General features: G+C 40.6%; 1 long non-coding RNA gene, 1 other non-coding gene and 1 pseudogene across 2 annotated transcripts; 2 read left to right on the top strand and 1 right to left on the bottom strand.

Annotated features, from left to right (window-relative positions):
- The first annotated feature begins 6,431 nt into the window (after nt 1-6,431).
- Nucleotides 6,432-98,876, top strand: LOC136389210 (uncharacterized). Its single transcript, XR_010748283.1, has 5 exons — nt 6,432-7,467; nt 36,687-36,814; nt 38,148-38,238; nt 38,359-39,469; nt 98,753-98,876. It is a non-coding gene; the product is annotated as an uncharacterized lncRNA (long non-coding RNA).
- On the bottom strand, nt 12,044-12,169 carry LOC136389954 (U6atac minor spliceosomal RNA). The gene has a single exon (XR_010748495.1). It is a non-coding gene; the product is annotated as a U6atac minor spliceosomal RNA (small nuclear RNA).
- On the top strand, nt 40,162-41,908 carry LOC136389209 (frizzled-5-like; annotated as a pseudogene).
- Nucleotides 98,877-120,192: the final 21,316 nt, after the last annotated feature.

The following is a 120,192-nucleotide window of genomic DNA, read 5'->3' on the forward strand; positions in this document are numbered from 1 at the left end:
AGGTGGGAATTTAAAAGATCGGGGAGATCACTCTGTGAAGTATATGATTGTCTAACCACTGTGTGTACACCTGAACTAACACAAAATAATATTGAATGCAAACTGTAATTGAAAATAAAATTGGCCCTGGCCGGTTGGCTCAGCAGTAGAGCGTCGGCCTGGCGTGCAGGAGTCCCGGGTTCGAATCCCAGCCAGGGCACACAGGAGAGGTGCCCATCTGCTTCTCCACCCCTCCCCCTCTCCTTCCTCTCTGTCTCTTCCTGTCCCTCAGCCGAGGCTCCATTGGAGCAAAGATGGCCCGGGCGCTGGGGATGGCTCTGTGGCCTCTGCCTCAGATGCTAGAATGGCTCTGGTTGCAACAGAGCAATGCCCCAGAGGAGCGGAGCATCGCTCCCTGGTGGGCATGCCGGGTGGATCCCAGTTGGGCGCATGCGGAAGTCTGTCTGACTGCCTCCCTCTTTCCAGCTTCGGACAAATTAAAAAATAATAATAATAAATAAATAAATAAAATAAAATTAAATAAAATAAAATTAAAAAAAATTTTCTGGTAGATGAACTAGGATGCTGGTCAGAGTGGAGTGAGCCATGTGGAAGATCATGGAAGACCCTTTAGCGTTTTTAGATGGAAACTTTACCAGTGAGACTTCAGCTCTGAACTCTGGGCAGAGAACAGCACAGGCAGAGGCTACGACAGGATCCCAGGGAGTCACCATCCACAAGGCCCCATAGCTGCTCCTGCACAGGTGTTATTCCTGCTGCACTGAAATCTCCCAGAGGTCCAAAGAGTTGTGTTTTCACTTTGTATCTCTTCAAATTCCCTGTTAATAATAAGGATCCCTGAATCTTCTTCTGCGGCTTCAAGTTGGGGAGGAAAGAGGCTGAGGCAACATTTTTAAGTCTATGCAGGATGGCTTCCTTGCCCAGAATGACCTAATGCCTGGTCGTTATTTCCACAGCGTTAGATTTTCCTGCTGCCAATTCCAATATGTCTCAAAATTCTAAGTCCCTTTCATTAAACTTTTCCTTGTTTATAGGCAGGGATATTTTTCCCTCTGTGTTCCTGCCTATGGCAAGATTTTAAACATCACCAAGGCAGAAATGTCCACCGCTCAAAGGGAGCAGAAAAAGAGAGGAGAGTGGGAGCATGATTAGTTCACAGAAGTTTCCCCTCTTAGCTGGTAGGGTGTCTGTGGTTCTGATTACAATCATTTTGGCTGGATCTATTAGCTTTTATTTAATCAAAACAACTTACTCTTGTTCTTTAATTTTTCCTGCTCCCAAAGGCATGGCCTTGGTGGGGAGACGGTTTGGCAGCTGGGAGAAGTCTAGGAGCAGGAGGAAGTGGAGACTCCGGACTTGAACTGAAGGTTAATAAACACCTGAAAGTGAAGCGGTTGCTGCTCTTTTACAGATGCTGCAGAACCCCCTCAGATTATAGCACCCAAGGAGTAGGGCACCACTGACTTCTATTTTATTTCAGAATATAAAAATGAACATAAGCTGAGAAGTAAGCCTGGGTGCTTTAGATTCTATTACTGCCTCACCATGAGCCACCGCCTCTTCAGGGCACCCCAGGGCGCTTCCATTCAGAAGCACCTGTAGAGAGGTTGCTGGTTTGAAACCCCGGGCTTGCCCGATCAAGACGCATACAAGAACCAACTACTACAAGCTGATGCTTCCCACTTCTCCCCCTCTTTCTCTCTCTCCCATTCTTTCTCTATCTAAAAATCAATAAATAAAATCTAAAGAAGAAGCAGCACATATAGAGTAGAGAGACATTTAGAAACTACAAGAAGAGGTCCCAAGGGTTAAGGTTTAGGGTATAGAGAACAGCAATTCAGGGAACTAACTCTGCCATCAGCTACTTCCCATCCTTTCTAGTCTTCTCTCTCACTATCCAGCTTCTCAGTTCCCCAGACAGTTTTTCCAGCTGGGCTCCAGGAGCATACCTGACCTAGAATGCTCTTCCTTCATTGCTCAGGGGTCAGATGCTTCCTTGCCAGGCGTGGAGCTGCAGGATAAAGAGGGTGCACATGCTGAGTGAGGCCGCTGGGCCAGAGCCAGACCCCACTCTCTGCGGGTAGTTGTGGACTTGGGTGAGTTACTTAGTCCAACTTCCTCTAGTATAAAATGGAGTCCATATGACTTTTGTGGGAGGAATCTTGTGAGGACTAAATTAGAGCGTATGTGTTTAGCTAATGTTAGCACATACTAGGTGTCCAATAAATATTTGAGTGAGGCCCTGGCCGGTTGGCTCAGTGGTAGAGTGTCGGCCTGGCGTGTGGGAGTCCCGGGTTCGATTCCCGGCCAGGGAACACAGGAGAAGCAACCATCTGCTTCTCCATCCCTCCCCCTCTCCTTCCTCTCTGTCTCTCTCTTTCTCTCCTGCAGTTGAGGCTCCATTGCAGCAAAGTTGGCCCGGGTGCTGAGGATGGCTTTGTGGCCTCTGCCTCAGGCGCTAGAATGGCTCTGGAAGCAACAGAGTGATGCCTCAGATGGGCAGAGCATTGCCCCCTGGTGGGCATGCTGGGTGGATCCTGGTTGGGCGCATGCGGGCGTCTGTCTGACTGCCTCCCCGTTTCCAGCTTCAGGAAAATGCAAAAAAGAAAAAAAAATATTTGAGTGAATAAAAGTAGAGAATGATCCAGGAGTGTCAGAAAAGTTTCTGAGGTCATGAGCTCCATGAATTTAGGGACCCTGCCTATCTTGTTTACTTGTCACAGTGCCTGGCACTCAATCAATGCTTGCCCAGAGAGTTATTCCATATAGAAGTTTGGAGGGCAAACTGAAGAGTCTGGGGATTACTTTGCCCTGTACTCAGCTAACATCTATTAAGTGCCAACTATGTTCCAGGTACTATAACAGTCTCTGAGGGATGAAGAAGCAAGCCCTGCCTTCCCGAGGGCTACAGAAAAGCCAACTTCTAGGGTTGAGTTGGTAGGAGGGTTGGATGAGCTGGAGAAGAACAAGCGAGGGAGGCTGCCTGGGGGAGTGTCAGGCAGGGCGGTGAGTGTGGCCAGAGCCACGGGTTTGAGAGACAAGCCAGGAAATAATTCTCAGCAGGTAGGAGGACAAGGACGATCTCAGGATAAATTCGGATTTTTTATAGTCATAATTTCTATCCATGTGTTTGGCCACTAAAGAGTGGAAACTTCTTAGCCACGGTGGTGACAGGATGCAGGGTCTAGGGGAGGGCATTTCCTCTCATTCCAAAAGGGCAGCAGGTTTCCTATTCAGAGACACCCCAGAGATGGGACCCCAGAATTCCAGAGTTTGTCTGACCCCTGAAGAGCAGGGGTTTCCCTAATGCCCTTGAGAGGAGACAACACCTTTAACCATCTCCAACCCCTACCAGCCCCTCACCCTTAACTGGAAACTCTGTTCTGCCCACCACAGGGGAGCCTGGGGCTCATCTGGTCTCCAGACTTAGAGAACCATTTCCCAGTGCAATACCAAACGCCACAGCCTGAGACCCAAGGCCTGGAGAACTTCTGAAAGAGATAGGAACTGGACCTGAGCAGAGCAGCTTAACTCAGTATTAAACAACACCTTTCAGGATACCAACCCAGGGAGTTTCACTTTGTGTCTCCTTAATATCCAGTTAACCGTCCCCTCTTTATTCCATATCATTTCTCTCTCTCCTTCTTTCTCTCTCATTGGTGGGCGATTTTTATCCACTCATTTAATAATTCTCCACTGAAAGCAAACGTGCTGGAGATACAAAAGAAAACAGACAGAGTTCCAGCTCTTCAGCTTGGACACAGTTATTAAAAGTTATATGTCACCATAGCCTTTGATTCATCAATTCAACTCCTCAGAATTCATTCTAAATATATACTCCCACAGGTGCCAAGACTTGAATGTAGAAGGACGATCCCTGACCTACTTTAAATAACAATTCAAAATTAAGAAAAATACAAATACCCACGATAGGAAGCTGATAAAGTAGATTATAATAAATTTAAAAAGTAAATATTATAAGTGTACAGAAAATGGTCAATCTTCTTGAGAAAATAGAGAAAGATCTCCAAGAAAGATTATGCAGTGGAAAAAAAGCATGCATATTATATTACGTTTGTTTCTTAAAATGCATGTAATTATATGCATACAAAGACTATGAAGCTTCTTCAGATAAGCTGTTGAAGATGGTAGCCACTAGCCATGTGTGCTACTGAATACTTGAAATATGGCTAGTTCTAATCAAGATGTACTATAAGTACAAAATTCACAACAAATTTTAAAGACTTAGCACAAAAACAAAAAAGTAAAATGTTTTCATAATTATTTATTTTGATTATAAGTTGAAATAATATTTTGGATCTATTGGGCTAAATAAAATGTACTATTAAATTTGATTTCTCTTTTTCTAAAAATTTTTTAATATGGCTATAAGAAAATATAAATTTATATAAGTGGTTCACATTATATTTATATTAGATAGCAAGTACTGTCCAGAACAGGAACCAGCCCAAATGGGCTAAAACCTGTTTTTGTAAATAAAGTATGGTTGGATCACAGCCATACTATTTGTTTAGTTATTGTGTATGGTAATTTCACTGTTACAGGTACAAAGTTTAGTAGCTGTGACAGATAAACCACATGGCTGCAAATCCAAAAATATTTACTCTCCTGACCTTGACAAAAAAGGAACCTCAGTGTGGCCCCAATTTCGATTGTATAGAAACAACAATCTACAAAAATAATCTTTAGAGGTTGAGATGAAGGCAGATATTTTTGACTTTTTTTTTTGAGGGTGGTAAGAATGTATTACTTTTGCCAGCAAAGAAGAAAAACAATGAAAAGAACTTATAAACCTGCCTTTAAGCATTGCACATTCTGGTAGGAAGTCGAACTAGTAAATAATTAAAGGGTCAAGAAAAAGCACAAGGTCATTGTTAGATATTTGGAAATGTCAGTTAGACAATGATAATAATAGCCAGTAATTCCTGAAGGCACAGCAGGTGTTGGCCCCCAAGGCAAAGCCGTGCTTCCTACACCATATTCCCTTTTCCGTAGTGTCCTCCTGTCACCGGGGAGGAGCTCCCACAATCTACTGCAATTTTTAATGGGTTTAAAATAACCTGCATGTTATTATTTTAGTAAGCCCCCCCCTTTTTTTGTATTTTTCTGAAGTTGGAAACGGGGAGGCAGTCAACCAGGGGGCGATGATCTGCCCATCTGGGGCATTGCTCTGTTGCAACCAGAGCCATTCTAGCGCCTGAGGCAGAGGCCAAAGAGCCATCCCCAGTGCCAGGGCAAACCCTGCTCCAATGGAGCCTTGGCTGCAGGAGGGGAAGAGAGAGACAGAGAGAAAGGAGTTGAGGAGGGGTGGAGAAGCAGATGGGTGTTTCTCCTGTGTACCCTAGCCAGAAATCGAATCTGGGACCTGCACGCCAGGCCCATGCTCTACCACTGAGCCAACTGGCCAGGGCCAGTAAGCCCCCTTTTTAAAAATGAAACCATCCATTGAAGTTCTATCAATACTAGAGAAATAACTTTTAAGAACCACTTTTATCCTCTAGCCTTTGCTTTCAGGAAGTGGATTTATGTTCATGACTTCTCTGTGGGCACAACAGCAGGCTGGGCGCACCACAATGTGATGGAAGCATGTTGACACCAGTTTTCAGTCGATAACAATCTGTGGACAAACAGCCAGAGACACAACTGAACGAAGTTGTCATTTTGGCCTCCATGTCCTTGCACAAGCAGCAATATTATACACTTGTAAAACTCAAGATAATAAAACCCAAGATAATCATCACTTGTGTGGACAATGTCAAAGTTGTGTCCAGGCAAGACTGACTGAAGAATAAAGCTTTAATATCTGTCTCTCTTCTTCCAGTTTTCCAGCCACCGACCTAGCTTGGGCCTCTCGCCCTCATTCCTGGACTCCTGCTGAAGTCTCCAGGAGTCTCCTAACCTCAGACCTCCTCTGCTACTAACCACCTAGCATAGGGTGGCCAGATACACTTCCCAAATCATTGTTTTGTGCATGTTGCCCCTGGTCAAATACGGAAACAAAATTCCAGCTCCTTATCTTGGTGCCCTAGGCCCTCCTCAGTGTTGCTCCAGCCTACCGTTCTGCTCTTGTTACTGAGTGTTTTGTAAGCTCACCTCTCTGTCTCCAGGCAAAGTGGTCCTCTTTGCCTGTAAGTCACCTTGCTCATTTTAAATGCAGTCTCTGCTAAGAGAGTCCCTGCCTGGCTCCCACAATCCTTTTGTTCTATCTATCTATTTATTTATTTATTTATTATTACTTTTTCATCAAGAAAAAATGGGACAGGGAAGACTCTTCAAATGATGATGGCAATATCTGAGTGCCCCATAGCCCCAGCTTGCTTTATTATATAGCCCTATGCAAACCAAGGAAGTCCTTGATACAAAGTAACACATCCAAGGCTAAAACAGAAACTTTCCCAAGGCATAAACAGGATGCACTAGTGAAATCTACCAACCTCTGAAAACAATCAAGGAGTCAGTGGAAGGGCATGTAAATTGCTTCCAGCAAGTCAAGGAAGCAAGTGAAGTGGGTGTCAATACTCAGCCTCACAGCCAATATGGAGGTGGAGGGGGCAGAACTCAGCGCTTTGCCTAGCCTCAAATCTACAATGGCTTTCTGCCATTTATGGTTCACAACAACACCCCGTGTACCCCCCCCCCCCCAGCGGGGCTGAATGCTTGCAGAGGGCGGGGAGACTGGAGGCGGCAGGGGGCGGCTGTAACACCCAGGACACAGCTATGGAGGCCAGGGCGGTTGGAGCAAGCTAGCCTGGGCCATCCTGCGATTGTGGGAACCACTGCAGCCCCTGCGAAGGTCTGGGCTCGCACACAGTCTTGCCTGTGGCATAGGGCCCGTCCTTGACAGGGCAGAGGCCTGAGCAACAGCAGAGGGGGTCCCTGTGGGCACGTGTGATCCCGCCAGCAAGGGTAGAAGTCACAGCGGCCACTGCGGAGATCCGGGCCAGTGCCCAAACCTGTCTGTGGCGTGGGCATGCCCTCAGTGGCAGCGGAAGCCAGGAGACCTTGGGGGTGATCTGAGTGAGCGAGTGTGGGTCTGGCCGTGGAGGTGGGAGCCGTGGTCGCTGCTAAGCCTTGTCTGAGCTGGTGCACCAACCCCCAGCGACGCGGACCCGTCCATGGCAGCAGTGGAGGTTGAAGCAGCCCCAGAAGCAGTCTGAGCAGCCCCCCCCCCCCCCCCCCCCCCCCCGCAGAGGCGGAAGCCCTTGCATAGGCTGTGGAGGCCCAAGCCCATGCGTAAACTTGCCCAGGGCACAGACCAGCCCTCAGTGGCAGCCAAGGCTGGGCCGGTCTTGGAAGCGGTCCAAGCGGGCACGCGAGTGTGCGCAGCCCTCCTGGGGCAGCGGTGGCCGCGGTGGCCGGAGAGGTGGGCTGGCACCAGCAGCACCTGAGCCCAAACACCCCGGACAGCAACAGCAGCGGCGGCCCAGTGGACAGACCACAGAACGGGTGAGTACACCCTACTGCAGGGGTCCCCAAACTTTTTACACAGGGGGCCAGTTCACTGTCCCTCAGACCGTTGGAGGGCCGGACTATAAAAAAAACTATGGGGCCCCGGCGGCTGCGGGGCGACGCGCAGGCCGGACCCACTGAAGCGGCGGCGCAGGGAGCGGGGCTGCGGGGGTCTCGGCGGCGGCGAGAGGGCGGCAGCAGCGCGCGGCCCCCCTAACCTCCAGCCGCGGGAGCGCACCACCCGCTGGGCCGGCCCGCAGCGATGGCCGGCGCAGAGGAGGCTGGTGGAGGCGGTCCGGCGACGGGGCCCGGCGGCGGCGGTGGCGGCGGCGGTGGGCGAGGCTGCGGGGCCGGGGCGGCCGCGGGGCCGGCGGCGGCGGCGGCGGCGGTGGGCGAGGCTGCGGGGCCGGGGCGGCCGCGGGGCCGGCGGCGGTGGCGGCGGCGGTGGCGGTGGGCGAGGCTGCGGGGCCGGGGCTGCCGGACGAAGCGGGCCTGGCCGGCGCCCGGCAGCTGCAGGAGGCGGCCGGCGACCCCGACGCCCCGCCCAAGAAGCGGCGGCGGCGGCCGGCAGCGGGAAGCTGGAGGAGCGGCTCTACGCGGTGCTGTGCTGCACCGTCTGCCTGGACCTGCCCAAGGCCTCCGTGTACCAGGTAGGGACGCCGGACCGACCCCAACCCGGCCCGGCCGGCGCCCCGGGCACCACGTCTCCTCCGAAGCCAGGCCCGAGCCCCGGGATCCGGGACCCAGCGGCCGGGACTCCGGCGTCTCTTTGGAAGCTCCTCATTTTTCTCTTCTCGGGACTTTGTTTCCTCCTTCGAACCCCCTTCTTTCTTGTTCCGATTCCCCGTATTTCCCGATCCAAATCTGTCTCCCCTCTAGATGTTTCTTCTCTTTGCAGCTGCCCCCACACACTCCGCAGCCCCCTGGCAAGCTGACCCCCGATAAAGCTGGTGACAGGTGCCCCCCGCCCCTCACTTCAGAGCTCGCTGCCCGCATTTCTCAGCTCTCCTGTTCACTCCGGAGCTCCTCTGTTCTTTTACCGGCCACCTCTCCCCCCCAAAACCTGTCTCCTCGGGCTCCTCCTGCACCCCTACCTCCTCCCAAGTGGAAAAATTCTCTTGGCCCCCTTTTTTTCTGGAAGAACTCTGAGGAGAGAGGGGGTCGCCTCTCCTCTTCCCTCTCCCATTTCCTTCCCCCTCATCCCTGGTCTGGATGAAACACCTGCATCCAGCCCCACAGTCTGGGTCCCTTCTCCAGGCGGACCCTGTGCCTTAAAAAATAAACAAACAAACAAACAAAAGAACTATGAACAAATTCCTATGCACACTGCACATATTTTAAAGTAAAAAAACAAAACGGGAACAAATACAATATTTAAAATAAAGAACAAGTAAATTTAAATCAACAAACTGACCAATGTTTCAATGGGAACTATGCTCCTCTCACTGACCACCAATGAAAGAGGTGCCCTTCCAGAAGTGCGGCGGGGGCCGGATAAATGGCCTCAGGGGGCCGCATTTGGCCCGCGGGCTGTAGTTTGGGGACCCCTGCCCTACTTGAGTGCTCATGCCGTCCATTATGCTCTAGGAGTACCTATCTTCTTTCAGTTTCTCAAAATTTTCACCCTTCCTTCCACATCAGGAAATCTTTCTCTCTCCCCCAAGAAACAGTAAGCTCCATGAGGGTAAGGACGTCTGTTTCTCTTTCACCCTATATACAGAAGTGCCCAGTGCAGTGTCATTTTGTACTTATAAAATATTGCTAGACTTCGGGTTGGCTCAGTGGTAGTGTCAGCAGGTGTGTGGATGTCCCAGGTCCAATTCTCAGAGCACACAAGAGAAGCGACCATCTGCTTCTCCACTCACTCCTCTGTCTTTTCTTTCTTTCTCTGTATTTTTTTTTTGTGGTTCCACATAATTTTTTTATTATTGTTCTAGTTCTATGAAATACACCATTAGTATTATAATAGAAACTGCATTGATTCTACAGATTGCTTTGGGTAGTATAGACATTATTATAAGAATGTTAATTTGTTCTATTATTGGTACAGTATACGCTTCCATTTATTTATATCTTCAATTTCTTCAGTGTTGTATAATTTTTCAACTACAGGTCTTTTGCATCCTTGGTTAAATTTTTTTTATTAATTTTAATGGGGTGACATTGATAAATCATGGTACATATGTTCAGAGAAAACAGCTCTAGGTTATTTTGCCCTTTGTTTATGCTGCATTCCCATCACCTAAAGTCCAATTGTCTTTCGTCACCTTCTAACTGGTTTTCTTTATGCCCCTCTCCTCCCCCGTCCCCCTCCCTCTCCTCACCCCCATAGTTTTTTTCTGATTTACTTATTTCGATCAGTATAATGTTATCAAGGTTCATCCATGTTGTTGTAAATGATCTGATGTCATCATTTCTATGGCTGAGTAGTATTCCATAGTATATATGTAGCAAAGCTTTTTAATCCACTCATCCTCTGAAGGACACTTGGGCTGTTTCCGGTTTTTCGCTATTGTGAACAATGCTGCTATAAACATGGGGGTGCATTTCTTCTTTTCAAACAGTGTTATGGTGTTCTTGGGGTATATTCCTAACACTGGTATAGCTGGATCAAAAGGCAGTTCGATTTTTAATTTTTTGAGAAACCTCCATACTGTTTTCCACAGTGACTGTGCCAGTCTGCATTGCCACCAGCAGTGCAGGAGGGTTCCCTTTTCTCCACATTCTGGCCAGCACTTATTCTGTATTGTTTTGTTGATGAGCGCCATTCTGACTGGTGTGAGGTGATATCTCATTGTGGTTTTAATTTGCAACATCTCTAATGATTAGTGATGTTGAGCATTTTTCCATATGCCTATTGGCCATCTGTATGTCCTCTTTGGAGAAGTGTTTATTCATTTTTTTGCCCATTTTTGGATTGGATTGTTTGTCTTCCTGGTATTAAGTTTTACAAGTTCTTTATAAATTTTGGTTATTAACCCCTTATCAGATGCATTGTCAAATATATTCTCCCATTGTGTAGTCTGTCTTTTTATTCTGTTCTTATTGTCTTTAGCTGTGCAGAAGCTTTTTAGTTTGATATAGTCCCATTTGTTTATCTTATCTTTTATTTCACTTACCTGTGGAGACAATTCGGCAAATATATTGCTGCGAGAAATGTCAGAGAGCTTACTGCCTATGTTTTCTTCTAAGATGCTTCTGGTTTCACGGCTTACATTTAAGTCTTTTATCCATTTTGAGTTGATTTTTCTGAATGGTGCAATTTGGTGGTCTAGTGTCATTTTTTTGCAGGTAGCTGTCCAATTTTCCCAACACCATTTGTTGAAGAGCCTGTCTTTACTCCAATGTATGCTCTTACCTCCTTTGTCAACTATCAGTTTTCCATAAAGGTGTGCGTTTATTTCTGGGTTCTCAGTTCTGTTCCATTGATCTATATGCCTGTTCTTATGCCAGTACCAGGCTGTTTTGAGTACAATGGCCGTATAGTATAACTTGATATCCGAAAGTGTGATACCTCCCACTTTATTCTTCCTTTTCAGGCTTGCTGAGGCTATTCGTGTTGTCTTTTGGTTCCATATAAATTTTTGGAATATGTGTTCTATATCTTTGAAGTAAGTCATTGGTATTTTAATCGGTATTGCATTGAATTTATAAATTGCTTTGGGTAATATAGACATTTTACTGATGTTTATTCTTCCTAACTATGAGCACGGTATATGCTTCCACTTGTTTGTATCTTCCCTGATTTCTTTTTATCAATGTTTTATAATTTTCTGAGTACAAATCTTTAATCTCCCTGGTTACATTTATTCCTAGGTACTTTATTTTTTTGGTTGCATTGGTAAAGGGGATTGATTCCTTAATTTCTCTTTCTGACAGTTTATTGTTAGTGTATAAAAATGCCTCTGATTTCTGAGTATTAATTTTATATCCTGCCACCTTGCTGAATTCATTTATCAGGTCTAGTAGTTTTTTGACTGTGACTTTAGGGTTTTCTATATACAATATCATATCATCTGCAAATAATGATAGTTTTACTTCTTTTTGAATTTGGATGCCTTTCATTTTTTTTTCTTGTCTAATTGCTGTGGCTAGGACTTCCAGAACTATGTTGAATAAGAGTGGTGAAAGGGGGCACCCCTGCCTTGTTTCTGATTTTTTTTTAATAAAAAATTTTTATTTTAATGGGGTGACATCAATAAATCAGGGTACATATATTCAAAGAAAACATGTCCAGGTTATCATGTCATTCAATTCTGTTGCATACGCATCACCCAAAGTCAGATTGTCCTCCGTCACCTTCTATCTAGTTTCCTTTGTGCCCCTCCCCCACCCCTTCCCCTTTCTCTCCTTCCCTCCCCCCGCCCCCCGTAACCACCACACTCTTGTCCATGTCTCTTAGTCTCCTTTTTATGTCCCACCAATGTATGGAACCCTGCAGTTCTTATTTTTTTCTGATTTACTTAACTCTGTATAATGTTATCTAGATCCCACCATTTTGTTGTAAGTGATCCGATGTCATCATTTCTTATGGCTGAATAGTATAGCATGGTGTATATGTGCCACATCTTCTTAAAAACAGTGGTTAGATGCCACGAAGTAGGTGGCAATGCCTTAACCATATGCGTGTTGTTAGGCCCGAGAGCCTCTTCCATCCTTGTCAAGGGGAGTGCTAACCTTCTCTCCTTTCATACAACACTTGTTCCTGATCTTAAGGGGACTGATTTTAATTTTTGCCCATTGAGTATGATGTTGGCTGTGGGTTTGTCATAGATGGCCTTTATCATGTTAACGTATGTTTTCTGTATTCCCACTTTGCTGAGTGTTTTGATCATGAATGGGTGCTGACTTTGATCAAATGCTTTTTCTGCATCTATTGAAATTATCATGTGGTTTTTCTCCTTCTTTTTGTTTATGTGATGAATCACATTGATTGATTTGCGAATATTGTACCAGCCTTGCCTCCCAAGAATAAATCCCACTTGATCCTGGTGTATGATTTTTTTCATATATTGCTGGATCCGGTTTGCTAATATTTTGTTGAGGATTTTAGCATCTACATTCATCAGGGATATTGGCCTATAATTTTCTTTCTTTGTGTTGTCTTTGCCTGGTTTTGGAATCAGAATTATGCTCGCCTCGTAAAAGGAGCTTGGAAGTCTTCCTTCCTGTTGAAATTTTTGAAATGGCTTGAGAAGGATAGGAGTTAGTTCTTCTTTGAATATTTGGTAGAATTCACTTGTGAAGCCATCTGGCCAGGACTTTTCTTTTTTGGGAGCTTTTTGATAACTGTTTCAATCTCATTTGTTGTAATTGGTCTGTTTAGGTTTTCTGATTCTTCCAGATTGATTTTTGAAAGATTATATGTTTCAAGGAATTTGTCCATTTCATCTAGGTTGTGTAGTTTTTTGGCATACAGTTCTTCATAGTATTTTCTTACAATATTTTGTATTTCTGTTGTGTCAGTTGTTATTTCTCCACTCTCGTTTCTAATTTTATTTATTTGAGTCCTCTCTCTTTTTTTCTTGGTGAGTCTGGTTAAAGGTTCATCGATCTTGTTTACCTTTTCAAAGTACCAGCTCCTGGTTTCATTGATCCTCTGTATTGTTTCTTTAGCCTCTATGTCATTTATTTCTGCTCTGATCTTTATTATTTCCTTCCTTCTACTAGCTCTGGGCTTTACTTGCTGTTCTTTTTCTAGTTCTTTTAGATGTAGGGTCAAAGTATTTATTTGAGCTTTTCTAGCTTCTTGAGGTATGTCTGTAATGCTATGAACTTCCCTCTCAAGACTCCTTTTGCTGTGTCCCATAAATTTTGAGTTGATGTATGCTCATTATCACTCATTTCTAGGAATTTTTTAATTTCTTCTTTGATCTCATTGTTTACCCATTCGTTATTTAATAACGTGCTATTTAGTTTCCAAGTGTTTGAGTATTTTTCAGTTTTTCTGTTGTGGTTGATTTCTATTTATGCCTTTGTGAACAGAGAAAGTGCTCGATATGATTCCAGTCTTCTTAAATTTGTTGAGACCACTTTTGTGCCCTAACATGTGGTCTATTCTAGAGAATGTACCATGAGCACTTGAAAAGAATGTATATTCTGCTGCTTTAGGGTGAAAGGTTGTGAAGATATCTATTAAATTGAGTTGATCTAGTATGTCCTTTAAGTCTGCTGTTTCTTTGTTAATTTTCTTTCTTGAGGATCTGTCTAGTGATGTTAGTGGGGTATTGAAATCCCCTACTATTATAGTATTGCTGTTGATCTTGCCCTTTAAATCCATCAAAGTCTGCTTTATATATTTAGGTGCTCTTATGTTAGGTGCATAGATATTTATAACAGTTATATCTTGCTGTTGGATTGCTCCCTTTATCATTATGTAGTGACCTTCTTTATCTCTTACTATAGTCTTTGTTTTTTTTTTCATTTTTTTTTTTTTTTTCATTTTTCTGATGCTGGAAACAGGGAGAGACAGTCAGACAGACTCCCGCATGCGCCCAACCAGGATCCACCCGGCACGCCCACCATGGGGCGACGCTCTGCCCACCAGGGGGCGATGCTCTGCCCATCCTGGGCGTCGCCATATTGCGACCAGAGCCACTCTAGCGCCTGAGGCAGAGGCCACAGAGCCATCCCCAGCGCCCAGGCCATCTTTGCTCCAATGGAGCCTTGGCTGCTGGAGGGGAAAAGAGAGATAGAGAGGAAAGCGCGGCGGAGGGGTGGAGAAGCAAATGGGCGCTTCTCCTATGTGCCCTGGCCGGGAATCGAACCCGGGTTGTCTTTGTTTTAAAGTACATTTTGTCTGATATAACTATTGCTACCCCAGCTTTTTTTTTTTCATTTCCATTTGTGTGAAATATATTCTTTCATCATTTATCTTCAGTCTATGTGCATCTTTATTTTTAAGGTATGTCCCTTGTAGACAGCATATATATGGGTCCTGTTTTGTTTTTGTTTTGTTTTTTTGTATTTTTCTGAAGATGGAAACAGGGAGGCAGTCAGACAGACTCCCGCATGCGCCCGACCGGGATCAACCCAGCACGCCCACCAGGGGGTGATGCTCTGCACATCCAGGGCGTCGCTCTGTCATGACCAGAGCCACTCTAGCACCTGGGGCAGAGGCCAAGGAGCCATCCCCAGCACTGGGGCCATCTTTTGCTCCAGTGGAGCCTTGGCTGCGGGAGGGGAAGAGAGAGACAGAGAGGAAGGAGAGGGGCAGGGGTGGAGAAGCAGATGGGCGATTCTCCTGTGTGCCCTGGCCAGTAATCGAACCTGGGACTTCCGCTCGCCAGGCTGACGCTCTACCATTGAGCCAACTGGCCAGGGCCAGGGTCCTGTTTTTTTACCCACACAGCTACCCTATGTCTTTTGATCGGATCATTTAATTCACTTACATTTAAGGTTATTACTGATATGTGATTTTTTATTACCATTTTATTCTTTAAAATTGTATTTCTCTTTTGCTATATTCTTTTTTTTCCCTTTGATCTGTTTAAAACAGACCCCTTAGCATTTCTTGCAGCCTTGGTTTGGTTGTAGTGAATTCCTTGAGTTTTTTTTTTTTTGGTCTGGAAAGCTTTTGAATTCTCCTTCAATTTTAAATGATAGCCTTGCTGGATAAAGTAGTCTTGGTTGTAGGCTCTCGTTCTGCATTACTTTGAATATTTTTTGCCATTCCCTTCTGGCCTCAAGTGTTTCTGTTGAGAAGTCAGAAGTCATCCTTATGGGGGCTCCTTTTGTAGGTGATAGTCTTTTTTTCTCTAGCAGCTTTTAATATTTTCTCTTTATCACTTAGCTTTGGTAATGTTTTTATTATTATTTTTTTTGCATTTTTCTGAAGCTGGAAACGGGGAGGCAGTCAGACAGACTCCCGCATGTGCCCGACCGGGATCCACTGGCATGCCCAACAGGGGGCGATGCTCTGCCCCTCTGGGGCATCACTCTGTTGCATCCAGAGCCATTCTAGCGCCTGAGGCAGAGGCCACAGAGCCATCCTCAGCACCCGGGTCATCTTTGCTCCAATGGAGCCTCGGCTGCAGGAGGGGTTAGAGAGAGAGAGAGAGAGGAAGGAGAGGGGGAGGGATGGAAAAGCAGATGGGCACCTCTCCTGTGTGCGCTGGCCGGGAATTGAACCTGGGACTCCTACATGCCAGGCCGACGCTCTACCACTGAGCCAACCAGCCAGAGCCTAGCTTTGGTATTTTAATTATGGTGTGTCTTGGTGTTGATTTCTTTGGGTTTCTCTTTAATGGAGTTCTCTGTGCTTCCTGAACATGTAAGATGTTTTTCTGCCTTAATTGAGGGAAGTTTTCAGCTATGATATGCTTGAACAAAGTCTCTATTCCTTGTTCTTTCTCTTCTTCTTCAGGAACCCTTATGATGTGGATTTTATTTCTCTTCATGTTGTCACAGAACTCTCTTAGAGTTTCCTCAGACTTTTTGAGTCTTTCTTTTTCTCCCCCCCCCTTTTTTTTAATAATTTTATTTTTAATGGAGCAGCATCAATAAATCAGGATACATATATTCAAAGATAACAACTCCAGGTTATCTTGTCGTTCACTTATGTTGCATACCCATCACCCAAAGTCAGATTGTCCTCTGTCACCTTCTATCCAGTTTTCTTTGTGCCCCTCCCCCTCCCCGTTTTCCTCTCCCTCTCCCCCCTCCCCCTGTAACCACCACACTCTTATCAATGTCTCTTAGTTTCACTTTTAAGTCCCACCTACATATGGAATAATGCAGTTCCTGTTTTTTGGTTTTTTTTGATTTACTTATTTCACTTTGTGTAATGTTATCAAGATCCCATCATTTTGCTGTAAATGATCCGATGTCATCATTTCTTATGGCTGAGTAGTATTCCATAGTGTATATGTGCCACATCTTCTTTATCCAGTCATCTATTGACGGGCTTTTTGGTTGTTTCCATGTCCTGGCCACTGTGAACAATGCTGCAATGAATATGGTGCTGCATGTGTCTTTACGTATCAATGTTTCTGAGTTTTGGGGGTATATACCCAGTAGAGGGATTGCTGGGTCATAAGGCAATTCTATTTTCAGTTTTTTGAGGAACCACCATACTTCCATAATGGTTGTACTACTTTACATTCCCACCAACAGTGTATGAGGGTTCCTTTGTCTCCACAGCCTCGCCAACATTTGTTATTACCTGTCTTAATAATAGCTAATCTAACAGGTGTGAGGTGGTATCTCATTGCAGTTTTGATTTGCATTTCTCTAATAACTAATGAAAATGAGCATCTTTTCATATATCTGTTGGCCATTTGTATTTCTTCCTGGGAGAAGTGTCTGTTCATGTCCTCTTCCCATTTTTTTTATTGGATTGTTTGTTTGTTTGTTGTTGTGTTTTATGAGTTCTTTGTATATTTTGGATATTAGGCCCTTATCTGAGCTGTTGTTTGAAAATATCATTTCCCATTTAGTTGGCTGTCTGTTTATTTTGTTGTCAGTTTCTCTTGCTGAGCAAAAACTTCTTAGTCTGATGTAGTCCCATTCATTAATTTTTGCCTTCACTTCTCTTGCCATTGGAGTCAAATTCATAAAATGCTCTTTAAAACCCAGGTCCATGAGTTGAGTACCTATGTCTTCTTCTATGCACTTAATTGTATCAGGTCATATGTTTAGATCTTTGATCCATTTTGAGTTAATTTTAGTACAGGGGGAGAGACTGTAGTCCAGTTTCATTCTTTTGCATGTGGCTTTCCAGTTTTCCCAGCACCATTTATTGAAGAGGCTTTCTTTTCTCCATTGTGTGTTGTTGGCCCCTTTATCAAAAATTATTTGACTATATATATGTGGTTTTATTTCTGGACTTTCTATTCTGTTCCATTGGTCTGAGTGTCTATTTTTCTGCCAATACCATGCTGTTTTGATTGTCGTGGCCCTATAATATAGTTTGAAGTCAGGTATTGTAATGCCCCGAGCTTCATTCTTTTTCTTTAGGATTGCTTTGGCTATTCGGGGTTTTTTATAGTTCCATATAAATCTGATGATTTGTTGCTCCATTTCTTTAAAAAATGTCATTGGAATTTTGATGGGAATTGCATTAAATTTGTATATTGCTTTGGGTAATATGGCCATCTTGATTATATTTATTCTTCCTAACCAAGAACAAGGTATATTCTTCCATCTCATTATATCTTTTTCGATTTCCCTTAACAATGGTTCATAGTTTTCATTATATAAGTCCTTTACATTCTTTGTTATGTTTATTCCTAAGTATTTTATTTTTTTTGTTGCAATTGTGAAGGGGATTGTTCTTTTGAGTTCGTTCTCAAATGTTTCATTGTTGGCATATAGAAATGCTATTGACTTCTGTATGTTAATTTTGTATCCTGCGACCTTACTGTATTGGCTTATTGTTTCTAGTAGTCTTTTTGTGGAGTCTTTGGGGTTTTTGATGTATAGGATCATATCATCTGCAAAAAGTGATACCTTTACTTCTTCTTTTCCGATATGGATGCCTTTTATTTCTTTGTCTTGTCTGATTGCTCTGGCTAGAACCTCTAGTACCACATTAAATAAGAGTAGAGAGAGTGGACAACCCTGTCTTGTTCCTGATTTAAGGGGGAAAGCTTTCAGTTTAGTGCCATTTAATATGATGTTAGCTGATGGTTTATCATATATGGCCTTTATCATGTTGAGATATTTTCCTTCTATACCCAATTTGTTGAGTCTTAAATATAAAATTGTGTTGTATTTTATTGAAAGCCTTTTCTGCATCTATTGATAAGATCATGTGGTTTTTGTTCTTTGTTTTGTTGATATGGTGTATTATGTTAACCGTCGTTTTACATATGTTGAACCATCCTTGAGATTCTGGGATGAATCCCACTTGATCATGATGTATTATCTTTTTAATATGTTGTTGTATTCGATTTGCTAGTATTTTGTTTAGTATTTTAGCATCTGTATTCATTAGAGATATTGGTCTGTAGTTTTCTTTCTTTGTGCAGTCCTTGCCTGGTTTTGGTATGAGGGTTATGTTGGCCTCATAAAAGGTGTTTGGAAGTATTGCTTCTTCTTCAATTTTTTGGAAGACTTTCAGTAGAATAGGAACCAAGTCGTCTTTGAATGTTTGATAAAATTCACTGGTATAGCCATCAGGGCCTGGACTTTTATTTTTGGGGAGGTTTTTAATGTTTTTTTCTATTTCTTCTCTACTAATAGGCCTGTTTAGGCTTTCTGTTTCTTCTTGACTCAATCTAGGAAGGTTGTATTGTTCTAGGAATTTATGCGTTTCTTCTAGGTTGTTGAATTTAGTGGCATAAAGTTTTTCATAGTATTCTACAATAATTATTTGTATATCTACTGTGTCTGTGGTGATTTCTCCTCTTTCATTTTGGCTTTTGTTTATATGAGTTCTTTCTCTTTTTATCTTGGTAAGTCTTTCCAAGGGTTTGTCAATTTTGTTGATCTTTTCAAAGAACCAGCTCCTTGTTCTATTAATTTTTTCTATAGTTTTTCTGTTCTCTATTTCATTTATTTCTGCTCTGATTTTTATTATCTCCTTTCTTCGGCTGGTTTTGGGTTGTCTTTGTTCTTCTTTTTCTAGTTTTGTAAGGTGTGAAGTTAAGTGGTTCACTTGGGCTCTCTCTTGTTTGTTCATATATGCCTGAAGTGATATGAACTTCCCTCTTATCACTGCTTTTGCTGCATCCCATAGATTCTGATATGTCGTATTGTCATTTTCATTAGTCTGTATATATCTTTTGATCTCTGCACTTATTTCTTCTTTGACCCATTCATTTTTTAAAAGTATGTTGTTTAGTTTCCACATTTTTGTGGAATTTTTTTTCCTCTTTTTTGCAGTTGAATTCCAGTTTCAAGGCTCTATGATCAGAAAATATGCTTGGTACAACTTCGATTTTTCTGAATTTTCTGATGTTGTTTTTGTGGCCCAACATATGGTCAGTTCTTGAGAATGATCCATGTACACTGGAGAAAAATGTATACTCAGTCACTTTGGGATGAAATGTCCTGTAGATGTTTATCATATCCAGGTGCTCTACTGTTTTGTTTAAGGCCACTATATCTTTGTTGATTGTCTGTTTGGATGACCGATCTAGAGCCGTCAGTGGTGTATTGAGGTCTCCAAGTATGATTGTATTTTTGTCAGTTTTTGTTTTAAAGTCAATAAGTAGCTGTCTTATATATTTTGGTGCTCTTTGGTTTGGTGCATATATATTAAGAATTGTTATGTCTTCTTGATTCATTGTCCCCTTAGCCATTATGAAATGGCCATTTTTGTCTCTGAGTACTTTTGCTGTCTTGTAGTCAGCATTATCATATATGAGTATTGCTACGCCTGCTTTTTTTTGGATGTTATTTGCTTGCAGTATTGTTTTCCAGCCTTTCACTTTGAATTTGTTTTTATCCTTGTTACTTAGATGAGTTTCCTGTAGGCAGCATACAGTTGAATTTTCTTTTTTAATCCATTCTGCTACTCTGTGCCTTTTTATTGGTGAGTTTAATCCGTTTACATTTAGTGTAATTATTGACACTTGTGAGTTCCCTATTGCCATTTTATATATTGCTTTCTGTTAGTTTTGTGTCTTATTTGATCCTTCTCTTTCGTTTTTCTATCTTTTGTTTTTATTTGGTTGTATTCCATACATCTTTCCTCTTTTGCTATCTTTTTTATCTCATGTGCTTCTGTGGTGGTTTTTTCAATGGTGGTTACCTTTAAGTAATGAAAAGGCTTCCTACCCTGTTCATTGTAGCGCACTATTTTGTTAGTACTTTTGCACTCCATCGTCCTTTGCTACTGTTAATCTCCATCCTCTCCCCCCCTTTCTTTTTGTTGTTGTCACAGTTTAAATTTGGTTTTATTGTGTTCTTCTTGGAGCTTTTACTTGTGGCTTTTTTTGTTGTTGTTGTTCATTGTATCTGATTGGAGAACCCCCTTTAGTAATTCCTGGAGTGGGGGTTTTTTGATGATAAATTCCCTCATCTTTTCTGTATCTGTGAATGTTTTTATTTCTCCTTCATATTTAAAGGATAGCTTTGATGGTTATAGTATTCGTGGCTGGAAGTTCCTCTCTTTCAGGACTTTAAATATTGGGGTCCACTCTCTTCTAGCTTGTAGAGTTTCTGCTGAGAAATCTGATGATAATCTAATGGGCCTTCCTTTATATGTTGTATTCTTCTTTTCCCTGGCTGCCTTGAGAATTTTTTCTTTGCTGTTGGTTTGTGCCAATTTCATTATGATATGCCTTGGAGTAGGTTTGTTGGGGTTAAGAAAACTCGGAGTTCTGTTTGCTTCTTGAATTTGAGGCTTTAGTTCTTTCCACAGGCTTGGGAAGTTCTCATCTATTATTTGTTTGAGTATGTTCTCCATTCCATTTTCTCTCTCTTCTCCCTCTGATATACCTATTATTCTTATGTTATTCTTTTTGATGGAGTCAGATAATTCTTGTAGGGCTATCTCATTTTTTTAAATTTTTGAGTCTCTTTCTTCTTCTCTCTGTTGTGCCTCTAGTTGCTTGTCCTCTATTTCACTAACCCTTTCTTCTATCTGGCCTGTTCTATTAGCTAAGCTTGTTACCTCGTTTTTCAGCTCGTGAATTGAGTTTTTCATCTCTGTTTGATTTGTTTTTATAGTTTCAATTTCCTTGGAAATATATTCTTTGTGTTTGTCGAGTTGTTTTCTGAGCTCCCTAAATTGCCTTTCTGTGTTTTCTTGTATATCTCAGAGGATTTTTAGGATTTCTATCTTAAATTCTCTGTCATTTAGCTCCAAGGTTTCCAATATATTAAATTTTTCCTCCATAGATTTTTTCCTCATCTAGCTGTGTTACCTCTCTTTCTTTTGTATCCATTATATTCGATTTTCTCTTTCTTAGTGGCATCTGAGGGTGGTTTTGTTGATAGTATTAATGAGATTTAATAAAGAATAAAAAGTTTAAAAAAATTAAAGAGTTGTTTTTTTAAAAAAAATTAATAATGAAAAAAAGAAAAATAAAATAAAAATAAAAAAAAAAAGGAAATTATTTCCCCCCCTCCTTTTTTTTCTCTCCTCTCGTCTCCCCTCTTTCTTGAGAAAATCTTGCGGTGAACTGTGAATTATATTGTACTAAATAGAACAAACAATGCCTGTAATGGAGGGCCTGAATTGGGGAGAAGTAATAAAGGGGCAAAAAAAAAAAAAAAAGCGTATGGACCCACAAAAAGCAAATAAGAAAAAAAATTGGATCAAGAATAAAATGATTTGCTTTTAGGTGTTGGTTGACTAAGAGTTATGATGAGAGGAATAAGAGGGAAACAGGAAAATGGGGGGACAAATTAAAAAATTACTATTTTATTTAGTGGAAAAAGAACTAGATAAAATGGAGAGCCAGGATGGGAGCACTGCTAGTGTGTTAAAAAGGTGAAGTAAAAACACCCCAAAATGCCACAAACATTAGTTTGAGTCCCAGATAAGATATTGTTCGTTATTGCGGTTTGAATGAGAGGAGACGTAAAGGAGAAAGAAAGAAACTAATATAGAGGGAGAAAAGAAAGAGAGAGAGAAAAAAGAGGGAACCACTAAAAGAAGAAAAAATAAAAAAGAGGAGAGAGAGAGAGAGAGTTAAGGGTTTTGGAGTGCAACCCTCATAGAGAGAAAGGAAGAGGAAAGAAAAGATAATGGGAGATGTAACACTTATAGGTAGTGTAGTTCAAGGAGAGGAAAGAGTAAGACCGGCAAAGAGTTAATTGACCAAATTGGAGGAGGAATAAGAAATATCAAGAATGAAGATAAGAGAAACAAACAAACAAATATAATAAAATGGGATAGGCTATAAAGTCTGCGTATTATTCTTGATTTTGAGAGGTTATCTTCTTACTTTTTCTTTTCTCTCCCTCTTCCTGGTCGGTGACTCTGTACCTCGGGTTCTGCCCCTTTGGCATGCTCAGGTAGAGGTTTGCAGTTGATAAGTCTCTATGGCGATGTCGTGTATTGTGCTTCAGTCTCGTTGGTAGTCGAGGCTCATTAGCATTTATAGGCTCCGCCAGTGAGAGAGTCCGTGTTCCTGGAGCCTTTCTCCTAGTCTTTCCTTCCTCAATTAGTAGCCTGATAATCCAGCTATGGGGTTGCTGCTGCCTCTGCCTGGATAGTAAGAGGCTCAAAGAGCTGGCAACTCCCCACTCTATTTCCACTCAGCACAGGGCTCTAGGTAAGGCTCAGTCAGTCAGAGCTGCTAGCATAATCAGGCGGGACTTCCGCCCACTCAAAGACCTCTGGCTCTGCCACTCTGTGGAATAACACGGGCGCGCACTGCCGAGGCACTTGGAGGAATCTCTCGCCCACTATCTGCGCGCGCAGATCAGGATATCAGGCCAGCCGCCTCACCCTCTGAGTGAAACCCCCACCCTCACGGAAAAGTTCTGGTGTTGGAATTGGCTCTCACTCCGTCCCCGTGCGTGGCTTTCCCAGGGCGCTGGGGCGGCCGGAGATTCCGCTTTCGGCCCACACAAAGGCCTCTGACTCTGCCTCTCTGTGGGACAACACGGGCGCCCACTCTCGGGGCTTTGGAAGGAATCTCTCGCCCACTATCTGCGCGCGCCGACCCGGAGATCAGGGGAAATGGCTGCCCCGCTTGTCTTTCTTTGTCGGGGTTTGGCGTGAGTATTAGCTTGTATTGCCCGGGTTGCCACAGGAACAGTTTTTTCTCGGCCTGGATCTCTGTGCCATAGCCTGGTTCGGCCGTTTGTGCTGCGGCCTGGATCTATTCACCCCCTTTTCCCACCTCAGTTTCTATATTCTCAGTTCCCAGTGAAAGCTGCCCTGTTTAGGTTAGCGAGGAAGGCGGAGCATTTCTTACTCCCTATTTCCTTCGGGGTTTGATTATATATTTAGCCAATTTTTCGCTCGACCATACCTTCGGGTGTATTGCGAAACATCTGGAGGCTCCAAGGATAGGTTTTTCTGTTTCTGGTTGAAGATCTTGTTGAGTTTTGGGGGAGATTTATCGGTATCGCTTCCTACCGTGCCATTACTCTGAGTCTTTCTTTTTTCTGCTCTGCTTTCGTGCCTTCATTTATTGTGTCCTCTAACTCACTGATTCGATTCTCAACTTCATCCATCTTGCTTTTAATTTCTTCCATTGTGTTCTTCATTTCTGATATTGTATTTGTCATTTCTGACTGATTCTTTTTTATTATTTCAATGTCCGTTTTTATATCTGCTATCTCTTTATTTAGGTGTTTGTAATGACCATCTATTGTTGTTCTAATATCTTTGAGCATCCTAATAATTGTTATTTTAAACTCTGCATCTGGTAATTTGGCTATATCTGTTTCATTCAGGTTCTTTTCTGGGGATTTCTCTTGACTCATCTGTGTTGCATTTCTCTGCCTTCTCACCTTCTCTGTGTAAAAGAAGGTCTTGGCCACTGGAGTCCACTGGGTTTGGCTTCTGTTCTGTAGGTATGGTCTGTCTGCAGGCCCGCCTCCTCCTCTGCTGTTGCTGCGTAGGGCGTTTGGGTATGGGCGTTGCCGGTGTCTTCCCTCTTGGGCTGTTGCTGAGGTTTCCGCCTTTCCTTCACGGGGTGGCTGTGATCACGTGCTCGGGTGTACAAGCCTTGGTGGCCTTGGCCTTCGCCCCGCCCCCGTGGATGGCGTTATGCTCGGCCCTGAGGTCAGTGGCAGCACCTTTGCTCAGCTGCAGGTCTCCGCCTGTTTCCGGGCTTCCACCTCGCCCTTGCAAGAGGAGCCCGCTCTTGGGAGGGCTGCAAGCCTTGGCTCCACAGGCCAGGCGGGACTGCGTGCCTACATTCAGTAGTGGGACTCCGCCTGTTCTGAGCTTTTGGCTCCACCCCTGCGGGAGGAGCCGGCTCCCAAGTCAGGCCACAAGCCTCGGTTCTGTGTGCGGGGCAAGGCTGTGCTCCTGCATCCTTGCTCAAGGGCTGGTCTCCACCCCTTCCGGGGTTCCCGCCCTTCTCTTGCAGGCTGGATTATGGGCAGCCAGCAGCTGGGTTTTACCACTTTTGTACAACCCCTCCTCCCCAGCCGGGCAAGACAAAGCTCACACCTGGGCCTCAGTGGTGGCCAGCCGGCTTCCGCCCTTGCCGACAGAACCGTGCTTCTGCGTTCTGCCGCCGCCTGCCTTCCGGCGAGCTCTCAGTCGTGTAGGTTGGGGCGCTGCAGCTTAGACCCTAACACACACTACTGTCCTTCTGAAAGGTCCCTCCTTCTAAGCGGCTCTGTTCTGAGTGCCGCGGGAGAGCTTGTTTGACTGGTGTACTGCTTCCCTTTGCTGGTATTGCTGTTTCCAGGTAAAATATTCACTTCAGATTTGGGGAGTGACTCATCCCAGGGTTAGGGTGGCTGTCTCCCAAAATGTCTCTCCCTGTGCCTCCTAGATTACACTCTCTTCCTGCTACTCCAGTCCTCTCCTCTCTTCCCATTCCCCAGAGCCCCTGGTGAGTGGTTGTGAGAGAGGTGTTCTGCGCAGTCTCTTTAAGAAGAATCCTAGGTCTGAGAAATCAGACTCTTTCTCATAAACAGTATCCTGTCTTGTTTCCAGCTAAATACTGTCCATACACCTCTTCTAGGCTCTGGGGCTGCAGGCTGGGGCTTTTTTCCTGGGACTCAGGACCCTCCCCTCTCTGCTAAACTCACTTCCCACCACACGAGTCTCTCCAGGCTGCCGTTCGCTCCGGGGAGCTGGGCTTCCCTCTCCGCGTTTCCGCTTTTCCTACCAGTCTCAGTGTGGCTTCTTCAGTGTTCCTTGGTTGAAGAGTCCTCTTAGTTTAGTCCAAAGTTGGTTTTTCCAGATGATAGTTCTTAAAATTAGTTTGTAATCCACTTTGGTTCTGGGAGGTGGGAGTTGGTACGTCCGCCTACTGCAGCGCCATCTTGTCTTCTCCTTTTGTTCTATTGAAATCCTTTCCTAACTCAAGTGAAATTCTTCTGAAGACTTCTGATCCCCTCAAGCTCAAACTTTTCCCTCATCCCAGCATCAGGTTGATTCCACATTCATTCTCTGATTATGTGATGGTTTTGATTGTCACCTTTATGTTATGTTATCTTGAAAGATTATGTACGATCTCAACCAGACTATATAATTTTATGCATTCTATAAAACATACCTGAGCACCTTCCATATAGTACATGGTCAATAAGCATGGACACAGAGTAAAAGGAAACTCACTACCCCTAGTCTAGTAAGTCATGGTGATCTGTTTCTGGATGCCCAGATACTCCATCTGCCCTTCTTCCATGGGCATTATCATGCCATCTTCATTTACCACGACAGCTTGGAAATGTTCCATGTGAATGCATAAAGAGATACTTCTCCTCCTCCTCCTCTTCCTCTTCTTTTTGCTATCTTTCTTCTTCACAGTTGCATGCTATACCATCCAAAGGAAGGTACCATAATTTATTTACCTGCTCCTTATTGATGGTCATTTAGGTTATTTCCAATATCTTGCCAGGAAAAAAATCCTGCTCTGACTGATCTTGTACATCTATGAATATTTCTGTAGGATAAGTTCCTCATGATAAAATTGTTAGAACAAAAAGTATGTTCATTTATAGTTTTGAAACATTTTCAAATTGTCTTCCTGGAGGAGCTATAACAATTTATACTCTTACCTGTACAGTTTAATAGTCATTATATTTAATGTTTTCAAAGTATTCCATTGAACAGAAGACCCATACTTGATTAAAACATTCTATTATTTTTGTATATTTAAGCTCAGTTCTTATTCAAAAGAGAAACCTACCTCCAATATTCTAGAAACTAAGAACTGGACATTTGACTTACAATCACATAGCTTCTCCACGGAGCACAACAGAAGCTCAAGCACTTAACAATACTTTATGTACAGGAATGTACTTCAAAGAAACAGTGTAAAAATAACATTTTAAAAATAAAATCAAACAGCTAACAAGAAGATACACCATAGTTCAGTAGAAACAACACAGATTTTAGGGACAAAAGTTATTTCTCACCTTTCTCTTATAAGCTGTGTGACTTTGGACAAATGACTTAACCTCCTTGAGCTATAATTTTCCCCTCTGAAGAAGAATCGAGTCCTAAAAGTTTTGACCTGAATGACAATGTATGACAAATCTATTTACCTGAGTTGTAGCCAGCTCAGGAGCCATATCTGAAAGCTTTCATCCCAGTGTCCAGTTAGATCCTGGAATGTACCGTGTAACTACTACATAGTGATTAGATGGACCATATTTTATTCACTTATCCACAAGATAGGTGACTTGTCCAAGGCCAGGTAGTACACAACCAAGAAAATTTAAAGGAAGCTAAGAGAGAGCCAGAAAGGTGCATTGAACTGCCAGCCTGGACTGTTGTATCTGCATCTGACCAAAGACTTACTTCCTGTCTTCAGCTTTGCTTCATTTCAAGTGAAGAGCTGTAGCAAGGTGTCTTCTGTAAGCCATGTTCAAGGTTTCCCTCCTCCCTTATTCATGTATCCCGAACTTTCAGGTCTCTGAAGAAATGAGGCTCTATGTTTGGCCTCCAAGTCTACCTCTCAGCCTTAGATCAAACATATCCTTCAAAATCATCCAATTTCCCACTCCACATATCTGTCCCTTTTATGGGTATCACGTTTTATTTATACCAAAACAAAATGTCCTCTGACTTCTTTCCCACCCTCCCCATTTCTTTCTTAGCTCTCTACCAATGAAGTTCCGACATGCTCTCAAACTGTCATGATTTTGAGTTTGCAAACTAGCTCTGTAATTTTATGGTAAGACCCAGAAATTTTAAATTACCTGCCCAACCTTATAGAGTAATTGGGGGCACAAATAGATTTGAACTCAGGTCTTCAGGTTCCAGGTCCAGAGCTTATTCAACGGCCCATGCCCTTTTTGCTCACTCCCCACAAATTTGACATTTGCGAAGTGCTTTTGTTTCTAGTTGCTCATAGAATCATCACAATTATCTCAGAGGGCATGACCTCATTGCACTTGGTGGGGAGAAAACCACCTCAAAAAGCAGAGGCTTAAAACAACAATCACTTCCTACTGCGGTTTCTGCATCTACATTCATGTGAAGATTGACTAGACAGACGTGCTGCTTGGCAGGGTTTATTGGTGAATCTCTGGGTCAGCTGGATGGTTTTGTTCGAGGCTTGGCTGGACTGGGGCAGCTTCCTTGGGGCAGCTCTGCCCCACATTATCTCTTATTCTCATCCTGGGTCCGTGGGCCAGCCCAGGCATGCTCTTCTCATGGACACTGGGAAGATGCAAGAGAAGAAGTACAGTGATACGAGCATGCTTCCCAGCCTCTGCTTGTATCACATCTGCTAACAACCAAAGCAGACGTCACAGTCAGAATCTGTGGATCATCTCTTGGCAAAAACAACTGCAGCCTGACCAGGTGGTGGCACAGTAGATAAAGCGTTGGACTGGGACGCGGAGGACCCAGGTTTGAAACCCCGGGGTCACCAGTTTGAGAACAGGCTCATCTGGTTTGAGCAAGGCTCACCAGCTTGAGCAAGGGGTCACTCGGTCTTCTGGTACACCCCCACCCCCGTCAAGGCACATACGTATAAGAAAGCCATCAAGGAACAACTAAGGTGCCGCAACGAAGAATTGATGCTTCTCATCTCTCTCCCTTCCTGCCTTTCTGTCTCCATCACTATCTCTCTCTCTCTCTCTCTCTCTCTCTCTCTCACACACACACACACACACACACACAACTGCAGAGTCACGTGGCAGAGGGCAGTAATTCAGAGGGATGAAGACCAGAGGTACTTATGTTAACTACTCAGGGTTCAAATATCAAGCCATCTTTAAATTAAGCTAATTTTGCTTCTCGCCTCCAAGCCCATGCCAGTGTTAAAGCATAGGTACCCAGAGCACATGGTGAAGTGAGACTGGGCACGGAAATGCCTCCACTGCTTGTTAACTTCACACGAGGCTGCACTTTGGCTGCTGCAGCAGAGGAAACAGAACAAGAATGACAAGCAGGCACCGGCTCAAACCTCCCGGCTCTGTAGCCAGCTGCCCCCACCCTAACGACGTCTTAGCTGTGATTTCGTGTTCTAGGGAGAGAAAGTAATTGAGGGTGAAATTTATATTGGGAAAATTGCTCTGAAAAAAAAATTAGAGAGCAACAGACCAAACACTGGCTGGCTCAAAAGGAGTTTCATACCCAAAGACCAGGGAAACTGAACGAAGTAAGGAAAGGGATGTGGGGCCCTGGAGGAGCAGAGAGACCCAGCAATGCAGAGGTGAGGAGAGATCTAAACACAGGGACACGAACAATCCCAGAAACTTCAAAACATCTTAGAGGAGAGAAAGGAAAATCAACAAGTCTTACATTTTCTGAGATTTGTTTTGCTCCCTGCAAGTGCTGAAGAAGTAAGACATACACATGTAACACCAAGTTTTCAGTGGAAACTTCTCTGAGACATTTCTCTCATGCTCTACCCCTTCTGTTGCCAGAACAAATATGCGAGGACGCTGATCATACACAACATGAAATTCAAACAACTGAACAGACTCAGGGAACCCGAGAGAGGATCCGGTCTCCAACTCAGATAACTACGTGACCATCAGTTCTCTACCTGGTTTAGATTAGAAGCATGATGTACCGGAAGAGACTTTTCTAAATACACAAATGACAATATTCACATGTGAATATGCAATGAAGGTTACATTAAGTAATAATAGTAACATCACCGGCCACAAATTTTGTTAAGTTGTATTAACAAAGGCCACAAACATGTGCACCTGAGCTTTAGGGGCATAGGTCAACACTCCATCCTGCCCAGGGAAGACCTTACCCAGCCTTTTCTCCCCCTGGGTTTGGGCTTTCTCTAATTTTCTTCATTCAGCTTGTTAAGACATCCAAAATTTTCTTTCCTGACCTGGCGGGGTAGCTCCACTGGTTATAGCGTCTTTCCCATACACCGATGCTGCTGATTTGATCCCCGGTCAGGGCACAAACAAGAATCTGCCAATAAGTACATAAATCAGTGCACAACAAACTGATGTTTTTGTCTCACCCCCTTCCTCTCTCTCTCAAATCAATAAATAAATTAAAAAAAATTTTTTTTTAAATTTTCTGTTTTTGGCCTGTTTTCTCTTCTATAAAAGAAGGAAGTAAAACTACATGATCATCAAGGTTCCTTCCAGCACACGTAAGAAATTATGTGACTTTTCTCTACTACCTTCCCAGCTCATTCCCCTGAGAAATGAAGGACATCAGTGTGGCATTAATCTTTGCCCAGGTATTTAATAGCAGAACTCAGCTGGGATAGGCATTTAAAATACAAAGCACCATGGAGACACAGCAAGAAGACTCTCTCTGAAAGTTAAACGTTGTCAGGTAAGGTGTGTTCTTGAGCAAGTTACTTCAGTTCTTCATGCCAAGTTTCCTCATCTGTAAAATGGAGCAATAAGAGAACCTGTATTTATTGGGTGTTGTGAGGATTGAAATGAGAGAATGAGTGAAGCATTTGGAAAGGGACTTGGTACATAGAAGGGATCCTGCAAATGTGATTTTGGCAACTCTGAGGCTGGCAGGTTTTCTTTTACTAAGTGATAAATGCTAAGAAAAGTTGTTTGTAAGTGAAAGAACTTGTTTCAAAAATTACAAACCTTTTAAAAATCTTTGTTGACTAGCTAATGTGAAAGTGTAGCTTGAGTTTCTTATTTGGGTTTCTTGTATTGGTTTTCCTGGATCTGGCTTTGGTTTAGTTTTTCATATCTTCAACCACTAAGACAATTGTTGTCAATGGTAGCCACACATTAGAATCATCTGGGGGACTTAAAAATCTCTATGCTTGAACTATCTATCTAAAAGTCTGGATAGTGGGGGGGTGAGGTGGGGAGGAGGAGTGACTAGAAGGTATCTGGAGGCATGCTTCTGGGGTGCCTGTGAGGGTCTGATTCTTGAGCTGGGTGGTGGTATCTTCAGTTTGTAAAAGATCATCGCCATGTATACTTAGAGCATGAGCACATTTCTACGTGCATCATATACTTCAATAAAAAGTTAAAAACAAATCTCTATGCTGAAGTTGCACTGAATACCAATTAAATCAAAATATTTAGGGGTGGAACCTGTCAACATTTTTGAAAAGCTTCTCAGGTGATTTCAATGTGCAGTCAAGGTTGAGAACAGCTGTAGAGGTTCTTTTGGCCACAGTGGGCCAGATCTTGGAATTGGCATTCGTGCCAATCACAGAAAGGCCCTTGGAGTAGCCAGGAGTTGGTGGAATTGACCTAGGATTTTTTTAAGCAGGTCCCAAGTACAAAGGTCATTGGGCAAGATGACGAGGGCAAGAGTTCTGGACCCGCATAGAAATCTGAGACTAGTGTCTGGGGCTCTCTCTCACTTACTGAGAGTGAGAGACTTGGCCGTCATGTAGGTAACCTTCCTCATTTGTTAACTGGTTCCTCCTCACCCCCGTCGGATGGATGTCCCTTCCCATATATCAACAACTCCATAAATGATCTATTAAGATAAGCTGTTGCAAATTCTCAAGAGACCTCCCAACCCCCCAAAATGTATTTTGTCTGTGCCTCTGATTTCCAGCAGAGGCTAAGCAGTATTTTGACATTTTTCACTGCTATTGCTCCTCCCACTCACTCTCTTGCACCCAACAGATAAGGAAAAAACAGGCACTGATTTGAGTTTCTCTTGCAATCAATTATTTTCTCATTAGACATTAATTTGACCAAAGTGCTCGTGGATGGAAAACTGGCCACCACATGTCGGCCCAGTCTTCAGCATCTGGGTGTTCCCTTTGATGGGGATTAATTAAGTCAACCTAGCTTTGCATTCTTTGATAGATGAAAAAAAGAACCATAGCTATTTTTGTTCCTGCCCTCTGCTTACCTCCAGCAAGATTCCAAGAATCCCAAAGTAAAACAAAACAAAGAAAAAAATTTTTTCTTGCCTGGCCTGTGGTGGCACAGTGGATAAAGTTTTGGCCTGGAATGCCAAGGTTGCTGGTTCAAAACCCTGGGCTTCCCTGGTCAAGGCACATAGGCAAGCAAGCAATGAACAACTAGCATGAAGCAACTATGAGTTGTTACTTCCAATTTCATGTTCCTCTTTCTCTCTTGTCTCTGTAAAATCAAAGTATTTTAAAAAAAATTCTTCCTTACATGCTTCCTGAATCTTTATTTTATTTCTACAATTGTACCTGCATTTCCTCTTCTCTTAATCTTTGGGGAAATAAAGAACAATCCTGCCTAACATACCTCCATACAGTTGAACATCATTAATATGTTCTTTCTTTTTTCCTCTTTTGTCCTATATTTCAGCATTTTGAGAATTTTGGATGGTTTCCCTGGACCTTCTTCATTTCCCTATTTTAATTTCTTTATAAATGTGGCTCCTCCAAAATATAGTTATCTTGAGCACTCAGTAAGTCTTATTAGATATTTAACAAATGAACTCAACAGTACTTATTGAGACTTGCTACATAAAAAACTCTGGGCTAGGTAGTAAAAACCACTAGTTTCTGCCCTAAAGGAGCCCCCATCGAGGTAGATTAAAACAATTTTAGTACAAGATGGGCTGTCAGATGTTCTGTGATACAGTTACAAACAACCAGCCATGGCAGTATGAGGTCAAGAAGGTTAATCCTGTAAGTGACAATTAAAAAAGTTTCTTGGTATAAAAGAACTGGGCATATAGTTGAACAAGGTTTTACCCTGGTCAGATAGCTCAATTGGTTGGAGCGTTATCCCAAAGCTCAGAAGTTCCTGATTCAATCCGCAGTCAGGGCACATACAGAAACAGCTTGATGTTCCTGTTTCTCTTTATCTCCCTTCCTCTTTCTTTTCTTTCGTTTTTTTTTTTGTTTTTTTTTGTTTTTTTGTTTTTTTTTTGTATTTTCCTGAAGCTGGAAACGGGGAGAGACAGTGAGACAGACTCCCGCATGCGCCTGACCGGGATCCACCTGGCACACCCACCAGGGGGCGATGCTCTGCCCCTCCAGGGCGTTGCTCTGTTGCAACCAGAGCCACTCCAGCGCCTGGGGCAGAGGCCAAGGAGCCATCCCCAGCGCCCGGGCCATCTTTGCTCCAATGGAGCCTTGGCTGTGGGAGGGGAAGAGAGAGAAAGAGAGGAAGGAGGGAGGGTGGAGAAGCAAATGGGCACCTCTCCTATGTGCCCTGGCCGGGAATTGAACCCGGGTCCCCCGCACGCCAGACTGATGCTCTACCGCTGAGCCAGCCGGCCAGGGCCACCCTTCCTCTTTCTAAAATCAATAAAACAAACAAACAAAAAGAACAAGGGTACCTGACCTGGGAAATTGCCATCTTCTACATGTCCACAAAGAGTTATAACTTGTTTTTCTTTTATTCTTCCTTACAAATGCCATTGACAATTTGAAATTTCTTACATTACAGTCAAAGAACTTTTAAAACATATTTAACTTGACTGTCTTTTGAAAATAAACCAGAGTTGTTTGCCTCTGCTTCTGCATTAGAAAAACTAGAATGGTTGAATAACTTTGTTAGAAAGACTTGAATAGTTTGCTACCTTAGAAAATTCTCTTATTTAATAAATTTTCAAGGATAAAGGAGCAATGATATATCCAAAAACTAAATCTAAATCCTTCCTTCTCACAAAGGTCAAACTGGTGGGTCCATGCTGGCAGATGTGTCCAGGACACAGTCAGCACAGGGCACTGAGACAGAGGCAGGAAGGGTCTGCAGATCTTTGGTACTTATGGTTTGGGTTGGCGCAGAGCTAGCAGTCACTTTCACACGCTAAATGTACCACTCATGACATCTCCCCAGGCTTTTTTCAGGAGTCTAATGATCTCTTCGAGTTTTGTTTCCCAGACATTGAAACATCCTTTTAAACACCACACAAAAAGCACAATGCATGAAAGAAAAACTAGCAAGTTGGACTTCATTAAAATTAAAAATGTCAAAACTGCAATGAGATACCACCTCATACCTGTTAGATTAGCTATTATTAACAAGACAGGTAATAGCAAATGTTGGAGAGGCTGTGGAGAAAAAAGAACCCTCATACACTGTTGGTGGGAATGTAAAGTAGTACAACCATTATGGAAGAAAGTATGGTGGTTCCTCAAAAAACTGAAAATAGAACTACCTTATGATCCAGCAATCCCTCTACTGGGTATATACCCCCAAAACTCAGAAACATTGATACGTAAAGACACATGCAGCCCCATGTTCATTGCAGCATTATTCACAGTGGCCAGGACATGGAAACAACCAAAAAGCCCGTCAATAGATGACTGGATAAAGAAGATGTGGCACATATACACTATGGAATACTACTCAGCCATAAGAAATGATGACATCGGATCATTTACAGCAAAATGATGGGATCTTGATAACATTATACGAAGTGAAATAAGTAAATCGGAAAAAAACAGGAACTGCATTATTCCATACGTAGGTGGGACATAAAAGTGAAACTAAGAGACATTGATAAGAGTGTGGTGGTTACAGGGGGAGGGGGAAAGGGAGAGGGAAAGGGAGAGGGGGAGGGGCACAGAGAAAACTAGATAGAAGGTGACAGAGGACAATCTGACTTTGGGTGATGGGTATGCAACAAATTGAAAGACAAGATAACCTGGACTTGTTATCTTTGAATATATGTATCCTGATTTATTGATGTCACCTCATTAAAAAAATAAAATTAAAAAAAATGTCTGCTCTGGGAAAGACAATGTAAGATAATAAGAACGCCACGGACTTGGAGAAAATATTTGTAAAACACATATCTGATAAAAGATATATGCAAATATACAAAAAACTCTTAAAATTCAGCAATAAAAAATTTCAATTAAAAAGTGGTAAAAGATCTGAATAGACACCTCACCAAAGAAGATATACAAAAGGCAAATAAGTATAAGGAAAGATGCTGTACATCAGATGTCATTAGGGAACTGGAAATTAAAATGATGAGAGACCACTACAGGCCTATAGAATGGCCAAACTCCAAAAGCCTGACAACGCCAAATACTGGCAAGCATGTGGGGCAACAGACACTTTAATTCATTGTTAGTGGGAATGCAAAATAGTACAGCCTCTTTGGAACAGTCTGGCAGTTTCTTACAGAATTTAACGTACTCTTACCATACAATCCAGCAATCACACTTCGTGGTATTTACCCAAAGGAGTGAAAACTTTAGTCAATACAAAAACCTGTACACGGATGTTTATAACAGTTATTAAATTGAGTTTATTGGGATGACACTGGTTAATAAAATTATACAGGCTTCAGGTGCACAATTCTACAACACATCATCTGTACACTGTATTGTGTGTTCACCACCCCAAGTCAGGGTTCTGTTTATAGCAATTTTATTCATAATTGCCAAAACCTGAAAGCAACCAAGGTGTCCTTCAGTATGTGAATAAATAAATAAAATATTTTACATCTAGACAATGGAATATCATTCAAGGTATAAACAAATGAGTTATGAATCTGTGTCATCAGCATCCCAGGCCAACGCTCTATCCACTGTGTCACAGCTTGGTTAGGTGAGGGGTTTTCTTGAGAATACTATTTTATTAATTTCACTGCTGTTATTCTCCTACTTGTAGTCTGCCATTTTCACCTAAGATATTATACCCTCCATGAATTATATGAACCTCAAGGTTTTTTTTTTCTGTGCTGCTTTTTTTAAACTTTGCAAATAAATTCTGTTGAACAGGGCCTTGTCATGCTATTTGTTGCTATTGATAGAGTTTGTCAACCCTGAGCAGTGAGAAGCAATCTGTCCTCCCAATACATGGTAGCCTTTCAATAGTGGTGATTCTGTAATGAGTTTTAAAATGAGAGGCAGATCTCCCACTTGGGTTAGAAAGTGAAAATTCAGCAAGAGAAAATAAGAGGCAGAGCAGAAGAAATGAGTTTGAGTCCTCAAAGTTCTAAGAATCACAGCTGTTGGAGAAGTATTTAGCAGACCAGACAATAAGTGAAGTGAGTCCAGGCTGACAAGACTGCATGCGTCCCTAAGCCCCACATGGCGACTGCTTTTTCCTTCTGCATGGCGAAGAAGGGCTGGAAGACATTTCAGACTGAGATTTGCCTGAATAGTTCCTCCTCCTGCATTACTCACTGAGACAATATTTTTTTTCCTCCCGAAGACACCATGCAGCAGAAGCGGTCACCCCACCCATTTATTCTCATCTCTTGGCGAGAAACTGTCCCAGCACCAATGTTCAGCAATGCCACTGTCAAATTGATAGCAAGACAGAGGGAGCTCTAGGAATGCATCCCCAAACCAAAAGAGCTCAGGGTGCAAGAACTGTCACTTAATAGTTACAGCAGGGATTTATTTTTGGTAATTAAAGCCTAATGTGGATTCTGTTTTTGGAAAAAGATAACATTTGTTTTCTAAAAACTAGAGGATCTTTTTAAAGGGGAGAGTTTTCTCTCCAGCCCCACTCTAGAGGTAAAGGCACTCTTTAAAGCACCAACTATTTCTTCCCAGGAATTCAGGTAGTAGATGTTTTGAAATAACTAGCAAAAACACAGAATTCATTGAATGTTACAGGCAAAAAGTTACCACAGGACTCTCTGGTTGAATCCCCTTATTCTATAATCGAGGAAAATTAAGTCCAGAGAGACTGAGTGTTGTGCCCAAGGGCACACAGCTGGCTCTCACACGATGAGACTTGAATCCACGATTGTCCATGAACTAGTCAGTGTTCTTCCCACTATACTGTATTCTATTGAGCAGATACTCCTCGCCTCTTATAGAATTGAGAGACTCTTTTTTACAAACCTGGAACTAAACTTGTGACTAATTAGGATATTGTGCTCCTTCACCTATAAGTCATCAGCATTGGTCTGGGTTCAGAACCTCGAGGTCACTGGCTTGAGTGTGGGCTCACCAGCTTTAGTGCGGGGTCACTGACTTGAGCCCAAAGGTCACTAGCTTGAAGCCCAAGGTCGCTGGCTTGACCTCGAAGATTGCTGGCTTAAACAAGGGATCACTGGCTTGGCTGGAGACTTCCAGTCAAGGCACATATGAGAAAGCAATCAATAAACAACTAAGGGACTGTAGTGAAAAATTGATACTTCTCATTTCTCTCCCTTCCTGTCTGTCTGTCCCTATCTGTCCATCTCTCTGTCTCTGTCTCTCTCTGTCTCTCTCACAAACAAAACAAAACAAAAACTAAAACCTATATAGATTTACCAGGTGCTAAACATGGTTCTAAGCCCTTTACCGTATCAATTTATTTACCCCTCAGTGCAACTTTATGAGGTAGACAACTATTTGTAACTCCATTTACAGATGAGGAAAGAGGACCCAGAGCTGTTAGGTGACTTGCCTAACTTGGCACAACTGGTTAAGGAAGAGCCAAGGTTTGGACTCATGCTGCATTTAACAGTGTATGACCAACCTCAGATACAGTTCATAAGGTAAGCTGTACTCAAGGATTCAATGCCAGTTGCCAAAGTTTAAAAAGTTAATCTCAGTTATCATTCATTCATCCATTTATTTCATAACTTTTTTGAAGGCATCTAATCAAGACTGTTCCAGTGTCTCAACAGAATAATACATGTATAAATCAACACAAGTCTAGTAAGAATGAAAACACTGTCACTATTCCCCGAAGACAGAATCCAAAACCAATACTTCAAAACTTTTGAAATGTCATGCATTCACTAAATGGGGTAGCCAGTTAGCATCATCATCTGTATTTTCATCAATTAATAAATATACCCTGGATAACAATTTAAATTAAATTTCATGAATTTGGCTTTGTAGAAACATGTCTAGTATAGCAGCAGTGTCTTTAACTCAAAAATTGGTGTTTATTGAATGGATGGATGGAAAACTATTTGAAACAATTAATAAATAGAATGTTTGCCAATGTTTGGTGTTTAGAATGCATCTTAAAAATAATTTAGTGTTTTCTAGTTTGTTGGATAATAAATTATGATTCAGGAGAAAATTTTGATTTCTATCCTTTTCAATGACTAAGTAACTTCAAGCAAGTCATTACAGTGCCAGTTTTATCTGTTGTGAGGATTAAATTAGCTAACACAAACAAATTATTTAACACCGTGCCGAACACCTGTTAAACAATCACCATATTTTAAACTGTCTTTAAATATATGTAAAAAAAGCAAACATTCAAATGATATAAAATGAAATATACAATGAAAAATAAGTCTCTTTTGATGAACTTTTATGCTGTTATTACTAATCAAGCAAAAATAACATTTTGCTATTGATTAAGCAGAGAGAGGTTTACAAACCAGTATGTAACATTGTTTGAGTCAGAACCATGTGAAATAACACACGTATTCTGCATAAATTCCAGCGAGAGTGATTAACATTCTCCAACTTCAAATAATTTTTATTATTAGCCAACACTTGTCCACCCCCAATAATATATGCGTTGCATGAAGGACACAGAATCAGATCGCCCTCCCCTGGCATGTTCACAGTCTGCACATACTTTTCACTGAGGGTTTCCCTTTCTTTTTGACTGTTATTTCATGGCTTTTCAACTCCCACTACTTTCAACCCTGGGAAATTTGCTGACGCAAAGTGCCAAGTATTTCCAAAAAAAACCCAAAAGATAAAGTATGGACACCCGTAGAATTCCAGGGAATAAAAGACTTAATGTACATGTAGACCATATTTATCAGTAGTTTTAATGTTTGTGATGCTATTGATATTTATTCCTTTTAACTCTGAGGCTGAGGTTAATACACATATTCTTCGTTATTTCTCTCTCTACAGCCAGTAGCCACAGCCACCATCACAGCCATGCAGGTTTAGGTTCGAATTTAATTTGGACAGATCACAAAGAAAACAGTGGAGCCCAAAACTGGTGAGCCATTTTCCTTTATTCCTGCTCGCAACCTGTGGGTGAGAAAATACACATTGGGGCGGGGGGGCACTTTCCATTCAGGACTTCCAAGGCCACTGACTTTTTCTGTTTTTTTCCTAGAATCAGAGTCCCTCGCCAGACTTACTCGCCTCTGTTCCCCATCTCCTTCTCCTGCACAAACTGGCTTCTCCTTCAGCATTCTGCCAGTTTGGCTGGCTCCTCTCCGCCATGTGGCCTCTCTACCCTGCTACAACATGAGGCCCTCCTCTCAGCTTAGAAGAATGTGGTCTCGCCTCCCCAAAATGGCCTCCTAGCTCCTCCTTTTAAAACTTTTTGAGGGAGCAAAAGCCCTCCCCCAACACATATTAGCATAACCAAGCCCCTTCCCGGGCATAAAGGCAATTAGCTGTAAACCTGAGAGCAGTGGCCATCTTTAACAGAGTGAGCACAAAATAACTGATCTGCGGGACACTCACAAAGCCTTGTTGGTAAGAGGGAGGGAGAGGGTTCGTCTGCCATTTTTAGCCTCTTAATCTGTACAAAACGGAATTCAGGGGACAAGAATAATAACCGCAGCCTATCTCTCCCCTTGAGTCCAGTCCTGAATCCTTCAATTTCCCTGGCCCTCCAACCTTTTTTCACCTCCTTCCCAGAAGGAAGAGGTGGGGGAGTGGGAAACAATTCAGACCTTCTTTCTAAGCATGTGAATAAATCTCAAGTACGCTAAACACCTCAGTGTTCCAACCTAATTAGAACAGTATAGATAGAGATGTTTTTAGGACATGTAAAACTTGCAGCATAAAAACCTATCTGAGAGCGCCACCGTGTGCCCCAGAGTCAGGGCGCCCAGCAGGCCTTCCACAGACTGTGCCCCCCCCCACCTCCATGGCTGGCAGGTGCAGCTACGCAACCCGCAGTCCCCAGGGGTCCCAGTGTGTTCGCCCTACAGGCGGGTTCAGGACCCCGGAGGAACGCAAGGCCTGCTTCTTCCTTGCCCCGCCCGCATCATGTAGGAGGAGAGAGTGAGTGACCGGTTTGTGGAGATCGCGTTCAGACCGTCTCGCTGAGACTTCGCCTCCACCTGCTGCCATGTGCAGCCTCCTCGGATACCCAGTCTGTCGCCAAATTTTCCAGCTGCCAGCTTTGCTCTGAGTCGCGTTTCTGAGTGGAGTGTCCCAGGGATGGAGAACCCAGGCTAGCTGCAGAATATCTTCTCTCTGGATCCGCGGAGGTGAGAGCCCGCGCCTTCCCTGCTCCCCGTTCCCCCTGGTCCTTCGTACTGTTCTGGAGGGGGCTGATCTGTTTGACCCCGCGGTCCAGCCTGGAGGGCCCAGTGGTAAGGGAGGCAGGGTGAGGTGGGGTGGGGCGGGGTGTCAGCAGTTTGGTTTCAAGAGGTGGAGGGGAGAGAAGAGAATGGAGAGCTTAATCTTGAGGTTTGGAGACCGCTTTCGGGGACTGAGACGTTGACTCCCCTCTAACTGGGAGTAGTTGTAATTTTTCTTCATTTTTTAAAGAATACTTTCCCTAGAATCGGAGCCCTAACTCAGTGTAGTAGTGAACAGAACTGGCTCCCGGGCACGACCCGTTCTACTACTCGTTTCTTGTTTGTCTTGGAGACCATTTGGCGCCTCTCTGCGAGTGGCCCCGGGGCATGATAGACCCCCTTGCCGCCCCCCCTCCCCTACGCTACTGCCCTAACTGCCCCTCCTCAACTCTATCCAGCGAAGCACTAAGGGCGGAGGGAGGCAGCGCCTTCCTGAAACAGGTTGTTTTGGGGCGGATTTTTTGAAGACAAGAAGAGCCAACAGGTTGCTAGGCCTGGTGGTGCACAGAAGTCAGCAGAGAGGGCAGCCCTGGCCCAGGTTTCCCCTGTCTGCCTTGGCCCCGTGCGCGGGCTATGCGAGGCGAGGGGAGGGAGGGGTTATGGCTCAGCCGGACTCTTCTGCATCGCTGCTGCTGCTCCTGGCGCAGCTGGCAGGCCGGGCAGTGGCCGCCTCCAAAGCCCCGGGATGCAAGGAGATCACCGTACCAATGTGCCGGGGCAAAGGCTACAACCTGACGCACATGCCCAACCAGTGAGTTCAACCACAACACGCAGGACGAGGCGGGCCTGGAGTTGCACCAGTTCTGGCCGCTGGTGAAGATCCACTGCTCTCCGGACCTGCTCTTGTTCCTGTGCTCCATGTACACGCCCATCTGCTTACCCGACTATCATAAGCCTCTGCTGCCCTGCCGCTCCGTGCAGGCGCCAAGGCCGGCTGCTCTCCACTTGTGCTGCAGTACAACTTCCCCTGGCCGGAGCTCATGAAATGCAACCGCCTCCCGGTGCTGGGGACGCCGAGGTCCTCTGCATGGATTACAACTGCATCAAGACCACCACAGGGCCCCCTAGACTCTTCCCGGTCGGGCCCACCAGGGGGCACTGTCCTGGGAAGGCGCGGGCGCCCCTGGGGCCCCATAGGTGTGCAAGCGCCGCAAGCCATTGGTGCCCATCCTGAAGTAGCTGCACCCGCTCTACAACAAGGTACAGACGGGCCAGGTACCCAACTGCGCAGTGCCCTGCTACCAGCCCTCCTCCAGCCTGGATGAGCACACGTTCGCCACCTTATGGTCGGCCTGTGGTCAGTGCCATGCTTTATCTCCACCTCCACCACGGTGGCCACCTTCCTGAAAAATATGTGGAACGCTTCCATTACTCTGAGTGCCCATCATCTTCCTGTCAGCTTGCTACTTGTGCGTCTTTGGGCTTCTTGGTAGGTTTGGGTGTGAGCACAACAGCCACATTCACTATGAGAGGAAGGGCCCTGCGCTGCAGACTGTTGTCTTCCTGCTGGTGTACTTCCACCTACTTCGCATAGCCAGTTCCATCTGGTGGGTCATCCTGTTGCTCACCTGGTTCTTTGCAGTTGGCATGAAGTGGGGCAATGAGGCCATCGTGGGCTATACACAGTACTCCCATCTGGGTCATCCTCAGCGTCAAGTGGCACTGAGCTCCATCCCCAGCGTCAAGTGGCACTGAGCTCCATGGATGAGGATCCAGTGGCTGGCATATGCTATGTGGGCAAGCAGAACCTGAACTCACTGCCTGGCTTGATGCTGGGCCCTCTGGTGCTCTACCTGCTCAGGGCACGCTTTTTTGTCCTGGCAGGTTTCATGTTGCTTTTTTCATGTGTAGAGTCATCAAGCAGGGTGCCACCAAGACGGACAAGCTAGAGAAGCTCATGATCCAAATTGGCATCTTTCGTGCTGCTCTACACAGTGCCAGCCAGCATTGTTATGGCCTGCTACCTGAGCAGCACTATTGTGAGAGCTGGGAGGCTGCGCTCACCTGCGTGTGCCCAGGCCAAGACTCCAGCCAGCCGCGCACCAAGCTGGAGTACTGGGAGCTCATGCTCAAGTACTTCATGTGCCTCCTAGTGGGTATCATGTCTGGCATCTGGATTTGGTCAAGCAAGACTGTGGAGTTGTGGCAGCGATTCACCAGCTGCTATTGCTGTCGCTGGCAACAGAGCCACAAGAACGGCGGCACCATGGCCACTTGGGACTATGCCAAGGCAAGCGCAGTGCTCACAGACAGGACTGGACCACGGGGCCACGGCAGCTGCCTGCCACAAGTAGGTGTCCCTGTCGCGCATGTGTAGCAGGCCACAGGCCTGAGTGAGGGAAGGGGGTTGTTTTGTTTGGTAGCTTTGCAGTGTTACTTCTGTTTACATTTTTGATGCTGATGACCTCTCCTGGGGCAAATTGGAGAGAGGGGGAAAGGGCTCTTTCAAGGGAATAGCTGTCCCAAAACTTCTCAAAGGGGCTCAGCTCATGTGCATTTTATTTTGTGTTTCTTATTGCCTTCTTTAAGGGAAACTTTTTAATTTATATATCCTTTCTTAATTTTTAACTTGGTTGCATTTCTGAGAGTATCTGAGGAGATAGTAGTCTAAGTTAATTATCAGATTTCTCAGATGTACTTGAAACACAAAGGGTAATGTTTTTATTAATAAGAAAAGCAAATTCCAATTACCAGAAACGGAACTAATGAAAATTTTCTTTACTTGATATACTTCATAGGTTTCTCCTGCTGATTTCGTTATTGTTTCATAATTCATGTGATGAAATGAAGGGAAATACATATAAGAACAGAGGCATTGCGCCTGGCCAGGCAGTGGTACAGTGGATAGAGCATTGGATTGGGACGCAGAGGACCCAGGTTCAAAACCCCAAGGTTGCCAGCTTGAGCGTGGGCTCATCTGGTTTGAGCAAGGGGTCACTTGGTCTGCTGTAGCCTACCCCCCTGTCATGGCACATACGAGAAAGCAATCAACGAACAGCTATGGTACTGCAATGAAGAATTGATGCTTCTCATCTCTCTCACTTCCTGTCTGTCCCTCTCTCTCTCTCTGTCTCTATCACCAAAAGAACAGAGGCATTGCCTAAGACAGTGTTTTGTTTTGTCAGCTCTGTTTATACTAGCAGTTTTCAATCTTTTTCTTATGGCACACATAAACTAATTACAAAAATTCTGCGACACACAGAATATATTTTTTGCTGATTTGACCAAAAAAAAGTATAATTTTGATTGAGTTACCCAGAAAAATGCCAATAGTAATTACTTTTTTGCTCCTAAGTGACTTTTTTTAAAAACCAAGTGCCCTATACCTGTATATAAGGATTTCTAGTAACAAGAATTAACCAATTAAACACAACCTTAGTATGCCACATGACCAATAAGATGCAACTCTGTTATATGACTTATACATTTATGGTTCAAGACAGGGCATTCACACCAGATGGCTATTGTGTTGTCTGTTGTCATTATTTGACAGTCTAAGGAAAAAGGTCAGTGCCCCTGACTAAACCGTCAGGTACTGAATGTTTTCAACATTCTTGGGGCACATCAGTTGAAAATCACTGCTCTCTGTCAAACCTGTTGGAGTAGATGGTGGTGGTGTTGTGTGTGTCTAGTTGGGGAGTAAGAACCCCCCAAATCACTTATTCACCAACTAGGCTGTAAATACAAGTCAGGGAATCCAGATGGTATATATACATTGATTTACAGGTGGCACCTTTCTTATCTGTCTAGACCAGGGTCTCAAAAAGTAAAAAATTTTAAAGCTCAATGGATTGAAAACTATATAAACTAAAACTAAATTCTACTTAGATACATGATAATCAAACTGCTAATAAGTAAAAAAAAAAAAAATCTCAAAAATGAATGAAAAAAAACCTGTTTCCTGTGAACTATGCCAGACCCTCAATTAGGTGCTTTTATCTGTGTCTCTTCCCCTCACAATCACTCTTATTTTAGGTATTATGGTCTTCATTTTCAGGATGAGACTAATGCCTCAGAGTATATAAAGCTACTGAGCAGTAGTAAGGAATTTAATCCCAGGTCTACTTTATGGAAGTCGATTTTGTTCATTGAAGTTATTTTGTTTGTACACCCTAACATTTTTAATGGACATTCCTAATTAATCAAGAATATAGCATACAATCTAAGTACAAGATTATTCCTTTAGTTTCAATATGAAGTCAGAGGTATATGTGTTACTCCTTTCTAGATTAGATAATTTCAACTATTAAAATGGGAGAAATGATCATGTTGGAGCTAAACTGCATCAGTGAAGGCACATTGTGTTACTAATGGCAAAAAAAGACACAGGAAAATTGAGGAAAAAAAGAAAAAGTTTATTGAAATATTAGTGCATAGGGTTAGTGAATTACAGTAGCAGTTAAAACAGCCATGTCTTTCAAAAAGTAGACTTGAAGGAAGTTCAGCAATGTATTAACCTTAATATGAGTTGCAGACAAAGGATAACTCAGCACTATTCCCACAATCTCTGTCTCTTCTAATTCCCCAGCTATTAGTGCATATTGGTCCAGCACGGATATGTGTTTACCCCCAGGTCGATCATGAAAGCCAATTTGTGAGTAATGGCTTTAATTGGCTAGTCTTTCCACTTGCCCACATATTTGGCCAGAATCTAGACCCTCTTTTCAATGGACGGTGTAAAACATACTAGTCAGATAAAACTGACAGCAACTATACTGCACAACTCACAAAACTATACAGGAGAAGGGAAATAAAAATTTTAATGATCATTTAAAAGTGGGACTATGTTTATTTCCCTTCTCATGTTTAGCAAAGTGTAAATAATACTTCTAAAATTTTCACTTTTTGGTTCTGAGCCCCTGAAGATGGCACAGTGACAAAAATTAAAATTTATCTTTGAAATGTGCAAAATTAAACAAGTATAAAAAACTGGCAAGTAAGCAAACACACAAATTATGTTTTTCAAAATTTGGTAGCTTTTACCCTTCTAAAGTTACTAAGATTAAAACTTCATTATGGTATTGTGGATAACTGTATATATTAGATAATTATGAATCAATTCATTTTGTGTGCCATCCTTCCCTATGGATGTGTATGTGCAGAAGTGGATATGCACTGCTGTGTCCACAAGGTCAGAGAACTGAAGAGCTAAGTATAGTTGCTTTTATCATCCCTGCTTCTCTCTCAATAGTAATGTCTGTCCTCCAGCCAAGTAACTGTGTAGGTAAATATATAGAGGGACATGGGAAAAAGGGATATATTTTTTTAAAGTAAAGGTTATAGAAAAATGTGCAAAATTGTCAACAAAGACTACATTTCAGAGAAATGTGGGGGTGAGTACAGGGCTGGGGAATTAAAATCTGTAGCATTAAAAACTCTGTAGACTCTGCACTCTCGCTGAAGCATGTATCCATGGATGTTCTTCGGACGGGAGTTACACTTGGACAGACAACATGCAATATCAGGGATGGTGTGGTCTGCCTTCTCCCTCAGGAGAGAGGTGGGGTGTATTTAAAAAAGGGGTCGTTTGCTCAAACGGACAGTACAGTAGTGGAGATGCTGGTTGTAGATACGCATAAAAAGGTGGGTTCTGTGGCTGCTAAAAATAATGAAGCACCTTTAGTAGAGTCTAAGGTGATTCACTTCCTCTCTTTTAGGGGCTGTGATCTGCCTTCTCCCTCAGGAAAGTGATGGATTTCACTAGCAGGGGTTGTCTACTCGTATTTGTGCTATGGTACTAATGGTGGAGGGGGCAAATATACATAAAAAGGAGGGTTCTAAGGCTGCTAAAAATAGTGAAGCCTCTTCATAGAGTCTAACGTGCTTCACGTCCTCTTTTAGGGGCTGTTTACTTATACTGAGTTGTCTTCATGCCAGAATGTTTTTCCTTCTGGCATGTGAATGTTGCCATCTTGATGTTCTTGTTCTCTTCTCTATGTTTTTTGTGGTTGAGACGGGCCAGAGTACGATGGAAAACACGGCAGCTGAAGCCCTCAGTGACCCCGTGCTCCACGTGCTCCTGCAGGGCCTCTAAGCTGGGGAAGACCCGGCAGCAGGCCAAGCACTTGTAGCCACTTTCCGGGGTCACCAGCCTCTCGGGCGTCTTGGCCCTGGGATACTCCTCCCCAGCTGGAGGCTCGGCTAGACTGTCAGCCTTCTTCCTTTTCCCTTGAGCTGTGCTGTCTAAGCTGGGGTCACTGTCAGTTAGGTGTCTCTTTCGAGACATGTGAGAGAGGGGGACGTTTTTATGGACCTTTTCAATATAGGTCATTTCCTCCATTTTCATCTCTTTTGAAGGAGGCACCGGTCCTTCCTGTGTATCCCCTGACATAGTAAAAACCCTCCCCAATGGGACAGGCATGTAGTAAATTGTCATGACCCTTTCCTCTGGGCCTTGTGCTGAAGATGTAAAGGGCTTATTCTGATTAACTGGATAGAATGGAGAGGAGGCAGGTGAATGGGGCGGGTGAACCTCTGATTGCTTCAGGTCCTGGGATACAGGCATCTGAAGGATACCTAGGAAAGAAAATTTCCAACATGAGAAAACTAGGATATGGGCGTGAGGTCTGTAGGAGTTAAAATGGCCATGGCCTGTGTGAGCATGTGGCATGAAAGATCATGTCCATGAGATAGTTCAGAATTCTCAGTGAAGGAATAGGACCTGTTCACACTGTGAGATGGTAAGACAGTGTTAGAGGACGTGAGTGTGGCCTGAGAATGAGCATCCGTGTGTAGAGCTGAGGCTTTGTGGCTGTAGTGGGATAGGGATTTGAAAGACAACAGACTGAAGTTTATTTCCATCAGGGTAAGTGGGTTTTGTAGAATTTGGCTGAGAAAGAGTGGAATGTGAATGATTTATGGAATTAGTTTGTAAGTGAGTAAGTCTCAAATGATTGTGTGAAAGAATGAAGGTGACTGTGGAACTGTGTGAATCCAGTAAAGGAACGAGAGGGTGGGTGGGGGATGAAGGCTTGTGTGTTTGAGAGAAGAAGTGAAAAAAAGGAGAAACGGTTTATACCTTGTATGAATGAGTAGAGATGTGTGTGTGCACGTGTGTGTGTGTGTGTGTGTGTGTGTGTGAAAGAGAGAGAGACAAAGAGAGAGAAGCTGAGTTAGCTATCATCTGAAGGTACAGGTTGTGATGATCCTCTAGCTCAGTAGTCCCCAACCTTTTTGGCCCATGGACCGGTTTAATGTCAGAAAATATTTTCATGGACCGGCCTTAAGTGTGGGACGGATAAATTTATCACGTGACCGAGATAAGCATCAAGAATGAGTCTTAGATGGATATAACAGAGAGAATCTGGTCATTTTTAAAAAATAAAACATCGTTCAGACTTAAATATAAATAAAAAGGAAATGATGTAAGTTACTTATTCTTTCTGTGCTGATCGGTACCAAATGGCCCACGGACCGGTAAGGGTCGTGGCCCGGGGGTTGGGGACCACTGCTCTAGCTCACATATCTGAACTGTCTACTATGTCATCCTCGGCTGTCCCAGTGATCCTGTGTTGGAAATATGCGGGGAGCGTCTGGGCCATGTCAGTGAACGTACACTCTCTATGTGTCCCTGTGCAGAAGCCTCAGTACTAGTTGCTCTGTCCTGATGCTTTTTCCTGTTGTTGAGTGCACAGTGAAATCGGTAGATACTTAATTGAAAAGCTTAGAACCATCTCTTTTCCAAGATGAGATCCCACCTGTGTATATTCCTTACCTTCCTCCATGGGACAGGGATGCTGGGATGTAGAAGACTTCCCCATAAAATCTCCTGAGGATGAATGATCTTCTCCAGCTGCCTGCCCAGATAATGAAATCTCCGTAGCTGATTCAAGGTCTGGGAAATTGAATTATATGAAAAAGAAAGAAAAAATAAAGAAAAAATTAGGATGAGGCATTTTCTGGAAATTGTTTGAATTCAAAAAGTATGTGTTGTGTGGTCACTTTATGTCAGGCATCATTACCTCACATGACACTTGCTTGCATAGAAATTAAAGTGACTCTCTTATTTAAAATTTTATTTACAGGTATGACCATTTTAGTAAGTGTTAGAGTGTTGGCCAGGCATGTGGATGTCCTGCTATTGATTTCTGGTCAGAGCACACAGGAAAGTTGACCTTCTACTTGTTCACCCATCCTGCTCTATTAGTCTCTCTATCTCTCTCGATCTCTCTTTGTCTCATTCTTCTCCCACAGTCATAGCTTGTTTGGTTCAAGCAAGTTGTCCTCGATAACCGAGGATGTCTATGTGGCTGCCACCTCAGGCAGTAAATTATATATCTTTACAATATATATATATTTTATATATCTATCTATTTACATATAATATAAATATATATGTATATTTAACCATGAGTATATATATATTTAAACATATATATAAACATATTGTTGTTCCTCTGTTGCATAGCAGAGGAACAACAGACAGCAGATGGGCTGAGCATCACTTCCTAGTTGGCAGCCAGGTGGGTCCAGCTCAGGGTGTATGCAGGAGTCTGACTCCCTGCCTTCCCTTCTCTCACTGAAAAAAAACTCATTTACCCAGTAATATAACTAAGCACTTATTAAAATATCGGGCTTGATGGATGTTAGAGGGAACAGAAATTTTGTGTGTGATATTTCTGTAGATTTATACAAAGCATCAGAAACTTATAATCTTTTCTGAAAGACAGTGTTTCAAAACTAAAAGTTGGATGTCAACTCTATTCCCTCATGAAAAATTATACAATTTGGTGATAAGAGGTAGAAAGCTTATAAAGGTATAAGCAAATAAGAGGTATTCTGCTTGCACACATATACACATAAATAAATATAGATTTATATTAGAGTTTATGTTAGTATAGCTATAGAAAACAATTTATAAATACAGTTTTATCTTTGCTGAAATGACCTCTTATGTCAGTTTCTGTGTTTCATTGCTAAACATGCTTCTGGTCATTATTGAAATTTTATGATCATCAACATCTCTACTGAATGTGTCCGGTGTATATATTATACACATTTGTAGCAAAAGCTCATGGTGAATGTAATGTGTTTTGTGTTTATGTTCATAAAATGTTGGTTATCACTGGGTCAGGTTTTAATGTGTGATTGAGTTAGCAAATCTGAAAATGTGATGAATTTTGTGTGACTGAGGACAGAGTGTGTGCTTGGTGTTTGTGTGTTAGCTCCGTACATTTTTAAGTGTGTGGATTGCTTTTTCTAAACTACTAGATTGTGAGCTTTATATATTGTGTGGTTTAGATATGAAATGTGTACTGAGCATACTCTTTCGGGACAGAGGCAATTAGTGAATTTGTAAAATATGGCGAAAAATAAAGCAATGTGATAATGTGAAAATGAAGGATTATATGAGAAAATATACCTGGGCATTGGAAGAGGCATTGCATGAGGAGGCAGAGGACATGAGAGTGAGGACAAGTATGTGCAAAGTATGTGTGCAGTAGCACAGGATTGCATTAGAGAATAATGTATGGACGTTCGAGTTCTGAAGGACGTAGGACACAGTCTGTACACTGAGGCCTAGGAATCAAACTCTTAAGCATTCAACAAATAGAAATGTGTCCATATTGCAAACTAATGCAATAAAATGTTAAGAATATCTTAAGTACTCAAAAATAAAAACTGTACAAAATTTAGAAAAATACAGTAAGTATAGGAATTGAAGTCATGCCAATGCAGCATAAATAAATTACAGAAATATGATGATGAGTGAAAGGAACCAGAACAAAAGTATATATTCTTTTCTGCCATTGCCATACAACTTAAGCAGATATAACTAATCTACACTCATAAAAGTTTGAGATTTATTAGTTTTTGTATGATTAGGAGAAAATTAGAGTGCAGAGAATTTCGATACACGTGGTAGAGTATAAGGAAACAAACAGGCATATGAGTGCTGATGGGTCTGATGAGGGCTGTGTATGAATGTGAGCACTTGGGCTGTGAAAACATGTGGATGTGGAAGGGTTTTCAAGTTGGCATCTGTATTTTAATTTCACTTCAACTAACACTTTGGTCCTGTTTTAAGTTTTTAGTGCTTTCTTAGCCTCCACAGAGTGTAACATGCTCTTGTCTGGCTGATATTAACATGTACTTTCATGTAATTCTGAAAAAACTTTTTCATATCCTTAATTTCTTTAACTAGTATTTCTCAAATATAGCACTAGTGTCCTCTGTTCACCTTGGCCTTCTATAGTCCTATAAAGAGTTTTTGTTTTTCTGGGAAAAATATTGCTTCCTCTGGAGCTCCTATTGACTAATATGCAAAAGCATTTTGTGGCTTTTTTTGTCTGTGTGTACTGGGCACCCTTTTTTCTTCAGGAACAGAATCACTCCACACATCTCTGGGCTCTGTGTAGATCCCAACCTCCCTTTGCTTCCTATTCAGTAATTCCCTGTTATAGCACCTGAGAGCTCATCTTCCGAAGAAATGTAGATGAATTCATCAGAAGTAGAGGCATCATCCTGTGTTTGCTTTTGGGCAACAGTGTTTTGTCTTCGCTGCAAAGCATATTCTTCTAAATTCTTGTCTGCTGAAAAGTTAAATGAAAACAATAGAAATAAGGAACATGATTTTAATATGTGTTTTTCTTCTGTGCGATCAAACAAAATAAATCTGCTATGGATTGTTGAGTAAGCACACACAGCCTCCATGTTGTAAATAGTGAAGCATGGTTAGTATAGAACCAATAATTGCACAATTATATTGATTGTGTCAGTGAATACCATGGGTGACTGAGTTTTCACAAATAAGCTTGTTAATACATGGAACAGAATGCTGTCTCTTTCTACGTAGAGATAGAACTGAAGTACAATTCCAGATTCCCTTGCAGATAGTCTGCCATGTGAATGCGATTCTACAATGGAAATGATTGGAAATGACATGAGCCAGTTCTAGGCATTGCCATACAAACACCTTGTGTGCCCCTCCAGGTTTTTCTTGCCTTTATTAGCTGCCTGGGATAATGGTATTTTGGGGAGTCTTATAAAGGACACATTTTGATGTAATTGATGGTTTTCTAGGAATAAAATTTGTGAACAGAAGACAAGCAGAATATGTGTGCAGTGTGTAGTTCTAAAAATGACCATGCACGTGTGAGCATGTGGGTGAAAGTTCATGTGTATGCGATATTTCAAAATTTCCTTTATGTTATGCATAATTTGATTTGTTAACATGGTATCATATTGTGGGAATGTGAATGTAGCACTGAATTTATGTCCTGGTGGTGTTGTGTGTACCTTCTGGATCATATCTGTTGATTTTTTTGATGTCGGTCAAAGGGGATGGAGAATGAGCATGTGCATGTTTGTTAGCGTTGACAGCACATGTGCACAGTGCAGGAATATGATTTGTTTTTAGAGTGAGACTGTAAGTATTAGTATGTTAGAGGACATGAGTGTAGGTCTCAGAATAAGCATCTGTATGGAGATCTGAGAGTTTCTAACTGAAGTGAAATATGGAGAGGAAAGTCAACAGAAGAGAGTCCAAATTCATTAAGGGAATCTGTTTTCTAGAGTTTGGTTGAGAATGAGAGATTTCAAATAGGTTATCTGTGTGAGAAGTGTGAATTATTAATGAAATGATTTGTATATGTATGAGTCTGAAATGAATGTGTGAAGGAATGAAATTAAGGGAATCTGCATATTGCTACCAGAGAAAGGGAAAGTTAGATGGGATAAAAAGGGTTGTGTATTTGACCAAAAATGTGACTAAATGAATAATGGGCTGCACCTTGTATGAAGGGGTTTAGATTTGTGTGGGCATGTGTCTGTGTGTGTACGTGTCTGTGTGTGTGTGTTTGAGAGAGAGAGAGAGAATGAGAGAGGCTGAGTTAGTTCTCATCTGAAGGTACAGGTTGTGATGATCCTCTAGCTCAATGGTTCCCAACCTTTTTGGGCCACAGACTGGTTTAATGTCAGAAAATATTTTTACGGACTGGCCTTTAGAGTGGTATGGATAAATTTATCACGTGACCAAGACAAGCATCAAGAGTGAGTCTTAGATGGATGTAACAGAGAGAATCTGTTCATTTTTTAAAAATAAAACATCGTTCAGACTTAAATATAAATAAAAAGGAAATAATGTAAGTTACATATTATTCTGTGCTGACCCGTACCAAATCACCCACGGACCGGTACAGGTTGTGGCCCAGGGGTTGGGGACCACTGCTCTAGCTCACATCTCGGAACTGTCTACTATGTCATCCACAGCTGTCCCAGTGATCCTGTGTTGTAAATGTGTGGTGAGCGTCTGTGCCCTGTCAGTGAACGTACACTTTCTATGTGTCCCTGTGCAGAAGCCTCAGTTCTAGTTGCTCTGTCCTGATCCTTTTTCCTGTTGTTGAGTAGACAGAGAAATTGGTAGATAGTGAATTGCACATCTTAGAACCATCTCTTGTCCAAGCTGAGATCCCACCTGTGTATATTCCTTACCCTCCTCCATGGGACAGGTAGGCTGGGATGTAGAAGAGTTCCCCGTAGAATCTTCTGAGGATGAATGATCTTCTCCAGCTGCCTGCCCAGATGATGAAATCTCCATGGTTGACTCAAGGTCTGGGAAATTGAATTATATGAAAAAAGAAGAAAAAATAAAAAATTGGGATGCTGCATTTTCTGGAAGTTGTTTAAATTCAAAAAGTATGTGTTGAGTGGTCACTTTATGTCAGGCATCATTACCTCACATGATGCTTGCATAGAAATTAAAGTGACTTTATTATTTAAAATTTCATATACAGTTATGACCATTTTAGTAAGTGTTAGAGTGTCGGCCAGGCATGTGGATATCCTGCTGTTGATTTCTGGTCAGAGTTCACAGGAAAGGTGACCTCCTACTTGTTCACCCATCCCGCTCCATTAGTCTCTCTCTCTCTCTTTGTCTGTCTTTGTCTCATTCTTCTCCCACAGCCATAGCTTGTTTGGTTCAAGCAAGTTGTCCTCGATAACCGGGGATGTCTCTGTGGCCTCCACTTCAGTCACTAAATTATATATATTTATAATATATATATTTTATATATCAATCACTCTATTTATATATATTATAAATATATATGTATATATAACCATGTATCTATATATACATAAACATATATATAAACATATTGTTGTTACTCATATAGCAAAGGAACAACAGACAGCAGATGGGCTGAGCATCACTGCCTAAATTAGCATCCAGGTGGGTCCAGCTCAGGGTGTATACAGGAGTCTGACTCCCTGCCTTCCCTTCTCTCACTGAAAAAAAACAAAACTCATTTACCTAGTAATATAACTAAGCACTTATTAAAATATTGGGCTTGATGGATGTTAGTGGGAACAGAAATTTTCTGTGTGATAATTCTGGAGATTTATACGAAGCATCAGAAACTTATAATCTTTTCTAAAAGACAGTATTAAAAACTAAGAGTTGGATGTCAACTCTATTCCCTCATGAAAAATTATACAATTTCGTGATATGAGTTAGAAAGTTTATAAAGAATTCTGCTTACACACATACACACATAAATAAATATAGATTTATATTAGAGTTTATGTTAGTATAGATATAGAAAACAATGTATAAATAAAATTTTATGTTTGCTGAAATGAACTCTCATATCAGTTTCTGTGCTTCATTGCTAAACATGCTTGCTGGTCATTATTGAAATTTTATGATCATCAACATCTTTATTGAATGTATCCGTTGTATATATTATACACATTTGTAGCAAAAGCTCATGGTGAATGTAATGTGTTTTGTGTTTATGTTCATAAAGTGTTGATTATCACTGGGTCAGGGTTTAATGTGTGATTGAGTCAGCAAATCTGAAAATGATATGAGTTTTGTGTGACTGAGGACAGAGTGTGTGCTTGGTGTTTGTGTGTTAAGTCTGTACATTTTTAAGTGTGTGGATTGCTTTTTCTAAACTACTAGATTGTGAGCTTCATATATTGTGTGGTTTAGATATGAAATGTGTACTGTGCATACTCTTTCAGGACAGAGGCAATTAGCGAATGTGTAAAATATGGCGAAAAATAAAGCAATGTGATAATGTGAAAATGAAGGATTATATGAGAAAATATACCTGGGCATTGGAAGAGGCACTGCGTGAGGAGGCAGAGGACATGAGAGTGAGGACAAGTATGTGCAAAGTTATGTGTGCGGTAGCACAGTACTGCATTAGAGAATAAGGTATGGATGTTCGAGTTCTAAAGGACATAGGACAGAATCTGGACACTGAGACCTAGGAATCTAACTCTTAAGCATTCAACAAATTAAATGTGTCCAAACTAATGTGATAAAATGTTAAGAACATCTTGTCAAGTACTCACAAATGAATACAATACAAAACTTAGAAGAGTACAGTAAGTAAAGAAATTAAAGTCTTGCCAATGCAACATGGATAAATTACAGAAATATGATGATGAGTGAAAGGAACCAGAACAAAAGTATATATTCTTTTCTGTCATTGCCATAAAATTTAAGCAAATAAAACTAATCTAGAGTCATTAAAGTTTGAGAAATTGTTAGTCTTTGTATGGTTAGGATAAAATTAGAGTGCAGAGAATTTCGATGCATGTGGTAGAGTGTAAGGAAACAAATGGGGATATGAGTGCTGATGGGTCTGATGAGGGCTGTGTATGAATGTGAGCACTTGGGCTGTGAAAACATGTGGATGTGGAAGGGTCTTCCAGTTGGCATCTGTATTATAATTTCACTTCTACTACCACTGTGGTCCTGTTTTAAATTTTTAGTGCTTTCATACCCTCCACAGAGTGTAACATGCTCTTGTCTGGCTGATATTAACATGTTATTTCATATTATTCTGAGAAAAATCTTTCATATCCTTAATTCCTTTAACTAGTATTTCTCAAATATAACACTAGTGTCCTCTGTTCACCTTGGCCTTCTACAGTCCTATAAAGAGTTCTTGTTTTTCTGGGGCAAATATTGGTTCCTCTGGAGCTCCTATTGTCAAGTATGCAAAAGCTTTTTGAGGCTTTTTGTTTTGTGTGTGTGTGTGTGTGTGTGTGTGTGTGTGTACTGGGCACCCTTTTTTCCACAGGAACAGAATCACTCTGCTCATCTCTGGGCTCTCTGTAGATCCCAACCTTTCTTTGCTTCCTATTCAGTAATTCCCTGTTATAGCACCTGAGAGCTCATCTTCCGAAGAAATGTAGATGAATTCATCTGAAGTAGAGGCATCATCCAGTGTTTGATTTTGGGCAACAGTGTTTTGTCTTCGCTTCAAAGCATGTTCTTGTGAATTTTCGTCTGCTGAAAAGTTAAATAAAAACAATAGAAATAAGGAACATGATATTAATATGTGTTTGTCTTCTGTGTGATGAAGAAACATAAGCATTTGCTATGGATTGTCGAGTGAGCACACACAGCCTCCATGTTGTAAATAGTGAAGCATGGTTAGTATAGAACCAGTAATTAATTGCACAGTTATATTGATTGTGTCAGTGAATACCATGGGTGACTGAGTTTGCACAAATAAGCTTGTTAGTACATGGAACAGAATGCTGTCTCTTTCTATGTAGAGATAGAACTGAAGTACAATTCCAGATTCCCTTGCAGATAGTCTGCCATGTGAATGCGATTCTACAATGGAAATGATTGGAAATGACATGAGCCAGTTCTAGGCATTGCCATACAAACACCTTGTGTGCCCCTCCAGGTTTTTCTTGCTTTTCTTAGCTGACTGGGATAAAGGTATTTTGGGGAGTCCTATACAGGACCCATTTTGACGTAATTGATGGTTTTCTAAGAATAAAATTTGTGAACAGAGGACAAGCAGAATATGTGTGCAGTGTGTAGTTCTAATAATGACCATGCACGTGTGAGCATGTGTGTGAAAGTTCATGTGTATGTGATATTTCAAAATTTCCTTTATGTTATGCATAATTTGATTTGTTAACATGGTATCATATTGTGGAAATGTGAATCTAGCATTGATTTTATGTCCTGGTGATGTTGTGTGTACCTTCTGGATCATATCTGGTGATTTTTTTGATGTCGGTCAAAGGGGATGGAGAATGAGCATGTGCATGTTTGTTAGCGTTGACAGCACATGTGAACAGTGCAGGAATGTGACCTGTTTTTAGAGTGAGACTGTAAGTATTAGTGTGTTAGAGGACATGAGTGTAGGTCTCAGAATGAGCATTTGTATGGAGATCTGAGAGTTTCTAACTGAAGTGAAACATGGAGTAGAAAGTCAACAGAAGAGAGTCCAAATTCCTTAAGGGAATCTGTTTTCTAGAGTTTGGTTGAGAATGAGAGATTTCAAATAGGTTATCTGAGTGAGGAATGTGAATTATTTATGAAATGATTTGTATATGTATGAGTCTGAAATGAATGTGTGAAGGAATGAAATTAAGAGCATATCTGCATAATGGTACTAGAGAAAGGGAAGGTTAGATGGGGTAAAAAGGGTTGTGTATTTGACCGAAAATGTGACTAAATGAGAATTGGGCCACACCTTGTAAGAGGGGGTTTAGAAGTTTGTGTGTGCGTGTGCGCGCATGTGTGTGTGTGTGTCTGTGTGTGTGTATGTGTGTGTGTGTGAGAGAGAGAGAGAGAGAGAGAGAATGAGAGAGGCTGAGTTAGTTCTCATCTGAAGGTACAGGTTGTGATGATCCTCTTACTCAATGGTTTCCAACCTTTTTGGGTCACGGACTGGTTTAATGTCAGAAAGTATTTTCACAGATCGACCTTTAGTGTGGAACGGATACATTTATCACATGACCGAGACAAGCATCAAGAGTGAGTCTTAGACGGACGTAACAAAGGGAATCTGGTCATTTTTGAAAAATAAAACATTGTTCAGACTTAAATATAAAGAAAATGGAAATAATGTAAGTTACTTATTTTTTCTGTGCTGGTCGGTACCAAATGGTCCACGGACTGGTAAGGGTCGTGGCCAGGGGGTTGGGGACCACTGCTCTAGCTCTTATATCTGAACTGTCTACTATGTCATCCTCGGCTGTCCCAGTGATGCTGTGTTGTAATTGTGTGGTGAGTGTCTGTGCCATGTCAGTGAACGTACACTTTCTATGTGTCCCTGTGCAGAAGCCTCAGTACTAGTTGCTCTGTTGTGATGCTTTTTCCTGTTGTTGAGTGGACAGTGAAATCAGTAGATACTGAATTGAACAGCTTAGAACCATCTCTTGTCCAAGCTGAGATCCCACCTGTGTATATTCCTTACCCTCCTCCATGGGACAGGTATGCTGGGATGTAGAAGAGCTCCCCGTAAAATCTCCTGAGGATGAATGATCTTCTTCAGCTGCCTTCCCAGATGCTGAAATCTCCATGGCTGATTCAAGGTCTGGGAAATTGAATTATATTTAAAAAGAAGAAACAAATAAAGAAGAAATTAGGATAAGGCATTTTCTGGAAATTGTTTGAATTCAAAAAGTATGTGTTGATTGGCCACTTTATGTCAGGCATCATTAACTCATGACGCTTGCATAGAAATTAAAGTGACTTTCTTATTTAAAATTTCATATACAGTTATGACCATTTTAGTAAGTGTTAGAGTGTCGGCCAGGCATGTGGATGTCCTGCTGTTGATTTCTGGTCAGAGCACACAGGAAGGCGACCTTCTACTTGTTTACCCATCCCGCTTTATTAGTCTCTCTATCTCTCTTTGTCTCATTCTTCTCCCACAGCCATAGCTTGTTTGGTTCAAGAAAGTTGTTCTCGAAAACCAAGGATGTGTCTGTGGCCTCCAGCTCAGGCACTAAATTATATATATTTATAATATATACATATTTTATATATCTATCCGTCTATTTATATATATTATAAATATATATGTATATATATCCATGCATATATATGTATATAAACACATATATAAACATATTGATGTTCCTCTGTTGCATAGCAGAGGAACAACAGACAGCAGAAGGGCTGAGCATCACTGCCTAGTTGGCAGCCAGGTGGGTCCAGCTCAGGGTGTATGCAGGAGTCTGATCCCCTTCCTTCCCTTCTCTCATTGAAAAAAAAACTCATTTACCTAGTAATATAACTAAGCACTTATTAAAATATTGGGCTTGATGAATGTTAGTGGGAACAGGAATTTTGTATGTGATAATTCAGGTGATTTATACAGAGCATCAGAAACTTATAATCTTTTCTGAAAGACAGTGTTTAAAAACTAAAAGTTGGATGTCAACTCTAATCCCTCATGAAAAATTATACAATTTGGTGATATGAGTTAGAAAGTTTATAAAGAATTCTGCTTACACACATACACACATAAATAAATATAGATTTATATTAGAGTTTATGTTAGTATAGATATAGAAAACAATGTATAAATAAAATTTATCTTTGCTGAAATGAACTCTTATGTCAGTTTCTGTGCTTCATTGCTAAACATGCTTGCTGGTCATTATTGAAATTTTATGATTATCAACATCTCCATTGAATGTATCCGGTGTATATATTATACACATTTGTAACAAATGCTCATGGTGAATGTAATGTGTTTTGTGTTTATGTTCATAAAGTGTTGGTTAACACTGGGTCAGGGTTTAATGTGTGATTGAGTTTGCAAATCTGAAAATGTGATGAGTTTTGTGTGACTGAGGACAGAGTGTGTGCTTGGTGTTTGTGTGTTAAGTCTGTACATTTTTAAGTGTGTGGATTGCTTTTTCTAAACTACTAGATTGTGAGCTTTATATATTGTGTGGTTTAGATATGAAATGTGCACTGAGCATACTCTTTCGGGACAGAAGCAGTTAGTGAATTTGTAAAATATGGCGAAAAATAAAGCAATGTGATAATGTGAAAATGAAGGATTATATGAGAAAATATACCTGGGCATTGGAAGAGGCACTGCGTGAGGAGGCAGAGGACATGAGAGTGAGTACAAGTATGTGCAAAGTTATGTGTGCAGTAGCACAGGATTGCATTAGAGAATAAGGTATGGATGTTCGAGTTCTGAAAGACATAGGACAGAATCTGTACACTGAGGCCTAGGAATCAAACTCTTAAGCATTTAACAAATTAAACATATCCAAACTAATGCGATAAAATGTTAAGAACATCTTGTCAAGTACTCACAAATGAAAACAATACAAAACTTAGAGGAGTACAGTAAGTAAAGAAATTAAAGTCATGCCAAAGAAGCATGGATAAATTACAGAAATATGATGATGAGTGAAAGGAACCAGAACAAAAGTATATATTGTTTTCTGCCATTGCCATAAAATTTAAGCAGATATAACTAATCTATAGTCATAAAAGTTAGAGAAATTATTAGTCTTTGTATGGTTAGGAGAAAATTAGAGTGCAGAGAATTTCGATGCATGTGGTAGAGTGTAAGGAAACAAAGGGGGATATGAGTGCTGATGGGTCTGATGAGGGCTGTGTATGAATGTGAGCACTTGGGCTGTGAAAACATGTGGATGTGGAAGGGTTTTCCAGTTGGCATCTGTATTATAATTTCACTTCTACTACCACTGTGGTCCTGTTTTAAGTTTTTAGTGCTTTCATACCCTCCACAGAGTGTAACATGCTCTTGTCTGGCTGATATTAACATGTTCTTTCATGTTATTCTGAGAAAACTCTTTCATATCCTTAGTTCCTTTAACTAGTATTTCTCAAATATAGCACTAGTGTCCTCTGTTCACCTTGGCCTTCTACAGTCCTATAAAGAGTTCTTGTTTTTCTTGGGAAAATATTGCTTCCTCTGGAGCTCCTATTGTCAAATATGCAAAAGTATTTTGAGGCTTTTTTTTTGTGTGTGTGTGTGTGTGTGTGTGTACTGGGCACGCTTTTTTCTTCAGGAACAGAATCACTCTGATCATCTCTGGGCTCTGTGTAGATCCCAACCTCCCTTTGCTTCCTATTCAGTAATTCCCTGTTATAGCACCTGAGAGCTCATCTTCCGAAGAAATGTAGATGAATTCATCTGAAGTAGAGGCATCATCCTGTGTTTGATTTTGGGTAACAGTGTTTTGTCTTCGCTTCAAAGCATGTTCTTGTGAATTTTCGTCTGCTGAAAAGTTAAATAAAAACAATAGAAATAAGGAACATGATTTTAATATGTGTTTGTCTTTTGTGCGATGAACAAACAGAAGAGTTTGCTATGGATTGTAGGGTAAGCACACACAGCCTCCATTTTGTAAATAATGTAGCATGGTTAGTATAGAACCAGTAATTGCACAGTTATATTGATTGTTTCAGTGAATAATATGGGTGACTGAGTTTGCACAAATAAGCTTGTTAGTAAATGGAATAGAATGCTGTCTCTTTCTATGTAGAGATAGAACTGAAGTACAATTCCAGATTCCCTTGCAGATAGTCTGGCCATGTGAATGCGATTCTACAATGGAAATGATTCGAAATGACATGAGCCAGTTCTAGGTATTGCCATACAAACACCTTGTGTTCCCATTCAGGTTTTTCTTGCCTTTCTTAGCTGCCTGGGATAATGGTATTTTGGGGAGTTGTATACAGGACCCATTTTGATGTAATTGATGGTTTTCTAAGAATGAAATTTGTGAACAGAGGACAAGCAGAATATGTGTGCAGTGTGTAGTTCTAAAAATGACCATGCACGTGTGAGCATGTGTGTGAAAGTTCATGTGTATGTGATATTTCAAAATTTCCTTTTTGTTATGCATGATTTGATTTGTTAACATGGTATCATATTGTGGAAATGTGAATGTAGCATTGATTTTATGTCCTGGTGGTGTGTGTACCTTCTGGATCATCCGTTGATTTTTTTGATGTCGGTCAAAGGGGATGGAGAATGAGCATATGCATGTTTGTTAGCGTTGACAGCACATGTGAACAGTGCAGGAATGTGACCTGTTTTTAGAGTGAGACTGTAAGTATTAGTGTGTTAGAGGACATGAGTGTAGGTCTCAGAATGAGCATCTGTATGGAGATCTGAGAGTTTCTAACTGAAGTGAAATATGGAGTGGATAGTCAACAGAGGAGAGTTCAAATTCACTAAGGGAATCTGTTTTCTAGAGTTTGGTTGAGAATGTGAGATTTCAAATAGGTTACCTGAGTGAGGAATGTAAATTTTTATGAAATGATTTGTATATGTATGAGTCTGAAATGAATGTGTGAAGGAATGAAATTAAGAAAATATTTTCACGGACCGGCCTTTAGTGTGGGACGCATAAATTTATCACGTGATCGTGACAAGCATCAAGAGTGAGTCTTAGACGGACGTAACAAAGGGAATCTGGTCATTTTTAAAAAATAAAACGTCGTTCAGACTTAAATATAAATAAAACGGAAATAATGTAAGTTCTTATTCTTTCTGTGCTGATCAGTATCAAATTATCCACGGACCGGTAAGGGTCGTGGCCAGGGAGTTGGGGACCACTGCTCTAGCTCACATCTCGGAACTGTCTACTATGTCACCTACAGCTGTCCCAGTGATCCTGTGTTGTAAATGTGTGGTGAGTGTCTGTGCCGTGTCAGTGAACGTACACTTTCTATGTGTCCATGTGCAGAAGCCTCAGTACTAGTTGCTCTGTCCTGATGCTTTTTCCTGTTGTTGAGGGGACAGTGAAATCAGTAGATACTGAATTGAGCAGGTTAGAACCATCTCTTGTCCAAGCTGAGATCCCACCTGTGTATATTCCTTACCCTCCTCCATGGGACAGGTATGCTGGGATGTAGAAGAGTTCCCCGTAAAATCTCCTGAGGATGAATGATCTTCTTCAGCTGCCTGCCCAGATGCTGAAATCTCCATGGCTGATTCAAGGTCTGGGAAATTGAATTATATTTAAAAAGAAGAAAAAAATAAATAAGAAATTAGGATGAGGCATTTTCTGGAAGTTGTTTGAATTCAAAATGTATGTGTTTAGTGGTCACTTTATGTGAAGCATCATTACCTCACATGATGCTTGCTTGCATAGAAATTAAAGTGACTCTCTTATTTATTTATTTTTTGTATTTTTTTTTCTGAAGCTGGAAACGGGGAGAGACAGTCAGACAGACTCCCGCATGCGCCCGACCGGGATCCACCCGACTCGCCCACCAGGGGTGATGCTCTGCCCACCAGGGGTTGATGCTCTGCCCCTCCGGGGCATCGCTCTGTCACGACCAGAGCCACTCTACCGCCTGTGGCAGAGGCCAAGGAGCCATCCCCAGAGCCCGGGCCATCTTTGCTCCAATGGAGCCTTGGCTGCGGGAGGGGAAGAGAAAGACAGAGAGGAAGGAGGGGGGGGGTGTGGAGAAGCAAATGGGCGCTTCTCCTATGTGCCCTGGCCGGGAATCGAACCCGGATTTCCTGCACACCAGGCCGACGCTCTACCGCTGAGCCAACCGGCCAGGGCCGTGACTCTCTTATTTAAAATTTCAGTTACAGTTATGACCATTTTAGTAAGTGTTAGAGTGTCAGCCAGGCATGTGGATGTCCTGCTGTTGATTTCTGGTCAGAGCAGACAGGAAAGACGACCTTCTACTTGTTCACCCATCCCGCTCCATTAGTCTCTCTATCTCTCTTTCTCTCTTTGTCTCATTCTTCTCTAGCTTGTTTGGTTTAAGCAAGTTGGCCTCAAGCAATGTGGATGCCTCAGTGGCCTCCAGTTCAAGCAATAAATATACATATTTATAATATATATATGTTTTTATCTATTTATTTATACATTATAAATATATATGTATATATAACCATGTGTGTATATATATATATTTCAACATATATATAAACATATTGTTTTTCCTCTGTTGTATAGCAGAGGAATCACAGACAGCAAATGGGCTGAGCATCACTTCCTAGTTGGCAGCCAGGTGGGTCCAGCTCAGGGTGTATGCAGGAGTCTGACTCCCTGCCTTCCCTTCTCTCACTGAAAAAGAAACTTCATTTACCTAGTAATATAACTAAGCACTTATTAAAATATTGGGCTTGATGGATGTTAGTGGAAACAGAAATTTTGTGTGTGATAATTCTGGTGATTTATACAGAGCATCAGAAACTTATAATCTTTTCTGAAAGACAGTGTTTAAAAACTAAAAGTTGGATGTCAACTCTATTCCCTCATGAAAAATTATACAATTTGGTGATATGTGTTAGAAATTTTATAAAGAATTCTGCTTACACAAATACACACATAAATAAATATAGATTTATATTAGAGTTTATATTAATATAGATATAGAAAACAATGTAGAAATAAAAATTTATCTTTGCTGAAATGAACTCTTATGTCAGTTTCTGTGTTTCATTGCTAAACATGCTTGCTGGTCATTATTGAAATTTTATGATTATCAACATCTTTATTGAATGTATCCGGTGTATATATTATACACATTTGTAACAAATGCTCACGGAGAATGTAATGTGTTTTGTGTTTATGTTCATAAAGTGTTGGTTATCACTGGGTCAGGGTTTAATATGTGATTGAGTCAGCAAATCTGAAAATGATATGAGTTTTGTGTGACTGAGGACAGAGTGTGTGCTTGGTGTTTGTGTGTTAAGTCTGTACATTTTTAAGTGTGTGGATTGCTTTTTCTAAACTACTAGATTGTGAGCTTTATATATTGTGTGGTTTAGATATGAAATGTGCACTGAGCATACTCTTTCGGGACAGAAGCAGTTAGTGAATTTGTAAAATATAGCAAAAAATAAAGCAATGTGATAATGTGAAAATGAAGGATTATATGAGAAAATATACCTGGGCATTGGAAGAGGCACTGCGTGAGGAGGCAGAGGATATGAGAGTGAGAATAAAGTTATGTGTTCTGTTATATGTGCAAAATTATGTGTGCAGTAGCACATAATTGCATTAGAAAATAAAGGTATGGAGGTTCGAGTTCTGAAGGACATAGGACAGAATCTGGACACTGAGGCCTAGGAATCTAACTCTTAAGCATTTAACAAGTAGAAATGTGTCCATATTGCAAATAAAAGCAATAAAATGTTGAGATCAATTGTCAAGTATTCACAAATGAAAACAATACAAAACTTAGAAGAGTATAGTAAGTAAAGAAATTAAAGTCTTGCCAATGCAGCATGGATAAATTACAGAAATATGATGATGAGTGAAAGGAACCAGAACAAAAGTATATATAGTTTTCTGCCATTGCCATACAATTTAAGCAGATATAACTAATTTACCGTAATAAAAATTTGAGAAATTATTAGTATTTGTATGGTTAGGAGAAATTTAGGGTACAGAGAATTTCGATGCATGTGGTAGAGTGTAAGGCAGTGGTTCCCAACCTTTTTAATGCCGTGACCCCGCAATGCAGTTCCTCATGTTGCGGTGACCCCAAACCAAAAAAATAATTTTGGTGGCTACTTCATAACTATAATTTTGCTACAGTTATGATTCAGAATGTAAATACCTGATATGTGTTATGTATTTTCCAATGGCTTTAGGCGACCCCATCAGGGTCGCGACCCACAGGTTGAGAACCACTGGTGTAAGGAAACAAACAGGGATATGAGTGCCGATGGGTCTGATGACAGGTTAGCATGAATGTGAGCACTTGGGCTGTGGAAACATGTGGATGTGGAAGAGTCTTCCAGTTGGCATCTGTATTATAATTTCATTTCTACTACCACTTTGGTCCTGTTTTAAGTGTTTAGTGCTTTCATACCCTCCACAGAGTGTAACATGCTCTTGTCTGGCTGATATTAACATGTTCTTTCATGTTATTCTGAGATAACTCTTTCATACCTTAGTTCCTTTAACTAGTATTTCTCAAATATAACACTAGTGTCTTCTGTTCACTTTGGCCTTTTACAGCCCTATAAAGAGTTCTTGTTTTTCTTGGGAAAATATTGCTTTCTCTGGAGCTCCTATTGATGAATATGCAAAAGCATTTTGAGGCTTTTTGTGTGTATATGAATGTACTGGGCACCCTTTTCTTCACTGGGATCAGAATCACTCTGCTCATCCCTGGGCTCTGTGTAGATCCCAACCTCCCTTTTTTTTTATTCAGTAATTCCCTGTTATAGCACCTGAGAGCTCATCTTCCGAAGAAATGTAGATGAATTCATCTGAAGTAGAAGCATCATCCTCTGTTTGATTTCGGGCAACAGTGTTTTGTCTTCGCTGAAAAGCATGTTCTTGTATATTCTCATCTGCTGAGAAGTTAAATAAAAACAATAGAAATAAGGACCATGATTTTAATATTTCTTTTCTTCTGTGCGATGAACAAAAATAAGAGTCTGCTATGGATTGTCGAGTGAGCACACACAGCCTCCATCTTGTAAATTGTGTAGCATGGTTAGTATGGAACCTATAAATGCACAGTGATATTGATTGTGTCAGTGAATACCATGGGTGACTGAGTTTGTACAAATAAGCTTTTTATTAAATGGAACAGAATGCTGTCTCTTTTCTACGTAGAGATAGAACTAAAATACAATTCCAGTTTCCCTTGCAGATAGTCTGGCCATGTGAATGCAATTCTACATGGAAATGATTGGAAATGACACAAGCCACTTCTAGGCATCGCCATACAAACACCTTGTGTGCCTCTACAGGCTCTTGCCTTTCCTAGCTGCCTGGGATAAAGGTATTTTGGGGATTTCAAGAGAGATAACATTTTGTTGTTATTGATGTTTTTCAAGGAACCAAATGTGTGAACAGACAACAAGCAGTGTATCTGTGTAATTTGTAGTTGTAAAGATGACCATGCACATGTGTGCATGTGGGTGACAGTTCATGTCTATGCAATATTTCAGAATTTCCTGTATGTTATGCATAATTTGAGTTGTTTACATGGTACCGTATTGTGGGAATGAGAATGTAGCATTGAGTTTATGTCCTGATGGTGTTTTGTGTACCTTCTGGAACATATCTGGTGATTTTTATTTTATTTTTTTGATGTAGGTAGAAGGAGATGGTAAATGAGAAATGTTCACGTTTGATAGTGGTGTGAGGGCACATGTGGACAGTGCAGGAATGTGACTTGTTATCTGAGTGAGACTGTAAGTATTAGAATGTTAGAGGACATGAGTGTATGTCTCACAATGAGCATCTATATGAAGATCTGAGGCTTTGTACCTGAAGGGATATATGGATTAGAAAGGCAACAGAGGAGAGTTCTATTCCATTGAGGGAATCAGTTTTCTAGAGATTGAGAATGACAGATTTGAAGGAGGTTATCTGTGTGAGGGGATGAAATGATCACAATTAAGGAATTGGTTGTAAATGTTGAGTCTGAAATGATTCTATGAAGGAATAAAATTAAGGGTGCATGTAAGTAATACTACTGGAGAAGGGGAAGAAGAGATGGAAGGAATGCTTGTGTATATGAGGGGAAAAGGGAATGAAGGAGAAAGGGGCATATGTTGTGTGAAGGTTTCAGATGTGTGTGTGTGTCTGTGAGGCTGAGTTAGTGCTCATCTAAGGGGACAGGTTGTGATGACACTCTAGCTCACATATCTGCACTGTCTACCATGTCCCCCACAGCTGTCCCCGTGATCCTGTGTTGTAAATGTGTAGTGAGCCTCTGTGCCCTGTCAGTGAGTGTACACTCCCTATGTGTCCCTGTGCAGGAGTTTCAGTAGTAGTTGCTCTGCCCTGCAGCTTTTTCCTGTTGTTGAGGGGACAGTGAAATCGGTAGATACTGGGTTGAGCAGCTTAGAACCATCTCTTGTCCAAGCTGAGATCCCACCTGTGTATATTCCTTACCCTCCTCCATGGGACAGGTATGCTGGGATGTAGAAGAGTTCCCCATAAAATCTCCTGAGGATGAATGATCTTCTCCAGCTGTGTGCCCAGATGATGCGACCTCCATATCTGATTCAACTTCTGGGGAATTGAATTATATGAAAAAATAAGATAAATAAAAAAAAATTAAGATGAGTCATTTTCTATAAGTAGTGTGAATTCAATAAGTATGCACTGAGTGGTCACTTTATGTCAGGCATCATTACCTCACATGATGCTTGCTTGCATAGAAATTAAAGTGACTTTCTTATTTAAAATTTTATTTACAGTTTTGACCATTTTAATAAGTGTTAGAGTGTCAGCCAGGCATGTGGATGTCCTGCTGTTGATTTCTGGTCAGAGCACACAGGAACGGCAACGTTCTGCTTCTTCACCCATCCCCCCCCCCCCCCCCCGTGTCTCTCTCTATCTCTATCTCTCTTTGTCTCATTCTTTTCCCACAGCCATAACTTGTTTTATTCAAGCCATTTGGCCTTGAAAACTGAGGATAGATTTGTGGCTTCCACCTCAAGCACTAAAAAACAAACAAACAAAGCATATATATACACAGACACACACACACACACACATTTTTTGGCTCTGTTGCTTAGCAGAGGAGCAACAGACAGCGGATGGGCTGAGCATCACTGCCTAGTTGGCAGCCAGGTGGGTCCAGCTCAAGGTTTATGCAGGAGTCTGTCTCCCTGCCTTCCCTTCTCTGACTAAAAAAAAAAAAAGTTCATTTACCTGGTAATATGATATAACTAAGCACTTATTAAAATATTGAGCTTGATGGATGTTACCGGGAAGAGAAATTTTGTATGTGATAATTCTCGAGATTTATATAGAGCATCAGAAACTTTAATCTTCTCTGAAAGACAGTCTTGAAAAACTAAAAGTTGGATGTCAACTCTATTCATTCATGAAAAATTATACAATTTGGTGATATGTGTTAGAAATTTTATAAAGAATTCTGCTTACACACATACACACATAAATAAATATGGATTTAAATTAGTTTATGTAAAAATAGATATAGAAAACAATGTATAAATAAAATTTTATCTTTGCTGAAATAAACTGTTATGTCTTTCCATGTTTCAATGTTAAACACGCTCGCTGGTCATTATTGAAATTTTATGATTATCGCCATCTCTATCGAATGTGTCCGGTGCATATATTATTCACATTTGTAGCAAAAGCTCATGGTGAATGTAATCTGTTTTTTGTTTATGTTCGTAAAGTGTTGGTTAACACTGGGTCAGGGTTTAATGTCTGATTGAGTTTGCTAATTTTAAAATGTGATGAGTTTTGTGTGACTGAGGACAGAGTGTGTGCTTGGTGTTTGTGTGTTAGCTCCGCACATTTTTTAGTGTGTGGATTGCTTTTTCTAAACTATGGATTGTGAGCTTTAAATATTGTGTGGTTTCTATTTGGAATGTGTACTGAGCATATTCTTTCGGGACAGGGGCAATTAGTAAATTTGTAAAATATCACGAAAAATAAAGCAATGTGATAATGTGAAAATGAAGGTTTATATGAGAAAATATACCTGGGCATTGGAAGAGGTACTGCGTGAGGAAGCAGAGGACATGAGAGTGAGGACAAGTATGTGCAAAGTTATGTGTGCAGTAGCACATAATTGCATTAGAAAATAAAGGTATGGAGGTTCGAGTTCTGAGGGACATAGGACAGAATCTGGACACTGAGGCCTAGGAATCTAACCCTTAAGCATTCAACAAATAGAAATGTGTCCATATTGCAAACTAATGCAATAAAATGTTAAGAATATCTTGTCAAGTACTCAAAAATGAAAACAGTACAAAACTTAGAAGAGTATAGTAAGTAAAGGAATTAAAGTCATGCCAATGCAGCATAAATAAATTACAGAAATATGATGATGAGTGAAAGGAACCAGAACAAAAGTATATATTTATCTGCCAATGCCATACAATTTAAGCAGATATAACTAATCTACGGTCATAAAAGTTTGAGATTTATTAGTCTTTGTATGATTAGGAGAAAATTAGAGTGCAGAGAATTTCGATGCATGTGGTAGAGTGTAAGGAAACAAACGGGGATATGAGTGCTGATGGGTCTGATGAGGGCTGTGTATGAATGTGAGCACTTGGGCTGTGAAAACATGTGGATGTGGAAGCGTCTTCCAGTTGACATCTGTATTATAATTTCACTTCAACTAGCACTTTGGTCCTGTTTTATATTTTTAGTGCTTTCATACCCTCCACAGAGTGTAACTTGCTCTTGTCTGGCTGATATTAACATGTTCTTTCATGTTATTCTGAGAAAACTCTTTCATATCCTTAGTTCCTTTAACTAGTATTTCTCAAATATAACACTAGTGTCCTCTGTTCACCTTGGCCTTCTACAGTCCTATAAAGAGTTCTTGTTTTGGGAAAATATTGCTTCCTCTGGAGCTCCTATTGACGAATATGCAAAAGCATTTTGAGGCTTTTTGTGTGTGTGTGTGTGTGTGTGTGTGTGTGTACTGGGCACCCTTTTTTTCTTCAGGAACAGAATCACTCTGCTCATCTCTGGGCTCTGTGTAGATCCCAACCTCCCTTTGCTTCCTATTCAGTAATTCCCTGTTATAGCACCTGAGAGCTCATCTTCCGAAGAAATGTAGATGAATTCATCTGAAGTAGAGGCATCATCCTGTGTTTGATTTTGGGCAACACTGTTTTGTCTTCGCTGCAAACCATGTTCTTTTATATTCTTGTCTGCTGAGAAGTTAAATAAAAACAATAGAAATAAGGACCATGATTTTAATATTTGTTTTTCTTCTGTGCGATCAACCAAAATAAGTCTGCTATGGATTGTCGAGTGAGCACACACAGCCTCCATGTTGTAAATAGTATAGCATGGTTAGTATGGAACCTGTAATTGCACAGTGATATTGATTGTGTCAGTGAATACCGTGGGTGACTGAATTTGCACAAATAACCTTGTTAGTAAATGGAACAAAATGCTGCCTCTTTTCTACGTAGAGATAGAACCAAAGTACAATTCCAGTTTCCCTTGAAGATAGTCTTGCCATGTGAATGCGTTTCTACAGGGGAAATGATTGGAAATGACATGAGCCAGTTCTAGGCATTGCCATTCAAACACCTTGTGTGCCCCTCCGGGCTCTTGCTTTCCTAGCTGCCTGGGATAAAGGTATTTTGGGGATTCCGACACAGGACACATTTTGATGTTATTAATGGTTTTCTAGGAAAGAAATCTGTGAACAGATGACAAGCAGAATGCGTGAATTCTGTATTGTAAGGAAGACCATGCACATGTCAGCATGTGTTTGAAAGTTCACGTGTATGTGATATTTCAGAATTCTCTTTATGTGATGCGTAATTTGAGTAATTTGAGTAATTTTAGTTGGTTACCTGGTATCATATTGTGAGAATGTGTATGTAGCATTGAATTTATGTCCTGGTGGTGTTGTGTGTACCTTCTGGATCATATCTGGTGAGTTGTTTTGATGGAGGTAGAAGGAGATGGAGAATGAGCATGTGCATGTGTGTTAGTGGTGTGACAGCACGTGTGAACAATGAAGGTATGTGACCTTAATCCAGAGTGAGACTGTAAGTATTAGAGTGTTAGAGGACATGAGTGTATGATGCACAATGAGCATCCGTATGACTCTCTGAGGCTTTGTAACTGAAGTGAAATATGGATTAGAAATGCAACAGAGGAGAGTTCAATTTCATTAAGGGAATCTGTTTTCTAGAGTTTGAGAAAGAGATTTCAAACAGGTTATGTGTGTGAGGGGATGTGAATTAGTTATGAAATTAGTTGTAAATGTGTGAATCTAAATGATTGTGTTAAGCAATGAAATTAAGGGCATGTCTATGTAATTCTTCTAGAGAAGGAGAAAGATAGATGATTATAGAAGGCTTGTGTAGTTGAGGGAAAAAGTGAATAAAGGAGAAATAGGCCCTAACTTGTGTTAAGGGGCAGAGATGTGTGTGTGTGAGGATATGAGTTAGTGCTCATCTGAGGGCACAGTTCATGATGGCCGTCTCTCTTACATATGCACTGTTTACTTCATCACCCACAGCTGTCCCAGTGATCCTGTGTTAGAAATGTGTCATGAAGCTCTGTGCCCTGTCATTGAAGGTACACTCCCTGTGTGTCCCTGTGCAAAAGCCTCAGTGCTAGTGCGTCTGCCTCGTAGATCGTTTCTGTTTTTGTGGGGACAGTGAAATCGGTAGATACTGGGCTGAGAAGCTCAGACCTTCTCTTGTCCAAGCTCAGAGCCCACCTGTTTATATCTCTTACCGTCCTCCATGGGACAGGGATGCTGGTTCCCCATGACATTTCTTGAGGATGAATGATTTTCTCCTGCTGTTTGTCCAGATGGTGGTAACTCCCAAGCTGATGCAAGGTCTGAAAAATTGAATTATTTAAAAAAATTAAGATGTGATATTTTCTGAAGTTTGTGTGAATTCAAAAAATATATGCTAAGTGGCCATTATATGTCAGACATCTGTAGCACATATCACATTTGCTTGCATAGAAATTAAGGTGACTTTTTGATTTAAAAAAATTTTTTACAGCCCTGGTCAGTTTGGTCTGTGGTAAAGCATTGGCTGGGTGTGTGGATGTCCCAAGTTTGATTTCCTGTCAGGGCACAGAGGCGAGGGAAGCATCTAGTTCTTCACCCCTTCCGCTGTCCCTTTTCTCTGTCTTCCCCTCCAGCAGCCATGGTTTGATTGGTTTGAGCAAGTGGGCCTCGAGTTGGCCTCAGGCACTGGGAGTGTCTTTGTGGCTTCCACCTCAGGCACCAAAAAAGAAAAAAAAAGGCTCAGTTGCTTAGCAACAGAGCAATGCCTTCAGATGCATAGAGCATTGCCCAGTAGTGGGCTGCCAGGTTGATTCAGTTGTAGAGCTGGAGTCTGTCTCGCTGCCTCCTCTCCCCTCACTAAATATATATATATATATATCTTTACTCAGCAATATAACTAAGCATTTATTAAAATATTGAGCTTGATGGATATCATTGGGATTAGAAATTTTGTATGTGATAATTCTGAAGATTTATACAGAGCATCAAAAACTTAAAATCATGCCTGAAAGACAGCATTCAGAAAGTAGAAGTTGGATGTCAACTCAATTCCCTCAGGAAAAATTATACAATTTGGGGATATGTGGTGTATATTTTATAAAGAATTCTCACACCCAGACATCTATCTATCTATCTATCTATCTATCTATCTATCTATCTATCTATATAAATAATTATATTGAAATCTGTGTTAATATAGATATAGAGAACAATGTATAGATACAGTTTAATTTTGTTGAAATTATCAATTAGTATTATATCATATTTCTTGTGTCAATGTTAAATATGCTCACTTTTGATTATTGAAATGTTTAAGATTATCATCTCTCATGAATGTGTCTGGTGTACGTATATATTATTCATGTTTGTAGCAACAGGGTATGATGAATGTAATGTGCTTTGTGTTTAAGTTTATGAGGTGTTGATTAACGCTGGCTCATGGTTTAGTGGATGAATATTGGTGTTTGCAAATCTGCAAATGTGATGAATTTTTTGTGATTTAGGATAGATGTGTGCTGGGTGTTTGTGTGTTAGTTCTGCACTTATTTATGTATGTGCATTGCATTTCCTGTAATGGTAGATTGTGTGCTTTATATATTAGGTGATTTAGATATAGAATGTCTTACTGAGCATATTGTTATGAAACAGGTGGGATCAGAATATTTGTAAAATATGAGATAAAATTAAAGAATGAGAGGATGTGAAAATCCAGGAGTATAAGAAAAAATACTTGGGCATTGCAAAAGGCGCTGAGTGAGGAGGCCGATTAAATGAGAGTGTAGAGAAGAGTGTGTAAGGTTATGTATGCAGTAACATGGGATTGCATTAGAAAATAAAAGTATGGAGGTTCCAAGTTCTGAAGTGCATAGGACATAATCTGGATACTGAGGCCAAGCAATCTAACTCTTATGCATTCATCAAGTAGAAATGTGTCCATATTGCAAATCAATGTAACAGAATGTTAAGAATATCTTGTCAAGTAGTCCCATCCTGAAAGCAACCCAAAGCTTAGAAGAGTGTAATCTGTAAAGATATTATAGTCATGCCACATGCAACAGGGGTAAATTATATAACAAAAGTATATATTGTGGTCTTCCATTGCCATAAAATTTATAGCAGGTATAACTAATCTACGGTCTTAAAAGTTAAGAAATTATTAATCTTTGTATGGTAAAGACAAAATTAGAGTGCAGAGAATTTCGGTGCATGTGGTAGAGTGTAAGGAAACAAACGATGGGATCTGAGTGCCGATGGGTCTGCTGAGGGTGAGCATGACTGTGTACACGTGGGCTGTGCAAACATGTGGATGTGGAAGGGTCTTCAAGTGGGCATCTGTATTTTAATCTCACTTCTGGAGGATCCTACCACTTTGGTCCTGTTTTTAGTTTTTAGTACTTGCACACCCTCCATGTAATGTAACATGTCCCTGTCTGGCTTATATTAACATATTCTTTCAAGTTATTCTGAGAAAACTCTCATCCCCTTAGTCCCTTTTACTAGTATTTCCTCAAATATACCAGTAGTGTCCTCTATTTATTTTGGCCTTCATCAGTCCTATAAAGTGTTTGGTTTTTTTTGTTCTTGGAAAAATATTGTTTCTACTGGGGCCCCCATTGAAAAACATGCAGAAGACTTTTGAATTTTTTTTTATGTACTGGGCAGCCTTTTATCTACAAAGAACAGAATCACTCCACTCATCTCTGGGCTTTATCTGGATCCCAACCTCCCTTTGCTTCCTATTCAGTATTTCCCCCTATAGCACAATGGAAATGATTGGATTGTCATGAGCCATATCTAGGCATTGCCATACAGACCTTTTTTGTGCCCCTCTGGTCTATTGCCTTTACTAGATGAATGGGATACAGGCATTTTGGAAGTTCTAATTATATGTGAAACATTTTGGTATAATCCTAGGATTCCTAGGAATAAAAATTTCAAAGAGAAGGCAAATAGATTATGTGTGAAGTCTGCAGTGGTAATGATGGCCATGCCCTGTGTGAGCATGTCGAGTGAAAGTTCATCACGTGATATTTCAGAATTCTCTGTATGTTATGTCTATTTTGAGTGACTTACATGATGTAACTCTGTGGAATGAGGATGAAGTATTGGATGTATGTTCTAGTGGAGTTGCGTGTGTATGTTCTGGTACATTTCTGGTGAGCGTTGTTGATGTTGGTAAAAGGACATGGCGAATGGATGTGCATGTTTGTTAGTGGTGTGACAGCACATGTGCACAGTGCAGGAGAGGGCCCTGTTCTCAGAGTGAGATTGTAAGATGCAGTGTCAGGACATGAGTGTAGCTCTCAGAATGAGCATCTTTATTTATTTTTGTTTGATTTTTTTTGTTGGATTTTCTTTTTTGTATTTTTCTGAAGTTGGAAATGGGGAGGCAGTCAGACAGACTCCCGCATGCGCCCCACCGGGATCCACCCGGCATGCCCACCAGGGTACGATGCTCCACCCAGCTGGGGTGTCACTCTGTTGCGACCAGAGTGGGCGATACTCTGCCCATCCGGGCCGTCACTCTGTTGTGACCAGAGGGATTCCAGCACCTGAGACAGAGGCCATGGAGCCATCCTCAGTGCCCAGGCCATCTTTGCTCCAGTGGAGCCTCGGCTGTGGGAGGGGAAGAGAGAGACAGAAAGGAAGGGGAGGGGGAAGGGTGGAGAAGCAGATGGGCGCTTCTCCTGTGTGCCCTGGCCAGGAATTGAACCTGGAACTCCTGCACGCCAGGCCGACACTCCACCACTGAGCCAACTGGCCAGGGCCAGAATGAGCATCTTTATGCAGGTTGGAGTCTTGGTGGTGGAGGGACAACGCATAAGAAAGACAATAGAAAAAAGGTCATGCACAGTGGGGCAAGTGCGTTTTCTAGAGTTTGGCCGAGAATGAGGGATTTCTACAGGTTATCTACATGAGGGAGTGTGAAATCTTTTGTGGATTTAGTTGTATATATGTGAGTCTGAAATGATTATGTGAAGAAATGAAGGTGAAGGTATAACTATGCGATGCTAGTAAAGAAAAGGGAAGGATCAATGGGGAATGGGGGCTTGTGTATTTGTGAGAAGATGTGGAAGAAAGAGAAGCAGTGCCATACCTGTGTGAAGGGTAGAGACGTGTGCGTGTGTGTGAGGACACGAGTCAGTGCTCATCTGAGGGGGCAGGTTGTGATGACTCTCCCACTCACATGTCAGCTCAGTCCACTACGTCACCCACAGCTGTCCCAGTGTTGCTATGCTGCTGATAGTTTGTACTGAGGCTCCTTGCCCTGTCATTGAAGGCACACACCCCCCTTTTTTTTTTACCTCTGCCAAAGTTTAGAACTAATCTGTCTGCCCTGTAGCCCTTTCATGTTTCTGAGGGGACAGTGGAATCGGTAGATACTGGGTCAAGCAGCTCAGCTTTGTCTCTTGTCCAAGCTCAGATCCCACCTGTATATTACTTACCATCCTCAGCAGGACGGGGACGCTTGGATACAGAGGAGACAGAAGAGAAACATTCTGTTGAGGATGAGTTTTCATCTGCTGTCTGTCCAGGTCGTGGGACCTCCACTACTAATTCACAGTCTGGAGATTGAATAAAAAAAGAAAAAAGAAAATTGAGATGAGGTATTTGCTATGGTCTGTGTGAATTCAAAAAATACATGTTGAGTGGACATTATTTTTCAGACATCATTACCACCTGTGACATTGGTCTCATAGTAATTAAGGTGACTTTCCCATTTAAAATTCTATGTACACCAAAATATAAGTAAACAGTTATTAAGATATTGGGAAAGAGGGATGTCTGTGGGATTAGTTATCTTTTATATGAAATTTCCATAGATCTATAAAGATTATAAAAACTTAGAAACATGCCTGAAAGGTATTAATAGTATGGAGGAACTAAACATTGGATATCAACTCAATTTCCTCATGAAAAAATGGTACAATTTGATGATATTTGGTGGAATTTTTATGTAGAATTCTGCACATATATCTATTTATATTGATATCTATGTTGTAGATTTATATAGACAGAGATGTAAAGATACATTTTTTTGCAAAAATTAACTGCATTATTATGATGTCATTGTTTCTGTTTCCATGTTAACCATGCACACTAGTCATTATTGAAATGTGTCTCATGAATATTTCTATGTCTCATGAATATTTCTGGTGTATATATAATTCACATTTGTCGCCAAATGGAATGTTGAATGTAATGTGCTTCGTGTTTAAGTGCATAACATGTTGGTTTTACTGGGTCAGTTTTTAATGCGTGATTGGTTTGGTGTGTGTGATCTTGAATATTGATGAATTTTGTGTGACTGAGGATGGAATGTATATGTTTCTATTTGTTAGTCAGGACATATTTATGTGTGTAAAGTGAATTTCCTATAAATAGAGATTTTTTTGTGTTTTGTATATTCTATGTTTTATGTATGGAATGCTATTACTGAGCATATGCTTTTGAAATCAGTGGAATTAGTTTACCTGTAAACGTTAGGGAATAATTAAGGAAGGTGAGGATGTGATAATCAAGGAGAGTAAGAGAAAGAATACAAGGACTTTAAACAAAACGACACTGTGTGAGAAGCCAAAGTAATGAGAGTGCAGAGATGAGTATGTCAATTCAAGTGTGCAGGAACATGTGATTAGAATAAAAATATGGAGGTCTGAGTTCTGACCAGTAATATATACAGTACAGAAACTATGGTCTAGCAGTATAACTCTCAAGCATTCATCAAACAAAATGTGTCCACATTGAGACTTGATGTAATAGAATGTTAACATCTCCTTTCCTAGTAGTTCCAGACTTAAAGCCACCCCAAAATAAGAAAGGTGTAATCAATATAGCCATTATATTTATGTATCGTTATGCATATATAAAGTATGAACACACTAATTCTACATGCAACTTGGATAAATTACACAATGATAACAATGAGTGAAAGGATCCAGACACAAGGTATATATTATATATATTGTGCCCTTCTATTTCCATAAAATTTAAAAACAGGAATAACTAATCTAGGATTTTAGGAATGAGAGAAATTATTTTTTTGTATGGTCGGAGAAAAGTATGGCATAGAAAATTTAGATGCATGTAGAGGATTATAAGGAAACGAATGATGAGGATAGTGAGCGCTGATGGTTCTGATGAGGGTGACTATGAATGTGAACACCTGGGCTATGAAAACATATGGATGTGGTGGGGTTTTCAACTGGGCATTTCTGAACCCTACCTCGAGTTCTTTTCTTCAGGATCCCACCACTTTAGGCCTGTTTCAATTTATTATGGTTTTCATACCTTCTCAGTAATATAACATACCCTTGTTTGACTCATAGTAATGTAATCTTTCTTGTTTCTCTCAAATAACTCTCATCCCTTAGTCCTTCTCCCATTATTTCCTCAAATATAACACTGTTGTAAACTGATCCTTGAGGGTCCTCCATTTTTTTTAACATTTTGTATATTAATTTTAGAGAGAGGAGAAAGAGAGAGAGAGGAGAGAGAGAAAGAGAGAGAAAGGGGGAGGAAGAACAGGAAGCATCAACTTATAATAATTGCTTCTTGTATGTGTCTTGACCCGGCAAGCCCAGGATTTCATACTGGAGACCTCAGCATTCCAGATTGACACTTTATCCACTGTGACACAACAGGTCAGGTAACCTCCAGTTTTTTTTATGTTTTTTTTCCTTGGAATTTATTGCTTCCACTGGTGATCACATTAAAGAACATGCAGAAGCATTTTGAGGTTTTTTGTTTGTTTGTTTGTTTGTTTTGGGGTTTTCTTTTGTATCAATTGATGGGCAGACTCACTCAGCTCATCTTTGGCCTCTTCAAATTCCAACCTCCCTTTACAACCTGTTCTATAGTTCTTCTTTACCATCACCAGTTAGTGTGTCTTTAGAAGAGATGCAAATTAAGTCATCTAATGACTAAGAAGCAGCCTCCCAGGCTTCCTAACCTTGAGTTAGAGCCATGGTTCTATATATAGACTGTAAATCATCTTCTTATAAAGATCTTGAGAAATTAAATAGAAATAAGAGAGGCCCTGGACAGTTGGCTTAGTGATAGAGTATCAGCCTGGTGTGAAGATATCCTGGGTTTGATTCCTGGTCAAGGCACACAGGAGAAGCAACTATGCTTCTCCACCCCTCCTCTTTCTCTTCCTCTTCCTCCTCTCCCTCTTCTTCTTCCCTCACTCCCTTTCCTCTTTCCCTTCTCTCTCTCTCTCTCTCTCTCTTCCTCTCCTGCAGTCATGTCTTGATTGGCTTCAGTGAGTTGGCCTGGGGCGCTGAGGATTGCTCCATGGCCTCTGCCTCAGGCGCTAAGAAGAGCTTGGTTGCTGAGCAATGGAGCAACACACCAGATGGGCTGAGCATCGCCCCTTAGTGGGCTTGCCATGTGGATCTCCATTGGGGAACATGTAGGAGTCTGTCTCTCTGCCTCCCCTCCTCTCACTAATACAGAACAAAAGGATAATAATAATTATAGGTGTGTTCTCTGTTTCTTTTTTTAAAAATATAGATTTTATTGATTTTTTAGAGAGGAAAAGAGAAAGGGGAAGCATCAACCTGTAGTAGTTGCTTCTCATATTGCCTTGACTAGACAAGCCTTGAGTTTCAAACTGGAGACCCAAGCATCCCAGGTTGATTCCTTATCCACTGTGCCACCACATGTCAGGCAGTGTTTCTTAGTTTTGTATTTTATCTGTCCATTAAACAATAAGAGATTACTATGTGACATGTTTAGTGAATATAGTTGGCCTTCATCTTCATGGATAGTGAAATGTTTTCTATGAAACTTTTAAATGTGTAGTAATCTATCTATCTATCTATCTATCTATCTATCTATCTATCTATCTATCTATCTGCGCGCGCACACACACACACACACATATATATATATCTATAATGGATGACAGGGGTTGCACAAAGTTCTTTGTAAATAGAACAGAGACAGCTGTCTCCTTTCTTCCTGGATATACAACTATATTTATTATCACCTTTCCTTGAAGATAATGACCATGTGATTAAATTTCCATGTTGAAAAATGAATGGAAATGCCATGTTTGACTTTCACACATGTCCATACAAACCTGTATGTGTCCGTCAGCTCCTCTCTTTCCTAGATATCTGGGATACTGATACCAGGGTCTATTTGAAAGGTGCATGTTAATGATAAAGTTTCCATCTACCCAGGCACATAAATTATCTCCTGGAGGGGACTTGCCCTAGTCGTCTCTACATGTCTGCTGATTTGTAATGTAGTTAGTAGATGGATTCACTTGTGTATTTGTCGCTACAGCCTAATCTATTTTAATGAGCTAGGGGTATAATGTGTTTTTGAGATGCAAGTAATTGGACCTGGTACATAATTATTGGCCAGTTATATTAAATATTAACATGTCTTTCCCTTGCTTATTTAATGTTCTAAATATGTGTATATGTCAATACGTGTGAATGTGTTTTTACATGTCTCATAGTTTATACTCAATAACTTCTATAAATATACACAATTTTTTAAGTGAAATGAAGATAGCCTTTACGGAGGTCCACTGGAGGATGCAGAAATCCCAAACCTGTTGGAAATAGCGGTCTCTTTAGCAATGTGAGCCACCACTTGGAACCTTGGGGTTGGCTCCATTCTGTCCCCCCTCCCAGCACTGAGAAACTTCCTCATAGCAGTTACTTGTTTACTTTTAATCTCCAGAGTAAACAAACTTTCAGTTTCTCATTTAAGAGGTGTTTTGTGTTTGTACATGTGTGTTTGTGTGTATCATTTTTTCCTTGCATTGCACACAGAAACCTCACGTTTACATCCTCACCATCAATAAGAAAACAATTTATTTTTAATCCTGAGTAAAAAAATTCTTTATATCATTACCCTCTTCTTCATACAACCAGATTTAGTGTTCAAAGTTCTTGCCCGCACCCCAATTTTCTCATTACCTCTATTAGCCAGACTTTCTTCTCTCTCTCTCTCTCTCGCTCTCTCTCTCTCGCTCTCTCTCTTTCTCTTTTTGTCACAGAGAGAGAGACAGAGAGAAGGACAGATAAAGACAGATGGACAGGGAGAGAGACAGATAAGAAGTATCAATTCTTTGTTGAGGCACCTTAGTTGTTCATTGACTGCTTTCTCATTTGTGCCTTGACTGGGGAGGGGGGATACTACAGTAGAGCGAGTGACCCCTTGCTCAAGCCAGTGACCTTGGGTTCAAGCTGATGAGCTGTGCTCAAACTAGATGAGCCCGCACTCAAGCCATTGACCTCGGTGTTTCAAACCTGGGTCCTCTGTGTCCCAGTCCAGTACTCTATCCACTGTGCAACCCCTCGTCAGGAGAGCCAGATTTTTTTTTTAACAGGAGAAAGTCCTATTGGAAACTAGTAACAAAATCAGTTATTTAACCAATACCCTTAAATAGAAATCAAATGAAGGGAAATACCTTTTCTAAGAAATATCATACTAATCAAGCACTATGTCTATAACAGTGATCCAGAGTGACACAGTATAGGTAACACAAGTCCTAAGCCACAGTGACAAGGACACAGCCATCTGGGTTTTCTGTTCTCAGACTATCTGGGCCCTCAAAAAAATATATGTATATATACCAGCAACTTCCCTCTCTCCCTTCCTCTCTCCCTTTTCCCTTCCTCTCTCCCTTTTCCCTTCCTCTCTGCCTTTCTTTCCCTCTCTCCCTTTCTCCCGCCCTCTCTCCCTGTTATTCCCTCTCTCCATTGCTCCCCCTCTCTCTTGCTCTGTCATGACTACTAGGAATTCTCTCACTCTCTTTAGAAAACAGTACCTGATTACCCCATGCTCAGAGATTGTACTTAACACATACCTCTTGACACTTCTGCAGGTTTGATGGAATAGCTGCTGTCCAGATGTCTCCTTTTATGTTTACGCTTCATGGTTCAACTCTTTAAAGAGTCAGAGCAGGTGTACTTCTAACCCTAACTCTACTCTCAGAGTGTCCGTTGATGATGACAATGAGCTAATATACTACAAGTGAAATCAATAGAAACAAATTCAAATTAATAACAAGTCACTAGAGAGACTTTTCTCCTCACCAAGTCACTGTTCTGACCAGTGCTTAGCACATGACCAGGACTGTTATCGCTAAGGCGACCACAGAATTCTATGACCTCGCTATAACATCAGTAAGGCATCAGCAGTATTTTACAACCTGGGTATTACATCATGCACTCCAAGGACCCAGCTAATATTCATAGGAGTATACACCGCTGTCACACCCACTGACTAGAGTGATTCGTTTTATCCAATAGAAAACTCTACCATGAACTTGAATTTTTACTTTTATTTTTCTTATTTACTTTTATTTTTTTGGAAAGATGTTATTTCTTGCTTTTATGGCAGGGTGATGTGGGGGTGAGGAGTATAATTGTTTCGTTGTAGTTGTTCATTGCTTGCTTGTTGTGTGTGCCTTGGCTGAGCAAGCCTAGGGTATTGAACCACATGACCTCCGTGTTCCAGGCTGAGGCTCTATCCACTGCGCCACCATAGGCCAGGCCGTGAACTTAAATTTTTAAAAATCTTTTCCTTGATATTAAAACTAGAGGATAGATTACTTGGACTCAACCAGGGAAATTATTTTATGCATCTAGGGTAAGCACACTGCTAAATCTCAGTGGGGAGGCTAAGCATTACCTGAGAAAACTAGCATTGTTTACACCAGCAGGGAGTTAGAATTTTAGTTTAGTTAATTTCCACTCAAGGGGAATGGGTAAGCAAAATGTAGTGTGTACATATTACAGAATTAACTTCCAAAGATAGAAGTCAAGCCCATTAAAATATATTCATAGAGGGAGGCGTATGTAGAAGGAATTGGTGATCAGAGAGGTAAAAGAAAACTGTTTTTAATAAAAAAAATCACAAATGGTTCTTTAACCAGGCAAGTGACTAAGAAGAATTATTAACTTAATAGCAAATAATTTTTAAATATTAAAAAATAGAATATTCCCTCCCCCCAGAATAGCCCAGATTAGGTCTAGGTATGAAAGAATGTTGTAAAGTTCCCTTATTGTATTAGTGTCCTCTTGCTGCTCTAACAAATCACCACAAATTTTGTGGCTTAAGATAAAAGTACACTACAGTTCTGTATGTTACAAGTTCAATGCAGGTTTTAAAGCCCCAAACCAAGGTGTCAGCAGGATAGGGTCCATCTGGAACTCTAGGAGAAAATCTGTTTCCTTGCCCTTGTAAGGTTCAATAGGCTGCCTGCATTCCTTGGCTTTTGTTCTCTTCCTTCATCTTCAAAACACATTACTGCACCATCTCCCATTGTTACATCGCCATTCTATTAGTCCCCTATCTTCCTGTTATATAGATCACCCTTTTTTTTTAAGTTACAGAAGGGGAGATAGTGCGATAGACTCCCACATACACCCCCACCAGGATCTACCGAGCAACCCTTGTCTGGGGCCAATGTTCGAATCAGCCTGGTGCTGATGCTCAAAGCAATTGAGCCACTGACTGTGGCGAGGGTAAGAGGGAGAGAAGGAAGAGAGAAAATGGGAGAGAAGAAGATGATTGCTTTTCTCTGTGCCCTGACCAGGGAATGAACCCAGGACGTCCATATGCCAGGCCAATGCTCTATGCACTGAGCCAACTAGCCAGGGCTCATGTAGACTCTTATGTTTACCCTGGCCTCACATAAATAACACAAAATTTTTGTTGCATCCACAAAAACACTTGTTCTTACCTAATTTGAGTGTGCTGATCTCAAAGCTGACATTAGTTTTTCTCTGTAAGCTACAGTTTTTTTGCAATTCAATATTTTATGCTTTCATCTTATTGTCAAATTTTCAACATTTAGTTTAACATAATGAAGTATAATGTCTTCTTGGGTATCATTTTTGTGAAAATATAATAATTTATATAATGCAGTAAATATACTAATACACTAAAAGATATAATTGCGTCAGAATTTGTCTACAATTTCAAAATAGAACATATTCAAACACTTTTTTTTTTTTGTATTTTTTCTGAAGCTGGGAACAGGGAGAGACAGACAGACTCCCGCATGCGCCCCACCGGGATCCACTCAGCATGCCCACCAGGGGGCGATGCTCTGCCCACCAGGGGGCGATGCTCTGCCCCTCCGGTGTGTTGCTCTACCGTGACCAGAGCCACTCCAGCGCCTGGGGCAGAAGCCAAGGAGCCATCCCCAGCCCCCGGGCCATCCTTGCTCCAATGGAGCCTTGGCTACGGGAGGGGAAGAGAAAGACAGAGAGGAAGGAGACGGGGAGGGGTGGAGAAGCGAATCGGTGCTTCTCCTGTGTGCTCTGGCAGGGAATCGAACCTGGGACCTCTGCACGCCAGGCCAACGCTCTACCACTGAGCCAACCGGCCAGGGCCTCAAACACTTATTTTAATCATAAAATTTTCAAAAAACTTATTTAAGTTCTATTCAGCAAAAATTTGCGTTTGTAGCTCTTGCGTTTGTGTACTTTTGAGGACAATCTCGTTTGATGCTCCAGCAGTAGTCTGCTCATCACTGAACCAGCTCCAAGATTTTTGGGAAACTTCTCCAGGTGACTGTTCAGAAAGTGAATCTTAACGCTCATGTTTCATCCAGTGTCTCAGAAAGCTAACAGCATCCTTTGAACCAGAAGTTCATAGTTTTCTCCTTTTTTATTGCCAAGGAAGTTCTTTGTAACTGCCACAAAGGACTGCCATGCTGCTTTCTCCTCCTTATTCATCTTCCAGGCAAATTCTTCGTCAGGAAAAATTTCTCCGATAACCTATATGTTTTTCTTTTAACAGCATTATTAAGATATAATCCATATACCATCCAAAGACAGTTTAAATTGTTTGGTAGTTTTTAGTGCATTCTCCGAGATGGGCAACTATAGCCATATCTAATATCAGAACATTTCCTTTATCCCCAAATGAAACCATGCACCCATTAGCAGTCAGTCTCATTCTCTCTTCCCTTGGCCTCTGGCAGCCACTGCCACTGTCCTGCTTTCTGTCTCTATAGATTTGCCTATGCAGGACATTTTATATCAATGGGTTCCTTTAATGTGTGGCATTCTGTGACTGGTCTTTTTCACTTAGCACAATGTTTTCAGGTTAGAGCCGTGTGTAGCATTTTGGATGTTGGCTTTTATCTGTTATTGCCATGTGTTTTTCTTACTGCTGTCTGGGGCACTAGCATGTCACCATGTTGTTGGCTTTCATAAGACCTCTTGTTAATTTATTCAGGGCTAAGGTTTTCAGTAGCTCTTGCAATCAACAGACCCCCTTTCACCTTTGATTCAGATATTTTATGCACTAGGAGACACATTTTCTGCAGCTGATATTCTGAATGTTCACACTTAATGTTAACGTACAGTTCTTTAAAGTACCTCCTAGTGGGTTTGAAAGCGAAAAAACCAGTTAATGGCATATGTACACTCTTCGGTGAATAAAAATTTATTTAACAAACAATGAAGATTTTCATTTTTTTAAAGCTTTGCAATGCTTTCCCATTTATCCTTTGTGCTTGGTCATTAGTATCACTGTACAACTCCCCTAACTTGTCTGTCTTTTTCTTTGTCATGTAGATTCTTCACCATATTCTTCAGTAGGTGAACCTTAATTAAACTTTTGGAATGACCCTACTTTTGGTACTCTTGGTCATGATGTTACTTGTTTTTCTCACTGTTACCTATCGGTGTATATTTAGTTCTTTCTGATATTTTCATAGTGTAATTAAAACAAAAGTTAGAAAGTGGCAAAGAACAGCAGAGGTGCAGAAGCACTTATGACGGACGGGCAAGGCCACCAATACACACCTGCCATCTCACTTCAGGTCAAGTTGGGTTTTACCATAAGTGAAGTGATTTTGGTGCTAAACTAAACAGGAAAATTGTTCAGTTTTTAAACTTATTTCAGTTTTTTAAGCAATATGGAAGTATAACTGACAAAAATTGTATTATATATTTAAAATGTATAATGTGACAAATTGATATTTTTGAAATTACCCCAATGTTGTCTTTGAAAAAAATGTCCATTCAGGTCCTTTGCCCATTTTAAAAATCAGGTTGTGTTTTGCTATTGACTTGTATGAGTTCTTCATATATTTTGGATGTTAAACTCATATTGGATATATGAATGCAAATATTTTTTTCTGATTTTGTAGTTTGTCTTTCCATGTTGTTGATTGCTTCCTTTGCTATGTAGAAGTTGTTTCAGTTCTTAAAACCTTTCTAATTTCAGAGTTAAGAATTATGGTACTCTGGCGTGCGGGGGAACCGGGTTCGATTTCCGGCCAGGGCACATAGGAGAAGCGCCCATTTGCTTCTCCACCTCCCTCCTCCTTCCTCTCTCTCTCTTCCCCTCCTGCAGCCAAGGCTCCATGGGAGCAAAGATGGCCCGGGCGCTGGGGATGGCTCCTTGGCCTCTGCCCCAGGCGCTAGAGTGGCTCTGGTCGCGGCAGAGCGACGCCCCGAAGGGGCAGAGCATCGCCCCATGGTGGGCAGAGTGTCGCCCCTGGTGGGCGTGCCGGGTAGATCCCGGTCGGGCGCATGCGGGAGTCTGTCTGACTGTCTCTCCCCGTTTTCATCTTCAGAAAAAAAAATAATAATAATAAAGAATTATGGTACTGTATTGCCTGCCTTCAGTGCTCCTTGTTTGTGTTCCCATCGCACAAACATTACATATGTCTTTAGCATGGCTCCAGGCACATTGACTTGAAGCTATATGTTCACATGTCTCTTGTCTGTTTATATAATAGAGTCTGAGGAACCATGTCTTAATCATTTTTCCCAGTGTCTACTAATTAGAAGACTCTCAGTAAATACATTTTTGACTAATGAATAAATACATACTGCAGGTGATTTAGCTGTCTAGAAGAGAAGGACTAGAGTGGGCTATAGCAGTTGAAAGAAAACTGAGTGTTAGGATCAGATTGTATGTTTAGACCAAGTTTCTTCTGCATTACTGACATTTTGGGCTGGGCAGTTCTTTAGGCCTGTACATGGCAGCATGTTTAGCAGCCTCCTTGGCCTCTGCTCACTGGATGGCAGTAGCATCCTTCCCTCATCACCTGTGTGAATCCAAACTATCTCCAGACATTCCCCAAGTGTTCTTGGGGGAGAAAAATCACCAGTTGAGAACTGCTGGTGTACACAGTCTTAGAACAGAGAACCAGGCACATCTGCGTTGAAATATTTTGTCTTTTATGAGCTAGGCAAGTGAATCTATAAGAGCCAATAGTATTTAATTTATAACGTGAGGATAAAAATTTTGTGTTTCCTAAGATGATTGAAAAGATTACACTGAGAACATGAGAGCTCAATAAGACAGCTTTGACAATATCAGTAGTGCCTGGACACACACAGCACTCAGGTGTAGGGTGAGTGGGTCAGGGTCTATGGTTATATCTACTTTTCTCTGTGTCTGTGATGTCTCTGCCTCTCTCTGTGTGTCTCTCTATATCTATCTGTAAGTCACTTTTTGCATCTATGTCTCTGTATCTCTGTCAGTGTGTGTCTCTGTATCTGTCTTGCCTTTCTCAATCTCTATCCCCTCTCTCTGTCTCTATCTCATTCTTTCTCTTTATCTCTTTAGCTATGTCTCTATCTCTGTGTCTCTCTTTCTATCTCTCCCTTTTCTTTTTTTATAAATGAGAGGAAAGGAGATAGTGAGAGACTCCTGCATATACCCCAACTGGAATCCACCCAGCCACCCCCATCTGGGGCTGATGCTCAAATCAACCAAGCTGGTTTTAGCACCTGAGGCTGACAAGCTATCTTCAATTCCCTGGGGCAAAGCTTGAACCAATTGAGCCACTGTCTGTGGGAGAGAAAGAGGGAAGAGATGGGTGAGAGAGAGGGGAAGAGAAGTAGATGATTACTTCTCATGTGTGCCCTGATCAGGGATCAAGCCTGGGAAGTGCATATGCTGGGCTGATGCTCTGTCCAATGAACCACCATCCAGGATCTTGTATTTCTAGCTCTGCGTATCTGTGTCTCTGTTTTCTGAGTCTCTCTGTCACGAGGATGTGAGAGAGTATACTAATATGGCAGAGACAGCAAGCGGTGTACTCTGAAGTTGGCAGAGCCGATCACAGAGCTTTGCCTGCCTACAGCTATAGGAGGAACAGAAGTTGCTGTCAAGCTAGCAGACTCCAGCAGAAATGTCTACACTTGTTCTGATAAGACTTTGGGAAAGAATTAGGGTTCTGGAGATAAAGATAATAATATTACAGGAGATTTTATAGTCAGAAGAGATCGGGATTATGGAGAGGAATCAGGATGTGGTTGCAGCGATTTGGACATGAGGTAATGAAGGTTGGAATGAGAATGGGATAGTTGGAATGGTCAACCCAAGAAATATTTGAAGGAAGTAATGGCAGAACTTGCTAACTGGGCAGGTTGGCCATGCAAGAGATTTGAAGATGTTGTGGGCTTTTGAATCAGACAAATCAGAATTAATGATTGATTCTGCCAAACACCAGTTGTGGGGTGTGGGGAAAACAACTCAATGGTGCTTAGTCGTGGTTTGTCTCTAAGTGGGGATGATAATGCCATCTCGAGGGACTGTTGTGATAGTCTGAGACATTGTGTGAAGTTTAGCAGGAGATAATAGGCACTCAATAAAGGTAGCTACAACTTACAGGGATCAGAGAAGGAAGGGGACTGGAGCTGAGTTGACTTGGAGCATGAAGGAACAGCACAGGTACTTCAGTAGAAGCAATCTGATTCTATGTGGAGCAGCTTAATTTAAATGTGGTTGTAAGGATAAGTAAATTTTCTAAAACAAGTGTGGCTTCCAGCAGTATTTCCAGCCAACCTTACATTTTATAGCACCACTGGGCATCCATACGCCCCAAGGCAGGTCATTTATAGTTTTTATGAGCCTAGATAGATTTGGAACACTTCGGTTTGCACTTGAATACAAAATCCACCCCCTTCAAGAAGTGCCATGAAATATGACTGAAGAAATCTCTAATACTGTTTGTCCTTTGGTGTGGATGTGGAACATGACAAATGAGAGTAATAGGTGGTAAGCAATATTAGATGATTATGAGATTATGACAAGGAAATTCATTGTTGGGAACTTTCCTCTACAGAACAGTTAGTGCGATCAATCCATTCTCTTAGTCAGAAAGGTCCTTTTTGAGAAATTATCCTTTCCGCCTGCACTTTGCCTTTTCATAGTACTGTGGTTTGATTTAAGCATCTCTCTCTCTCTCTCTCTCTCTCTCTCTCTCAACTCCTGCTTTAGCACAAAATGCCATTCACTTTTCCAATGACCTGTCACTCACTTGATGAGCCTTACTTCAGAATGCTGGGGCTGGTTGTAGTTTTTATTAGGCATTGTGATAAATTTTGTATTTGTGTATTTCTTGCTTATGTGAGTTTGTCTATGAAAGGGGCGTGACTTTGACAGTGGCTTTTGGCTGTGGGCCTTGAATAGTAGTTACACAACAGCTTTAAAGTCTGTTCCATCTGTCTCTGACCTCCCCCTGCACATTTATGTGCAGGGCTGTGTGTGGGATTGGGAGACATGGGATGTGGTGAGTGGCTCTGGTTTCTGCCTACCCCGACGTTCCTTCCTTCTTATCAGTTGTTCCCTGCTTTTCTGTCGAAGGCCCAGTGCCAATTCACTGTTGTTCTGGTTGTACTATCAATCAGTTTCTCCTTTTTATTGAAGTTATTCGGGTGACACTGGTTAACAAAATTATACAGGTTTCAGGCACACAATTCTACAACACATCTCTGTACACTATATTGTGTGAATCAATCTTGATTACCCTGGGAAGGACATGCCATTCATTTTGGTCATAATACTCCATTTTCCAGTCACACCAGTCATAGGAATCAGTGTGTACATTGACATTTTTGTTCACCCATTCAACAGTGTTTTTTGAATGCCTACTATGTATTAGATGCTGATATTTCTTGTGGATAGACAGTAAGCTAAATAGTGCTATGAACTTCCCTCTCAGGACTGCTTTTGCTGTGTCCCATAAATTTTGAGTTGTTGTATGTTTGTTTGCATTTGTTTCAAGAAAATTTTGGTTTCTTTTTTTATCTCATTGTTAAACCTTTTGTTATTTAATAACATGCTATTTAGTTTCTAAGTATTTGAGTGTTTTCCAGTGTTTCTATTGTAGTTGATTTCTAGTTTCATGCCATTGTGCCATTGTGCTTGCTATGATTTCAATCTTCTTAAATTTATTGAGACTCGTTTTGTGTCCTAACATGTGGTCTATCCTAGAGAATGTACCGTGAGCACTTGAAAAGAATGTATATTCTGCTGCTTTAGGGTGAAAGGTTCTGAAGGTATCTATTAAATCCAGTTGATCTAGTGTGTCCTTTAAGTCTGCTTTTTCTTTGTTAATTTTCTTTCTTGAGGATCTATCCAGTGATGTTTGTGGGGTAGTAAAATCTCCTACTATTATAGTATTGCTGTTGATCTCGCCCTTTATGTCCATCAAAATCTTCTTTATATATTTAGGTGCTCCTATATCAGGTTCATCGATATTTATAATAGTTATATCTTCCTTGTTAATTCATTCTTTGACATATTCTTTGTTTTAAAGTCTATTTTGTCAGATATAAGTATTGCTACCCCAATATTTTTTCTTTTTCATTTGTATGAAATTTTTTTTTTTCATCTTTTACTTTCAGTCTATGTGTATCTTTTGTTTTGAGGTGGGTCTTTTGTAGGCAGCATATGTATGGGTCCTGTTTTCTTATCCAGGCAGTTACCCTATGTCTTTTGATTGAAGCATTTAATCCATTTACATTTAAGGTTATTATTAATATGTACTCATTTGTTGCCATTTTATTCTTTAAATCTACATTCCCTTTTACTAGATTCCCCTCCCCCTTTGTTCAGTTTACAGCAGGCCCATTCACATTTCTTGTAGCATTTGTTTGGTTGTAATGAATTCTTTGAGTTGTTTTTTTTGTTTTGGTTTGGGTTTTTTTGTCTGGGAAGCTTTATATTTCTCCTTCAAATTTAAATGTTAGCCTTGCTGGCTAGAGAAGTCTTGGTTGTAGGCTCTTGTTTTGCATTTCTTTGAATATTTCTTGCCATTCCCTTTTGGCCTCTAATGTCTCTGTTGAGAAGCCAGATGTCATCCTTATGGGGGTTCCTCTGTAGGTAATTGACTGCTTTTCTCTTACAGCTTTTAGTATTTTTTCTTTATCTCTTTAATTTTTGTATTTTAATTATGATGTATCTTGGTGTTGGCCTCTTTGGGTTCATCCTTATTCTCCCTGTGCTTCTTGAATTTGTGTGACTTTTTCCTTCATTAATTTAGGGAAGTTTTCAGTGATGATTTCTTCAGTCCTATTCTCTATCCCTTGTTCTTTCTCTTCTCCTTCAGGAGCCCTTATGATGTGGATATTGTTTCTCTTCATTTTGTCACAGAGCTCTCTTAGAGTTTCGTCAGACTTTTGGAGCTTCTTTTCTTTTTGCTACTCTGTTTCCGTGCTTTTGTTTATCTTGTCCTCTAAATCACTAATTCCATTCTCAGCTTTATCCATCTTGCTTTTAATTCCTTCTAGTGTGGTCTTCATTTCTAATATTGTGTTTGTCATTTCTGACTGGTTCTTTTTTTAAATTTCAATGTCCTTTTTGATACTTGCTGTCTCTTTATTTATATGCTGGTTATGTCCATCCATTGTTATTCTAAGATGTTTGAGCATCCTAACAATCATTATTTTAAACTCTGCATCCAGTAATCTTGTCATTTCCATCTCATTCGGGTCCTTTTCTGGGGATTTCTCTTGTTGATTTATTTGGGTTGCATTTCTCTGCCTTCTCATTTTGTCTGTGTATAAGAAGGGTGTGGCCGCAGGAGTCCAATGAGTGTGGCCTCTGTGTTCCCTAGGTGTGATGTCTGTGCAGGCCCACCACCCTCTCTGGTGCCGTTCGGACACGGGTGTTGCCTGTGCTGGCCTAATGCTGCATTTGCTTCAGCTTCTGCCTTGCCTCCACAGGCGGGACTGTGTTTGCGTGCACGGGCTGCAAGCCTTGGTCAACGTTGGCCACTGCACGATCTCTGCAGGCTGTGCTGTGCTCATGCGCCTGGGCTGCAAGCCCTGGCCGGCCCCTGTCTTCCGCCTGGCCCCACAGGCAGGACTGCGTTGATGTGTCTGAACCATAACCCTGGCTGTCACCCGGGCTTCGCCCCGTCCCAATGGGCTGGACTGTGCTTGTGCATCATGGACACAAGCCTCAGCCCTGAGGGCAGGACTGGGCTTGCACACCCAGCGGCATGACTCAGCCAGTTCCCTGCTTCTGCATTGCCCCTGCTAGTGGGACTGCAGGCGGGACCACTCTTCTGCGCCTTCCCCGCAGCTATGGTCCAGACCACTTTCTTGCGCCCCATCCGTAGCTGCGGCATGCCCCCTGCCTTTGCCCCAGTGGGCGGGTCTTTGCTCACGCCGGCCCCCATCTTCCAGCTCATGGGTGGGTCTGTGCTTGTGCGCCCAGGCTGCAGTCACAGCCAGCCCTCCAGCTTCCTCCACCGCGGGTGGGACTGCGCTCCAGCATCCTGCCACCACCAGATCTCTGCTAGCACTCAGCAGTGTGGGGGTGGCGATGTAGCTCAGACCTCAGCACTCAATACTGTAACCCTCATGGCTCCCTGCTTCTAGCAAGTCTTTGCTCTGACTGCAGTAGGGGAGGTTCTTTTTGGCTGATGAACTGCTTCTGTTTCCTGGTATTGCTGGTTCCAGGGAAAATATTCACTGTAGATATGGGGAGTGTCTCAACCCTGAGGTTATGCTGGCTGTCACTCAAAGTGTTTCTGCCTGTGTCTCCTAGAGTACACTCTGTTCCTGCTACTCCAGTCCTCTCATCTCTCCCCATACCCTGGAGCCCCGGGAGAGTGGTTGTGAAAGAGGTTTCCTACGTGGCCCCTTCAAGACTTCTGGGTCTGAGAAATCTGTCTCTTTCTTGAAAACAGTATTGTGGCTTGTATTGCAGCTAAATACTGTCCATATGCCTCTTCTAGGCTCCAGGGCTGCAGTCTGGAGCTTTGGTCCTGGGGCCAAGAACTCTACCCTCTCTGGGAAAATCCCCTCCAACCACGCAAGTCCCTCTGGGCTGCTGCTCACTCCCAGGAGCTGGGCAGCCTACTCTGCATTTCCTGCTTTTCCTACCAGTCTCAGTGTGGCTTCTTTGGTGATCTTTGGTTATAGATTCCTCTTGGTTTAGCTCAAAGTTGGTTTTTCCAGATGATTGTTCTTAAAGTTAAGTTGTAATCCACTTTGATTTTGGGAGGTGGAAGTTGAAATGTCCACCTACTCCATTGCCATCAGCCGCCCCCACCTTTTATTGTTGTCTGATTGCTGTGGCTAGGACTTCCAGTACCATGTTGAATAAGAGTGGTGAAATGGGACACCCCTGTCCTGTTCCTAATCTTAAGGGGATGGCTTTTAATTTTTGTTCATTGAGTATAATGCTGGCTGTCGGTTTGTCACATATGGCCTTTATTTTATTGAGGTATGTTTCCTGCATTCCCACTTTGCAGAGAGTTTGAACATAAATGGGTGCTAGATTTTATCAAATACTTTTTCTACATCTATTGAGATGATCATGTGATTTTTATCCTCTATTTACTTATGTGATAAATCATGTTTGTTGATTTGCAAATATTGTATCAGCCTTGCCTCTCTGTAATAAATTTCACTTATTAGCTGATGGAGGCCCCTACAAGATGAGTTTTTGTTTGAGATTGTCAATCCTTAAGAAATCAGAAACCAGGGCAGTGCACCAAACCACTGCAAATGGAACCGGAAGTAGTGTGGCTAAGGAGAACTTTGCCTAAAGGTACAAATGACTCTGCCTTTATCCTCTGATTGAACAGAGAATAGCAGTGAATTGTAACAAGACTGCTTCAGAGTCTTTGTGAGCACTCAGGATTTTCAGAGTTGTAACACTTCATGAACACAACTAGAGACATGAGATTTCAAATATACGTGGTGGGGCAAAGTAGGTTAATGCTGTTTGCAGTATTGGAAAATAGCACCATAATTAATAAATAATAATTTAAGAATAAACTTGTATTTCACATACTTACAATTATAACCTATTTTTGACCTAATCTATGTGATTTACCTTTTCTGCTTTTTATTATCTTACTAGAATAAGTAGTGTAGTCTTTTAAATAAGAACCATCAGGATGACCTATGTAAACAAAATAACAATAGCAAATACTAGATTGATTAGTTACTACCATGTAAAAGAGAAGCCTGTTTTGATATTTTTCTCTACATATCACTATTTTAGAACCAAACCCCTTTCTCAACTGATTTCCAAGGTATTTTAAACTTGTGAAAAACAGGAGGAGAGCAAGATCCCAAACAGTATACTTAAAGTCTCTGTATAGTAATTAAAGAATAATTATTAATAATTGACTATAACCTTACTTCTAAGTTGTTAACCCATTAGTTCTGGCTGTCATTTTATATTCCAATACTTTATTTTGGATACTCAGTGGGGAAAATGTTACCTTGTCTGTTAGGCTTGTCAGTCAACACATAGTAGTTATGTGCATAACACACCCTTAGAATATGGAACTCAATAAGAAATATATCCAGATTCAGTTTAGAAAACCTTCTGATGATGTCAGTGATAGTTACCAGTGGGCCTTGGGAAATGGGTGAGTGCTTTTTATAAGGCTACACATTATAATATATGGTTCACAAAGTTGAATAAATATTATTGTGTACTTGGAATTATAATTATATACTTCCTTTCATTAAAAAGAACACTATGAAAAAGGCACTGTCTTCAGATTGACATGAAGGGCTCACAGCTGTTTCTTTTGGAAATTGCAATGCAGAAATACTATGATGAGATGTCATCTACACTTTCCAAGTCATATTGTATGATTTCGCTACAGCTATGGGCAAAAGGCATGGGTGCCTCTTGTTACTTGGTGCAGAATTTAAAGTCTCTGTGTCCTTGGCCAATTGGGCATACTGTACTCTGATAATATACTGCTCACAAAAATTAGGGGATTTTTTATTGCTTCATATTCATTTCTGAAACATCCACTAATTTTTGTGAGCAGTATAGAATTGCAGTCACTCTCTGTTCCACATAAGGACAGCATTAAAAATCTTGTCAGGAAACTTTCACATGGATGGCAAGAAGTGTCCGTGATGATGAATGGAAAGGAAACTTTTATGACACAGTTTGGAAACCAAGTTGTAGATGACTATTATCACAGTCTCTCAGTAAGAGTTTCCAAGAACCAATACATACTTGACATTGTTACTCCATGTGATCCTAAGGAGGTTGGAAATTTGACTAAAACTAAACTACTTTGACATTATATGCATCATTTCTTTTTTCTTTTTCTTTTTTTTAGTATTTTTCCAAAGTGAAAAGCGGGGTTGAGTGGGGGGGGGGTGAGTCAGACAGACTCCTGCATTCGCTTGACCAGGATCCACCCGGCATGCCCACCAGGGGGTGATGCTGGGCCCCTCTGAGGCATTGCTTCGTGCAGTTGGAGCCATTTAGTGTCTGAGGTGGAGGCCATGGAGCCATCCTCAGCACCCAGGCCAACTTTGTTCAAATGGAGCCTTGACTGTGGGAGGGGAAGAGAGAGATATAGAGAAAAGAGAGGGGGAAAGGTGGAGAAGCAGATGGGTGCTTCTCCTGTGTACCCTGGCCGGGAATCAAACCCAAGACTTCCAAACACCGGGCAGACACTCTACCACTGAGTCAACCGGCCAAGGCCTAATGCATCATTTTTTCCTTTAGACTTGTTATATTTGTATAAAAATATTTTACTGAGAAAAATGTAATTCTTCCACTTATAGACCCTCACTAAAAGGGCAAATGATTTTTCAATAAAGAAAAAAGAATGGATAAAAAGCAGAATAATTGGAACTAGAGAACTCCATGAGTATTTCAAAGCTCTTATCTGTCTTTCCAACACTTACCCGGTGTGACTATTCTAACAGGGACTGGTATGGATTAAAGTCTTTTCATTGGACCTTAGCTCTGAAGGTTCTCCTTTCTGTTCTCCTTTCTGAAGTAGCAAATTAATGATCAGAGCCCAAGGAAGACGTGTTTCTTTCTGGACAAACTCGGCTTTCCATAAATTCTTACAAGGAGTGGGCCATGGTAATTCAGACTTCAGAAACCATAAGTATTTGTCTGAAAGGTTGACGAGTTCATAGTTAATTAAAAGCTTAGTATTTGAAGAGCTAAGAAAACAAATGTCATTGAAAATATAATTTAATTGAAGTTATGAAAAGTTACTGGCTTCCTTATAATATTCCTGGCACAAAAAATGTTTGTCAGTAAGATTAGCCCAGAATGTATATACAGAGCCCAAATTTAAAGTTTCAGCTCTTTTTTATGAAAACAATTCTTTTGGTTAATGAAGAAGTGATTGCTACTGTTCAGTAAATACTTTAGTCTCTTTGTGTCTTAGGGACATTTTTTCTGGCCCTTTTATGAGAAGAATGAACATTTGAGTAGCTCTGGCTAATGAGTTATGAGCAGGAGATATGTGTGTTACTTCCCGAATATTTGATGGCTGATCCAGAGTTTTCTTTTGATGTTGATCCACACTTTTCCTTCCAATGTCTTACTCTTCATCTGCTTGGCTCTATGATAGGAATGATACATAATAGAATCATGACCACCGAAGATGTACATGTAACAAAAATTGGAAATAATCTTCATCATTTTGAACCACTAATACTTTAGAGTTGTTTGCTCAATCACAATATAGCCTATACTGAAAACAGGTAAAAGAACAGTTTTTATTGAAAAAAATATATATGTATTAACAAATGAAGACACTGTGGTCCCAAAATTGTAATCTATTTGAGAATTTAAATTTTAGGCAGAACCTCAGTGTTATACAGCCCATCTAGTAGCCGGGCGGTATAATTTTAGTTATCTTGGGTCTTTTAGAATGACTTAGTTCTTCTTGAGAGAGTTAAACCAGAATTTTGTTTAATTCATATTCTGAAGTTATCTCTGCCAGTGCTTTAGATTTAAGGTACATATATATCAAGTAAAATTGACAGAGCTTGGTAATAGACTGGATGTAGGGCATGAAGTGACGTAAGTGTCCCGCTTGACCCCCAGTTTTCTCATTGTATGCCTGGAGTGATTGGTAATGCCTTTCACTAGGAGAACGAACATTGGTAGCAAAGCAGTGCTTTGAATGAAGATACTAAGTTCACTGTGGAGAGACTGACTTTGAGTCATCTCTGAGACATCAAAGGGCAGATGTTAAGATGCTAATTAGATAGGAGAGTGTGGCCAGCAAAGGAGAAGTCTGAACTTAGTTACTCGCTTGTGAATTATTTGTATATGGAATAAATAAGTCATGTGCATGAATAAGATGGTGGAAGGAGAAATAATGGATGAGAAAAAAAAACATTTTTAGGAATAAATGTGAAGAATATTAATGTTTATTACCCAGGCCAAATGCTTACAAAGTAGATATCGAAGGAGTGATGGAAAAGAGAAGTAGAAGTAAAAATCCGGGAAATATTGCAGAGTAAAAGCGAAGGAAAGAAAGTGTTTTAAGAATTGGTCTTGCTTGACCAGTTGGGGGCACAGAGGATAGAGTGTGGAACTGGGACACAGAGGACCCAGGTTTGAAACCCTGAGGTCACCAGCTTGAGAAAGAGATCATCTGGCTTGAATGAAGACTCATCAGCTTGTGCATGGGGTCACTGGCTTGAGCGTGAGATTATAGACATGACCCATAGTCACTGGCTTGAGCCCAAGGTCGCTGGCTTGAGCAACGGGTCACTTGCTCTGCTGCAGCCCCCATCAAGGCACAAATAAGAAAGCAATCAATGAAGAACTAAAGAGCCACAATGAAGAATTGATGCCTCTCATCTCTCTCATTTCCTGCTTGTCTGTCCCTATCTGTCCCTCTGTCTGCCTTCCTCTCTCTCTTTCTCTCTCTCTCTCTCTCTCACACACACACACACACGCACAAATAATTGGTCCTTATTGTTTATGATGCTGAATATTTGAGTAAAATGAATATTTGGAGATTTAATAAAATTGTGAACAGTGTTGACTTCACTAAGATCTGTTTCAGTTAAGCATGGAATGAGAATATTATTTCTAAAAAATATAATGCTATCTTAAGTAGATTTTTTGTTCATTCTTCTTTTATGCATACTTTATTAGTTTGCGGTTTTATTTGTTTTCTAGAAAAAATGTAGAAAATCCATTTGATAAAATATGGACAGTAAACTAAAGTATTACAACAAGTGGGTAATATTAATAGAGTATATAGTAAATGAAATGTTTTCATGTACATTAATTCATAAGAACTCTGGGATCCTACTTTTGTGAACACTGTTCTATAATCTGTAATGAACATCTATTTAATTGCCTTTAAAGTAATCATTTCAGAACAGCATGGTCTCTGTTGTGCTCACAAATGAAATAATTCTGAAAATAGCAGTTCTTTATTTACATATTAATTTTCATTCAGTAAGTTTAATGCTGAAAGATTATAATGCGCATAGTTTTTACTTATAAGAAACTACTTTGGCATTAAATTCATACCTATATAGTGTATATAGATATTAAAGGTTGAATCAGATGTGAAGGGGTCTAGTGGGAGGCTTCATGGAAGTTCCTTTAGTGGAGATAAACCGCATTTACTTCCATTGAAGAAGAGAACAGGCAGTTCTACCTGAGTTTCATGTGTCTGAACAAGACTTTCCCTAGGAACTCATGCAGGCTGTTATGTATTTCTAGCCCTCCAAGTAAGACAACTATGATAAATCCCCACACATGTGCTATTTCTTCAAACCACTATTAAATATAGCTTTTAAAATACAAGATTAAATGAGAAATATGCTTTGAAGCTACTTTTTCTTTTTTTTGAATTAACACGAATGCCATGCATGAAGTCATTTCACAAAATAGCTTTAATCAGTGTCTATGATATTGCATTTATTTGGCTTTACGAATAATAAATCAGATTATTGACTAGTATATGATTTAATGTGATTGAAGTTTCATTTTACTAACTTAAAACCTCAAATGAAAGAGTAAAACATGCTTCATTGAAAAGCACTTAGGTTTCATCTTCTGTTTATTTGTTAAGAGTCTATTTAAAAATGTGTTTTTATTTGTCAAATACTTGCAACAATAAAGTGATCTAATTCATAGTCCCATTTGTTAAATATTATGATTTGAGCAAGTATGCCTTTTAGTATTCATTTCGTGTTATTATCATTGATAAAAAAATTGAAATCCTGTCCCTCAAATCTAAATCTAATTTTACTAAAGCAAAACATATTTTCATTGATGTGGAGCATATGCTTATTTTAATTTTGGAGAGAAATTCTATCTGAATGGCAACTGGACATTAACCTTCACAACGTGGCATAAATGTCCTCGAAAACAATTCACTTAGCCGATATATCATTACATCAATACAACAGTTAAAGATGTTTAATGTTAGCCATCCAACAAAAGGATAGAAAACTAATAAAATTTAGGCTAGAGTCAGTTGCTAATTAAAATCACATAAACAGAATATCAGATATCCAAACCTCCACATTTATTGTGGGCTTTTTAAAACTTGAAATCCAATGAGCAGAGCGTTTCAAGAATAAATAAAAATGGATGGATAGATATATCCAAGGTTTGTCTGAAATTTTTACATAAATGTAAATATATATAAGATAATTTTCACTTAAAGTATTTGGAGCTTTTTCTCTATTTCTTATTTACTTGTTTATTTAATTATATGTGAGAGGAGGGGAGATAGACAGACTCCCACATGCACCCGGACCAGGATCAATCTGGCAACCCTCATCTATGGCCGATGCTGGAATCAACCGAGCTATTCTTAGCACCTGGAGTTGACACTTGAACTAATCAAGCCACTGGCTATGAGAGAGGGTGAGAGAGAAAAGGGGGAGAGAAGTGAAGAGAAGCAGATGGTTTCTTCTTATTTGTGCCCTGACCAGGGATTGAACCTGGGATGTTCATACGCCAGGCTGATGCTCTAACCACTGATCAAACTGACCAGGGCCACTGTTTCATTTTTAAAGTAGCTTTTTAGTATTCCACTGAAAAAAATATATATTTATTCAGTAATGTGATGATGAATAGCTTATTTGTGATGATTTGCTTAAAATATTTTTATAAAATGCCACAATGAACATATTTTGTGTGTATATGTATATATATGTATTTAAATATAAAATATACTTATAAAAGTAAAGAGGGAATATGTACATTTAATATTTTTAATATTTCCATCAATAATAGAGAATGTTTTCATTTTCCTACATACTTTTCAACACAATTTAATAGATAAAAAGATAATTGTAACGTTAAAGAGTTGCATTATGTACTTTTACTTAAAGATTATTTGTATTTTTAAAGTGAAACTGTTCAAGGTTTTTTTTTTTGAGGTATTACTTTTATGGACCTTTTTGTACATTAAGGAAATTAGAAATTAGCATTCATTTCTGATATGAGTAAATATATTTTTCTGTTTGTTGTTTTTGTAGACAGTTCGGCAAAGCAGACATGCCAGGCGTTAGAAACGGAGGACGGATGTGACAATAAAGGGAACATGAGAAAACTGCTGTGGTGTCAGAACCCTTCCTGTCTGATTGCAGTGATGACTATACACATCTATACAAGTAATAAAATGCCCTAAGTATCCATAAAAACATACAGAAATGCATGCATGAAAAGTAGTAAATCTGAGTAGGGTCTGCAGTCAGGTTGAGTGTAGTGCTCCAGTTGATGTCCTGGTTTTGATAATACTGTGCTTCTGTTGGGAGAAGCTGGGTAATGGGTACATGAGACCTCTCTGGACTATTTCTTCCACGTCTTGTGAATTTATGATTATTTCAAAAATTAAATTACTTTTTTGATTTAAGTTAGAGGGGAGATAGTGAGGCACACTCCGCATGCGCTCTGACTGTCATCCACCTGGCATGCCCATCTTGTGCTGATTCTCAAGTACTGAGCTATTTTTAGCATGTGAGATTGATGCACTGGGACCAACCGAGCTATCCTCAGTGTCCTCGGCCACACTTGAACCAATCGAGCCACTGGCTGCGGGAGGGGAAGAGAGAGAAAAGGGGCAAAGGAAAAGGGGGAGAAGCAGATGGTCGCTTCTCTTGTGTGCCCTGCCTGGGAATGGAACCCGGGGCATCCACATGCTGGCTGACCCTCCACCACTGAACCACTGACCAGGGTCTCAAAAATTAAAAAATTTTAAAGCTCAATGAATTGAAAACTATATAAAGTAAAACTAAATTCTACTTAGATACATGATAATCAAACTGCTAATAAAAAAAAGGTAAATAATAATCTCAAAAATGAATGAAAAAAAACCCTGTTTCCTGTGAACTATGCCAGACTTTCAATGAGGTGCTTTTATCTGTGTCTCTTCCTCTCACAATCACTCTTATTTTAGGTATTATGATCTTCAATTTCAGGATGAGAGTGATGACTCAGAGTATATAGATCTACTGAGCAGTAGTAAGGAATTTTAACCCAGGTCTACTTTATGGAAGTCGATTTTGTTCATTGAAGTTATTTTGTTTATACACCCAAACATTTTTAATGGACCTTCCTAATTAATCAAGAATATAGCATACAATCTAAGTACAAGATTATCCCTTTAGTTTCAATATGAAGTCAGAGGTATATATGTTACTCCTTTCTAGATTAGATCATTTCAACTATTAAAATGGGAGAAATTATCATGTTGGAGCTAAACTGCATCAGTGAAGGCACTTTGTGTTACCAATGGCAATAAAAGACACAGGCAAATTGAAGAAAAAAAGAAAAACTTTATTGAAATATTAGTGCATAGGGTTAGTGAATTATAATAGCAGTTAAAACAGCCATGTCTTTCAAAAAGTGAACTTGAAGGAAGTTCAGCAATGTATAAACCTTAATATGAGTTGCAGACAAAGGATAAATCAGCACTATTCCCACAATCTCTGTCTCTTCTAATTCCCCAGCTATTAGTGTGTATTGGTCCAACATGGATATGTGTTTACCCCCAGGTCGATCATGAAAGCCAGTTTGTGAGTAATGGCTTTAATTGGCTAGTCTTTCCACTTGCCCACATATTTGGCCAGAATTTAGGCCCTCTTTTTTAATGGAAGGTGTAAAACATACTAGTCAGATAAAACTGACAGCAACTATACTGCACAATTCACAAAAGTATACAGGAGAAGGGGAATAAAAATTGTAATGATCATTTAAAAGTGGGACTATTTTTATTTCTCTTCTCCTGTTTAGCGAAGTGTAAATAATACTTTTAAAATTTTCACTTTTTGTTTCTGAACCCCTGAAGATGGCACAGTGACAAAAATTAAAATTTATTTTTGAAATGTGCAAGTTAAACAAGTATAAAAAACGGGCAAGTAAGCAAACACACAAATTCTGTTTTTCAAAATTTGGTAGCTTTTACCCTTCTAAAGTTACTAAGATTAAAACTTCATTATGGTATTGTGGATAACTGTATATATTAGATAATTATGAATCAATTCATTTTGTGTGCCATCCTTCCCTATGGATGTGTATGTGCAGAGTGGATATGCACTGCTGTGTCCACAAGGTCAGAGAATTGAAGAGCTGCAGTATAGTTGCTTTTATCATCCCTGCTGCTCTCTCAATAATAATGTCTGTCCTCCAGCCAAATAACTGTGTAGGTAAATATATAGAGGGACATGGGAAAAAGGGATATTTTTTTAAAGAAAGGATATAGAAAAATGTGTGAAATTGTCAACAAAGACCACATTTCAGAGAAATGTGGGGGTGAGTACAGGGCTGGGGAATTAAAATCTGTAGCATTAAAAACTCTGTAGCCCTGGCCGGTTGGCTCAGCGGTAGAGCGTCGGCCTAGCGTGCGGAGGACCCGGGTTCGATTCCCGGCCAGGGCACACAGGAGAAGCGCCCATTTGCTTCTCCACCCCTCCGCCGCACTTTCCTCTCTGTCTCTCTCTTCCCCTCCTGCAGCCAAGGCTCCATTGGAGCAAGGATGGCCCGGGCGCTGGGGATGGCTCTGTGGCCTCTGCCCCAGGCGCTAGAGTGGCTCTGGTCGCAATATGGCGACGCCCAGGATGGGCAGAGCATCGCCCCCTGGTGGGCAGAGCGTCGCCCCATGGTGGGCGTGCCGGGTGGATCCCGGTCGGGCGCATGCGGGAGTCTGTCTGACTTTCTCTCCCCGTTTCCAGCTTCAGAAAAATGAAAAAAAAAAAAAAAAATGAAAAAAAAAAAAAACTCTGTAGACTCTGCACTCTCGCTGAAGCATGTATCCATGGATGTTCTTCGGACGGGAGTTACACTTGGACAGAGAACATGCAATATCGGGGATGGTGTAGTCTGCCATCTCCCTCAGGAGAGTGGTGGGTGTATTTAAGAAAGGGGTCGTGTGCTCAAACTGACAGTATATACTAGTGGAGACGATGGTTGTAGATACGCATAAAAAGGTGGGTTCTGTGGCACCTAAAAATAGTGAAGCACCTTTAGTAGAGTCTAAGGTGATTCACTTCCTCTCTTTTAGGGGCTTTGATCTGCCTTCTCCCTCAGGAAAGTGATGGATTTCACTAGCAGGGGTTGTCCACTCGTATTTGTGCTATGGTACTAATGGTGGAGGGGACAAATATAATGTACATAAAAAGGAGGGTTCTATGGCTGCTAAAAATAGTGAAGCCTCTTCATAGAGTCTAACGTGCTTCACGTCCTCTTTTAGGGGCTGTTTACTTATACTGAGTTGTCTTCATGCCAGAATGTTTTTCCTTCTGGCATGTGAATGTTGCCATCTTGATGTTCTTGTTCTCTTCTCTATGTTTTTTGTGGTTGAGACGGGCCAGAGTACGATGGAAAACACGGCAGCTGAAGCCCTCAGTGACCCCGTGCTCCACGTGCTCCTGCAGGGCCTCTAAGCTGGGGAAGACCCGGCAGCAGGCCACGCACTTGTAGCCACTTTCCAGGGTCACCAGCCTCTCGGGCGTCTTGGCCCTGGGATACTCCTCCCCAGCTGGAGGCTCGGCTAGACTGTCAGCCTTCTTCCTTTTCCCTTGGGCTGTGCTGTCTAAGCTGTGGTCACTGTCAGTTAGGTGTCTTTTTCGAGACATGTGAGAGAGGGGGACGTTTTTATGGACCTTTTCAATATAGGTCATTTCCTCCATTTTCATCTCTTTTGAAGGAGGCACCGGTCCTTCCTGTGTATCCCCTGACATAGTAAAAACCCTCCCCAATGGGACAGGCATGTAGTAAATTGTCATGACCCTTTCCTCTGGGCCTTGTGCTGAAGATGTAAAGGGCTTATTCTGATTAACTGGATAGAATGGAGAGGAGGCAGGTGAATGGGGCGGGTGAACCTCTGATTGCTTCAGGTCCTGGGATACAGGCATCTGAAGGATACCTAGGAAAGAAAATTTCCAACATGAGAAAACTAGCATATGGGCATGAAGTCTGTAGGAGTTAAAATGGCCATGGTCTGTGTGAGCATGTGGCATGAAAGATCATGTCCATGAGATAGTTCAGAATTCTCAGTGAAGGAATAGGACCTGTTCACACTGTGAGATGGTAAGACAGTGTTAGAGGACGTGAGTGTGGCCTGAGAATGAGTATCCGTGTGTAGAGCTGAGGCTTTGTGGCTGTAGTACGATAGGCATTTGAAAGACAACAGATGGAAGTTCATTTCCATCAGGGCAAGTGCGTTTTGTAGAATTTGGCTGAGAAAGAGGGGAATGTGACTGATTTAGGGAATTAGTTTGTAAGTGAGTGAGTCTCAAATGATTGTGTGAAAGAATGAAGGTGACTGTGTAACTGTGTGAATCCACTAAAGGAACGAGAGGGTGGGTGGGGGATGAAGGCTTGTGTGTTTGAGAGAAGAAGTGAAAAAAAGGAGAAACGGTTTATACCTTGTATGAATGAGTAGAGATGTGTGTGTGCATGTGTGTCTGTATGTGTGTGTGTGTGTGTGTGTATGTAAAAAAGAGAGAGAGACAGAGAGGCTGAGTTAGTTCTCATCTGAAGGTACAGGTTGTGATGATCCTCTAGCTCAGTGGTCCCCAACCTTTTAGGGCCACAGACCAGTTTAATGTCAGAAAATATTTTCACGGACCGGCCTTAAGCGTGGGACGGATAAATTTATCACGTGAATGAGATAAGCATCAAGAGTGCGTCTTAGATGGATGTAACAGAGGGAATCTGGTCATTTTTAAAAAATAAAACATCATTCTGACTTAAATATGAATAAAAAGGAAATAATGTAAGTTACTTATTCTTTTTATGCTGATCGGTACCAAATGGCCCTCGGACCAGTAAGGGTCGTGGCCCGGGGGTTGGGGACCACTGCTCTAGCTCACGTATCTGAACTGTTTACTGTGTCATCCTCGGCTGTACCAGTGATCCTGTGTTGTAAATGTGTGGTGAGCGTCTGGGCCATGTCAGTGAACGTACACTCTCTATGTGCCCCTGTGCAGAAGCCTCAGTACTAGTTGCTCTGTCCTGATCCTTTTTCCTGTTGTTGAGTGGACAGTGTAATCGGTAGATACTGAATTGTTCAGCTTAGAACCATCTCTTGTCCAAGCTGAGATCCCACCTGTGTATATTCCTTACCCTCCTCCATGGGACAGGTATGCTGGGATGTAGAAGAGTTCCCCGTAAAATCTCCTGAGGATGAATGATCTTCTCCAGCTGCCTGCCCAGATGCTGAAATCTCCATAGCTGATTCAAGGTCTGGGAAATTAAATTATATGAAAAAGAAAGAAAAAATAAAGAAAAAATTAGGATGAGGCATTTTCTGGAAATCGTTTGAATTCAAAAAGTATGTATTGTGTGGTCAATTTATGTCAGGCATTATAACCTCACATGACACTTGCTTGCATAGAAATTAAAGTGACACTCTTATTTAAAATTTCATTTACAGTTATGACCATTTTAGTAAGTGTTAGAGTGTCGGCCAGGCATGTGGATGTCCTGCTGTTGATTTTTGGTCAGAGTACACAGGAAAGGCGACTTTCTACTTGTTTACTTATCCCGCTCTATTAGTCTCTCTATCTCTCTCTATCTCTCTTTGTCTCTCTTTGTCTCATTCTTCTCCCACAGCCATAGTTTGTTTGGTTCAAGCAAGTTGTCCTCGATAACCGAGGATGTCTATGTGGTCGAAACCTCAGGCAGTAAATTATATATATTTATAATATATACATATATTTTATCTATCTATCTATTTATATATATTATAAATATATGTATATATAACCATGAGTGTATATATATATATATATGTATATTTAAAGATATATATAAACATATTATTGTTTCTGTGTTGCATAGCAGAGGAACAACAGACAGCAGATGGGCTGAGCATCACTTCCTAGTTGGCAGCCAGGTGGGTCCAGCTCAGGGTGTATGCAGGAGTCTGACTCCCTGCCTTTTCTTCTCTCACTGAAAAAAAAACTTCATTTACCTAGTAATATCACTAAGCACTTATTAAAATATTGGGCTTAATGGATATTAGTGGGAACAGAAATTTTGTGTGTGATAATTCTGGAGATTTATACAAAGCATCAGGAATTTATAATCTTTTCTGAAAGACAGTGTTTAAAAACTAAAAGTTGGATGTCAACTCTATTCCTTCATGAAAAATTATACAATTTGGTGATATAAGTTAGACAGCTTATAAAGAATTCTGCTTGCACACATATACACATAAATAAATATAGATTTATATTAGAGTTTATGTTAGTATAGCTATAGAAAACAATGTATAAATACAGTTTTATCTTTGCTGAAATGAACTCTTCTGTCAGTTTCTGTGCTTCATTGCTAAACATGCTTGCTTGTCATTATTGAAATTTTATGATCATCAACATCTCTACTGAATGTGTCCGGTGTATATAATATACACATTTGTAGCAAAAGCTCATGGTGAATGTAATGTGTTTTGTGTTTATGTTCATTAAGTGTTGGTTATCACTGGGTCAGGGTTTAATGTGTGACTGAGTTAGCAAATCTGAAAATGTGATGAGTTTTGTGTGACTGAGGACAGACTGTGTGCTTGGTGTTTGTGTGTTATCTCTGTACATTTTTAAGTGTGTGGATTGCTTTTATTTTTTTCATTTTTCCGAAGCTGTAAACGGGGAGAGACAGTCAGACAGACTCCTGCATGCGCCCGACTGGGATCTACCCGGCACGCCCACCAGGGGGCGATGCTCTGCCCACCAGGGGGCGATGCTCTGCCCATCCTGGGCGTCGCCATGTTGTGACCAGAGCCACTCTAACGCCTGAGGCAGAGGCCACAGAGCCATCCCCAGTGCCCGGGCCATCCTTGTTCCAATGGAGCCTCAGCTGCAGGAGGGGAAGAGAGAGACAGAGAGGAAAGCACGGCGGAGGGGTGGAGAAGCAAATAGGCGCTTCTCCTGTGTGCCCTGGCTGGGAATCAAACCCGGGTCCTCCGCACGCTAGGCCGACGCTCTACCACTGAGCCAACTGGCCAGGGCTGGATTGCTTTTTCTAAACTACTAGATTGTGAGCTTTATATATTGTGTGGTTTAGATATGAAATGTGTACTGAGCATACTCTTTCAGGACAGAGGCAATTAGTGAATTTGTAAAATATGGCGAAAAATAGAAGGATGTGATAATGTGAAAATGAAGAATTATATGAGAAAATATACCTGGGCATTGAAAGAGGCAGTGCGTGAGGAGGCAGAGGACATGAGAGTGAGGACAAGTATGTGTGCAGTAGCACAGGATTGCATTAGAGAAGAATGTATGGACATTCGAGTTCTGAAGGACATAGGACAGAATCTGTACACTGAGACCTAGGAATCAAACTCTTAAGCGTTCAACAAATAGAAATGTGTCCATATTGCAAACTAATACAATAAATTTTAAGAATATCTTGTTAAGTAGTCAAAAACAAAAACTGTACAAAACTTAGAAGAATATAGTAAGTAAAGGAATTGAAGTCATGCCAATGCAGCATAAATAACTTACAGAAATATGATGATGAGTGAAAGGAACCAGAACAAAAGTATATATTCTTTTCTGCCAATGCCATACAATTTAAGCAGATATAACTAATCTACGGTCATAAAAGTTTGAGATTTATTAGTTTTTGTTTGATTAGGAGAAAATTAAAGTACAGAGAATTTCGATGCATGTGGTAGAGTGTAAGGAAACAAACGGGGATATGAGTGCTGATGGGTCTGATGAGGGCTGTGTATGAATGTGAGCACTTGGGCTGTGAAAACAGGTGGATGTGGAAGGGTTTTCCAGTTGGCATCTGTATTTTAATTTCACTTCAACTACCACTTTGGTCCTGTTTTAAGTTTTTAGTGCTTTCATACCCTCCACAGAGGGTCTGGCTGATATTAACATGTACTTTCATGTTATTCTGAGAAAACTCTTTCATATCCTTAGTTCCTTTAACTAGTATTTCTCAAATATAACACTAGCGTCCTCTGTTCACCTTGGCCTTCTACAGTCCTATAAAGAGTTCTTGTTTTTCTTGGGAAAATATTGCTTCCTCTGGAGCTCCTATTGACTAATATGCAAAAGCATTTTGTGGCTTTTTTTGTCTGTGTGTATGTGTGTGTGTACCGGGCACCCTTTTTTCTTCAGGAACAGAATCACTCTGCTCATCTCTGGGCTCTGTGTAGATCCCAACCTCCCTTTGCTTCCTATTCAGTAATTCCCTGTTATAGCACCTGAGAGCTCATCTTCCGAAGAAATGTAGATGAATTCATCTGAAGTAGAGGCATCATCCTGTGTTTGATTTTGGGCAACAGTGTTTTGTCTTCGCTGCAAAGCATGTTCTTCTAAATTCTTGTCTGCTGAAAAGTTAAATGAAAACAATAGAAATAAGGAACATGATTTTAATATTTGTTTTTCTTCTGTGCGATCAACCAAATAAGTCTGCTATGGATTGTCGAGTGAGCACACAAAGCCTCCATGTTGTAAATAGTGTATCATGGTTAGTATAGAACCTGTAATTGCACAGTTATATTGATTGTGTCAGTGAATACCATGGGTGACTGAGTTTGCACAAATAAGCATGTTAATAAATGGAACAGAATGCTGTATCTTTCTATGTAGAGATAGAACTGAAGTACAATTCCAGATTCCCTTGCAGATAGCCTGCCATGTGAATGCGATTCTACAATAGAAATGATTGGAAATGACATGAGCCACTTCTAGGCATTGTCATACAAACACCTTGTGTGCCTCTTGTGTGACTCTTCCCTTTCCTAGCTGCCTGGGATTAAGGTATTTTGGGGAGTCCTATAAAGAACACATTTTGATGTAATTGCTGGTTTTCTAGGAATAAAATTTGTGAACAGAAGACAAGCAGAATATGTGTGCAGTATGTAGTTCTAAAAATGACCATGCATGTGTGAGCATGTGGGTGAAAGTTCATGTGAATGCGATATATCAAAATTTCTTTTATGTTATGCATAATTTGACTTGTTAACTTGGTATCATATTGTGGGAATGTGAATGTAGTACTGAATTTATGTCCTGGTGGTGTGTGTACCTTCTAGATTATATCTGGTGATTTTTTTGATGTTGGTCAAAGGGGATGGAGAATGAGCATGTGCATGTTTGTTAGCGTTGACAGCACATGTGAACAGTGCAGGAATGTGACCTGTTTTTAGAGTGAGACTGTAAGTATTAGTGTTTAGAGTACATGAGTGTATGTCTCAGAATAAGCATCTGTATGGAGATCTGAGAGTTTCTAACTGAAGTGAAATATGGAGAGGGAAGTCAACAGAGGAGAGTTCAAATTCACTAAGGGAATCTGTTTTCTAGAGTTTGGTTGAGAATGAGAGATTTCAAATAGGTTATCTGAGAAATGTGAATTATTAATGAAATGATTTGTATATGTATGAGTCTGAAATGAATGTGTGAAGGAATGAAATTAAGGGAATCTGCATATTGCTACCAGAGATAGGGAAAGTTAGATGGGATAAAAAGGGTTGTGTATTTGACCAAAAATGTGACTAAATGAATAATGGGCCGCACCTTGTATGAAGGGGTTTAGATTTGTGTGTGCGTGTGTCTGTGTGTGTGTATGTGACTGTGTGTTTGAGAGAGAGAGAGAGAATGAGAGAGGCTGAGTTAGTTCTCATCTGAAGGTAGAGGTTGTGATGATTCTCTAGCTCTATGGTTTCCAACCTTTTTGGGCCACAGACTGGTTTAATGTCAGAAAATGTTTTTACGGACCGTCCTTTAGAGTTTTACGAATAAATTTATCACGCGATCGAGACAAGCGTCAATAGTGAGTCTTATACGGATGTAACAGAGGAAATCTGTTCATTTTTAAAAAATAAAACATCGTTCAGACTTAAATATAAATAAAAAGGAAATAATGTAAGTTACATATTATTCTGTGCTGACCCGTACCAAATCACCCACGGACTGGTACAGGTTGTGGCCCAGGGGTTGGGGACCACTGCTCTAGCTCACATATCTGAACTGTCTACTATGTCATCCACAGCTGTCCCAGTGATCCTGTGTTGTAAACATGTGGTGAGCGTCTGTGCCCTGTCAGTTAACGTACACTCTCTATGTGTCCCTGTGCAGAAGCCTCAGTTCTAGTTACTCTGTCCTGATCCTTTTTCCTGTTGTTGAGTAGACAGAGAAATTGGTAGATAGTGAATTACACAGCTTAGAACCTCTCTTTTCCAAGCTGAGATCCCACCTGTGTATATTCCTTACCCTCCTCCATGGGACAGGGATGCTGGGATGTAGAAGAGTTCCCCGTAAAATCTTCTGAGGATGAATTATCTTCTCCAGCTGCCTGCCCAGATGATGAAATCTCCATGGCTGACTCAAGGTCTGGGAAATTGAATTATATGAAAAAAGAAGAAAAAAATAAAGAAAAAATTGGGATGATGCATTTTCTGGAAGTTGTTTAAATTCAAAAAGTATGTGTTGAGTGGTCACTTTATGTCAGGCATCATTACCTGACATGACGCTTGCATAGAAATTAAAGTGACTTTATTATTTAAAATTTCATTTACAGTTATGACCATTTTAGTAAGTGTTAGAGTGTCGGCCAGGCATGTGGATGTCCTGCTGTTGATTTCTGGTCAGAGTTCACAGGAAAGGTCACCTCCTACTTGTTCACCCATCCCGCTCCATTAGTCTCTCTATCTCTCTTTGTCTTTCTTTGTCTCATTCTTCTCCCACAGCCATAGCTTGCTTGGTTCAAGCAAGTTGTCCTCGATAACCGAGGATGTCTCTGTGGCCTCCACCTCAGGTACTAAATTATATATATTTATAATATATCTATATTTTATATATCTATCACTCTATTTATATATATTATAAATATATATGTATATATAACCATGCATCTATATATATATATAAACATATATATAAACATTTTTTTGTTTTTGTGTTGCATAGCAAAGGAACAACAGACAGCAGATGGGCTGAGCATCACTGCCTAAATTACCAGCCAGGTGGGTCCAGCTCAGGGTGTATGCAGGAGTCTGACTCCCTGCCTTCCCTTCTCTCACTGAAAAAAAAACACCTCACTTACCTAGTAATATAACTAAGCACTTATTAAAATATTGGGCTTGATGGATGTTAGTGGGAACAGAAATTTTGTGTGTGATAATTCTGGAGATTTGTACAAAGCATCAGAAACTTATAATCTTTTCTGAAAGACAGTGTTTAAAAACTAAAAGTTGGATGTCAACTCTATTCCTTCATGAAAAATTATACAATTTGGTGATATGAGTTAGAAAGTTTATAAAGAATTCTGCTTACACACATACACACATAAATAAATATAGATTTATATTAGAGTTTATGTTAGTATAGATATAGAAAACAATGTAGAAATAAAATTTTATGTTTGCTGAAATGAACTCTCATATCAGTTTCTGTGCTTCATTGCTAAACATGCTGCTGGTCATTATTGAAATTTTATGATCATCAACATCTTTATTGAATGTATCCGTTGTATATATTATACACATTTGTAGCAAAAGCTCATGGTGAATGTAATGTGTTTTGTGTTTATGTTCATAAAGTGTTGGTTATCACTGGGTCAGGGTTTAATGTGTGATTGAGTCAGCAAATCTGAAAATGTGATGAGTTTTGTGTGACTGAGGACAGAGTGTGTGCTTGGTGTTTGTGTGTTAGCTCCGTACATTTTTAAGTGTGTGGATTGCTTTTTCTAAACTACTAGATTGTGAGCTTCATATATTGTGTGGTTTAGATATGAAATGTGTACTGAGCATACTCTTTCAGGACAGAGGCAATAGCGAATTTGTAAAATAGGGCGAAAAATAAAGCAATGTGATAATGTGAAAATGAAGGATTATATGAGAAAATATACCTGGGCATTGGAAGAGGTACTGCGTAAGGAGGCAGAGGACATGAGAGTGAGGACAAGTATGTGCAAAGTTATGTGTGCAGTAGCACAGGATTGCATTAGAGAATAAGTTATGGATGGTTGAGTTCTGAAAGACATAGTACAGAATCTGGACACTGAGACATAGGAATCTAACTCTTAAGCATTCAACAAATTAAATGTGTCCAAACTAATGTGAGAAAATGTTAAGAACATCTTGTCAAGTACTCAGAAATGAATACAATACAAAACTTAGAAGAATAACAGTAAGTAAAGAAATTAAAGTCTTGCCAATGCAGCATGGATAAATTACAGAAATATGATGATGAGTGAAAGGAACCAGAACAAAAGTATATATTCTTTTCTGTCATTGCCATAAAATTTAAGGAAATAAAACTAATCTAGAGTCATAAAAGTTTGAGAAATTGTTAGTCTTTGTATGGTTAGGAGAAAATTAGAATGCAGAGAATTTCGATGCATGTGGTAGAGTGTAAGGAAACAAACAGGGATGTGAGTGCTGATGGGTCTGATGAGAACTGAGTATGAATGTGAACACTTGGGCTGTGAAAACATGTGGATGTGGAAGGGTTTTCCAGTTGGCATCTGTATTATAATTTAACTTCTACTACCACTGTGGTCCTGTTTTAAATTTTTAGTGCTTTTGTACCCTCCACAGAGTGTAACATGCTCTTGTCTGGCTGATATTAACATGTTCTTTCATGTTATTCTGAGAAAACTCTTTCATATCCTTAATTCCTTTCACTAGTATTTCTCTAATATAACACTAGTGTCCTCTGTTCACCTTGGCCTTCTACAGTCCTATAAAGAGTTCTTGTTTTTCTGGGGCAAATATTGCTTCCTCTGGAGCTCCTATTGTCAAGTATGCAAAAGCTTTTTGAGGCTTTTGTGTGTGTGTGTGTGTGTGTGTGTGTGTGTGTGTGTGTGTGTACTGGGCACCCTTTTTTCCACAGGAACAGAATCACTCTGCTCATCTCTGGGCTCTGTGTAGATCCCAACCTCCCTTTGCTTCCTATTCAGTAATTCCCTGTTATAGCACCTGAGAGCTCATCTTCCGAAGAAATGTAGATGAATTCATCTGAAGTAGTGGCATCATCCTGTGTTTGATTTTGGGCAACAGTGTTTTCTCTTCGCTGCAAAGCATGTTCTTGTGAATTTTCGTCTGCTGAAAAGTTAAATAAAAACAGTAGAAATAAGGAACATGATTTTAATATGTGTTTGTCTTTTCTGCGATGAACAAACATAAGAGTTTGCTATGGATTGTCGGGTGAGCACACACAGCCTCCATTTTGTAAATAATGTAGCATGGTTAGTGTAGAATCAGTAATTGCACAGTTATATTGATTGTTTCAGTGAATACCATGGGTGACTAAGTTTGCACAAATAAGCTTGTTAGTAAATGGAATAGAATGCTGTCTCTTTCTACGTAGAGATAGAACTGAAGTACAATTCCAGATTCCCTTGCAGATAGTCTGGCCATGTGAATGTGATTCTACAATGGAAATGATTGGAAATGACATGAGCCAGTTCTAGGCATTGCCATACAAACACCTTGTTTGCCCCTCCAGGTTTTTCTTGCCTTTCTTAGCTGCCTGGGATAATGGTATTTTGGGGAGTTGTATACAGGACCCATTTTGATGTAATTGATGGTTTTCTAGGAATGAAATTTGTGAACAGAAGACAAGCAGAATATGTGTGCAGTGTGTATTTCTAAAAATGACCATGCACGTGTGAGCATGTGGGTGAAAATTCATGTGTATGCAATATTTCAAAATTTCCTTTATGTTATGCATAATTTGATTTGTTAACATAATATAACATTGTGGAAATGTGAATGTAGCAGTGAAATTATGTCCTGGTGGTGTTGTGTGTACCTTCTGGATCATATCTGGTAATTTTTTTGATGTCGGTCAAAGGGGATGGAGAATGAGCATGTGCATGTTTGTTAGCGTTGACAGCACATGTGAACAGTGTAGGAGTGTGACTTGTTTTTAGAGTGAGACTAAGTATTAGCGTGTTAGCGGACATGAGTGTAGGTCTCAGAATGAGCATCTGTATGGAGATCTGAGAGTTTCTAACTGAAGTGAAATATGGAGTAATAAGTCAACAGAGGAGAGCTCAAATTCACTAAGGGAATCTGTTTTCTAGAGTTTGGTTGAGAATGTGAGAGTTCAAATAGGTTACCTGAGTGAGGAATGTAAATTTTTATGACATGATTTGTATATGTATGAGTCTGAAATGAATGTGTGAAGGAATGAAATTAAGAAAATATTTTCACGGACCGGCATTTAGTGTGGGACGCATAAATTTATCACGTGACCGTGACAAGCATCAAGAGTGAGTCTTAGACGGATGTAACGGAGGGAATCTGGTCATTTTTAAAAAATAAAATGTCATTCAGACTTAAATATAAATAAAATGGAAATAATGTAAGTTCTTATTCTTTCTGTGGTGATCAGTATCAAATTATCCACGGACCGGTAAGGGTTGTAGCCAGGGAGTTGGGGACCACTGCTCTAGCTCACATCTCGGAACTGTCTACTATGTCACCTACAGCTGTCCCAGTGATCCTGTGCTGTAAATGTGTGGTGAGTGTCTGTGCCATGTCAGTGAACGTACACTTTCTATGTGTCCATGTGCAGAAGCCTCAATACTAGTTGCTCTGTCCTGATGCTTTTTCCTGTTGTTGAGTGGACAGTGAAATCGGTCGATACTGAATTGAGCAGCTTAGAACCATTTCTTGTCCAAACTGAGATCCCACCTGTGTATATTCCTTACCCTCCTCCATGGGACAGGTATGCTGGGATGTAGAAGAGTTCCCCGTAAAATCTCCTGAGGATGAATGATCTTCTTCAGCTGCCTGCCCAGATGCTGAAATCTCCATGGCTGATTCAAGGTCTGGGAAATTGAATTATATTTAAAAAGAAGAAAAAAATAAATAAGAAATTAAGAAGAGGCATTTTCTGGAAGTTGTTTGAATTCAAAAAGTATGTGTTGAGTGGTCACTCTATGTGAAGCATCATTACCTCACATGATGCTTGCTTGCATAGAAATTAAAGTGACTCTCTTATTTATTATTTTTTTTGTATTTTTTTTTCTGAAGCTGGAAACGGGGTGAGACAGTCAGACAGACCCCCGCATGTGCCCGACCAGGATCCACCCGGCACGCCCACCAGGGGCGACACTCTGCCCACCAGGGGGCGATGCTCTGCCCCTCCAGGGTGTTGCTCTGTTGCGACCAGAGCCACTCTAGTGCCTGGGGCAGAGGCCAAGGAGCCATCCCCAGCACCCGGGCTAACTTTGCTCCAATGGAGCCTTGGCTGCGGGAGGGGAAGAGAGAGACAGAGTGGAAGGAGGGGGGGTGGTGGAGAAGCAAATGGGTGCTTCTCCTATGTGCCCTGGCTGGGAATCGAACCGGGGTCCCCTGCATGCCAGGCCGACGCTTTACCGCTGAGCCAACCGGCCAGGGCCGTGACTCTCTTATTTAAAATTTCATTTACAGTTATAACCATTTTAGTAAGTGTTAGAGTGTCGGCCAGGCATGTGGATGTCCTGCTGTTGATTTCTGGTCAGAGCACACAGGAAAGACGACCTTCTACTTGTTCACCCATCCTGCTCCATTAGTCTCTCTATCTCTCTTTGTCTCTCTTTGTCTCATTCTTCTCCCACAGCCATGGCTTGTTTGGTTCAAGCAAGTTGGCCTCAAGCAATGTGGATGCCTCAGTGGCCTCCAGTTCAAGCACTAAATATACATATTTATAATATATATATGTTTTTATCTATCTATTTATACATTATAAATATGTATGTATATATAACCATGTGTGTGTGTGTGTATATATATATATATATATATTTAAACATATATATAAACATATTGTTTTTCCACTGTTGTATAGCAGAGGAACGACAGACAGCAGATGGGCTGAGCATCACTTCCTAGTTGGCAGCCAGGTGGGACCAGCTCAGCGTGTATGCAGGAGTCTGACTCCCTGCCTTCCCTTCTCTCACTGAAAAAGAAACTTCATTTACCTAGTAATATAACTAAGCACTTATTAAAATATTGGGCTTGATGGATGTTAGTGGGACCAGAAATTTTTTGTGTGATAATTCTGGTGATTTATACAGAGCATCAGAAACTTATAATCTTTTCTGAAAGACAGTGTTTAAAAACTAAGAGTTGGATGTCAACTCTATTCCCTCTTGAAAAATTATACAATTTGGTGATATGTGTTAGAAATTTTATAAAGAATTCTGCTTACACACATACACACATAAATAAATATAGATTTATATTAGAGTTTATGTTAATATAGATATAGAAAATAATGTAGAAATAAAAATTTACCTTTGCTGAAATGAACTCTTATGTCAGTTTCCGTGTTTCATTGCTAAACATGCTTGCTGGTCATTATTGAAATTTTATGATTATCAACATCTCTATTGAATGTGTCCGGTGCATATATTATTCACATTTGTAGCAAAAGCTCATGGTGAATGTAATGTGTTTTGTGTTTATGTTCATAAAGTGTTGGTTAAAACTTGTTCAGGGTTTAATGTGTGATTGATTTTGCCAATCTGAAAATGTGATTAGTTTTGTGTGACTGAGGACAGAGTGTGTGCTTGGTGTTTGTGTGTTAGCTCCGTACATTCTTAAGTGTGTGGATTGCTTTTTCTAAACTATTGGATTAGAGCTTTACGTATTGTGTGGTTTAGATATGCAATGTGTTCTGACCACATTCTTTCAAGACAGAGGCAATTAATGAAATTTTAAAATATGGCCAAAAAATAAAGCAATGTGATCATGTGAAAAGAAGGATTATACGAGAAAATATACCTGGGCATTGGAAGAGGCACTGCGTAAGGAGGCAGAGGACGTGAGAGTGAGAATAAAGTTATGTGTTTAGTTATATGTGCAAAGTTATGTGTGCAGTAGCACATAATTGCATTAGAAAATAAAGTTATGGAGGTTTGAGTTCTGAAGGACATAGGACAGAATCTGTACACTGTGGCCTAGGAATCTAACTCTTAAGCATTCAACAAATAGAAATGTGTCCATATTGCAAATAAATGCAATAAAATGTTGAGAACAATTGTCAAGTACTCACAAATGAAAACAATACAAAACTTAGAAGAGTATAGTAAGGAAAGAAATTAAAGTCTTGCCAATGCAGCATGGATAAATTAAAGAAATATGATGATGAGTGAAAGGAACCAGAACAAAAGTATATATTGTTTTCTGCCATTGCCATACAATTTAAGCAGATATAACTATTTTACGGTCATAAAAATTTGAGAAATTATTAGTATTTGTATAGTTAATAGAAATTTAGAGTACAGAGAATTTCGATGCATGTGGTAGAGTGTAAGGCAGTGGTTCTCAACCTTTTTAATGCCGTGACCCCGCAATACAGTTCCTCATGTTGCGGTGACCCCAAACCAAAAAAGTAATTTTGGTGGCTACTTCATAACTATCATTTTGCTACAGTTATGATTCAGAATGTAAATACCTGATATGCGTTATGTATTTTCCGATGGCTTTAAGCGACCACGCCAGGGTCACGACCCACAGGTTGAGAACCACTGATGTAAGGAAACAAACAGGGATATGAGTGCTGATGGGTCTGATGACAGGTGAACATGAATGTGAGCACTTGGGCTGTGGAAACATGTGGATGTGGAAGGGTCTTCCAGTTGGCATCTGTATTATAATTTCACTTCTACTACCACTTTGGTCCTGTTTTAAGTGTTTAGTGCTTTCATACCCTCCACAGAGTGTAACATGCTCTTCTCTGGCTGATATTAACATGTTCTTTCATGTTATTCTGAGGAAACACTTTTATATCCTTAGTTCCTTTAACTAGTATTTCTCAAATATAACACTAGTGTCCTCTGTTCACTTTGGCCTTTTACAGTCCTATAAAGAGTTCTTGTTTTTCTTGGGAAAATATTGCTTTCTCTGGAGCTCCTATTGACAAATATGCAAAAGCATTTTGAGGCTTTTTGTGTGTATATGTATGTACTGGGCACCCTTTTCTTCATTGGGAACAGAATCACTCTGCTCATCTCTGGGCTCTGTGTAGATCCCAACCTCCCTTTGTTTTTTATTCAGTAATTCCCTGTTATAGCACCTGAGAGCTCATCTTCCGAAGAAATGTAGATGAATTCATCTGAAGTAGAGGCATCATCCTGTGTTTGATTTTGGGCAACAGCGTTTTGTCTTTGCTGCAAAGCATGTTCTTGTATATTCTCATCTGCTGAGAAGTTAAATAAAAACAATAGAAATAAGGACCATGATTTTAATATTTCTTTTCTTCTGTGCGATGAACAAACATAAGAGTTTGCTATGGATTGTCGGGTGAGCACACACAGCCTCCATCTTGTAAATTGTGTAGCATGGTTAGTATGGAACCTATAAATGCACAGTGATATTGATTGTGTCACTGAATACCATGGGTGACTGAGTTTGTATAAATAAGCTTTTTATTAAATGGAACAGAATGCTGTCTCTTTTCTACGTAGAGATAGAACTAAAGTACAATTCCAGTTTCCCTTTCAGATAGTCTGGCCATGTGAATGGGATTGTATATGGAAATGATTGGAAATGACACAAGCCACTTCTAGGCATCGCCATACAAACACCTTGTGTGCCTCTACAGGCTCTTGCCTTTCCTAGCTGCCTGGGATAAAGGTATTTTGGGGATTTCAAGAGAGATAACATTTTGTTGTTACTGATGTTTTTCAAGGAACCAAATGTGTGAACAGACAACAAGCAGTGTATCTGTGTAATTTGTAGTTGTAAAGATGACCATGCACATGTGTGCATGTGGGTGACAGTTCATGTCTATGCAATATTTCAGAATTTCCTGTATGTTATACATAATTTGAGTTGTTTACATGGTACCGTATTGTGGGAATGAGAAGGTAGCATTGAGTTTATGTCCTGATGGTGTTTTGTGTACCTTCTGGAACATATCTGGTGATTTTTATTTTATTTTTTTGATGTAGGTAGAAGGAGATGGTAAATGAGAAATGTTCATGTTTGATAGTGGTGTGAGGGCACATGTGGACAGTGCAGGAATGTGACTTGTTATCTGAGTGAGACTGTAAGTATTAGAATGTTAGAGGACATGAGTGTATGTCTCACAATGAGCATTTATATGAAGATATGAGGCTTTGTACCTAAAGGGATATATGGATTAGAAAGGCAACAGAGGAGAGTTTTATTCCATTGAGGGAATCAGTTTTCTAGAGATTGAGAATGACAGATTTGAAAGAGGTTATCTGTGTGAGGGGATGAAATGATCACAATTAAGGAATTGGTTGTAAATGTTGAGTCTGAAATGACTCTATGAAGGAATAAAATTAAGGTCACATGTACGTAATACTACTGGAGAAGGGGAAGAAGAGATGGAAGGAATGCTTGTGTATATGAGGGAAAAAGGGAATGAAAAAGGAGAAAGGGGCATATGTTGTGTGAAGGTTTCAGATGTGTGTGTGTGTCTGTGAGGCTGAGTTAGTGCTCATCTAAGGGGACAGGTTGTGATGACACTCTAGCTCACATATCTGCACTGTCTACCATGTCCCCCACAGCTGTCCCCGTGATCCTGTGCTGTAAATGTGTAGTGAGCCTCTGTGCCCTGTCAGTGAGTGTACACTCCCTATGTGTCCCTGTGCAGGAGTTTCAGTAGTAGTTGCTCTGCCCTGCAGCTTTTTCCTGTTGTTGAGTGGACAGTGAAATCGGTAGATACTGGGTTGAGCAGCTTAGAACTATCTGTTGTCCAAGCTGAGATCCCACCTGTGTATATTCCTTACCCTCCTCCATGGGACAGGTATGCTGGGATGTAGAAGAGCTCCCCGTAAAATCTCCTGAGGATGAATGATCTTCTCCAGCTGCCTGCCCAGATGATGCAACCTCCATATCTGATTCAACATCTGGGGAATTGAATTATATGAAAAAATAAGATAAAAAAAAGATATTAGGATGAGTCATTCTCTGGAAGTAGTGTGAATTCAATAAGTATCCATTGAGTGGTCACTTTATGTCAGGCATCATTACCTCACATGATGCTTGCTTGCATAGAAATTAAAGTGCCTCTCTTATTTAAAATTTACTTTACAGTTATGACCATTTTAATAAGTGTTAGAGTGTCAGGCAGGCATGTGGATGTCCTGCTGTTGATTTCTGGTCAGAGCACAGAGGAACGGCAACCTTCTGCTTCTTCACCCATCCCCCCGTGTCTCCCTCTATCTCTCTGTCTCTCTTTGTCTCATTCTTCTCCCACAGCCATAGCTTGTTTCATTCAAGCCATTTGGCCTTGAAACTGAGGATAGATTTGTGGCTTCCACCTCAAGCACTAAAAAACAAAACAAAGAAACAAAACATATACACACACACACACACACACACACACATTTTTTGGCTCTGTTGCTTAGCAGAGGAGCAACAGACAGCGAATGGGCTGAGCATCACTGCCTAGTTGGCAGCCAGGTGGGTCCAGCTCAAGGTTTATGCAGGAGTCTGTCTTTCTGCCTTCCCGTCTCTGACTAAAAAAAAAAAAAGTTCATTTACCTGGTAATATGATATAACTAAGCACTTATTAAAAAATTGAGCTTGATGGATGTTACTGGGAACAGAAATTTTGTATGTGATAATTCTCGAGATTTATATAGAGCATCAGAAACTTTAATCTTCTCTGAAAGACAGTCTTCAAAAACTAAAAGTTGGATGTCAACTCTATTCATTCATGAAAAATTATACAATTTGGTGATATGTGTTAGAAATTTTATAAAGAATTCTGCTTACACACCTACACACATAAATAAATATGGATTTAAATTAGTTTATGTAAAAATAGATATAGAAAACAATGTATAAATAAAATTTTATCTTGTATGAAATGAACTGTCTTTCCATGTTTCAATGTTAAACATGCTCACTGGTCATTATTGAAATTTTATGATTTTGCCATCTCTATCGAATGTGTCCGGTGCATATATTATTCACATTTGTAGCAAAAGCTCATGGTAAATGTAATCTGTTTTTTGTTTATGTTCGTAAAGTGTTGGTTAACACTGGGTCAGGGTTTATTGTCTGATTGAGTTTGCAAATTTTAAAATGTGATGAGTTTTGTGTGACTGAGGACTGAATGTGTGTTTGGTGTTTGTGTGTTAGCTCTGCACATTCTTTAGTGTGTGGATTGCTTTTTCTAAACTATGGATTGTGAGCTTTAAATATTCTGTGGTTTCTATTTGGAATGTGTACTGATCATATTCTTTTGGGACAGGGGCAATTAGTGAATTTGTAAAATATCGTGAAAAATAAAGAGATGTGATCATGTGAAAATGAAGTTTTATATGAGAAAATATACCTGAGCATTGGAAGAGGCACTGCGTGAGGAGGCAGAGGACATGAGAGTGAGGACAAGTATGTGCAAAGTTATGTGTGCAGTAGCACATAATTGCATTAGAAAATAAAGGTATGGAGGTTCGAGTTCTGAGGGACATAGGACAGAGTCTGTACACTGAGGCCTAGGAATCTAACTCTTAAGCATTCAACCAAAAGAAATGTGTCCAT

The sequence above is a fragment of the Saccopteryx leptura genome, chromosome 1 (assembly GCF_036850995.1).
Source record: "Saccopteryx leptura isolate mSacLep1 chromosome 1, mSacLep1_pri_phased_curated, whole genome shotgun sequence".
Classification (NCBI taxonomy): Eukaryota; Metazoa; Chordata; class Mammalia; order Chiroptera; family Emballonuridae; genus Saccopteryx; species Saccopteryx leptura.